Below are 125,319 nucleotides of genomic sequence, written 5' to 3' on the forward strand. Positions count from 1 at the left end.
CCAATGCCTTTCCACTAGAATAAAGTTCCATAAGGGCAGGAATCTTTTTTTTTTTTTCTCCCATCTTGAGCACCTCTCCAGTGTCTGGCACGTAGTAGATGCTCAGAAATACTTGTTGAGTGAATATGTGAAGAAGGATTATCTCACACACACACACACACACCCCCCTCCACAGCAGCAGTATCTTGAAGTGGTTTTAGAAATTTGTGGATATCAATGGATGTAATCTTTTTTGTTTGGGGCAACCAGTCATAAGGTGAGAGTGGGGATTAAATACCATTTTGTTAGCTATAACCATAACAGAATGAATTTGTCATTTTACAGAAGCTAAGAATACACGTTATTAAAAAGTAAGTTACTATACACCTTTTTGCTTTCTTTGGCTATAGATCCTTGGCTATAGATCCGGCATCCTTAGGGTGCTATCTTGACCAAGAGAGACGGGTCAGAGAGTGTGGGTGGACTAGTACAGACCCAGTTACAGAAAGCTGACAGGCATGTCAGGAGCATCGCTTGAGTAGTAAAAGAGTAGAACCCCTTCCCACTCCACTGCATTCATTCACTGAACTAGTATCTTCCAAGATTCTCTTTAAGCAACTAATTTCTTCCCAAATAGAGACACTGGGATGGAAATAAAGCCCATTAGTTAGTAAACATGTTATTATCCATATACAGAAATATATGTATGTCTTTCTGTCTGCAAGTGTCTTTCTGTCTATGAGAGTTTCACACAGTCTTTAAGTCTCTGACTTGAGGGGAAAATACTCTCTTTGTAACTAATTCTGCTACTTTTTCCTACCTTGTCAAAGTCATCAAAGCAAGGTCTTTAATGCTTGAATCTCTCTGAAGTGCCTTGTAATGAGCTTATTGTTAGGGCAAAGGTAACTTGACATTCCCATTTCTAATCAATAACCAGCTTTTAAAGCATTGTTAGTTTTGAGTGGCTCTAACTGGACCTCCAAATGTGTTCTGCACTGATCAGAGGCTTGAAAGACAGGCATGCTTCTTTCATTTCAGCATTTGGGTGAAATTTGGTGGAGTTGCTAACCTCTTCAAAAAATCAACAGTAGGAGTCAGAATGATCCCAGCCAGTTGGGGAAATGGTTAGTCAAAGACAGTATGAATTTTTAAAGCCCAAGATGAAGATAGTAAGAGTTTCCTAGATTTAGAGAGAAAATGAGTGACTTGAACAGAGTTCAGCAACCCAGCATGCTTGCGCTAGGAATCACTCACCAAGAAACTGGATTATTATGGAGTCAGACAGGCCTGGATTCCAACTCCAACTCCTCCAACCTCCTCACTTAGAAGCTCTGAACCTCAGTTCCTCATTCATAAAATGAAGATGGTTGTGTGAACTTCATAAGGTTTTTGTGAAGGTTACATCAGATAATATTAGGGCTTCTCCCCTCTACTAGATCATCCAACTTGGCGCTTCATGATTACGATGCCAGCATCTTTGCTCGGGCCACTGTCCTTTCCTGAGTATCCTCTTCATTTCTTCCAGTCATTCCTTTCCCTCCTTCAAAACATCTCTTCCAAGAGGTCTAACCCCACGCTAATTGTATCTTAATTCCATATTCTTCTAGATCAAGTTCATCTTATCTATTAACCTATCTAGTTTAGAACGCATTATTCTGTACTCATTTATGAATGGCATTCATGGCTTTGTAACTGCCTTTTATTTTCATGATTTGAGGTTAGATAGTAAATACCTTGAAGACAACTATGTCTTCTACTTTTCTGTTTGCATTTTTCATCCTTTTGTGGCTATTACACTAGCATGCACAATGTAGATACTTCCCTAATATAAAGAAGTAGGGCCTCTTAATCCCCACCACTGTCTTGGGTGCACGTAGATGAGCATCCTGATGTATTTCCTGTGGACGAGTAATAAGGATCAGAGAACTGCTACCGCCAGTGAACCGTCCAGAGGATGAAAATGAATTATACTTAAGATTTGTATTTTACGGCTTGTATTTTTAACCCTCTTAACAACCCTACGAGGTAGGTGATATTAATTTTCACTTTATAGATGAGAGAACTAAAATTCAGAAAAGTCAAGTGACTTGCTCAAGGCCACACAGGTAAAAGATATCAAAGAGAGTTTTCAGACACAGATCTGCCAACTCCAGGCCTTAGTGCTCTTTCTACTGAGCCAGGGCTGCTGCACACTGAATCAGTGGAGGATATTTGACTAACTGCATTCCTGAAACTTGTCTGGTTGTGGCTTAGCACTTGTGGATTTAGAGCAGGATAGATCTGGTCAAGAAGCAGGATCAGGAGAAAAAAGACTAGTTGATTATAGAAGTGTGGACCTACACTGTGTGTGTGTGTATGTGTGTGTGTGTATCGCTATTAGTACAGCGTATTTGTACTATGGTGTTAAATTCAAGACTGACTAAAAATGCCAACATGGTAATCTACTAAACAGATGTTTAAATTATCAGGTTCTAATGGTGTATTTTCCTCCCTCCCTTTCCTTCCAAACTATTTTCCCAACTTTTACTCTTGTAAGCAAAAAATCATATTATCCAAAGAAATAGATTTTACTTTGTTTTCTTCAAAATAGAGATGGTTGAGGGGTAGAAGAGATCCAAAGTTGAGAGGAGAAAACTGATTTTACCAACAGGCCCAGGACTCAGATGTGAGGTGCCCTGATAAGGCTCTATTGCTGCTGCTCAGACCTCAGGCCATTGGTGCCTCCAGAATGGGACACCTCGGTTCTCCAATTTTACTGCAGGCAAAAGCCTGGCAGTGACCAGAAAAAGAGCCAGGCTTTGTCTGAGAGGTCAAATGGATTGCGCCAACTCAGAAGCTATCCTACATCAACTGAACAGCTAAGAACATAGGCAGCTAAGAAATGACCAAGGTCCTTAGGCCCCAAATTGGATTAAAAGTGCTCCAAGGTCATTGATGTAGAAATTATGATGCTTCCAATCTCTGTCGTCCTCTCCCCCCCACTCCACTGAAGGAGATCGGACTGAAGCCGACCTAAATTTGAGATTCAGATCTTGAATAGCCATTGTGTCCTGAGAAAAGATTATAGGTTTGGAGCAAAAACGCTCTGGGTTCAAGTCTTGACTGTGGGGCCACAGGCAAATTACTTTACTTCTAGAGCTTTAGAGTTGTATACTGGCAAAATGAGAATAATTGCTGTGCACAGAGGGTTATTCTGAAGGTTTTTACTAAGTGCTTAAAGCACCTGTCATAGACAAAGGACTAAATAAATGTTAGCCCCCCATCTGCTTCTCCCAGGACACACCCTGGTCACTGCTCCTAAGTTGCTAGGCCGAGGAGGGTCTAGACTTAGTGCAGCGCAATCTAAACCAACAAGGTTGCCCTGCTGTGGAAGCACCCCTGATGCCAAGCTATATCTGCCCTGTATAAGAAATTCCTATTTGACACTGATCAGATCTTTGCCAGAGATTTGTATTCAACAGGATCACAGCTTAAGAGAAGAAATGAGAGGAAGAATGGTAAAGTTAATAAATGGTTATAAGGTAGAACCTCTGAGGGAAGCTGAAAGAAATTGTCTTTCACTTGGAGAAAAGAAGATTGAAAGTGGATTTAACAACTCTTCAAGACCATGCATACTGGATAATAAGCAGGATAATGGCCCTAATCTCTATGGCCAGAAAAAGAGGAAAGGAGTTGAATTTGCATTTGAGACGAAGAAGAAAGAAAGATTGAATTTAAAGCAAAACTTCTCTAAAAAGTTATTATAGAACACCGGGATAGGTGACCATGGGAGCCTATGGGATTTTCTTTTTCGGACCTCTGAAAAACAGAGCCTTGTTTGTCTGGATTGGGAGAGGTACTGACCTGGCTGAGCAGTGTGCCCCAGAAATCTGAGCAGGAGAGAGGGAGGGGGTGGGGAATATTGCAGGGATAGTTCTTGAACCCCGAGAAACATACATTAAAGCACTTTGGAAGCTTTCAAGGAAAAGAAGCAATGTTACAGTAATCTGTGACTGGGAGACACAGAATCTGAATGCAAATATAAGAACGGACATGCGGTGTGGGGAGGAAGTACAGGCAAAGAGAAGTAAAGGAAACGAGCCATTTTGTTTCCAAGTGACAGACATCCGTCCACCCTGGTGGAGCCGTCCTAAATTCCCTTCTGTGGGCCTCAGTTTCCTTTTCTGTAATATGAAGTGCTTGGATTAAGCACTCACTTTTGAGTCCCTTCCAATTCTGAATTTGTGTTCATAAAATCGATCCAGAGAAAATGTGAGTACATCTGTGAAAATCTACCAGTGTCCAAAACCCAGGCTGTACTGGATGGCTGAGTGCTGCCCAGTGAGGGCCCGGGCTCTGGGGTCAGTTGGTGTGGGGGATGGGGTGAATCCCTCAGCCAGGAGCAAGTTGCTTTTCTTCTCTGAACTGTACAATCTTCAAAATTTCAAAATGCGGATGATAATAGCTCATTTGGAGTTGTAAGTTTAAATTAGATAATGCAAGTAGAATGCTTAGTATAGTAATATCTAATAGCTTCCATATATCAGGCACATAAGCAGTACCTATTGTATTAATATTCTTGCAATGAGAATTTTTAAACCGTTTTATTTCTCACCCTTTTATTTCTATCTCTATTGAATTTGTAGAAAATACTGCAAACACATTACATAATTTGTGATGGTGGTGTTTGTTTTTAACACACTTGTCTTTTCTTGTTTTAACAGAATGAATCCTAATTCATTCAGCTTTCCTGAATGTCATATTAAAATACACACACAACCCGTGTTTACATCTCTGACTGCCACCACGCATTCTCTGCCCTTGTTCATTTGTGAAGTAGAACTAAGAGAGTTATTTAGCAGCTCCTGTGTCCTGCGGCTTTGAATCATTTTTTGCATTCTCAGCAAGCCCCAGCCCCTGCGATCTGTGCCTGCCCGTGTCTTCAACGTGGTCAGTCGGGGTTCTCCCGTTTTCTGTTGATGTCACCATTTAGCCTCTCTTCTCTACACCTTGGCCTATTCCTTCGCAACTTCATCTTGCTCCTTTTAACAGTGTTTCCAATTCAACCCCCACCCTCGCCCCTTTACTCTTCATGAGGCTAAATGCCCCACTCCCAGCTTCAGACCGGACGGCCGTGGGATGTGCACCGGGTTGATACAGAATTTCAGCTCCAGCAAGCTGAGAGGGCGCGCCTCCTGGGCCAGGGTGGGGCACCAGGTTATGAGCGGCCTCCTGCCTTTTGGGTTTACATCCCCGCAAAGGACACCGTAGGCGGCTATGCGGTCCGGCCACTGCCCCCCGCCCCTCGCGTCCGGCCGCGCCGTGGGTTGCGGTCTCTGTGGGGGTGGCAGCTCCTGGCGGGGCACCCCGGAGCCGCGGGGAGCCCAGAGGCGAGGCCAAGGCGGGGTGGGGCGCGTCCGGGCGGGGAGGGCAGACTCAGGCAGTGCAGGGGGCGCCAAGGGCAGCGGGCGGGCGGACGCGCGGCGGAGGAGCGAGCGGGACGAGGGCTGGCTAGTGCCGCGGCCGCCCGCCCGAGGGGGAGGAGGCTGTGCTTCCCTTGCCTCAGGTTTGCTGTCGAGCGCACAGGAGGCAGGGACATGGGTAGGGTGCGGTCTGCGCGGGGCCCGAGCCCGGATCTCTTCCATTTCCCCTCTCACTCGGCCCCGGGCTGCGCCGCAGACGGCAGCAGCTCCCGCTCCGCCCCAGCCGCCTGACCGCCGGGCCGGGGTGCTAACCGCGGGGCCCGCCAGCCCGCCGTCCCGGACAGCCCAGCCCAGACCGGCGGCCCGCAGCCCCGCCGCCCGCCGCCCCCCGCCGTCGCCGCGTTGCCAAAACAAACGGGCCGGCCTATTTATTGGCGGCCGGCGAGCCGGGCAGCTCAGAGTCGAGGCGCCGAGGGGGACAGAGCGCCGCCACCAGCCAGGGCCCCGGGCCCCCGCCCTGCACCTGAGTCCCGCCGGCCCTGCGCCGCGCCGCGCAGCCCATGGCGCCCCCACCTGGAGCCCCCCGGAGCCACCCGGACGCCTGAGACCCCGCAGCGCTCCCGTCGACTCGCCCACCCATCAGCCCACCAGGCGTCCTCTCCCGCCGGTCTCCCGGGCTCCCCGGCCATGTCTCCCGCCCGGCTCCGGCCCCGACTGCGGTTCTGCCTGCTCCTGCTGCTGCTGCTGGTGCCGGCGGCGCGGGGCTGCGGGCCGGGCCGGGTGGTGGGCAGCCGCCGTCGGCCGCCGCGCAAGCTCGTGCCGCTCGCGTATAAGCAGTTCAGCCCCAACGTGCCCGAGAAGACCCTGGGCGCCAGCGGGCGTTACGAAGGCAAGATCGCGCGCAGCTCGGAGCGCTTCAAGGAGCTCACCCCCAACTACAATCCCGACATCATCTTCAAGGACGAGGAGAACACAGGCGCCGACCGCCTCATGACCCAGGTGAGCGCGAAACGCCCTCGCTGGGCGCCGCCGCCGAAGCACCGCCACCTGCCCGGCCCTACCCGCCCCCTGGCACCTTTCCTTGACTGGCTGGCACGCCCCCTGGCACCTGCCCTTCTCGCCGAGATGGGCCGGCCGGGGTCCCGGCGGAGTGTTAGCATTCCCCGAGCCCGCCGGAGGCTGTGAGAAGAGCTCCCCGCTGCCAAGAGCCACAGCCCAGCCGGTTGGCCGTGGCCCCTCTGCCCTGGAGTGCTGGCAGCTCAGGTCAGATGCGGCACCTGGAGGTACCTCTACCTGACTGCCTCCTGCGCCTCCGGGATGCACCAGTCCCTCCCGGCCTAATCTTCCGCACGGCTGCGCTCCTTTCATTTCGAGGCGATTTGGCACCCCTGAGGCGAAGAAGCTCCGGGCGCGGAGGGCCCCACTGGCCTTTCCTTCCCGTGCGCTCTCGGTTCTCAGCGCTGCCCCCTCCTGGAGCAGCGCCCCGGCGGGGTCTGGGTTTAAGGAACAGCGGGGAATATTAGAGCCAGGAGGTGGAGGTGGGGAAGGGAACTTGAAGGGCAAGCCCACGTGTCTGTCCCGAGAGCTGAGCGGCGCAGCTGCAGTTGAAGGGTGAGGTGCCAGGCCTCCGGGCTCTGAGACCTAACTTCGGGGGGGTGGGGAGCGGGGGGTCCCTGGATTTGGTGGCGGGGATGGATTGAAAGAGAGGGGCTGGGATGCCGGACAGCCCCACAGCAGGGCTAACTTTAGTCTCTGCGTGCTCGGAACAGGACCAGCACTCAACCCAAGCGCCTCGGGAAGAGGTGGGGGTGGGGGGGTGGAGAGCAAACTTTCTTCCCTGCTGCCGGGTTCGCAAGGGAAGACATCTCCGTCCCCTTCCTTAGTGGTCTCCCGGGGCTTCCACCGCAGGCAGGCGGCCTGCTTTCTAGGTGCTCTGGGAACGGCAGCTAGACCACGGCCCTCAGCATGCGCTCTGGCGCCGGGTCTGGCCGGCGGGTGTCGGGGCGAAGGTTGGCTGGTGGCCGGGCCGGGCCGGGCGCCGAGGAATGCAGATAAGGATCCGGGCCACGGGCTGGGCAATCATTGACAGCGCGTGCCCGGGCTCTGGACCCGAGGAGGGGAGGGGTGGTGGGGGATAGAAGGGCGGGGAGCAGGGGCCGCGGAGCGGACATAGGTGGGTGGCTAGAAGCCTGGCGGCAAGGAACACACGGAGCTCCCTCCCCGGGCAGTGAGCACCCCCAGCTAGATTGCATCCTGGGATGCATCCTGGGAGGACCGACAGGGCCTTGGGTTTTAGCCGCTGTTGGCTCCTGGGAGACCGAGTCCAAGGGTCTGTGGGGCCCGGGCTCTGAGGGGCGGGGGTAGTTCGAAACTTGTGCTGCCTACACTTGGGAGCGCCTGGCACCTCAAAGTGAAGGACTGTGGAAAGGCCCCTCTCCCCCAGGCCCCTCCCCCCAGTCAACTGCGGGGTCCCTTGGGCTCCAGGCACGAAGGGAGCCAGCACAGACGATGATCTCTGCGGTCCTTCCCCCAGGGCACAGCTCGACTCCCACTCCATGGGAGGCGGAGCATGAAGCCGGCTCCCTGAGATCACACGCTCAGTTTCTCGGGTCCCTTCCCAGACAGGGGCGGCGCAGAGGTGCTGAGGGCTCTCGACTCAGGGAGAACGTTGCCTGGGTTTATCAACCCGGAGCGCACCCCTTGCAGCGGGAGACCATCCGCATGGTCCTCCATCTGGCCAGGCCAGGCGCTGGCCTTTACACCAGCTTCTGGTTCCCGGGCTGCCGCCTCCCCTGAGCGGGTGCGGGCCGGTTTTGGATCATGAGGGTCCCAGCAGGAATGCTCTGTGGCGCCGAGGGATCCAGGCAGGCTTGGGATTCCCCTCCAACACACCCCCAGGCTGCTGAGGCGCTTCGCACCTGCCGCGCCTGCTGCGCCCTGGCCGCTTCGGGGACCTCAGCCCTGGGGCTACGGTGACACCTACTGGGCGCCTCGAGGCTTGCACGCCTAGCAGGCCGGCGGCCGGCAGTCAGCTCTGCTACCACCTTTATTCTCCAGGCAGCAGGCGGTCCCTGGCCCCTGGTCCCGCGGTGAGACCGAGGGACCCGGCGCTCAAAAGGTGGAGTCCTGTCTGTGGAGGGATCAGTAATCCCAGCAGGAGAGAGAGAGAGCTTAGAGAAAAGCCCCCAAGGGTGAGCGGATCGATGCGCCCTCCAGATTTGTGGCGCCACCGCGCGGGCCAGGTCCCTGGGGCAGCTGATGCTAGAAGGGAAGGAGCACTTTAGGACTCTCTGTTCCTAGGAGAGAGGGATAGAGCACCCTCCCCGGTTTCCCGACTCCAGCGAGTGCAGTGGGAGAGTGAGGGAAGAGGCTGCGCCGTAACCTGCCCGCGGGCCAGCTCCTCCCCCTAACTCGGCTTCCTTTCCTCTCGCAGCGCTGCAAGGACCGCCTGAACTCGCTGGCCATCTCGGTGATGAACCAGTGGCCCGGGGTGAAGCTGCGGGTGACCGAGGGCTGGGATGAAGATGGTCACCACTCGGAGGAGTCGCTGCATTATGAAGGCCGCGCGGTGGACATCACCACGTCGGACCGCGACCGCAATAAGTACGGACTGCTGGCGCGCTTGGCAGTGGAGGCCGGCTTCGACTGGGTGTATTACGAGTCCAAGGCGCACGTGCATTGCTCCGTCAAGTCCGGTGAGCCGCTGCCGGGGGGCTGGGCCCGGGGCCGGGGCCGCAGGGCGTGGAGAGGCGGCGCTGGGCCCGCCGGGGCCAAGAAGGTGAAGAGACCCTCCCAGGGATGGAGGCGGGGACCCCGGGGAAGAGGACGTCCGCGGCGCTCCCCGCTACTGCTCCTGACCAACCGCTCGACCCGTGCCTGATAGTGTCATGGCAGGAGCCTAGGGAGACAGGGCCCTGTCCCAGCGACGCTGGGTGCTGACTTGGCGGTCCACAGTCCAGAGCCTGCCGCAGGAGGTGCAAGACAGAGCAAGCTGGCCAGATGGAGGAAGCCAGGCTGACAGAGACGGCCTCCCCACCCAGTGTGGTGCAGAACGCTAGGGGGTGGGGTGGGACCAGGGGCCAGAGTGTGCCCAGACACCAGCGTGCCTGAGCGGGAGCCAGGAGCCCAGAGGTTCAGAACCCACGGCCCAGCTGCAGGTCAGGCCCTTTAAGGCACTGTGTACGCCCCTCTCAGGGGGCGCAGGCGTCCCCAGCCTCTCCTCCAGGGCCCTGAAGCTGGACATTTGGGGGCAAAGCCAGCCATGAGGGCAAGAATAAACAGAGTGGACTTAATAAAGTGGATTTTCCCAGATCGGCCGCCTTGTTGATCAGAATTGGCAGGCACTGGGGCCTCGTCCCCCTCCCTTCAAATCTTGTCAGCGTCCCTGTCACCTGCATTGAACCCAGTCATGGATGCTTCAAATGGTTCCTGTGTGACTGCCAGCGTGGTCCCCCCTCGCTGCAGGCTCAGCCCTCCGTGCCGGCCCCATGCAGCTGTCACACTCACAGACCTGGCACACTGAGACCAGGCAGGCTTTTACTATTCCTGATCCCACCTGGGCTCACAGTGGTGACCCCACCCTGACCTTTCCCCTCAGCACTTCCCTGCCAACTGTGTCTGCTTCAAGTCACATCAACCCTTCACCTGCTAACGTCGGCCAGGTGCCAGCTCCTAGGGTGGCCACTTGCCTTCATAACTCCTAACCCCCAAACACTATTCTGCATCCCACCCACTGATGCCATGGTGTCCCGTCCCCGCACAAGGACCCAGCACATGAACCGAAGATGGTGATTTCACCCTTGCCACTGAGCCGCACCCTGGCCTGGCCATTCCCTCTGAGCTTCCCCAGGAGTCTGTATTCTCGCCACTGACTGGTCCTTCTCTCCCTTGGGGTATAGACTCCAAGGGCCGGTTCTGGCACAGAACTTGGAGTGTCAGTCTGAGAGGGCAATTTTGGGGAGCATCTGAGCAATGGGTGAGAAATAATGGGACATCCAGATGCCAGAGGTGCTAAGCAACTTGCCTTCTCGACGAAGCTGCAGCTTCTGGGTGTCAGGTCACAGCTGACCACTGCTTGGCTCAGCTGACCTCTGGCCTGACTACTTCACAGCCTTGTCAGGATTGGGAGCAGATGGGGGGGCTTCACATGGGCTTCAGGAGGGCCCTTTCCCTCCCACCCACTGGGTCTTGAAGCCTCAGTGTGCTCCTCTCATTGGCAAAGCATTAGGCTGGGGAGGAGGGCAGGAGGTCACACTGTGGGCTGGGGTGGATTCAAAGCTGCATGGAAAGTGGGGGGCAGGGGACAGGATATGGTGATGGGGGGCAGCCTGGGAGCAAGAGGAACTCTGGCTGGACTGGGGAGGGATGCTGTGACCGGGAATCCAAGCTCCACAGCAGTAATGCCTTCATGTCCCTTCTTCCCACAGAGCACTCGGCCGCGGCCAAGACAGGCGGCTGCTTCCCTGCTGGAGCCCAGGTGCGCCTGGAGAGTGGGGCACGTGTGGCCTTGTCAGCCGTGAGGCCAGGAGACCGAGTGCTGGCCATGGGGGAGGATGGGAACCCCACCTTCAGCGACGTACTCATTTTCCTCGATCGCGAACCAGACAGGCTGAGGGCCTTCCAGGTCATCGAGACCCAGGACCCCCCGCGCCGACTGGCACTCACACCCGCCCACCTGCTCTTCACGGCCAACAATCACACAGAGCCGGCCACCCACTTCCGGGCCACGTTTGCCAGCCAAGTGCAGCCCGGCCAGTATGTGCTGGTGGCGGGGGTCCCAGGCCTGCAGCCTGCCCGAGTGGCAGCCGTCTCCACACATGTGGCCCTTGGGGCCTACGCCCCATTAACGAGGCATGGGACACTGGTGGTGGAGGACGTGGTGGCCTCTTGCTTCGCAGCCGTGGCTGACCACCAGCTGGCTCAGTTGGCCTTTTGGCCCCTGCGACTGTTTCACAGCTTGGCGTGGGGCAGCTGGACCCCAGGGGAGGGTGTGCACTGGTACCCCCAGCTGCTCTACCGCCTGGGACGTCTCTTGCTGGAAGAGGGCAGCTTCCACTCACTGGGCATGGCTGGGGCAGGGAGCTGAAAGGATCCCTCTACTGCCCTCCCAGAACTGCCCAAATGGGTCCAAAAGCCTACCTGCCAGGAGGGCGCTGGCCCTGGAAGGGGCCTGAGCGGGGACACTGGTCTCTACCATCTCCTCCACCACAGGTGTACATCACTGAGACTTGGGCAATGCCAGCGTCCTCCACCCCCATCCTGGTGTAGTGACAAAGCTGCAAGCTGAGCTGGCAGTGGGGGGTGGCCTCTCTTTCTATCCTAGAGACCAGTGGGTCCCAACCCAGCCAGCTCTCACTATGATTTTTCATACTTGCCTCCCGCGATGGGGAGGGCTCATTCCATCCATCTTAGGCCCCTCTTAAGTGGGCTTGCACCTCAGTTGATGCTGCTAGATTCCCTGGGAGCCAGCAGGGAGCCGGCTGGACTCAAGGCTGCCCAGAACTCAGAAGGCTGCAGGGTGGGGCAGCCAGCCTGGCCATCCTGAGGCGTGACCTTCCTCTCTGGCCACGCTCCTTGGGACACATCCAGAGACTGTCGCTATCAGTGTACAGAGTTCCGTGTTCCGGCCAATGTAATCGTAGTGCCAGGACTGGGTGAGGGGCTGGATGTCCTTCCCACCCCTGCCCAGGCTCTGCATTCCCACTTCTGCTGAACCATGACCCCCCACCCCTCCTCCGGTCAGTCTCCCCCACCTTATTTATTGGCACCGAGGGGGAAGCCCATGGGAAAATTTTGGGGATGTTTTGGTCTTTTCTTCCTTTTGTAATAAAAATTATTTAAGTTGTTAGAGCCCTAGTGTCCAGGATGCCGAGTAGGGCCGATACACAGATAGCCTGGAGCCATGGGTGGGGCTGTCCAGGGCTGTGCTCACCTTCCTCCAAGGACAAAACCTCTAGAGCTCCCACCCCCTCTGTGGGCCCTTTCTCACCCAGTAGGTCTGCAAAGTCTCAACAGAAAGCTGTGCTCTGTGCCAGGCAAGGCCTTTCCACGCTGACTCCAAAGTTTACCCTAAACAGTTAGACCAGAGAAAGAACTGATGTAACTAGTCCATGGTCATTTCCCTCATCTAGAACCATCTCCTTGTGCCTGATTTAAGGTGCTTTCCCTGCTTATTCTGGTCTTTCTCAGGGCCAGGGTTTCTGATTTTTCACAGTGGATAATGAACCGCGGTATGAAAACATTCTGTAGAATTCACACCTGCCTTGTGGCCCATCCTGACTTCTTGGGTAAGTTAGGGGTCCCTAACCCAGCAGTTCTCAAACCTCAGAATCATCTGGGCAGCTTGTTTAAAAATGATTCCTGGTCCCACTTCCAGGATTCTGCTTGAATAGATCCAGATTGAGGCCCAGGAACTTATTTTTACAAATACCCCAAACACAGCGGATAGTCCATGGACCACACTTTGAGAAACATTGCTTAGTCTAAAGGATGCCAGTTTATTGCCAAGACAAGATGACCCCCTTCTTCCTTTTCTCTTGGTTTCTGTATCCCATGGCAGGTTTTTCTGTACTCATTATAGACCATCTGAGACTCCCTGGTCCTTTGATACAGTTGTTAAATTTTCAGGAATATTGTGAGCCAGTTGAAATAGGCCATAGTGGGCATATTTACACCACAGAGATTGGCATATGTTACAAATTAGAGCTCCCCTGACCATGGAGGGCCAATTGTTAAAGGACACCCCTGCCCAGGTTCTATCCTCTGATAGACTTCTGTGTTGGAAGTGGGGGGGGGGGCATGACTGCCCAGATTCTTACCTTACCATCCCCCGCTCCATGAAGGAAAACTCCAGAGAAAAATTCATTGCCCTGGAGACTGTGTCATCTGAGAGGAATAGGCCCCCACAGACTAGAATGACAACTGCTATCATCTAATGAAGACTAACCATTGCCAGGCATCGTTCTAAGTGCTTTACATGTAGCACCCACTTCATTTTCATAGCAACCCTATGTGGTGTATACTGTAACCTTACCGTTTTCCAGGTGAGAACACAGAAGTACGGGGAGGTTAAGTAACTCGCCCAAGATTATGCAGCAAGTGACAGGAGCAGGATTTGAACTCATGCATCTTGCTCGCAGGTCCACTGCTCTTACCACAAGGCTTTTCCCTTGGTGAACTTGGGTCCTTTCCAGAAGGTACTCTTAGCATTTCAGGACCGGAAATCTGTTTTGTCAGACCACATAGAGTGTACTACTCATCACCTTGTGGCAGACTCTCATGGACCAGGTTCATAGGGACCAGAACATCTATGAACTCATTTGCAGTGAGAAACAAAAGGTCAAGTTCAGGAGGCTCTTGTCCATTCATTTGCACATTCGTTCTTTTATAGAAATTTTGCATGGTTGGGGGAGAGGGTGGTGCGGGGTAGAGAGATCAAGACTCTCCCCTATGGGGGGGCCTACATGCCTCTCCTACGGGGCCTGGGCATATTTTGTCTTGCAGACACAGAGCCATTTGGTGTCCCTAGACCTTTCTGTTCTGTAAGAGTCTCCTCACGAAACACATTTATTCTTCAGACAGAGGTGGCTTCAAAGATTCAGAAAAACACTTTGAATTCAGACCCTCAAAAGACCAACCTTGGGCTAGAGGTGAGGCCCTGCAGTTTTTCTGGGAATAGTGGCCCAGAACTGCAGTGACAGTGCCAGCTGGACAAGCAGAGACAGCCTGGAAAGTCATCCTCCACCTCTGCAGCGCGATGGCCTCAATCCCTCCCACCAGAACCCAGCTTGCTTATCCTTTGTATGATGCCGAGGCCCAGAGGAAGGTCAACCGTACTGCCCAGGCCCGGGTAGCTACTGGCCCCATGCCTGCCTTTCCTCTCGGGCCTAAACTCAGCCCCCAAGGCAGCTGCATCCACAATGGTCATTGTTTGGTCATCGTTTGCTGGACATCCTTGTGCCAGTCACTGTGTCAGAATGAGGGAAAGAGGCAGTCCCTGTACTCAATGAACTCCCGGGTAGCAGGGAGCAACATGGGGAGACAAATATCCACACCATATGTTGAGTGTTGTGGCTGACATCCTCACAGGGGCTATGAGAGTGCCATGGAGGTCCTGGGAACTAGGAAGACTTCCTGGAGGCGAGGATGCTGCAGGTAGAGCAAGGAGAAGTTTGCATGGCAGCTAAGTAAAGGAAGGGATCCAGGCTGAAGACATGGTAAATGCAAAGGCTTGGAAGGGGCTTCCCTGGTGGCGCAGTGGTTGAGAGTCCGCCTGCCGATGCAGGGGACATGGGTTCGTGCCCCGGTCCGGGAATATCCCACATGCCGTGGAGCAGCTGGGCCCGTGAGCCTTGGCCACTGAGGCTGCGCGTCCGGAGCCTGTAGCTCCACAACGGGAGAGGCCACAACAGTGAGAGGCCCGCGTACCGCAAAAAAAAAAAAAAAAGGCTTGGAAGAACTAGCATCAGGTCCGCATCTCAGAGCCATCTGGCACAGGTGGGCATATGGCGAAGCTGATGTAGAGCTGGCCGGAGTTAGACAACACAGATCTTTGTGTTCCCCAAATTTGGACTTTATCTCGGGGGCTTGGGGAGCACCCAGGAGGTTTGAAGTCTGGAAAAGCTTGCAACTAGATTGTTTCAGAAAGCTCACCCAGCTGCACTGTGGAGCACAGACCAGAGAGGCAGCTGTGGAAGCAGGGAGTTCATTTGCTGGGCAGAGAAGTTGGTGACCTGGACTGAAGAAATGGCCGTGGGGTCAGAAGGAAGGTGACATTTAGGCAGCAGAATGACCAGGACTTGAAGCCAGTTCAGGTGAGCAATGAAGGCAAGGAAGGGGCGCACATCAACTTTGGGTTTTTTTTTTTTTTTTTTTTTTTTTGCGGTATATGGGCCTCTCACTGTTGTGGCCTCTCCCGTTGCGGAGCACAGGCTCCGGACGCGCAGGCTCAGTGGCCATGGCTCACGGGCCCAGCCGCTCCGCGGCATGTGGGATCTTCCCGGATCGGGATACGAACCCGTGTCCCCTGCATCGGCAGGCGGACTCCCAACCACTGCGCCACCAGGGAAGCCCCAACTTTGGGTTTTTAAACATGAGATCCAGCTCCCCTACGCCCTTGACCTTGGTCCTTCTCTGGTCTTGGTGTCCACACCTTCAAGGGAGATGTCCAGGGATTTCTTGCCCATATAGATATCCTCTCTTTTCATTGTCCAAGGCTGGTCTACCTGAGTTCAAGGGACCCTCTAGGCTCTGCTCTCTCTGCCTGCACCCCTACCCCCATCCCGGAAGTGCATGGGGAGGAGATTCAGAGTAGCCCCTGATATCCCAGTCCAGGCAAGGTGCAAGACCATGCTGAGGGATTTCCCTGGTGGCCCAATGGCTAAGACTCCACGCTCCCAATGCAGGGGGCCCGGGTTTGATCCCTGGTCAGGGAAATAGATCCCTCATGCCACAACTAAGAGTTCGCACTCCACAACTAAAGATCCCGTATACCACAACTAGAAGATCCCACATGCCGCAACCAAGACCCAGTGCAGCCAAAGAAAGAAAGAAACACTAAAAAAAAAAAATAGAAGACCAGGCTGAAGTGTCAGTTGCTTGGGGAGACCTGGCTTGTGGGAGTCCAGGAGACAAAGTAGGGGAGGCTCCTGGCTGTGAGGCCTCTAAAGCTGCCTGGGCAGACTGCCCACAACACAGGGACCGTTGCACCTGCCTTCCCAACTAGTCTGTGCGAGACCTCTCCTCAGGTACCCGGCCCCAAGCTGTCCTTGCAGCCTCCTCTCTCGTTTGGAAAGACCCCATCACTGCTGGGCATGGCTCTTCCAAAGCCCTGTGGCTCACACTCAGCCCTCTCCCCCAGCTCCTGCCCAAAGGGGATGCCTGTGGAGTGGCTTCTGACAGTGAGAAGGGAAGGGAAGGGGAAGGGCTGAACCAATGCAACAATCCTTTAGGCAGCCATGCCTGCTGTTAGCACCGGCAGCCCCAGGATGGGAACAGGAAACAGGTGACCCTCCATTAAAAATCTTAGCAAAACACCCCTTCAGAAGATGCAGCTAGAAAAGACAACTCTCCTGGCCTGGCACCAGGAAGTCTGTTTAGGAAAAAGCCTCACATTGAGGTCGTGCGGGGCATGCAAAACGTCTGGATTTCAGGCCCCCCCCGACCTTGTCTGCCCAGCCTAGAGCCCTTGTGCAGTATATAACTCGTACAACCTTAAACTCTGGCCCCGATGGGCCTTGGCCTCTGCCAGGCTCAGTCAGATTCTTCAGGTGGTGAAAATTTGGAGAGAAGTTCCCTACAGTGTTGCACGGGAGGAAGTGGGGAGAGATGACAAGGGGTGGGGATGGGATGTACAGTGTCTGGGCACTGCCTGGAAGTGGTTTGGGGCTGGGTATGTGTGACTTGGGCAAGGGTAGGTGGATGGATGATTGGGAGCGGATGCGTGGAGGAGAGTGTAGGCCATGCTCAAGGACTGGGAGCCAGTGCGACTAGGAGCCAGTGCGACTGGGGCTCAAAGGTGCCAGGAGGGGAAATGGAAGTAGGGGAGGAGAAACGCTTCACCCTATAAAAGGGGCAGAGGTGAGGGCCTGGTGGGAAGTGCTGGAGCAGGAAACACCCCAAAGAAGGAATGGAGGCCCTCAGTGGGGAGCACAGGCCCTGCTCCCCACCTCAGATGGTGCCCCTGCTGCAGGAAAACTTCTGTCAGGTGTTGGCGGTGGCCGCTCTCCCAACCCATGCCCTCTGTCCCCTGGGTGGAGCGTGCCTCCCGGAGCTCGGGCCCACATCCCACACCCCAGCCTTGTTCTCAAAGCCTCTTTGTTTCACTGGCCGAGCTGTGGCCAGCCCGGATCTGATAAGGCCAGGTAGGGCAGATAGCAGCCCCACCTTGCAAGCCCGTGCTGCCTCAAGCCACACCCAGGCTGCTTTGCACGCACAGGGATAGACGTAGGGGGCTTCCCACCCAGGTAGGGGTTGGGGAGCCTCAATCTCTGGGCTGTCACTCCCTGCAGTCCGTGTAAGACCCCTCTCATATGCATGGGGAAGCAGGATAAGGCAATTACCCCTCCCCCCATTTCAGAGATAAATAAACTAAGTCTCCAAGAGGGAAAATGACTTGTCCACAGATATTTCTTCCACAATCAGGAGCATCAATTGCTGGGTCTGCTATTCACATAAAATCCTTTAAAAGTCCTAACATCCTGTGAAGTGAGGTTATTTTCAATTCCTAATTTGCAGAGAAGAAACTGAGGCCCAGAGAGGTGAAGTCACTTTCTCAAGGTCGCACAGTAGCAGAGTCCAGACCAGAACTCAGGTCCCCTGCAGCAGCAAACTGAGGGAGGTGGGAACTCATGAGGAATGGGACAGATGCACTCCCAGCCTCCACCTAAAGATCTGATAGGGCTGGGGTGGCTAAGAACCTTCCAGGAAGATGGTCCTGGAAAAACGATGTTCTAGATGTTGTGAGAGGATCTCATTTTGATGGGAGTGGCGATGGTTAAAATATGTCCATAAATTATTTGACACTGCTCTCCCCTTGAATCTGGCCTGAGACTAAGTCAGAAAAGGCCATGTAGCTTCTGCCTGGTTCTACCCTGAGCTTGCTAAGCTGGAAAGGTTATGGATAGTGTAAGGTCGGATCTTAACAAACGGCACCGGGAAACAGAGGAAAGCTTCAAGTGAGCTTTATTAGGGAGCGCTCCCGGGCGAGGTTCACTGGTCCGAAAAGGGCCAGAGAAGTCGCACCCGGGCGAGGGCTGGGCAAGATTTTTTTTTTTTTTTTTTTTTTTTTGCGGTACGCGGGCCTCTCACTGTTGTGGCCCCTCCCGCTGCGGAGCACAGGCTCCGGACGCGCAGGCTCAGCGGCCATGGCTCACGGGCCCAGCCGCTCCGCGGCATGTGGGATCTTCCCGGACCGGGGCACGAACCCGTGTCCCCTGCATCGGCAGGCGGACTCTCAACCACTGCGCCACCAGGGAAGCCCTGGGCAAGATTTTATAGGGGAAGAAGGGAAAGGGGTGTGGTGAATCTGGGAGGGCGCAGGGTATTCCTTATTTGGTGGTCTTTTTGGGTATCCTGGGGGACCGTTAGTCCCACACCTCGAAAGACGGGAAGGCTGGGCTGGGTTCAAAGTCCCCAGGTCAGTTCCCGGAAATGGGTGGTCTGGAATGTCTCCAGGGCAGTTTCTGGAACTGGGTGGTCCGGAGAATTTCGGTCTGATGCAACCTGTGAATCTGATTGTGTTCCCCTGCCTCGGGCCAGCTGGCCTTACAGATAGGTGTCCCCAGCCATAGCCTAGCTGAGCTTCCAGCCAACAGCCAGCATCAACCATCAGCTGTGTGAGTGCACCATCTTGGAGGTCCAGTCCAGTGGAGCCTTCAGGAGGCTGCAGCCCTGTAACTGTATGACACAGTCCAAGTAAGAACTGCCTGGTCAAGCCCTTCTTGATTCCTGACCCACAAAATCGTAAGTAAAATAAAATGGTTGTTTGAAATCTCGATGTTATTTCTTACACTGCCATGGTAACCAGAACAAAGGGCAAAGAGGGAATGGGATTTGATGAAGGCATCTCCTGAGGCTCTCCAGAAGCCTTTAATATACTTTTACACAAAAGCTGTTTTAAAATGGAGTCTGCATGAGGCTGGAGGAGGTGTGGTGCTTCTTCATCTTCTAAAGGGGCAGTGTGTAGAAGACACACTGACTTGGAATAGACTCGGGACAGAGAGAGACAAAGGGGAGGGTTGGAAAAGCACATCTCTCCACACTCGATTGAAAGAATGCTATGTATTTACTCTGGTAGCAGGATATCTGGTAATAGCAAACTCTTGGAGTAGTGAAGAGCCTTCTGGAAGGAAGGAAGTTCCTGGATCTGGGCTAGTGGGTAGCAAGGAGTTATACATTGCCAAGAAACGAATGCTACTAGAGATTTAAAAAACCCAAATGTTATATGTTGAAGAAAGTGCTCAAAGTTTGGAGCCAGACCTGAGAAAGGGGCTGGACATTCCCATAGACAGTTGCTGGCCACGTTTTCTCAGAGTGTCCCTGTAAGCCGAAAGCTGCCGGGCCTTGACAAAAGGTCCATGAAAATGAACTGAGAAGTACCCTGTTACCCTCATAAACTCCAGGTGTGTCTGCATCTGGCTTCTGCGCACACCTCTGAATGCCCAACTTAAGAAAACTCAGGGGAATTCCCTGGCAGTCCAGTGGTTAGAACTCTGCACTTTCACTGCTGAGGACCCAGGTTCTATCCCTGGTCAGGGAACTAAGATCTCACAAGCCACATGGTGTGGCCAAAAAGAAAGAAAGAAAGAGGAGACCTTCAAGATGGAGGAAGAGTAAGACGTGGAGATCACCTTCCTCCCCACAAATATATCAGAAATGCATCTATGTGTGGAACAACTCCTACAGAACACCTACTGAACGCTGGCAGAAGACCTCAGACTTCCCAAAAGTGTCTTGATGCTCCAGCTGGGTGTCAGGCCTGTGCCTCTGAGGTGGGAGAGCCAAGTTCAGGACATTGGTCCACCAGAGACCTCCCGGCTCCATGTAATATCAAACAGCGAAAGCTCTCCCAGAGATCTCCATCTCAATATTAAGACCAAGCTCCACTCAATGACCAGCAAGCTACAGTGCTGGATACCCTATGCCAAACAACTAGCAAGACAGGAATACAAGCCCACCCATTAGCAGAGAGGCTGCCTAAAATCATAATACGGTCACAGACACCCCAAAACACACCATCGGATGTAGTCTTCCCCACCAGAAAGACAAGATCCAGCCTCATCCACCAGAACACAGGCACCAGTCCCCTCCACCAGGAAGCCTACACAGCCCACTGAACCAACCTTAACCACTGGGGGCAGACACCAAAAACAACGGGAACTATGAACCTACAGCCTGCGAAAAGGAGACCCCAAACACAGTAAGTTAAGCAAAATGAGAAGACAGAGAAACACACAGCAGGTGAAGGAGCAAGGTAAAAACCCACCAGACCAAAGAAATGAAGAGGAAATAGGCAGTCTACCTGAAAAAGAATTCAGAGTAATGATAGTAAAGATGACCCCAAATCTTGGAAATAGAATGGAGAAAATATAAGAAACGTTTAACAAGGACTTAGAAGAACTAAAGAGCAAACAAACAAGGATGAAAAACACAATAAATGAAATTTTAAATTCTCTAGAAGGAATCAATAGCAGTATAACTGAGGCAGAAGAACAGATAAGTGACCTGGAAGATAAAATAGTGGAAATAATTACTTCAGAGCAGAATAAAGAAAACAGAATGAAAAGAATTGAGGACTGTCTCAGAGACCTCTGAGACAACATTAAATGCACCAACATTCGAATTATAGGGGTCCGAGAAGAAGAAGAGAAAAAGAAAGGGACTGAGAAAATATTTGAGGAGATCATAGTTGAAAATTTCCCTAATATAGGAAAGGAAATAGTTAATCAAGTCCAGGAAGTGCAGAGAGTCCCATACAGGATAAATCCAAGGAGAAACATGCCAAGACACATATTAATCAAACTATCAAAAATTAAACACAAAGAAAAAAATATTAAAAGCAGCAAGGGAAAAGCAACAGATAACATACAAGGGAATCCCCATGAGGTTAACAGCTGATCTTTCAGCAGAAACTCTGCAAGCCAGAAGGGAGTGGCAGAACATATTTAAAGTGATGAAAGGGAGGGCTTCCCTGGTGGCACAGTGGTTAAGAATCCGCCTGCAAATGCAGGGGACACGGGTTCGAGCTCTGGTCCAGGAAGATCCCACATGCGGCCGAGCAACTAAGCCCGTGTGCCACAACTACTGAGCCTGTGCTATAGAGCCTGTGAGCCACAACTACTGAAGCCCACGCACCTAGAGCCCATGTTCCGCAACAAGAGGAGCCACCGCAATGAGAAACCCGCGCACCACAACAAAGAGTAGCCCTCGCTCACTGCAACTAGAGAAAGCACAGCACAGCAATGAAGACCCAATGCAGCCTAAAATAAATAAAATTTTTAAAACGTGATGAAAGGGAAACACCTACAACCAAGATTACTCTACCCAGCAAGGATCTCTTTCAGGTTTGATGGAGAAATTAAAACCTTTACAGACAAGCAAAAGCTAAGAGAATTCAGCACCACCAAACCACCTTTACAACAAATGCTAAAGGAACTTCTCTAGGCAAGAAACACAAGAGAAGGAAAAGACCTACAATAACAAACCCAAAACAATAAAGAAAATGGTAATAGGAACATACATATTGATAATTACCTTAAATGTAAATGGATTAAATGCTCCAACCAAAAGACATAGACTGGCTGAATGGATACAAAAACAAAACCCATATATATGTTGTCTACAAGAGACCCACTTCAGACCTAGGGACACATACAGACTGAAAGTGAGGGGATGGAAAAAGATATTCCATGAAAATGGAAATCAAAAAAAAGCTGGAGTAGCAATTGTCATGTCAGACAAAACAGACTTTAAAATAAAGACTATTACAAGAGATAAGGACACTATATAATGATCAAGGGATCAATCCAAGAAGAAGATATAACAATTGTAAATATTTATGCACCCAACATAGGAGCACCTCAATACATAAGGCAAATGCTAACAGCCATAAAAGGGGAAAACGACAGTAACACAATCATAGTAGGGGACTTTAACACCCCATTTCCAACAATGAACAGACCATCCAAAATGAAAATAAATAAGGAAACACAAGCTTTAAATGATACATTAAACAAGATGGACTTAATTGACATTTATAAGACATTCCATCCAAAAACAACAGAATACACTTTCTTCTCAAGTGCTCATGGAACATTCTCCAGGATTCATCATATCTTTGGTCACAAATCAAGCCATGGTTAATTTAAGAAAATTGAAATCGTATTAAATATCTTTTCTGACCACAGCGCTACGAGACTAGATATCAATTACAGGAAAAAATCTGTAAAAAATACAAACACATGGACGCTAAACGATACACTACTCAATAACCAAGAGATCACCAAAGAAATCAAAGAGGAAATCAAAAATACCTAGAAAAAATTGACAATGAAAACACAACGACCCAAAACCTATGGGATGCAGCAAAAGCAGTTCTAAGAGGGAAGTTTATAGCTATACAATCCTACCTCAAGAAACAAGAAACATCTCAAATAAACAACCTAAACTTACACCTAAAGCAATTAGAGAAAGAAGAACAAAAAAATCCCCAAAGTTAGCAGAAGGAAAGAAATCATGAAGATCAGATCACAAATAAATGAAAAAAAAATCAAGGAAACAGTAGCAAAGATCAATAAAACTAAAAGCTGGTTCTTTAAGAAGATTTAAAAAATTGATAAACCATTAGCCAGGCTCATCAAGAAAAAATGGGAGAAGACTCAAATCAATAGAATTAGAAATGAAAAAGAAGAAGTAACAACTGACATTGCAGAAATACAAAGGATCATGAGAGATTACTACAAGCAACTATATGGCAATAAAATGGACAACATGGAAGAAATGGACAAATTCTTAGAAAAGCACCACCTTCCAAGACTGAACCAGGAAGAAATAGAAAATATAAACAGACCAATCACATGCACTGAATTTGAGACCGTGATTAAAAATCTTCCAACAAACAAAAGCCCAGGACCAGATGGCTTCACAGGCGAATTCTATCAAACATTTAGAGAAGAGCTAACACCTATGCTTCTCAAACTCTTCCAAAATATAGCAGAGGGAAGAACACTCCCAAACTCATTCTTTGAGGCCACCATCACCCTGATACCAAAACCAGACAAAGATGTCACAAAGAAAGAAAACAACAGGCTAATATCACTGATGAACATAGATGCAAAAACTTCAACAAAATACTAGCAAACAGAATCCAACAGCACATTAAAAGGATCATACACCATGATCAAGTGGGGTATATCCCAGGAATGTAAGAATTCTTCAATATGCACAAATCAATCAATGTGATACACCATATTAACCAATTGGAGGATAAAAACTATATGATCATCTCAATAGATGCAGAAAAAGCTTTTGACAAAATTCAACACCCATTTATGATAAAAACCCTCCAGAAAGTAGGCATAGAGGGAACTTACCTCAACATAATAAAGGCCATATATGACAAACCCACAGCCAACATCATTCTCAGTGGTGAAAAGCTGAAACCATTTCCACTAAGATCAAGAACAAGACAAGGTTGCCCACTCTCACCACTATTATTCAACATAGTTTTGGAAGTTTCAGCCATGGCAATCAGAGAAGAAAAAGAAATAAAAGGAATCCAAATCAGAAAAGAAGAAGTAAAGCTGTCACTGTTTGCAGATGACATGATATTGTACATAGAGAATCCTAAAGACTCTACCAGAAAACTACTAGAGCTAAACAATGAATTTGGTAAAGTATCAGGATACAAAATTAATGCACAGAAATATCTTGCATTCCTATATACTAATGATGAAAAATCTGAAAGAGAAATTAAAGAAACACTCCCATTTACCATTGCAATAAAAAGAATACAATACCTAGGAAAAAACCTACCTAAGAAGACAAAAGTGCTGTATGCAAAAAACTATAAGACACTGAAGAAAGAAATTAAAGATGATACAAATAGATGGAGAGATATACCATGTTCTTGGTTTGGAAGAATCAACATTGTGAAAATGACTATACTACCCAGAGCAATCTACAGAGTCAATGCAATCCCTATCAAACTACTAATAGCATTTTTCAAAGAACTAGACCAAAAAATTTCACAGTTTGTATGGAAACACAAAAGACCCCGAATAGCCAAAGCAATCTTGAGAAAGAAAAGCGGAGCTGGATGAATCAGGCTCCCTGACTTCAGACTATATTACAAAGCTATAGTAATCAAGACAGTGTGGTACTGGCACAAAAACAGAAATATAGATCAATAGAACAGGATAGAAAGCCCAGAGATAAACCCATGCACTTATGGTCACCTTATTTTTGATAAAGGAGGCAAGAATTTACAATGGAAAAAGACAGCCTCTTCAATAAGTGGTACTGGGAAAACAGGAGAGCTACATGTAAAAGAATGAAATTAGAACACTCCCTAACACCATACACAAAAATAAACTCAAAATGGATTAGAGACCTAAATGTAAGGCCAGACACTATAAAACTCTTAGAGGAAAACATAGGCAGAACACTCTATGACATAAATCACAGCAAGATCCTTTTTGACCCACCTCCTAGAGAAAAAGAAATAGAAACAAAAGTAAACAAATGGGAGCTAATGAAACTTAAAAGCTTTTGCACAGCAAAGGAAACCATAAACAAGACCAAAGGACAACCCTCAGAATGGGAGAAAATATTCGTCAGTGAAGCAACTGACAAAGGATTAATCTCCAAAATTTACAAGCAGCTCATAGAGCTCAACATCAAAAAACAAACAACCCAATCCAAAAATGGGCAGAAGACCTAAATAGAAGTTTCTCCAAAGAAGATATACAGATTGCCAACAAACACATGAAAGAATGCTCAACATCACTAATCATTAGAGAAATGCAAATCAAAACTACAATGAGGTATCACCTCACACCAGTCAGAATGGCCATCATCAAAAAAACTACAAACAATAAATGCTGGAGAGGGTGTGGAGAAAAGGGAACCCTCTTGCACTGTTGGTGGGAATGTAAATTGATACAGCCACTATGGAGAACAGTATGGAGGTTCCTTAAAAAACTACAAATAGAACAACCATACGACCCAGCAATCCCACTACTGGGCATATACCCTGAGAAAACCATAATTCAAAAAGTCATGTACCATAATGTTCATTGTAGCTCTATTTACAGTAGCCAGGACTTGGAAGCAACCTAAGTGTCCATTGACAGATGAATGGATAAAGAAGACGTGGCACATATATACAATGGAATATTACTCAGCCATAAAAAGAAACAAAATTGAGTTATTTGCAGTGAGGTGGATGAACCTAAAGTCTGTCATACAGAGTGAAGTAAGTCAGAGAGAGAAAAACAAATACCGTATGCTAACACATATATATGGAATCTAAAAAAAAAAAAAGGTTATGAAGAACCTAGGGGCAGGACAGGAATAAAGACGCAGATGTAGAGAATGGACTTGAGGACACGGGGAGGGGGAAGGGTAAGCTGGGATGAAGTGAGAGACTAGCACTGACTTATATATACTACCAAATGTAAAATAGATAGCTAGTGGGAAGTAGCCGTATAACACAGGGAGATCAACTCAGTGCTTTGTGACCACCTAGGGGGTGGGATAGGGAGGGTGGGAGCGAGATGCAAGAGGGAGGAGATATGGGGATATATGTATACGTATAGCTGACTCACTTTGTTATACAGCAGAAACTAACACACCATTGTAAAGCAATTATACTCCGATAAAGATGTTAAAAAAAAGAAAGATAGGAAAGGAATGTGTGTGTGTGTATATATATAAAAGAAAAAAAAAACTCACAGGAAAGTGACCAGGCAGGTCATAGGGAATGGGTATGGCTCAGGAGTGGTTGGGAGTGTACAGATGGATGGGTTACAGTGAGGACAGGTTTCTTGGTTCTGAACACTTAATTCTAGAGAAGTAAAAGATGGGCATGTTCAAAATCTAATAAAGAGGGGGAGAGAGCAAGTTTGCAGTGGAGAATCCTGGCGGACACCACTCTAGCCAAGTGATCAAAGTTAACATCACCAAAAATACATATTGACACGATGTACCCTCTGATATCATGCACTGAGAAGGGCCTATAACTCTGTGTTATGCTTCCCAATAATGCACATTTTACTCTAATCACGAGAAACAAACCCAGATTGAGGAATATTCTACAAAACAATTGACAGTAGTCTTCAAAAGAATCAAGGACATGAAAAACAAGGAAAGTCTCAGGAAATGCCCCAGGGGGGATCCTGGATTGGATACTGAAACAGGGAAAGGAGATTTGTGGACAAACTTGTGAAATCTAAATAAATTCTATAATTTTGTTAATAGTATCATTGTACCAGCATTAATTTCTTCTTTTTGATAAGCGTCCTATGGTCATGTAAGATGTTAACCTAAGGGGAAACTGGATGAAAGGTTTATGAGAACCACTTGTACTATTTTGGTGTATGTCTAAGATTAACTCAAAATTTTTTAAATGCAAAAAAACACAAAACTAATAAAGAGAGAATCTCATGGACCAAAGGTTGGCTTCCTTACCATCTTTGAAGTCGAAGCCAACTTTCACACCAAAGGAGGCCAGCTACACTAAGCTGGTGGTCATGTTATAATACCTATACCTGAGAGAGGGCCCTCATCAGAGATGGATTGGAAAAGGGTTTGAGGAATTAAATAGGATAGAAAGTCACAGAATAATGGTGCTCTTTATTTATTCAGAACATATAATGAGCCAGGCACTGTGCTAAGTTCTTTAAACCTTTTATCCCACTTAAACCTTACGACCTTTGAGGTAGCTGTTAAAGTTTTCACTGTTGACAAGAGAGCAATCTGGGTGTTACAGAAATGGAGGAATACGATCAAACAGCTGAGAGCTGGTGGGTTGGGATTCAAATCCAGTCGGCTTTACTCCAGAGCTTGTTCTGAACCACTCCACTGTACTCTTTTCTCAGGGGTGACCTACATTCAGTTCGTACCTCAGGGTTTCTGTGCTGGCATGGGTGGGGTAAGAGGAGAGATAAGGCAGGAGGAAGGGGATGGCCTAGGATGGGCTGGTCAGCTGGAACTGTCCATGGTGCTGGTCAGAGGGGCATGGAGCTGGAAAGCCTGTAGGAGATGGTGTAGGGGAAGACAGCTGGGAGAGCTAACACAGAGAAGCCTGCACAGACTAGAGGGACAGAGCAGTTAGACGCGGTCGCAGGTCCTCTACCGATTAGGAGGAATTAGAAGGAATTAGAACTTCAAGTTTTGGCTTAAAATAAATAACCATGTATACAGTAGCTGGTGAGATAGGATTTTTCCTCAGGTCTCACTTGCAACCACTATGCCATCACTATCCAGTGTAGCTGTACTGGTTGTTAAAATCTGGAAATACTTTGGTACTAGTTGGTGAGTAGTCACTGGCTGAGTTCTCCACTGCTGCGGCTGCTCTCCCAGTCCTCTCTCCAAACCTGCAGGCTTCCCCACAACCCAGCAACTAAAAGGTTAAGGCCTGGCACAATGTGGCCTCCCAGGACCCAGCTCTGGCTCTAAGACCCCCTGGTGTCCATTCTCATAGGTCAGTACTCATAACTTACCAATTTTTAAGTATTTTGAATGCTGCCCCTGTTTGCCCCCATTTTACAGGTGGGGAAAGTGAGGCTCTGGAATGTTTAATGATTTGCCTCAAATTGCTCAGCTCTTTTTCTTTTTTTTTTTTTTTTGCAGTACGCGGGCCTCTCACTGTTGTGGCCTCTCCCGTTGCGGAGCACAGGCTCCGGACGCGCAGGCCCAGTGGCCATTGCTCACGGGCCCAGCCGCTCCGCGGCATGTGGGATCTTCCCGGACCGGGGCGCGAACCCCTGTCCCCTGCATCGGCAGGCGGACTCTCAACCACTGCGCCACCAGGGAAGCCCCTCTTTTTCTTTTTAACCTTTCTTTTTTCTTTCTGGTCGCACTACACAGCATGCAGGATCCCTGACCAGGGATCAAACCCATGCCCCTGCAGTGGAAGCACAGAGTCTTAACCACTGGACCACCAGGGAAGTCCCAGCTCAGCTCTTAAATGGTAGAATCAGGACTTGAACTCGGTCTTCTGGGACTGAGTCTCATGTCATTTTCCATCCACCCCCCTACTGTTGGCCTGTGTGCCTATTCACCATTTGATGGGGACAACGAGTATAGGAAGCAATTTGAAGAGGGGCTTTGGATTGACACAAGAGAGTTAGAAAAACCTATAGGGGTCTCAGGCAGAATGGAACTCTTTCTTTTGAATTACCTTGCCATATGGCAGTCTTCCCCCAGCCCCTGCCAAATTTGTGCCCTGGCAGCCCTTTCAGGCTGGAGGTGCCATCAATCTCCTGACACGCCCTCTCCACACCAAGCAACCCAGGGGACCACAGCAGTCTAATGCAGAGAGTCCTCTATGCCTGCTCCTAGATCCAGCCTTGAACAACCCCACTGGCCCTCTTAGCTACAGTCTCCTCTTCATCTATCAGGCTGGGCTTAGAAGATTTACCCTACTAATTTCGGAGGTCAGGAGCTTCTGTGGGAGTACCCACCTCCTCATTTCCCTCCCCTAACTTAAGTACGTCTTCGATGCTGACCTGATTTCAGAAGCAACACTGGAAACTGAGTCAGAGTTGCAGGGGAAGGAAAGTGGGAGAGGGCTTTGCAAGTCCTGCAGCTGGGTGACTTGCCAACTGGACAGCAGATCACCCTGGCATCTCTTTTTGTCTTTCTCCACGCTGGAGCAGCAAGGCAGCCTCCTTCTTGGAGAAACAAAAGAGGAGGTTGTGGAGAGGAGAAAAACTTTCCATTTCTCCAGTGTGCAGCAGAGAGGCTGGGACGTGGTAGGAGGCGAGGGTGGACAGAGAGCTGAGAGGCAAAATTCTAGGGCCTCCCACATAGTGAGTGACCCTCCTCTGTGTGTATGTGTGTGTGTGTCTGTGTGTAACTTTGTTGATTGTCTATCATGTGTCAAATACTTTACATAACTGATCACTCAGTCCCTACATAGGCCTTTTGATAATTATCCCCAGGTAAAAGATGAGGCTCAGAGAGGTCATGAGACTTGCCCAAGGTCATACAGCCAGTAAGTGGCAATCAGGATCAATCTCAGGTCTGCCTGATTTCCCAGCCCAGAGTCTTCTGTATTTCATGGCTGGCGGGGGGATGGCTATGGGAAAAAGGCTTAGAAAAGACATTTTTGTGTGTGCTGAAGCCCAGATCATGGAGTGTGCTTTATCTTTATTACCCCCACTCCTCTGCTTCCAGCCAGGAGCATCAGAGTCCTCCTACTCATCCTCTTTCCTCCCTTTCTTCCACATCCTGGTCTTCATCAGTATACTGAATCATCACCCATACTTGTTCATAGCCTTGAACAAAATAGCACCACCCTGTTGTCTTTCTTGGGTCCATGGAGGAGACGGTCACCAGGACCCAGCACCCATTATTTCCCACACATTCCGGGATCCTGATATGAGTGGCAAACCCAACTTTCTCTCCCTTCCTCGGGTTCAACGCCTTGCCACACCCCTTTCCATGCTGTTTGCTTCCTGGGGCAAAGTCCAGCTTGGGCCTCTCCCTGGGAGTCCACCATGCCAGTCAAAGTCACTCACCAGCAGAACTCCCAGGAGGCAGCTAGAAACTTGCAGAAGTAGAGCCCACAGAGGACCAACTACGAATCCCTTCTCACCGTCTCAAGCCCAGAATCCACCAAGGTTTGAGCAGGCCAGCTCTGGAGGGACACGCCTTCAGTGAAGAGGCACAAGGATGTGTGGCTCCTAGAATAAGCTTTTTTTCTTTAAAATCTTTATTTATTTATTTGGCTGCACCAGGTCCTATTTGTGCCACTCAGGATCTTTGTTGTGGCGTGCAGAATCTTTAGTTGCAGCATGCAGGCTCTTAGTTACCACATGTGGGATCTAGTTCCTTGACCGGGGATCAAACCTGGGCCCCCTGCATTGGGAGCATGGAGTCTTAACTACTGGACCACCAGGGAAATCCGTAGAATAAGCTTTTCTAACCCTAACCCCCTTAGGGTTTTCTTGCTGGGATTCCTGAGGCCACCACCAAGCCTTGTCCCCAGAGTCACTGCTCCCTATTTGGCCTAAGAATGGACAAACAGGTCCCTTTCCCTGTTCCTAAGATCCAGCTGAGTCAGGATGACTATTTCAAAAAGAGCTTAGAGAAAAACAGAAAAGAAATCATTATAGAAACCACAAACAAAATAAAAGTGGTAACGTCCAAAGTACAGGTTTCCTATTCTGAGAATAACATTAAAACCAGTGAAAAGCTTACTGAGTTCCACATTCCTCGATCCCAAGAAAACTCCAGACCTAACTGTGCTGGCATAACGTAATGGGCCCCCTGGTCTGACCCTTCCCTCTAATCCAGCCAGCCTCTGGCCATGTGATCTCCCAGGCCAACTCAGGCAACACTGTCATCTGAGTCTATCTTTCACCTTTCACAGATATACTCCAACTTTCCCAAAATGAGAGTTTGTTTTCTGGGTTTACCCCTAGAGTCTCTAAGTTCTCTCCCCCAACACCCACCTCCATCACTGTCCTGGGTAGTGAAACATCTTTAATTGCCCATGAATGAACTCTGAGATTTTCAGCTTCACCCACCTAAAAAGTCTTCACCAAATGAGACTCTTCCTCCCAAAGGACATACAAACAAATGAACTAATGGGCTTCCAAAAATCCATATTATGTGTAATAATGCCTTCTTCATACATTCACCTTCAGATCCCTTCAAGAGTTAGCTTTGTGCTGGGCAGAAGGAAATGCTAGGAGAAAATGCCTAGAACACATTCTCTTCCACCTGCAAGAGGAATTAATTTGAAAAGCAATATGCAAATAAGAAATAACTACCGGCTGCTTTTAAGTTAACAATTGCAATCACAGAATAAAGTTCCAGTTGAAATTCTGACCCTATGTCACCGAGGGGTATCAGAAAAGAACAGAAACCAACTCCCACTGGTGTGACAAGTCCTTGTACTAGCCTCCTCTGAATTTGGTCTTCAACTAAAGCCAGGATTGCGAGGACGTCACAACTGTGTTGCGACTGGCAGAAGACAGTTACTGCTAACAGGGAAAGTCGGAGAATAAAAAATGGTGGTGAGCGTTAAAGTTGGGCGGAGCTTTCGCCTTCTCTGATCCTTGACTCCTTCGGGTAGCCGTCGTTGCCCTGGGATACCAGGAGACGCCGTGTCCTGCGCGTCCTGTATCTATAGAGACGACAACATGGCGGCGGTGTGAGTTCTGAGCGTTGGTCCAAGCGACCGAGGGGAGCCGCGCGAGTGGCCAGGGAAGGTATCTGTCTTGGGAGACGGTCTCCTTTGGGAAGTCGTAACCAGGGGTCCCCTCGGTGTCCTTCAGAGAGCCCGGAGGGACTGAGACTTGGGCGAGATCAGCCTGGGGATCTCTTAGACGATGGTGGAACAGCTCTAAGTATATTTTATTCCTTCTTTTTACCTCTTTCTTCCTCCGTCTACTCGGCGACCCGCCACTTTTTACACTGGTCATCTTAGGAATTTTTAGGTTGGAAATTAGGCAAATAAAGGAAGCCGATGATATTTTTTTAAGATCCTCAAGATTAGAAAAAGATTTAAAACAACACCTCCCTTGCCCAGTGTCCTCACAATGATTGCCGATGTGTGAATCTTTTGGAAGAGTAGCACGTGGTAGTGTGGAAGTTGTAATTGTTCATTATAGTAACATAGGTTTGTCTAGGGCTTTTTCACATCTCTATTTCTTTCAAGCTTCACATCAATTTTGTGAAATATGATAACCCTCATTTTACAGGTAAGGAGGCTGAGGCTTGAGGAGATGGAGAAACTTGCCCATCTTAAACGAATCTGAGCAGATGCTTCAACCCAGCTTTTCTTGCTCCAGGACCAGTGCTCACTTCTAAGCCCTAAGACCTGGTCTGGACCAGCTTTCTATCCCACTGTCTCTCATTTTTCCTACAAGTGTTGATTGGAAATTTTTTCAGAGCCTTGAGGCAGGGGCTGTCTGTAGAATCCCCTAAGGTAACAGGCATTAATGAGCCGGGGAAGTACTACAAAGCCATCCAATAGCAGAGAAGTAATGGGACCTTCCTCCCTATCTCCCCAGCTTGCATTTCTTTGATTCCATCTGAACGTTCACTTCACAACCAAACGTAGGAGCCTTGCCTGTCCTGTCCTGTGCCTAGCACTGGTACATAGCAGGCACTCAGTAAATGCCTTGTGAATGAATGAATGAGTGAATGTAAGATAATCCCCTCCAGAGGGTTTGGACATGTTGCCAATTAGGAAAAAGTGCATCAACAGAATCTTTTGTTCTGAATGGGTAGTGGGGAGGGGATGGGAGAGTGTCTGATGGAAACGTGGAACTTTCTAAAGGGCGACCATGAAATTGTTTACTGAAGCATAATATGTTGTAAAAGGGAGCTGAACCCCAGACTTGAAGAGAGATAATTTTAGGCCAAATAAAAGACAATTCCATTTAATCATAAATTGTTGTAAGAATTAAAATATATGTGAAGGACTTACAACACTGCTTGGCACATGCTAAGTTCTTAGTAAATGTTCTTAGAAGTTGTTATTATTTTTGAGATTGCTATTCAAGGAGATGGGCTAGGATACTGAGTAGTCTTAGAAAAGGTATACATGCTCAAAAAAGGATTACATTGATGCTGTCCAATATAGTAGCCATACCTGGGTATATGTGCTGAAGGAAGCTTGCTAAAGGAAGGGGGATTTGAGAGGGAGCCAGAGCCAGTTTGGGACACTTCTGTGTCCCCTAGAGCAGGGCCAAGCACCCTTTTGAGCATTTGGTGAAAGCTGTGGACACTCTCCCTGGAAAAGAGCACATGCCCAAACCCATGACATTTTGCATATAATTTGTCTATAACATTTGCATGTATTTGCATATAACTTCCAGCCACAGTCTATCAGTGGATCCCTCTGTTTTAGAGGTTGATTCATTTATATTTGGACTGAGTCATTAGTTTAGTGAATGCTTCCTTTAAACCTGGACTACGTGTCGTGTACTAATAGAGGAGACCCAGAAGCCCAAGAATTCTCCAGTCTCATTTGCTTCTTCTTTGACTCTCATTCCTTTTCCCACAGGAGGAAAGCCACGTTCAGAGGAAAGAAGTAGAGAGTAAAAGCCAAGTAAAGGTAATGCAAATGCTTCAGTAGCACTCACTGGGGGCTTGCTGAGAAATGCCAAGTGCAGCCTTGGAGAGCAGGGCTGCCTGGGCCTCATCCCCAGTTCCCTTTTCCAAATGGCCTTTCCTGAATGGTGAGTCCCTAGGCTCCCAGACAAAGCCCTGGATCTTGCATTCAGTCTTGTTCCTCACGGTGCTACTTCACACCTGTTGCCAGAGCTAGGAAGCAGACACCCCTCTATGAAAATGATGGCTGTGGTGAGTCTTCTTCATTGACTCCTCTTTTTCATGCCCCTCCTGCCTCCCCTCTGGTCTCTTCCCAGCTCCCAACTGGCAGGAACTCCTGTCTTAGCCAGAGAGCTTCCCTTGGACTTGTGTTCCAGGCACCGGATGCTCATCGGGGCAGCCCTAAGCCTCCTCATGAGGACAGCGGGGACTACACCATGAACTCCGGATCATGCCTGAGTGCCAGCACAGTGGCCTTTCCCACCATCACTGGCAGCAGCGTGGCCATGAGTGCCTACAGCAGCAGCAATGCTAGTGCCTGTGTGAGGACATGTGTGGGGCGGGTGGAGTGGGTGGAGCAGGGCCAAGCAGGGTAGATGGGCAGCAGGGCAGCGGGGGTAGGAATCTGAGACGACCCCACTCTCCTGTCTAAACTCCAGTACTAGACCCTACATACATTGAGCCCTATGCTAACTGGAGTGGTGGCAGCTGTAAGCGTGATGGTGGAGCGGGGAGAACGCTGGGGAGATGCCAGTTGGGGGCTGATAGAGTAGCCAGTAGTTCTCTCTTCCTTCAAAAAGCTCTTCTGGTCTTGAGCCCTAGGGCTTTGTGTTTGTCCAGTGCATGGATGTTGTTTACTTCTCGCAGCTCTCGGGGGTCTCTCTCTGTGATAGCGCAGGACCAGGGCAGGGGGGTGCTTGTCTAGGGATGTAACTATGGGGTCTCACTGCATTTGTGCAGCATGTGTCTGTATCATTTGTGAATTCTCATGTCTCCTTAGATGTGATGGTGGTTGCATTTGCCTCTGTGTGGACCAGGGTCATCTCACCCCTCCATCTGTACCATTCTGGCCCAGTTTGCTCACAGATTCACTCACTGCCCTTCCCCGCTCTGCTCTGAGCTGGCAGGAGATTGGAAGTTGGGAGGAAGGGAGAAGCCAGGCTATTTATCTTCTTCCCTCTCTGCTTTTGACAGTGTCTCCATCAGCAGCTGCATCTCCCTGTGACTCCAGTCCCCACCAGACAGGCCTCTGGGCTCTGAGAACCCCACCACTTCCCCTAACCTACATGTGGTGGCAGCTTCTTGATGTTGTTAACTTTGGGGTTACTGCACTATCCCCTGGCTGTGCATTAAATTCCTTATTTTAAACACCCGGAGTGGCTTCTGTTTTCCTGGTTGGACCCTAACTGATGCACCAATTGATATTTATAATAAATGATCCTTGCTCACCCAAGTCACCTTTCCTCCACGGGCAGATCAGGCCATCCGACACTCTCTATAAACTGAGATATAGTTCCAAGAAAGAAGGGATTTGCCAGTCCTGTTCACTTTTATAGTCCTGGCACCTAATACAATGTCCATTGCATCATAGGTAGTCAACAAATATCTGTCGAAGAGATAAATATATCCTTATGTTATGTAATGACATAAAAACAATACTTGGTCAAAGATAAAGTTAAATGGCAGTGAATTTACTTTCAGAGCGATGACTGGTAGGAAGAGGCACCTGTTTCATCCTTCTGCCATCTTGCCACCCCAGGGATTTTTCCATCTCCCTCCCTCCTCGGATAGATAGGGGCTAGGGGTTCACCTATGAAAGGATTTTCCATTGCAGACAAGAAGCGTTGGCATAGCGAACCTCTAGCATCATTAGGAGAAGTGCTTGGGGTGGTCTCGAAGTCAAGGCATGGGGTGCGGGTTGGTCGCAGGCAAATTGGCTCTTTCTTCTGCTCTACCAGCTAGGTGAGGGTTGGAAGAGGGAATGGTGGTGTATCCCTGTGCTCTGGAAAAGTGCCGGGGATAGACCACTCCAACTAGGAGAGGCTTCTGTGGCGAAGGGGTAGGATGGCAGGCAGAGGAGGAGGAGGCAGCATCTGAACAGGCCGGGATCTGAGGGCACACTGAGGAGCACAACAGGGAGGCTAAGGCTGCTGAGTGTGCCAGGTGGAATGGCCCGTGCGGTGGCCAGGGAAGGCTTCATGGGCAGGGTCTCTGGGAATCTAGTTGGAAACCCATTCCAGTGACCTCAGAAGAGGTAATATCTGACTCGCCTACCCGCCCCTCACCTTCTCTCTCCAGACCATCCCCCAGGGGTGAAGAGTGGTGTGATTCATTACTTTCTGGAGGTGGGGAGATCTTTGCCCATTCTCTGGGTCTTTGAATCCTATCCCACTTGCCTCTCCCCTTTCTCCCTGCCGACCAGACAGCCTGCCAGTTCCATGGATACTCAGAAGTGCTTCCCAAAGAAGCAGGACAAAGTGAAGAAGAGGGTCATCTGGGGCATTGAGGTGGCTGAGGAGCTTCAGTGGAAAGGCTGGGAGTTGGGGAAGGAGATCACCAAGAACCTAGTTCTGAAAAATCTATCCTTGAAAATCCAGAAGATAAAGTACAGGTACCAGTATGAGCGATCAGAGACTAAGCCCCTGAGCCTTCAAGCCCCCAAAGCAGCCACTCTTAAAAAACACACTTTTAAAATGTCATATAAAACCAGAAGAGTATATAAAACATGTACAGCTTGAATAATTGTTGAGAGTACAATTTGAATAATTGTTGAATAATTGTGACCAGATTAAATAATGGAATACTAACAGTGTCTGAAGCTCACCTTCTCCCACTATGTGTCCCCTGCATTGGAACACCTTCCCTACCCATAAAGGCAACCAATACCTTGTCTTTCATGATAATGATTTTCTTGTTTTTCTCAAAAGGTTTTACCACTTATGTTTGTATCCCTAAATGTTATAGTTTAATTTTTCCTCCTTATGAACTTTATATAAGCGGGATAACATGGTATACTTTGTTACACAATTTTTTTTTTTTTTTGCGGTACACGGGCCTCTCATTGTTGTGGCCTCTCCCGTTGCGGAGCACAGGCTCCGGACGCACAGGCTCAGCGGCCATGGCTCATGGGCCCAGCTGCTCCGCGGCATGTGGGATCTTCCCGGACCGGGGCACGAACCCGTATCCCCTGCCTCGGCAGGCGGACTCTCAACCACTGTGCCACCAGGGAAGGCCCCGTTACACTTTTATTTTGCTCAGTAATGTTCGTAAGACTCATCCACATGCAGATATAGTTCATCCTTTTTCATCACAGTATAATAGTCCAATGTATGCTTCTCCATATTCACGCATTCTTCTGTTAAGGGACGTTTGGGTTGTTTCCAGTTTGGGACTGTATATGTCTCCCATGTCCCTATCTTGCCCCTCCCCACTTCCCTCTCCCCACTGGTAACCACTGGTTTGTTTTCTATATCTGTGAGTTTGTTTCTGTTTTGCTATATACATTCATTTGTTTTATTTTTTAGATTGCACATATAAGTGATATCATACAGAATTTGTCTTTCTCTGTCTGACTTATTTCGCTAAGCATTATATTCTCTAGGTCCATCCATGTTGCTGCAAATGGCGTTATTTCATTCTTTTTTATGGCTGAGTAATATTCCATTGTATATATGTGTACCACATCTTCTTTATCCATTTCTCTGTCAATGGACATTTAGGTTGCTTCTATGTCCTGGCTATTGTAAATAGTGCTGCAATGAACATTGGGGTGTATGTATCTTTTCGCATTATGGTTTTCTCCGGATATATGCCCAAGAGTGGGATTGCTTGACCGTATGGCAGCTCTATTTTTAGTTTTTTAAGGAAACTCCATACTGTTCTCCATAATGGTTGTATCAATTTACATTCCCACCAACAGTATAGGAAGGTTCCCTTTTCTCCACACCCTCCCCAGCATGTATTGTTTGCAGACTTTTTGATGATGGCCATTCTGACTGGTATGAGGTGATACCTCACTGTAGTTTTGATTTGCATTTCTCTAATAATTAGTGATGTTGAGCATCTTTTCATGTGCCTCTTGGCCATCTGTATGTCTTCCTTGGAGAAATGTCTTTTTAGATCTGCCCATTTTTTGATTGGATGTTTGCTTTTTCAATATTGAGCTGCATGAGCCTTTTGTATATTTGGGAGATTAATCCCTTGTCGGTCAGTTCATTTGCAAATATTTTCTCCCATTCTGTGGGTTGTTTTTTCATTTTGTTTATGGTTTCCTTTGCTGTGCTAGATTGTCTTTTCCTTTTTTTTTAATTTAATTTTATTTATTTTTTTATACAGCAGGTTCTTATTAGTCATCAATTTTATACACATCAGTGTATACATGTCAATCCCAATCGCCCAATTCAGCACACCACAATCCCCCCCGCCACGGCTTTCCCAACCCTTGGTGTCCATACGTTTGTTCTCTACATCTGTGTCTCAACTTCTGCCCTGCAAACCGGTTCTTCTGTACCATTTTTCTAGGTTCCACATACATGCGTTAATATACGATATTTGTTTTTCTCTTTCTGACTTACTTCACTCTGTATGACAGTCTCTAGATCCATCCACGTCTCAACAAATGACCCAATTTCGTTCCTTTTTATGGCTGAGTAATATTCCATTGTATTTATGTGCCACATCTTCTTTATCCATTCATCTGTTGATGGACACTTAGGTTGCTTCCATGTCCTGGCTATTGTAAACAGAGCTGCAATGAACATTGTGGTACATGACTCTTTTTGATTTATGGTTTTCTCAGGGTATATGCCCAGTAGTGGGATTGCTGGGTCGTATGGTAGTTCTATTTGTAGTTTTTTTTTTTTTTTTTTTTTTTTTTTTTTGCGTTACGCGGGCCTCTCAATGCTGCGGCCTCTCCCGCCGCGGAGCACAGGCTCCGGACGCGCAGGCCCAGCGGCCATGGCTCACGGGCCCAGCCGCTCCGCGGCACGCGGGATCCTCCCGGACCGGGGCACGAACCCGCGTCCCCTGCATTGGCAGGCGGACTCTCAACCACTGCGCCACCAGGGAAGCCCTATTTGTAGTTTTTTAAGGAACCTCCATACTGTTCTCCATAGTGGCTGTATCAATTTACATTCCCACCAACAGTGCAAGAGGGTTCCCTTTTCTCCACACCCTCTTCAGCATTTGTTGATTTTCTGATGATGCCCATTCTAACTGGCATGAGGTGATACCTCATTGTAGTTTTGATTTGCATTTCTCTAATAATTAGTGATGTTGAGCAGCTTTTCATGTGCATCTTGGCCATCTGTATGTCTTCTTTGGATTGGGTTGTTTGTTTTTTTAATATTGAGCTGCATGAGCTGTTTATATATTTTGGAGATTAATCATTTGTCTGTTGATTCGTTTGCAAATATTTTCTCCCATTCTGAGGGTTGTCTTTTCGTCTTGTTTATGGTTTCCTTTGCTGTGCAAAAGCTTTTAAGTTTCATTAGGTCCCATTTGTTTATTTTTGTTTTTATTTCCATTACTCTAGGAGGTGGATCAAAAAAGATGTTGCTGTGATTTATGTCAAAGAGTGTTCTTCCTATGTTTTCCTCTAAGAGTTTTATATTGTCCAGTCTTACATTTAGGTCTCTAATCCATTTTGAGTTTATTTTTGTGTATGGTGTTACAGAGTGTTCTAATTTCATTCTTTTACATGTAACTCTCCAGTTTTCCCAGCACCACTTATTAAAGAGACTGTCTTTTCTCCATTGTATATCCTTGCCTCCTTTGTCATAGATTAGTTGACCGTAGGTGCGTGGGTTTATCTCTGGGCTTTCTATCTTGTTCCTTTGATCTATGTTTCTGTTTTTGTGCCAGTACCATACTGTCTTGATTACTGTAGCTTTGTAGTATAGTCTGAAGTCAGGGAGTCTAATTCCTCCAGCTCTGTTTTTTTCCCTCAAGACTGCTTTTGCTATTTGGGGTCTTTTGTGTCTCCATACACATTTTAAGATTTTTTTTTGTTCTAGTTCCATAAAAGATGCCATTGGTAATTTGATAGGGATTGCATTGAATCTGTAGATTGCTTTGGGTAGTATAGTCATTTTCACAATATTGATTCTTTTAATCCAAGAACATGGTATATCTCTCCATCTGTTGGTATCGTCTTTAATTTCTTTCATCAGTGTCTTATACTTTTCTGCATACAGGTCTTTTGTCTCCCTAGGTAGGTTTATTCCTAGGTATTTTATTCTTTTTGTTGCAGTGATAAATAGGAGTGTTTCCTTAATTTCTCTTTCAGATTTTTCATCATTAGTATATAGAAATGCAAGATATTTCTGTGCATTAATTTTGTATCCTGCAACTTTACCAAATTCATTGATTAGCTCTAGTAGTTTTCTGGTGGCATCTTTAGGATTCTCTATGTACAATATCATGTCATCTGCAAACAGTGACAGTTCTACTTCTTTTCCAATTTGTATTCATTTTATTTCTTTTTCTTCTCTGATTGCTGTGGCTAGGACTTCCAAGACTATGTTGAGTAATAGTGGTGAGAGTGGACATCCTTGTCTTGTTCCTGATCTTAGAGGAAATGCTTTCAGTTTTTCACCGTTGAGAATGATGTTTGCTGTGGGTTTGTCATTTATGACCTTTATTATGTTGAGGTAGGTTCCCTCTATGCCCACTTTCTGGAGAGTTTTTATCATAAATGGGTATTGAATTTTGTCAAAAGCTTTTTCTGCATCTATTGAGCTGATCATATGGTTTTTCTTCTTCAATTTGTTAATATGGTGTATCACATTGATTGATTTGCATATATTGAAGAATCCTTGCATCCCTGGGATAAATCCCACTTGATCATGGTGTACGATCCTTTTAATGTGTTGTTGGATTCTGTTTGCTAGTGTTTTGTTGAGGATTTTTTCATCTATATTCATCAGTGATATTGCTCTGTAATTTTCTTTCTTGGTAGTATCTTTGTCTGATTTTGGTATCAGGGTGATGGTGGCCTCATAGAATGTGTTTGGGAGTGTTCCTTCCTCTGCAATTTTTTGGAAGAGTTTGAGAAGGATGGGTGTTATCTCTTCTCTAAATGTTTGATAGAATTCACCTGTGAAGGCATCTAGTCCTGGACTTTTGTTTGTTGCAAGATTTTTAATCACAGTTTCAATTTCATTACTTGTGATTGATCTGTTCATATTTTCTATTTCTTCCTGGTTCAGTCTTGGAAGTTATACCTTTCTAAGAATTTGTCCATTTCTTCCATGTTGTCCATTTTATTGGCATAGAGTTGCTTGTTGTGGTCTCTTAGGATGCTCTATATTTCTGCAGTGTCTGTTGTAACTTCTCCGTTTTCATTCCTAATTTTATTGATTTGAGTCCTCTCCCTCTTTTTCTTGATGAATCTGGCTAATGTTTTATCAACTTTGTTTATCTTCTCAAAGAACCAGCTTTTAGTTTTATTGATCTTGGCTATTGTTTTCTTTGTTTCTATTTCATTTATTTCTGCTCTGATCTTTATGATTTCTTTCCTTCCACTAACTTTGGGTTTTGTTTATTCTTCTTTCTCTAGTTCCTTTAGGTGTAAGATTAGATTGTTTATTTGAGATTTTTGTTGTTTCTTGAGGTAAGCTTGTATAGCTGTAAACTTCCCTCTTAGAACTGCTTTTGCTGCATCCCATAGGTTTTGGATCATTGTGTTTTCATTGTCATTTGTCTCTAGGTATTTTTTGATTTCCTCTTTGATTTCTTCAGTGATCTCTTGGTTATTTAATAATGTATTGTTTAGCCTCCATATGTTTGTGTTTTTTACATTTTTTTCCCGGTAATTGATTTCTAATCTCATAGCGTTGTGGTCAGAAAAGATACTTGATACGATTTCAGTTTTCTTAAATTTACTGAGGCTTGTTTTGTGACCCAAGATGTGATTTATCTTAGAGAATATTCCATGCGCACTTGAGAAGAAAGTGTAATCTGCTGTTTTTCGATGGAATGTCCTATAAATATCAGTTAAATCTATCTGGTCTATTGTGTCATTTAAAGCTTCTGTTTCCTTATTTATTTTCATTTTGGTTGATCTGTCCATTGGTGTAAGTGAGGTGTTAAAGTCCCCCACTATTATTGTATTACTGTCGATTTCCTCTTTTATAGCTGTTAGCAGTTGCCTTATGTATTGAGATGCTCCTATGTTGGGTGCATATATATTTATACTTGTTATATCTTCTTCTTGGATTGATCCCTTGATCATTATATAGTGTCCTTGTCTCTTGTAATAGTCTTTATTTTAAAGTCTGTTTTGTCTGACATGACAATTGCTACTCCAGCTTTCTTTTGATTTCCATTTTCATGGAATATCTTTTTCCATCCCCTCACTGTCAGTCTGTATGTGTCCCTAGGTCTGAAGTGGGTCTCTTGTAGACAGCATATATACGGGTCTTGTTTTTGTATCCATTCAGCAAGCCTGTGTCTTTTGGTTGGAGCATTTAATCCATTCACGTTTATGGTAATTATCAATATGTATGTTCCTATGACCATTTTCTTAATTGTTTTGGGTTGGTTTTTTTTTTTTTTTAGTTTCTTTTCTTCTCTTGTGTTTCCCAGTTAGAGAAGTTCCTTTAGCATTTGTTGTAGAGCTGGTTTGGTGGTGCTGAATTCTCTTAGCTTTTGCTTGTCTGTAAAGCTTTTGATTTCTCCATCAAATCTGGATGAGATACTTGCTGGCTAGAGTAATCTTGGTTGTAGGTTCTTCCCTTTCATCACTTTAAGTATATCATGCCACTCCCTTCTGGCTTGCAGAGTTTCTGCTGAGAAATCAGCTGTTAACCTTATGGGAGTTCCCTTGTATGTTATTTGTCGTTTTCCCTTGCTGCTTTCAATACTTTTTATTTGTCTTTAATTTTTGCCAGTTTGATTACTATGTGTCTCAGAGTGTTTCTCCTTGGGTTTAACCCGTATGGGACTCTCTGCGCTTCCTGGACTTGGGTGGCTATTTCTTTTCCCATGTTAGGAAAGTTTTCGACTATAATCTCTTCAAATATTTTCTTGGGTCCTTTCTCTCTCTCTTCTCCTTCTGGGACTCCTATAATGCAAATGTTGTTGCGTTTGATGTTGTCCCAGAGGTCTCAGGCTGTCTTCATTTCTTTTCATTCTTGTTTCTTTATTCCGTTCTGCAGCAGTGAATTCCACCATTCTGTCGTCCAGGTCACTTATCCATTCTTCTGCCTCAGTTATTCTGCTATTGTTTCCTTCTAGTGTAGTTTTCATTTCAGTTATTGTATTGTTCATCTCTGTTTGTTTGTTCTGTAATTCTTCTAGGTCTTTGATAAACATTTCTTGCATCTTCTCGATCTCTGTCTCCATTCTTTTTCCGAGGTCCTGGATCATCTTCACTATCATTATTCTGAATTCTTTTTCTGGAAGGTTGCCTATCTCCACTTCATTTAGTTGTTTTTCTGGGGTTTTATTTTGTTCCTTCATCTGGTTCATAGCTCTCTGCCTTTTCATCTTGTCTATCTTTCTGTGAATATGGTTTTTGTTCCACAGGCTGCAGGATTGTAGTTCTTCTTGCTTCTGCTGTCTGCCCTTATAATGTCTTTTTTAAATAGAAATTCTTGTTGAGGATACTAATCCTTTGTCAGTTCTGTGTTGTGAATATTTTCTCCCACTTTGTGACTTGTCTTTTACTCTATCATGTCTTTTGAAGAAAAGAATTTCTTAATTTCAAAGGAATCAAATGTACCAATATTTTTCTTTTATGGTTGACGCTTTTTTGTATCTTGTTTAAGAAGTTTTTCTCTACCCTTACCTAGGTCATGAAGATATTCTCTTATAGTATCTTCTAAAGACTATAATTTTGCCTTTAATATTTGTCTTTTATCTATATGGAATTGATTTTTGTGAATGGTTTCAAGCAGCGATCCAATGACATTTTTTTTCCTCAACCAAATGTCCAGTTGTCCCAACACCATTCACTGAAAAGTTCATACCTTCCCTGATGATCTCCCTCACCACTGATGTATATCAAGTGTCCATATATGTATGGATCCATTTCTGAACTCTGTTTTGTTCCCTTGCTCTATTTGTCTTTCCCTGGGCCAATAAATATCATCCTGAATTAATTATTAGAGCTTATAATAAATGTTGAATATCTTGTAGTGTAAGTCTTCCAACTTCATTCTTATTCAGGATTGTCTTGGCTATCCTTGGGCTGTTGAACTTTCATATATGTCTTCAAATCAGCTTATCACACACACATAAACTACTTTTTGAGATTTTGATTGGGATTTATTTGAAACTATAGGTTAATTTGGGGAGACTTGATGTCATTCCAAACTGAGTCTTTCATGACAGTTTTTATCTTTCATGACTCATGGTTTATCTTTATATTTCTTTAGGTCTTCATTCATGTCTCTCAATAAAATATAGATATTTCTCTGTAGATGTCTTACACATCTTTAGTTAGATTTATCCCTAAGTGTTTTATATTTTTGATGATGCTGAGTATGATCTCTTTTAAAGTTGTTTCATTTTCTGCTTGTTCCTGGCTTTATAGAAAGTCATTTTTAAAAAATATGGATGTTTTGTCCATAATCTTGTGCCCAGAAACCTTGGTAAGTTCTCTCGTTAACTCTAATAATGTATTTGTTAATTCTTTTTTTCCACATACACATTCATATCTTATACGAAAATGGCATTTTTCCTTCCTTTCTAACCCTATCTCCTTTCTTTCTTTGTCTTTCCTTACTGCACTGTTGAAAAGGAAAGTGTTGAACAGAAGCTGTTATAGAAGGCATCATTGTTTTGTTCATGATCTCAGCATGAAAGATTCCAGTGTTTCACCATTAATTTGGATGGTTCCTGTAGTTTTTTCTTTCTTTTTTTTTTTAGACTTTATCAGGTTAAGGAAGTTTCCTTCTATTTCTAGGTTGCTGAGACTTTTTGTCATAAACATATGTTGAAGTTGAATATTTTTCTTTATTGAGACGATCATTTGATTTTTTTCTCTCTTAATTTGTTAATATGGTGAATTACATTAACTGATTTTTTTAATGTTACACCAACTGTGTATTCCTAGAATAAGCCCAACTTGGTCATGATTGAGTATTCTTTTTATACAGATTGCTAAATTCTTTCTGCCAATATTTTGTTTATGGGTGATATTAGCCTGTAATTTTCCTTTCTTCTCATAACTGTCAGGGTTTGATAACAACGTTATGATGGATTCATAGAATATGGTGGGGAGGGTTTCCTTGTTTTCTGCTGTTGGGAAGAGAAGACAAGGATTATCAGATGCTTGGTACTACTTGCTGGGAAGCCATCTGGCCTGGTGTTTTCTTTGTGGGAAGATTTTTGACTATTTATTCAATTTTTTGGATACTTTTAGAAAGGGTGGCCATAAAATGTATAATTCTTGAGACAGTTTTGGTCAATTATACATTCCTAGGAATATGTTTATTTTATCTGAACTTATTGCTATAGATTTTTTGATAATATTGGCCTCTTATTAATATATTTTTTAAAATAAATAAATTTATTTATTTATTTTTGGCTGCATTGGGTCTTTGTTGCTGCGCGTGGGCTTTCTCTAGTTGGGATGAGCGGGGGCTACTCTTGATTGCGGTGCGCGTGCTTCTCATGGCTTCTCTTGTTGCAGAGCGCAGGCTGTAGGTGCACAGGCTTCAGTAGTTGTGGCACACGGGCTCAGTAGTTGTGGCACACGGGCTCAGTAGTTGTGGCTTACGGGCTCTAGAGCGCAGGCGTGTAGTTGTGGCACACGGGCTTAGTTGCTCCACAGCATGTGGGATCTTCCCAGACCAGCCTCGAACCCGTGTCCCCTGCATTGGCAGGCAGGTTCTTAACCACTACACCACCAGGGAAGTCCCCTATTAGTATTTTTGAAGTCTGCAGAATCTATAGTTTTGACCCACTCTGGAACTCTACAGCTGTGCCAAGATCTCTGCTTGGAAATGCATCCCTGGCACCTCTGTTCTCAGCTTTGGTTTCCCCCAGCTAAGCGCTCAGGGATTTGGTTAAATCAGGGCAGCCTTCCCCATCCCAGACCCCACTGACCACCATGTGCATCTGAGGTACAAGTGCTGCTCCCTTGGCCCTGTATCTTTTCATTCAGTGCTCTGACATCCGAGAGTGAAGGTCTGCAAGAGAAGTGGTAGGATGAGGGAGACAGTTCCTCCTATGACAGAACACCTGTGTTTCTCCTTCCATGGTCCCACGGATTCAAGTCTGTTTGGCTTTCCAGAATCTTCCCTAATCTTTCTGCCTCTCCTAGTTTTCTGATCCTGAAGTGCTTATCCTCTGGCTTCTTCCCACAGGCCCCCCAAGACCAAATTCTTCTTCACGGTCATCCCCCAGCCCATCTTCCTGAGCCCAGGCATAACCCTCTCACTCCCAATCATCTTCCGGCCCCTGGAAGAGGTAAGGTCTGCCATGGTGAGCGGAGGGCAGGGAGGGACACAGGCACAGTGACCTCAGAGCAGGATGTAGGGCAGAGCAGCGAGGAGCTCTCCCACCACACCCACATCCCACCACCTGGAGCCAAAACTCATTAGATAGAGGGGGCTTCCCAGTTGGATGTTGTTGGGGGAAAAGGCTGTGCTACTGTGTTGGCCATCAGAAAGCACTATATTCCTTGGGCTCTTCCTACTCTCAAAATGTTTCCCCAAATACTTTGTTCCTCACAAAAGAAGCCCTACATCTCTGAGACCAAGATGGTACTGGAACACAAGTAACTGACCCTCTCTTCAGAGACTGAGATGGAGGGCCATAGCCCAGCCCAGCCCTCAGCAGTTGTGTTGAGGGGATGGCCAAGGGCTGGGGTCAGGTGAGTGGTCCTTGAGTACCACCCGGGTACCACTGATCAACCAGGGCCTCTGCCTCCCTGCCCCCACACTGCAGAAGGAGTACGTGGACCAGCTGTGGTTTGAGAAAGCAGAGGGGATGTTCTGTGTGGACCTGAGAGCCACCCTGCCCTGTCACAATCTGATCTGCCCACCGTCCCTGCAGTTGCCCATGTGTGCCATGGGGGACATGGCCGAGGCCTGGTTCTGTCTGGACAACACAGGGTGAGGGCCATGGCTGAGGCTCAGAGGTGGGAAGAGTGAGAACTGTGAGGAGGGTTCCTGGGAGCAGGAGAGACTGGCCTGTGTGATGGTGGAAGAGGATAGGGGGAGTAAAGGGGGCATCCCAGCCTTTCTAAAGCAGGGGCAGTGATCAGTGAGCCCAGTGGCTCTAACCTGCCCACCCCCTCCAGGGACCTGCCCACCTTCTTCACCTGGGAGTCCCCCAGCCCATTCCAGATATTGCCGACCACGGGGCTGCTGGAGCCAGGCCAGGCCTGCCGGATCACGGTGACCTTTCAGCCCCTTATGGCTGTCATCTATAACGTTCAGGCCACGTGCTGGTACGGGGAGGGGAGCAAGCAGAAGAGCAGCATCCAGCTGCAGGCTGTGGGTGAGGCCCGACCTCTCACCCGTCCTCTGCAGGGATCGAAGCCGCAGTGTGCCCCTCCCCCCTTCCCCCCCCCCACCCCCCGCCCTGCTCTGGCCTCCACGGGACCTCCTCCAGCCTCCTGCCCTCCCCTGAGCCCTGCAGGCTTTGCCTTTTCTCTGTCTTCCTTGGTGTCGCAGACCAGTGTTTCCCTGGTGACCCCCGTCTTCTCTGAAGGGCTGTTCAGCTGGGGCCACAGAGGCCCTGGTGGATTTCTCCCCAAGACTCCCCCCTCTCTGCCCAGCCAAATGCGCCCAGCTGCTGGTGAGCATAAGGCAGAAGCGCCCGGAGGACCAGGATGCCGAGGGCATCCAGAAAGTGTTGCACTTTGGCTCTGTTGCCGTGGGCTGCACCGCTGAGAGGCAGATCAAGCTGTATAACCCATCGGTGGTATGCGTCCTGTGCACATAGGGGGAGTGGGGGCAGGACTCAGGGACCACAGGGCCAGGTGCTCCTAATACTCAGCCCCTGTACAGAATGTTGCAACCTCACGTACCCATGTCTGCTGATACACTCATGTCAAAAGGGGTCCCACTCTCCTGTCAGCTTGGGGCTGGGCTGGGGTATCCCTTGACCTGCCCCAGAGCAACTCCAAGAGAAGTCCTAAGGTGTCCTGATGCCAGGACCACAGGCAGCCTTTGTGGTACCTTTGAGAAAAGGAAAAGGTGCCCCCTCTGGGTGGTCCCAGTGTAGGGGGCTCGGCTCGGCCCCACGGCTCGGCCCATTCCTTCCTCCCGGCAGAGGCAGCCTTGCTCCACCATCAAAGCTGATGATTGAGGCACAGGTGGGGCTTCAGCTGCCCTCACCCCCTCGGCGGGGCACCTTGGTAATAACAGACGAGCCACCCTGTGACCTGACCACCTCCTGTCCCCACCTGGCCCCGTAGGTGAGCGCCCCCTTCAGGATTGAAGTGGCCCCAGACATGCTGGCCAAAGACGAGGCCTTCTCGTGCCCCACGGCCCATGGCATCGTGCCCCCAGGAGAGAAGAAATGCGTGTCAGTGTTCTTCCACCCCAAGACCTTGGACGTCAGGACTATGGACTACTTGTCCGTCATGCCCTCTGGCTGTGCCTCCCAAACCCTGCTCAAAGTCGTTGGTTTCTGTAGAGGTACTGGCAGTCCCAGGTCACTGCACTCCCTCTGGAGACAGGAGCAACCCATGCGTAGGATTGGCAAGTGCCCGCTCCTAGTCGCCCAGGGCCTCCTTGCCCTCAGCCTGGGTGTCTGCTGCCCCCTGGTGGAATCAGTGAGGAACCAGTTGAAGCCACCTGGAGATATTGTTCCCATGCTCACCCCTGGTGACCTGGTGGTCCGCTCAGGCCTTTCCAACCCAACCTTCTGTCTCCAGGCAGCACCACCTCCCATCAGTGGTACCCTTTGACATAGCCTCAGGGAGGCTGATACCCCAGCCCCACTCAGGTGGCTGGGCCCACTCACAGAGCCCCCATCTCCTCCGCCCAGGTCCTGACGTGTCCCTGCAGTACTATTGTGTCGACTTCAGCTGGGTCAACCTCGGGAAGCGCTCGGAGCAGTCCCTGTGGATTGAGAACAAGTCGGACTGCACGGCCCACTTCCAGTTTGACATCGACTGTCAGGAGAGCGTCTTCAACATCAGACCTGCCTTTGGGACCCTGGTGGGCAAGGCCCGCGTGACCCTGCACTGTGCCTTCCAGCCCACTCACCCCATCATCTACTTTCGGAGGGTGGCCTGTTTCATCCACCACCAGGTGAGCTATGGGGGAGGGGGTGAGGAGGGGCTCCCCGGGAAGCTGGAGGGGCTGATCCGAGTCCTAGTAATGAAGACAGTGCTTGGTGCTCAGTCCCCTGTATTCTGGAACTTCCAGGGCTGTCTGCCTGGATCATCACCTCCAGAGCCCTAGTCTGGCTTTTGGAGCCAGAGTTTGGCCAGGGGCATGTGAACGCTCGCTCCGAGCCGGGTGGGTAGGCCAGTCTTGCTGTGACTGCTGCCAGGCCAAGGACTTTGCTGCTGATGCTGCTAATGGGCTGGTGTAGGGGGGACTGGACCTCGCCCCATGCAGCATGTGCAGAGCAGAGGGCCTTGAAGTGACGACCCCAACCCGGGCCCCTGGACAAGGTGGTACAAACTGTGCCCTGACCAGCTGGTCTCTGGCCAAAGAGGCTCAAATCTAGCCTCATACAGACAAATGTCGCAGGACCCACTGTTCCTCGACCTGATTGGGACGTGTCACTCGGACAGCACAAAGCCAGCCATCCTCAGGCCTCAGCACCTCGCTTGGTACCGCACACACCTGGTGCGGGGCCTGACGCTCTACCCGCCTGACATCCTGGATATCATGCTGAGGGAGAAGAAGCTGGAGCAGGATAAGAACGGTGCCCTGATGGTTCCCACTGAGGTTCGATGGACCCCTCTGGGGCCCCGGGGGCCATCTACCCTCCCCAGGTTCACGCCCCCTTCTCAATTCTTGGGCAGTCCTGTGCTCCATAGCCCTGTGGGTACCCTTAGTAGTCGGGGGTGACGTGTGTGGAGCTCTTGTAGCCTTTTCCAGAAAGGAGCATGCAGATGAGGGGCAGCGGCAGGAGGAATGGCAGCTGGGCCCCCGGCAACCGGCTCTCCCCACACAGGACCTGGAGGACATACCAGCCCCGCAGTATCCCCTCATCCCCCCCATGACCGAGTACTTCTTCGACGGCACCAACGACATGGCCATCTTTCCCCCGCCCGTCAGCATTGAGCCTGTCGAGGTGGATTTTGGTGCCTGCCCCAGGCCCAAGGACCCCAACTCTGTCCCCCTGTGCCTGATGAACTACACCAAAGGCAAAATCACTGTGGCCTGGACACGCAGGGCTGATTGCCCCTTCTGGGTGACTCCAAACCCCTGCGATGTGCCCCCTCTCAAGTCCACAGCCATGCGCTTGCACTTCCAGCCGCCTCACCCCAACTGCCTGTACGCCGTGGAGCTTGAAGCCTTTGCTGTCTATAAGGTGTGTGGGCAGATGAGAGGGGGAAGGTGGGTTCTCTGCCCTGGAGGCTGAATGGCAGGCTATGGGGTCGGAGGGGGTGACGGGGTGATGTAGGATCCATCCTCTCTGTGCCAGGCTCTGCTCCCTCTTCTTGTCTCCTTGGCTGGACTGCAGCCTTAGCGGTCTGTGTTTTCCCAGGCTCATGGCCCGCCTTGGCCGAGGGGCTTCTTGACCCAGCTGATTATGTCTCACTCACATGTGCCTCCCACCCCTCCAGAGGGAGAACTCAGTGGGGCTCAAGCCCTTTGGGAAATTTTGGTGCACATAGTTTCCTGGGGCTCCTGGCTGGTGTGGCGGGGTGGCTCCTGGCCTCCCTCTAGTCCTTGAAGTAGGAAGTGGTCCCTCTAAAAGAGCTGTGGGCAGGAACTAGGGCCTGGGGGGCGGAGTCAGGGGCACCTGGTGATTAGGTGCGTGTAGGGAGCGGCTTCTAGTCCAACTTCCCTTGACCAGGCTGTCCCAGCCACATCTCTTAGCCCCAGATGTGTCGCTCCCTCCTCATCTCCAGTCCATCCTGCCCTTTCCCTCCTTTCTCTGCTCTACCCACCCTGCTGTTCTCTCCCAGTGGCTGGGTGCTGGGGCTCAGGGAAGAGGAGAGCTGTGCAGTCAAGGTCAGAGTCCCTTACCAGCTCTGTGACCTTGGGCACGTCCCTTAATGCCTCTGAGCCCTGGTCTTTTCATCTATGAACTTGGGAGCATATCCAAACTTCTGAGAAGTTTTTCCAAAGCTGAGTCTTTAGTTGTCTCTGTTCTAATATCTTGGCAGTGGCGGGACTCAGAAGTTCGTAGGAATAAGGCTGTGGACACCTGGCTTGGCTGAGCCTGTCAGACTTTTAGGCTACAGGCTATAACGCTGCGCTGTCCGATATGCCAATCGCCAGCCACATGTGGCTGCTGAGTACTTGTACTGTGTCTAGTCCAAACAGATGTGCTGTAAAGGGGGGAGACACACTGATTTCTAAGACTTAGCACAAAAGAATGCAAAATGCCTCCTGCATCACTTATATATCGATTATACGTTGAAATGAAAAGATTTTGGATCAGCTGGGTTAAATAAAATGTATTGTTGAATAAATTTTATGCGTTTCACCTTGTTGATGTGGCTACTAGAACATTTACTTTTTATTTATTTATCTTTTAACATCTTTATCGGAGTATAATTGCTTTACAATGGTGTGTTTCTGCTGTATAACAAAGTGAATCAGCTATGCGTATACATATATCCCCATATCTCCTCCCTCTTGCCTCTCCCTCCCACCCTCCCTATCCCATCCCTCTAGGTGGTCACAAAGCAACGAGCAGATCTCCCTGTGCGGCTGCTTCCCACTAGCTATCTATTTTACGTTTGGTAGTGTATATATGTCCATGCCACTCTCTCACTTCGTCCCAGCTTACCCTTCCCCCTCCCCGTGTCCTCAAGTCCATTCTCTACATCTGCGTCTTTATTCCTGTCCTGCCCCTAGGTTCTTCAGAACCATTTTTTTTTAATATTCCATATATATGTGTTAGCATGTGGTATTTGTTTTTCTCTTTCTGACTTACTTCACTCTGTATGACAGACTCTAGGTCCATCCACCTCACTGCAAATAACTCAATTTCGTTTCCTTTTATGGCTGAGTAATATTCCATTGTATATATGTGCCACATCTTCTTTATCCATTCATCTGTTGATGGACACTTAGGTTGCTTCCGTGCCCTGGCTATTGTAAATAGAGCTGCAATGAACATTGTGGTACATGACTCTTTTTGAATTCTGGTTTTCTCAGGGTATATGCCCAGTAGTGGGATTGCTGGGACTAGAACATTTAAAATGCCGTTTGCGGCTCACACTTGTGGCTTGCATTATATTTCTGTTGGCCAGTGCTCTCTGGGCACATTCCTGCAGGGTGAATGCTGCTTTCACATCTCAGCCCCACCCTCGTCTGGCTGGGAGGATCAAAGAGCACGTTTGCTGAGTGCTCAGGGCAGGGCCTGGCGCACAGCTGGAGGGGCTGCTATGACTGCTGTTCTACGCACTGTCTTCTCAGAGGGCCCCTCCCTCTGGGCCCCATGTAGGGCTCCTGCAGTACAGGGCAGGCAAGCTGGGGTGCCCCACAGGGTCAGACACAGGACTCAGCCTATCCATGGGTCCGGCCCTCCTGCAGGTCCTGCGGAGCTACAACAATATCGAAGAGGACTGCACTGTGTGCCCGTCCTGGTGCCTGAGGCTCCGGGCACGAGGCCACAGTTATTGTGCTGACTTGGAGCACCACATCCCTCAGTATACCCTGGATGCCCCCAAGGTGAGCGTGGCCCCAGCAGCGGTGGGAGGTGGAACAGGGGAGCCTGGCTTCTGCCGTGGCCTGCAGATCCCTCTCCTGTCTCTGATGGCCTCAGAAACATGTCAAGCACCCTCCCTGGCCGTCCCAACCTCCCCACTGCCAGCCCCTGGGGCTCTGCGCCCATCAAGGACTCTCTCCTGGACCACAGCACGGGGACCGGGAAGAGGCTGGGGCTTAGACCTATGGCTCCGGCCTGCCCCGTCTGAAATACTCCCCGGTCCTCTCACTCAGGTTTAAAAGTCTCCAGCTCCTCCATTCGCTGTGTTTACTGAGTGCCTGCTAGGGATATGACCACCCACGTCATGAGCCCCTGCCGGTGGGGATCATCCAGCTCTGGAGGGGTCGCAGAGCCCGCCCCCGGTTTAGCCCCATCCTCAGGGAGTCATCGTTCCCAGGTCTCTCAGAAGGGCCCTTGGAGGCCCCATCTGACCTGAGCCCCAGGACGCCACAAGGCTGAGAAACATAGATTCTAGAGCCAGGCGGCCAAGTTCTAATCCTGGTTTCTCCTTCGATGCCTCTTCCCAGCTTCCATTTCCATCGTCAGTCTTTTCATCTGTCTGCACTTCCCGCACGCCTCATGTTGCTAGAAAGATGCCACTTTTGGACAATGTGCTTGGGGTGGTCTTGCCCCCCCCACTAGTTATACTTCTGCTCGAGGGCACCCCTTCCCAAAGCCCTCCTGACGGCACAGGGGCCTCCTCGCTGACCCTGACTCCCACCCCTTTCCCTCGGCCAGTTCCTCGTAGCAGTGTGTGGCCTTTACTAAAATCCAGCAGATTCTGGGCCCGTGTTGCCCCCTACCCCCACTGCCTCACGCACGGTGCTCATCGCCCCAGCTGGATGCGGCACCCAGGGCAGCGATTCCAGCCTTGTGTTTGGTACCCGGCCCAGCTCTTTGCCTGGTGCTGGCCACACCCTAAATGCTTAAGGAATGTTTGGAAGCTGGGATTTCTGGGGCCTTCCCTTTCCCAGAGTGGGGTTCCCCTCAGCTACCAGCATGAGAATCCTCTAGAAGGGGCTGCTTGCCCCCAGAGCTTCTGGACCAAGATCTTGGAAACTGGGTTCTCCAAAGCATGATTTGAGGGCGCCCTAAGATGGAAGAAACTTGGGGTGGGGGGGTCTCAGGGGCCTGAGTTTCCCGGAGCCTGTTCCTGTGGCCATCCCATCTCTCTGCCTGGAGGTCTCTGGAGGACAGAAGCATTTTTTGGTGCCAAGCTGTGTTCCTCCATTCCCCGCCCCCACGGCACTGACTGGGTTGTGTAGAGGCATCTTGGATCTCCCGAGAGGTGGCTCCACCCAAGCCCACACAGACTTCCCTGAGTGTATGTGTGTGAGGCGGGGATGGGCAGGGTGTGTAGATCTGAGCGTGGGTCCCTCTTCTCTCGCACCCCAGCTCTTTCCTGCAGTGTCCCCCAGTGAGCCCTCCTACCGCAGTCTGCTTCTGACCAACACAGGCTCCACGCTGCTGACCTTCCACCTGGACCCCAGAAGCAGCTCGGACGTCTCCCTACGGCCCAGCTCAGGCTTCGTGCTCCCTGGGGCCCACCAGATCTTCCTCATCTCTACCTACCCCAAGGGCACCTCCTGGAAGCAGCATGTTTTCTACTTGCAGTTCAATTTCTGCCCCCAGTATCTCAAGGTAGGAGGCAGGGGTAAGGACTGGGTCCTCGGGAGGGGGCCATAGTCTGGGGCTTCCTTTTTCAAAGCCATATTCTGGGACTGGCCTCTAAAGCTCCCCTAAAGTAGCTCAGGGGCTATTCCTCCTCCAGGAAGTGGCACAGCAGGGAGAGGACCCCTCGGCCACATCTGGGAACAGCTATCCTCAGGACCCTTTCTGTCCACCTTATGGGGTCGGGACAAGAAAAGGGGTACAGAGGTCCCCAAGGAAGGACTGGGGGCAACCCAAGACTCATATCTGCAGGTGGTAGAAGGGTGTTTGGGGCCAGGGCAGGGAAAGGGTCCAGGGTGTTGGACCCATGTCTGGCCCATGAAATGGTCTGTACATCCTCTTTCAGTCCCTGAGTTCTTTTCCTTATCTCCTGGGTCAGTCACTACATACTCTGCCTTTGACAGAAGCTGCCCGTGCGCAGGCTGGTAGAGGGCCTTTTGCTGCTCTCTCCGAGGGGGGAAAAGCTGCCCGCCCGTGACTTTTGGGGGAGCCAGGGCTTCAGGGTGATGCCAGGGCACTGTCCTCCCTTCACTGGCCCCAGGAGGTATGCATGCAGAGCCGGGAGGAGCCGCTGCAGCTGAAGCTGGACACCTGTAAAAGCGTCTTCTTCAAGCCCACCTGTGTGGGTTGCTCCTCCACCAGCCTCTTCACCTTCCAAAACCCGTCGCGTCTACCTCTGGAGTTTGAGTGGAGGGTCTCCCAGCAGCACCGGAAGATGCTGGCTGTGCAGCCCACCAGGGGGATTATCCAGTCCAATGAGAGCCTTGTGAGTGCCCTGCCACACTGCCGAGGGCCAGAGGGAAGGGGCCCGTCAACCACACCTTCACCAGCATCTCTTACTCATGCCTACCAGGGGGCAGGCTTACCCTCCCATTCAATCCACAGTCATTTCTTCCAGCCTTATGCGTCGGTATGATTGTTACCACACCCCCATTTTACAAAGAAGAATTGAGACTTAGAGGGGAAAAATAGCCATTTACTGAGACTGTGAGTTAGGAGGTGCAAAGCTGGGACTTGAAGCAGGGTTTCTGATGTCAGTGCCCAGAAAGGAGTCCACTCTCCATCCCTGGTCCCCACCGTGGAGAGATCACTGGAAGACGGTGTGGAGACAAATGGGTGGCTACCATTAAGGAGTGAGGAAGAGGGCTCGCCGACGTCAAAGTGGCGGGTCCCTGGCGGGGGGCATGGGGGGGCCCAAACTAGCAGCCTCCCATCCCTGGTCTAGGGCCTCTTAGTTGGGGAGGCCAAACTTGAGCCAAGAACCATCAACACACGGTGTCTGTTAGAAGCCGGGGGTAGTAACCTGCAAGGCGAGAGACCACACAGACTTGGGAGTCAACCTCAAGAGTTCACACCCCAGCTCCTGCCAAGCGCCCTCAATAGCTGTGTGACCTTGGGCAAGTTACCCCAGTTCTCTGAGTCTCCGGTTTCTCATCAGACAATGAGGCACTAAAAGAATACCACTTACCTCGTGGGGCTAAGGGATCGAGGGGCTAAGGGAGATAACATGATGTGTGTAAGTGCCTGGTACGGGGAGACACTCAGGATGGGTTACCATAGCCTGATATCCTGCAGCGGGACCTTAGAGGTCCAAGAGCCTGGGCAGGGGTTCCCAGAGACCCCCATGCAGGGCTAATCTTTGTGACCCCAGACGCTGACGTGGACCTTCAGCCCTCTGGAGGAGATCAAGTACCTGTTCCGAGTGGGGATGTGGGTCTGGGAAGCTGGCCTGCCCCCAAACACCAAGCCCTCCACCACCACCCACTACATGCTCCGGCTGGTGGGCATGGGCACCAGCAGCAGCCTCTCCGTGAGTGGGAGGACCCCGGCGGGGAGGGGAGGGGGCAGGGGACCAGGGCACCTGCGGGAGGGAAGGCCCCAGAGTGCATGAACCTGCCCTTCCTTGGGGATTCTCTGAGGCCAGCGCTGGGAAAGACGGGGCCGTGGATCTGGGGGAGCCCCCCGCCCCAGCCTGGCTGACTCTGGCCCTCAGGCAAAGGAAAAGGAGCTGGACTTTGGGAACGTGCTGGTGAACAGCGAGCAGACCAGGATGCTGGTGCTTCTGAATGACGGCAACTGCACCCTCTATTACCGCCTGTTCCTGGAGCAGTGCAGCCCTGAGGCTGTCGGCAATGGCCCCCTCGGTACTCAGGCCTGGGCGGGACTGGGCTGGGAGGCAGGCAATGAGGGGCGCTGGTTAAGACTGGTTAACCAGACCATGGTTCAGGGGCAGGCAGAGCAGTGCTTAAAACGTGGTGCTTCCACTTCCTAGATGTGTGGCGTTGCCGGGTGATCGTCCTCTCTGAGCCTCAACTCCCTCATCTGTAAAATGGGGCTGCTGGTGGAGCCTGCCTCACCGGGCAGCTAGGTGGCGCAAAGTGCTCAGTAGATGCCAGTGACACCAAGACACGTCCTCACACTGTCTTGATCTGGAGGAAGCACTCTGCTCCCCATTTCCTGGCTCAGGGCCTGCTCTCTAACCAGAGCAATGCTGGTCCAGGGGAGAGTATCTGGGGTGGAGCAAGAGGAAAGGCTGGACCTCCCTGGGCTGCACTGAGGGCCTCCTCTGCCCTTGACCCCACCTGGTCATTCCTGAGCAGCTCTGCAGCTGGACCGCACAGAGGGGAGCATGCCGCCCCGGTCCCAGGACACCATCTGCCTGACTGCCTGTCCCAAACACTGTTCCCAGTACTCCTGGACCATCAACTACTCTCTCCTCTCCCACAGAGGTACCTGGGCCATCTGGCACGGAGAGTCAGGACCAGGGAGGAAAGGGGGAGGACTGTGTGAGCAGGACTTGGGGTGGGAGGATGCCGAGGGTTCAGACAGAGCTGGCAGAGTGGGTGTGAGTGTGCCAGGGTGTGCCTTTGGGTGTCTGGTGTATACCAACCACATCTGTATGTGTGGGTGTCCGTTTGTGTGTGCCTGAGCTGTGGAGGACTCAACGCGAAGGGCTGGGCGCTGTGCTGATTTACTGTGGGATCGTAAGCAAATCCTCAGCTGCCCTGGGCCTCAGTTTCCTCCTTCATAAAACGAGGTTGTTACCATCCTGCCCCGGGGCTGCCTGACAGGAGTCCAGCACAGGAGTGTTGGACTCCCTGGAATTGGATCCTGGCCTCAGCACTTATTAGCCATGTAATCTTAGTGACTTGTTTAACCTCCCTATGCCTCAGTTTCCACATCTGTAAAATGGGGATAATAATGGTGCACAGGCAAAAAAATAAAGTACATGTTACCACATGGGCAAACCTTGAAAACATTACGCCAAGTGAAAGGAGCCAGTCACAAAAAGCTACACATTTTATGATTCCATTTATGTGAAACACCCAGAGTAGGCAAATCTACAGAGACAGAAAGTAGATTAGTGGTTGCCAGGGGTGAACGGAGAGTGACAGCTACTTGGTACTGGGTTTCTTTGGGAAAGCCTGAAAACGTTCTAAAATTTGTGGTGATGGTTGCACAACTCTGAATATACAAAAAACATCACTGAATTGTATGTGTTAAAAGGGTTAATTTTATGGCATATAGATTATATCTCAATAAAGCCATTAGTAAGTATTATCAATAGTTTGAAAACAGTGCACAGTGGTGTTTGCCAAGCTCTTAGGACAGTGCCTGGTCCATAGAAAGTATCAGATAAAGTTTGGCTATTGTTGGAAGCATCCCAGAGTCTGCTCCTGACAAGGGTCCTGGGACAGGTTTCCCAGGACCCCTGCATCCTCAGCCTGTACGCCCCGCCCCAGAGGAGTTGGGAGGTGAGCCCACCCCTCTCTCCCACACCGCTTTCCCCCAGATAACAAGGTTGGGGAGAAGCAGGAGCTGTGTCGCGTGTCCCTGATGGCCGTGTACCCCCTCCTCTCCATCCTGGATATCTGCTCCACGGGCAGTGCCGAGGGCATCACCCGGAAGCACCTGTGGCGCCTCTTCTCCCTAGACCTGCTCAACAGTTACTTGGAGCGCGACCCCACCCCCTGGGAACTCACCTACAAAGTGCCCACCCGGCACAGGTGAGGTGGGCCTGGGGGAGAGGCAGGGCCTGTCTGGGGATGTTCTTGGAGCTTTCCGTCCATGCCCTCAGCCCCAGGCCCTGTCAAAGAAGGGGCTCCCTATCTCCTCCCCAATTCCTGCCCATCCCCGGAGGAGCATGGAGAAGGCAGGGATGGGCTTGAGGTCTAAAGTGCTGACCCACTCCTGCCCCCGAGTCCCAGATTCTCCAATTCCCACCTGTGGGGAGATGGGTGCTAAGCCAGCCATCCCTGGATGGGCCCCATCCTGTCCCCAGCCCTGTTTCTGAGACCATTTCTCTGCTCCACACAGCACCAGCCAGATCCCCTCTTTCTTCACCCCTCTGAAGCTCAACTTCAATTTTGGGGCAGCACCAATAGATGCCCCACCCTCTGTGGTGCTCCTGGCCCTGAAGAACAGTGGAGTGGTGCCCCTGGACTGGTACAGAGGGGGGGCCCGGGGGGCCTGGGGGACAGGGGCTTGGAGGCCTTCTCTTGCTGGTGGTAGCCCTGGATGCCTGGTGTCTGTGAAGTGTGCCCCCCGCCCCCACTGAAGGATGTAGAGGCCAGGGTGGGACTAGGGTCGCCCAGCAGGACACCAGACCTGTCACTGGCTGAGTCGGGTCCACAGGCTCAGAAATGGTCGAATCACCCTATGGAGACTGACAGGGTCATCTTCAGAGCTTAAGAAATGGGAAGTAACCGTCACGCATCTGCTGCATGCTAGCCACTGGCCTTTATGAGCCTCTTCTCCTCCGAGCCTCACACCGACCCTGTGAAAAAAATCCCCCTCTGCTGACTCTTTCACAGATGGGAGGCTAAGGACTCAACCAAGAGCATTCAGCCATTAGAGGCAGAGCCAAGTTCAAGCCCAGATTTGTCCCAACTCCAGAATCCCTGCCTGCACTGGTTAGTCAGCAGGAAGCTGCGAGGTGCTCCTGCGTCCCAGGCATTGTGCTAGGCGCTGGGGCAGCCCCGACAGAGCCCCAGGCCAATGGGGGCCGGGCCTGCACAGGGGCGAGTTGAGGGTCTCTGGCAGGGAAGGACAGTGCTCTGCGGCCACAGCGCCGTTGTCAGGGAGATGACAGGGCTAAGCAAAGCCAGGTGAGCTGCAGTAAGGGTCGAGGCTAGCCACGGGGCAGGCTGCACTTCCCCAATCACAGGGGGCCCAGGCCTGGAGACCTGAGCCCGCCAAGCTGGGCCCTTCCTGTGCTTGGCTTTCCTCCCACTGGGGCCCCAAACTGGTGCCCAGTAAGCATCCTGTTTCCATGCCAGTGCCATTTCTTTTTTTCCCTCCCTTCCTCTGCCACGCGCCTTGATTTCCTAGTAAACTTCCTTTTGACGACTTCCAACTTTGCTTGGCTAGATGGAGGTGAGAAAGAAGTGTCCCCATCTGGGTCAGGCTTGGGGGAGAGAGCCAGGGGCCCAGCCTGGGCATGGCAGTGAGTGGATAAGGGTGAACATATGCAGGGGGTGGGCATCTGTGATCTCAGGAACCTTCCTGCCTGAGCCGAGCCATGGGGTGCGCGTGGGTGAGGCTGGTGGGGGGCTGCATCATCCGGGGTGCGGTGGCCACCCTGTACTCTCCGGGTTGTCCTGCCCCTCCCGGTGGTGGAGGATGCCGGGGGAGCTGACTTATTAGGCGGCTTCTGTCTGAGAAGGGCCGGGACTGTGAGTAACTCGGGGCTCCTGGCCCTGAGTGACTGGGAAGCTTGGCAGGCTGGTGGGGAAGGCCCAGGGCCCGCCTGGAGCTCTGGATCTGCCATTCCCTGGGTTGTTTGAGTGGCTGGGAGCCAGGCCCTGCAGGGCTCAGGAGTGGGGGCAGGAAAAGCGGCGCTGGCCTGGGTCCTGGTGTGGAGCAGGGTACCTTGGTGGATTGTGCATGCGTGTGTATTTGTGTAGGAGCAAGCCAGCTCACACTCTCTATGGAGAGGGTCCAGGTTGTTGGAAACTGGGGCGGGAGGAAAGCCGGGCAGAGTGCCCACCGAGCTGGGCCGTCCATTGGGACATCATTGGAGGTTCAGGAAGGCAGTCCGTGCTTGTTCCCGGATTCCAAACGCGGGGAACCTTCCTTGGAAGGCTTGACTCTCCTAGGCTTTCTGTGTTGTTGTGTTTCCTTTCAATTTCTTAGAAGGCTATTTTTGAAAATTCTAGCCGGGTCTCTGCTAAACTCATAAGGAACAGACCGAAGGTTTTATTCCTGCCAAGACCAGTAAGAAATGGGGAGTGTGGACTTGGCCTGCAGGCAGCAGCAGGCAGGACAGAAAAGCTGCCGTGCATTTAAGGGGTGATCCCTCACAGGCATCAGATATACGGGTTAACATCATCTGTTCCCTCACTCATTCATTAAGTCATTGGCTAAATGTTGACTGGGGCTTCCCAGGTGTAGGCTCCAGGCCCAGAGCTCAGAATAGCGACGCAGATGAGCCCAGGCCCTGCCCTCCAGGTGGGGCGGGCTGGCCTTTGGGTGCAGGGTGACAAGTGCTGTGAAAGAGGCTTGTGCAGTCACTTGCCTCAGTTTTGGAAGTGGTAGGTGGGGGTGGGCACATGAGAAAGTCTTCCTGGAGAAAGCTACAGCCAAGCTAGACCTGCAACCCAGGGAGCGGAGGCAAGAGAGGCTGCGATGAGCCTCCCAGACGGAGGGTGTAGCACGGACATGGGTAAGAGAAGAGGCCACAGAGTGGCTGCAACGTTGATAGGGGGACGGGCAGGGCCTTGGAGTCCTTCTCCTTCTGAGAAGGATTCGTGGATTGAGGCAGGGGGACAGGTTGGCAGGCTTCCACAGTCCCAACATGGGGGCCCACACCAGAGGACTGGCAGGGAAAAGGGGGCTGCGATCATTTGGAGGGAGACTGGGTGAGGGCCAAGAGGGAAACCATCCAGACATCCCCGAAGTATCAAGATCACCAGTTCTGCGGCTGATCAATATCCCGCAAATAAAATGACCAAACAGCTTATTCGCCTGTAGCAAGTCAAACAATACGAGGGTGATGCAAGAAAAGTAAGGAACACCCCAGCTCCCTCTCTAGTCTGCCCTGGAGGGTTTGGCATGAGCTTCCGCTCTCAGCACTGGTACAAGGCACAGACACAGGGACGCAGCTACCCTTTCATTTCTTTTACCATAATGGCATGATGTTACACGTATTACTCTCTGCTCAGCGTTATCGCAATAACCTTTTCCCTCAGCATTATGTCAGTAACATTTCCTATAGATCAATAAAGATCAAGACATATAAGGCTTCCCTGGTGGCGCAGTGGTTGAGAGTCCGCCTGCCGATGCAGGGGACGCGGGTTCGTGCCCCGGTCCGGGAAGACCCCACATGCCGCGGAGCGGCTGGGCCCGTGAGCCATGGCCGCTGAGCCTGCGCGTCCGGAGCCTGTGCTCCGCAACGGGAGAGGACACAGCAGTGAGAGGCCCGCGTACCGCAAAAATAAATAAATAAATTAAAAAAAAAGACATATAGATCTAACTCATTCTTTTTAATAGTTGCATAGTATTCCGTAATATGAATGGCCCTTACGTTTTAAAACCACTCCTTTATTAGATGACATTAGTTGTTCCCAGTGCTTTTTTCTTCCCCAGTGCTTTTTAATATTTTTTGCCATCACTAACAAAGTTGTAATAAACATCCTTGCGTGAGTATGTGTGTCTGTGTGTGCGCGTGTGTGCATGCCTGCCTGCCTGCACACTTAACGTTTATTTCTGCAGCTTAGCTCCCCCAAATAGAATTTCTGAGTCAAAGGGCATTTTTTATTCTATGCACTTTTTATTCTAAAAGATGCTGTCATAATTCCTACAACAAAAGGTGGTAGCAATTTCTTCTCTCCGGTGTTCGAAGATGTCGTTCTTTCTAAACTTACCAGCAGTGGATGTAACTATTTGTCACGATTCAGATGTGAAAATATTTAAGATTGATTCAAGGGAGTTTTTGTTTTTTTTTAACCAGATGTTCATTTTAAATTATTATTTATTTATGTATTTGGCTGCGTTGGGTCTTCGTTTCTGTGCGAGGGCTTTCTCCAGTTGCGGCAAGCGGGGGCCACTCTTCATCGTGGTGCGCGGGCCTCTCACTGTCGTAGCCTCTCTTGTTGCGGAGCACAGGCTCCGGATGCGCAGGCTCAGTAGTTGTGGCTCACGGGCCCAGCCGCTCCGTGGCATGTGGGATCTTCCCGAACTCTCAACCACTGCACCACCAGGGAAGCCCCAAGGGAGTTTTGATTTGCATTTCCCAACTCCCCTTGAGCCTTTTCAGATGTGTTGGCTGTTTCCTTTCCCCCTTCTGGCCGTTCCCTCTTCCTAACCTCTGCCCGTTTTGAGGACAGTTCTGTGTCATCCCTCTGAGAGCGCAGGGATCCTTCTTTTCAGATTGTGACCTTGGGACCCCTTGGTCACTTATTTGGTCACCATTTAGAGGGCAGTATCTGCTTTATACAGCACCAGGCATTACAGGGGCACTCATTCTATGCCCAGCCTTGCTTTGGGTTCAAGACTACCAGCCCTCTTGGGGACCCCTGGTTGGTGCTGCTGGCATTTCTAGGTGGCTCAAATGGCCCTTCCTAACAGCTTGTCACACAAACCCCTCCAGGGTCAGTGCCCAGCTCAAAGTGGCCCACATATACAAGCAGCACCCTGACCCCTGGCACCCACAATGCGAGCCCCAATCTCCGCTTTCCATTTAGTCACCAGGACCCTGCTTCTCTTCCTGGGTTTGGGGGCCATTATGAAATGAGGATCCACAACTGCCGCATTTGCCTGGCCATGCATGGGACAGCTTGCCTACTGGGGGATGAAGAAAAGGCCTCCATCCATCCTGCCTGGGGCTCAGAGCTCCTGCCTCTGCTCTGACTGAGCGACTCCACCCCTTCTGCTTTGCACCCCTTTCCCAGGGCCTTCCTCTTCCCAAGTGACCAGCAGATCGACCTGGAGCTGTGGGCAGAGCAGGTGGACTTTGACTGCACTGAACTGCACCAAATGTGCGTGCAGGACAATTGCATATTCTCCATCAGCCCCAAGGCTGGGAGCCTGAGTCCTGGGCAAGAGCAGATGGTGGAGTTCAAATACAGGTGCTGCCCCCACCGCCCGCCCTGCACTTCCAGTCCTGGAGACCCCCTTCCCCCCGACTCCTGGAGGACGCTGGCCTTGCACTGTGTGACTCCAGGGTATCCTGAGTGGCCACCACCCTGAGAAGGCCCCGCCTTCCCACCTGCAGGGGAAGTTTAATTTTCCTCTTGCCCCATCCCAGCTCAAGGGTTTCCACATAGCTGCCCCAAAGCCATAGGTGTGCCATGACCGCTTGTTCTTCCACTCGTACCAGGGCTCAGTAACTCATCCCAGACTCTCTCTTCCCTTCCAGCCACCTGTTCATTGGCACTGATCGCCTCCCGGTCCTCTTCAAGGTGTCCCATGGCCGGGAGATCCTGGTGAGGCCCAGCCCTGGTCCTGTCCTGGAAAACCAAGAGAGAGGCACAGGGAGCGGTGCTCCCCAGAGAGATGGGGTCCAGATCTCTCTGCTGGGTACTTCAGTTCCTCCCAGGGAAGGATGCTACTCACAGGCTTTCTATTTCCAGCTAAATTTCATAGGTGTGACAGTGAAGCTGGAGCAGAAGTACGTGCACTTCACTTCCACCAGCCATCAGTTCATCCCCGTCCCCATCGGCGACACACTGCCCCCAAGGCAGGTCAGTGGTACATTGTCCTGGTCACCAGGAGGCTTCAGTATTGATCTCTGTGTATCTGTATCAGCCCTTGACAGGATGACAAGGACCCTGCCCTCACTCTAAGAGGTGGGGTGACAGGTTGAACCCCAAGACTGGGCAACTGGGAGAGACCCAAGGCAAGAGGCTTCAGCTTCTTGGCACTGGTTCTAAACCTTTTGCCAGGCCTCATTCCCATGCAAAAGCAGGGAGTTCCTTCCTCTAACACAGGGTTTTTCAAACTTCTTTGACCATGAGCCATACTAATATATTTTGGAAAACCCAATACATACATACACATACAACTGAAACAAAACAAATCAGTACGTGCACCACTCCATGCTAAGTACTCTGATGTTTTCTTTTTTATTTTATTCTGTTCCATTTTTTAAAATGTTTTATTTATTTTATTTTACTTATTTTTATTTTTGGCTGTGTTGGGTCTTCATTGCTGCACGCGGGCTTCCTTCTAGTTGCGGCGAGCGGGGGCTGCTGTTCGTTGCAGTGCGCAGGCTTCTCATTGCGGTGGCTTCTCTTGTTGCGGAGCACAGGCTCTAGGCGCACGGGCTTCAGTAGTTGTGGCGTGCGGGCTCATTAGTTGTGGCTCACGGGCTCTAGAGCGCAGGCTCAGTAGTTGTGGCGCACGGGCTTAGTTGCTCCGTGGCACGTGGGATCTTCCAGGACCAGGGCTCGAACCCGTGTCCCCTGCATTGGCAGGCGTGTTCTTAACCACTGCACCACCAGGGAAGCCCTGTTCCATTTTTTAAATGCTGGACATGACCTGATAAATTGGTTTCATGACCTGCTTACTAATGGGTCTCAGTCACAGTTTGAAAATCACTGCCCCAAAAAGGGCATCTGTCTGGAGCATGAAAAGCTAGAATGTAAATCCTCAAAGCTATAGAATTTTATTTATTAATTGGAAGGAATCAGTTTCCTTTGTTCTGAAAATGTACATTGGAAATCTCCAAGAGAGGATATAGTATTTTCACAAACACTTCATCACTCTGAAATTTCTAACAATCGAGAAGCCCTTGTGTTTCTGGGCAGGGGCCTCTAGCCACTCAGCCGAGAGGCACAGGAATGGGCTTCCTAGACCTGAGAGGGGATCTCATAGTCCCGAGCTCTGCCCACTGCCTTACACCACCCTTTACACCACTGGCTTCCCAGAAGCCCCACCCAGAAGCCCAGACCCTCAAAAGAGAAGGCAGAGACTCACATGCCTCCTGGAAAGCTTTCCAGAGAGATCAGACCACTCCCCCATGGCCCTGAACATAGACAATGGAAAAGGCCCCCAGATCTGGAGAAGACCCAGTTGTACCTCCAGCCAAACTCCACAACTACAGCCAAACTTCCTTTTTCGTTCGTAAGATGATGAAAGATGGTGGCCTGGACATGCAAGAGAGCAGAGGAAACAGAGAAGTGAACAGATTTAATTTACATTTTGAAGACAGAATCCCTGGGACTTGCTGGGGATTGGATCTGGGAAGTAAGAGAAAGGGATGGACGAAAAATGTATTGGATTCCTAGTTTGAGCCACTGGAAATATGTAGTGCCATTTGCTGAAACAAGATACACTAGGGGGAGGAATAGGTTTTAGAGTGAAGAGTTGGGTTTTGGCTGAATTTAAGAGGCCTATGAGACAACCAGGAGGAGTTGTTTAGTAGTAGTTGGATACCAGGTCTGAAGCTCAGAGGGTGGTCCAAGCTAGAGAAAGAGCATCAGCGCATTCAGGGGTGGGTGCTGAGAAAGATGAGGGGCTGGACCTAAATCCAGACAAACTCTTTATTCTCACTGTCTTCCGTTTTCTCATCTCTAACATGGAGGCTTGGACCAGATCTCTGGTTTCAGGCAGGCCGTTCTGTGATTCCCCAACTGTGGAGTTAGTCTTGGGGGACCTCATATCTTCCTTCTGCTCCCTTATCTGCCCGTAAGCACAACGACCTCTAATGGCAGACATGGAGTGGCAGCCTCACAGGTAATTAGAATGAGAGCTTAGAAAACGATGAAGGGTCTGGATGGTGTATGCATGGACATCCCCCTGAATTCCAACACTAGGGACACAAGCATTAGTGTCCCCTTATACCTTGACTAAGGTAAGTTGAGAGCAAATAAAATAAGAATTACAGATTATACTTAAATGTCACAGGTTGAAAATATAGTTATATACTTCTTGGGTGATCAAGCCATACGGGAAATCAGAGGTATTTAAGGGAGCTCTGGGACTGTAAGGGTGACATCATGGGGATCAACCTGCCCTCCTACAGTGGACACAGAATCCCAGGCTCTCTGCATTGCAGCCCAGAGCTGGTGTGGAGATTTCCCTGTTCCTTCCCCCTGCAGATTTATGAGCTGTATAACGGTGGCTCGGTGCCCGTGACATATGAGATCCAGACCAGCATCCTGTCGCAGGTTCAGGAAAAAAATTTTGATCACCCCGTCTTCTGCTGCCTCAACCCCAAAGGGGAGATCCAGCCAGGCACAACTGCTCGCGTCTTCTGGATCTTCTCACCTATTGAGGCCAAGACCTACATGGTGAGCAGCAGCCTGGGCTAACACGGGCTTGGGGCGGGGGGTTGGAGGTGGCCTCCCCAGCAGGCCTTGCTCTGACCAGTGCCTTCCCCCACCTTCCTAACTTCCCAGGTGGATGTGCCCATACACATCCTGGGATGGAACTCAGCCATCATCCGCTTCCAGGGAGTGGGCTATGACCCTCACATCATGGGCGACACAGCCCCATTCCACAACATCTCCTCATGGGACAATAGCTCCATCCACTCGAGGCTGATGGTTCCTGGACAGGTAGGGGGAAGGGATCTGGGAAGGCCTGAGGCCTAGGAGGAGACTGAGGGTCCAGGGTGTCCACTGCGGAGGGGTGGGGAGGCTGCGAAAGAAGAGATGGAGTTGAGAAGGGAGGGATACAGAGGTGAACCTGGAACCAGCCCTCCTCCAGATTTAGGAGGCAGCACCAGCTCCATGAGAGGCTTACCCTGCCACCTAGTGCCCACAGGTGTTCCTGCTCCAGCCACTCCACCTGCTGCAGGGCCCTCCACCCGCCCTTGCCTCTGGGCATTGGGATGGAGGTATTGAAAAGAGTAAAAAGAAGCTCTGCCATTCTAGGGCACTGAGATATTATCTTCATATAGAACAGTCTCTCCCCTGGACGTAGGTGGATTTTGCTGAAATATCTAGGGTCAGTAACACTACCTTTAGTTCACACACTCCTCGCTGTTGGGAGGTCTGACACATCCATCCATTTCCTCACTGATCCACATGCCTGTTTATTCATCCATGTATCTCTCCATCCATCCATCCATGCACTCATCCAGTTACTATCCACCAATACATCTGCCTGTCCACTCTTCCACTCCTACCCTCTTTGGACTCTTACTGAAGGATGAGTACTGTGGGGTCACAGAGAAGAGCCCGACAAAGTCTCAGCTCTGGAGGCATTCAGGGTCTAGACAGAGAGAAAGTGCCCCTTCCACGGCCTCAATCTTTCCAGATACCCCTAGAACACAGCTCCTGCTGTGTGCCCAGTGAAGGTGCCAACAGCTGATCACCTACTAATTTACAACCATCCTTCAGAGACAAACTTTGTCGGCTTTACTTCTGCCTTCTCTAAGCAAATTCTGATTTCTCAGCCCTTCCAAGCCTATTTTAATGGTCAAAATCATAGGCTTTAGAGTGAGACTGTCAGGGTTTATCCCAGCTGTGCCTGTGAGAGACCTTTGGAAAAGTATTTATGCTCTCTGAACCTTAGCAGCACATCTATAAAGTGAAGATGGTTAGTAGTGCCTATATATAGTAGTAGCCTATATATTGGGCCACTGTGAGGATCAAATGCATGTCAGTTGCCTACAGTGGTACCTGGCCTGTTGAAAGCACTCAGTGACTGGTAGTGGTTGCTATGCTTAGTATTTCTTCACCTCCCGAAGTTGCTGCCGTGTTGTCCCCACCAGCAGAACGTCTTCCTGTCCCAGTCTCATATCTCCCTGGGGAACATTCCTGTGCAGAGCAAGTGCAGCCGTCTGCTGTTCCTCAACAACATCTCCAAGAATGAGACAATTGTCTTTGTCTGGCAGTGGAAGGCTCTAGACTTTGGGGAGGTGAGAGTTCCCTGTGTTTGCAGAATGAGAACCTCCAGAGGGGCTCTAGACTCACCCCGTCCCATCCCACCCCATTCCACCCCATCCCATGCCATCCCATCCCATCCCACCCCATCCCACCCCATCCCATCCCATCCCACCCCATCCCACCCCCTATCCCATCTTGTCCCATACAATCCCTGTGAAGCTCCAGAGACTCCTTCCCCAAATAAATAGGTGTCTGTGAGTCCTATGAGTGGAAAGGTGGCTCCCGAAGAGACGATCCCGTTTGTGGTGACCCTGAAGGCCTCAGTGCATGCCAGCTTCTATAGCATGGACCTGGTATGCAAGGTAGGATCAGCCTTAGCGAGAAGCTGGGATGGTGCGCAGCTCCCAGTCTTGAGGTGTGGGGTGGTCTGTGAGATCCCTAGACCCCCAGAGAGAAGCAAATGCCAACCTCTGGAAGAGTGGTGGGCCCACAGCACAGACCCAGGCCAAGGCCCTCCAGACCTTGGTCTTCTCTCTCCTTGTCCTGAGCCACAGGTGTACCGGCAGAAACTCCTGACTCAGTACCGAAAGGAACTGCAGGACTGGGAGGACGAGAAGGTGCGGCAGGAAGTGGAGTTCACCATCACAGATAGGAAAGCAAAGGTGATGAGGGCAGGGTGGGCTTTGAACACCACAGAGCTTTCCGATTGGCCTTGCCAGAGGGGACACAGGTGGTGATCCGAGGTGGTCCTAAAAAACTGGTCAGCCTGACTTAAGAGATTAGATTTCTTTCATTAGGCTAAGCATAGCACATCCCCAAGAGACTCTCTGGATACTGAAAGCTGGCTGACCATTCCCTGCTTCATGTAGCCTGTATTTAATGAATACCCACCCAGTGCTGGACACTGGGGACCCAGGGGAAACCAGGCAGAGCTCACCTTCTGATGGAAGAGAGTGTGGTGTAGTGGTTTCAGGTACAGGCTCTGGAAACAAATTGCCCGGGTTTGTTTCCTGACTTTGATGATTTCTAGCTCTGTGATCTTAGTCAAGTTATTTAACCTCTTAGTTCCCTCAACTGTATAATGGGGGGTAATACGACATCTGAGACTGGCTTCAAGATAATCAGAGATGAGTTATAGATGAGACAAAATTGGCCATGAACTGCTAATTGCTGAAGCTGGGTGGGGGGTAATGGAAGATTCTTTGTAGCACTCTCTCCACTTTTGTATACTTTTGAAATTTTCCATATTAAGAAGGTTAAAAAGGGAGTTCCCTGGTGGCCTAGTGGTTAGGATTCTGGGCTTCCACTGCCATGGCCCGGGTTCAATCCCTGGTCAGGGAACGGAGATCCCACAAGCTGTGCAGCATGGCCAAAAAAAAAATGTTCAAAGAAAAGTTGTTAAAATATTTTATTTTATTCTTTTTAAAATTTATTTTATTTATTTATTTTTGGCTGCATTGGGTTTTCATTGCTGCATGCGGGCTTTCTCTAGTTGCGGCGAGCGGGGGCTACTCTTCATTGCGGTGCATGGGCTTCTCATTGCGGTGGCTTCTCTTGTTGCGGAGCACCGGCTGTAGGCGCGAGGACTTCAGTAGTTGTGGCACGCGGGCTCAGTAGTTGTGGTTCACAGGCTCTAGAGCGCAAGCTCAGTAGCTGTGGCACACGGGCTTAGTTGCTATGTGGCATGTGGGATCTTCCCAGACCAGGGCTCAAACTCGTGTCCCCTTCATTGGCAGACGGATTCTTAACCACTGTACCACCATGGAAGCCCCAAAATATTTTAAAATGTGAATAAATTGTTATCTGCTTTGTGGCACTGCTGCGAGGATTAAATGAGTTAATGCATGTAAAGTGCCTACAACAGTGCCTGGCGCCCAGTAAGCACTCGCTAAACATGGGCTATTACTATTTATGCAGGGGAGACTGATAATAATTGATACAAAGTATCCACCTTGGATCCTCCTCCCCACGGTTGCATTCTTTTTTTTTGTCTGCGTTGGGTCTTCATTGCTACATGCGGGCTTTCTCTAGTTGCAGTGAGCAGGGTCTACTCTTCGTTGTGTTGCTTCTTATTGCAGTGGCTTCTCTTGTTGCGGAGCACGGGCTCTAGGCACGCGGGCCTCAGTAGCTGTGGCGCGCAGGCTCAGTAGATGTGGCGCACGGGCTTAGTTGCTCTCCAGCACGTGGCATCTTCCCCGACCAGAGCTCAAACCCATGACCCTTGCATTGGCAGGCGTATTCTTAACCACTGCGCCAGCAGGGAAGTCCCCACGGTTGCATTCTTGTACCTCGATCACCCCTGTGTACTCCACACTGAACCCCCAGGGAGACACTACTCCCCTCTGAACCTCTGGCCCAACTGTGAAGGCAAATCATGTCTTGAGGGCTATGGGAGAAGGGATTTCTGAATTAAGGCTTAATAAGGAAGGCTGTTTCCTTATCAAGCCAAACCACAAAGCTCCAGGGCACCAGACAAGTACCCTTGGGGCAGCCTGCATTGTTTGGTGGCATCTCCATTTCTTTCCTTTAGTTAGGTAACCAGATTTTCCAAGTCTGCAGGCAGCACTTCCCTAGGGAAGGTTCTGGAAGAGGGTGTGGCTGGGAGTTGGGCAGAACCAAGGGGGCAGCAGGTGCTGACATTGATTTCAGGCCCTCCGTGGGTCAGCAGGAAGGGGAGGAAGAGGGGAGTCCCTCTAGGCCTCTTGCGTCCTAAGCACGGGGTCTCTTTGCTTCCACAGAGAAGGGCGTGTTGTACAGCTTGTGAACCTGTGAGCAAGTACAGGGTGAGGACATAAGCCCAGGCCTGTCTCCTTGGGATAACTTGAGAGGATCCTTGCTTCCTCTCCAGAGAGACGTCCAACCTCTGGTCTAGTCTCCTGGAAGGGAGGGATGAAAGTGCCAATGGGTGCGGATGAAATGCCAGGGGTGTCACAAAAGACCTGGTTGGGGGGCTAGGGACCCATCAGTGATGGGAGTGCAGTCCCTAAGCCCCTGTCATCCATGCCTCCCCTTTCCCAAAGACGCTGCCCCCCATCAAGAACCAGTGGTGTCTCAACTGCCCAACCAGCTGGAGCCTTAAGATCGCAAAGGAGGAGACGCGCTGGCCATGCCCCCAGCCGCCCTCGCCAGGGATGCTCAGCTTAGGCCTCACTGCCCGCGCCCATGCCACCGACTACTTCCTGGCCAACTTCTTCTCTGACTTTCCCCGCCACTTCTTGCACCGGTGAACTCTCAGGGAGGGAGGGGTCTGCTTGCTCTGCTCTCTGCCACCCTCCCGCTCTAGAACAGGACTGCCCAGACCTAACCCTTGCTGAGGGCTTGAAGCACGTGCAGTATCCCTGGGACTTCTGGGGCACTGCTGGGCCCAGAATGCCCCCGTTACTGTTAGGCCCTTATGAGGAGGGGGCAAAGAGCCAGAGCCCCTGGGGAACCCACTTAGGCCTCCCTGCCTCCCCTCCTTCCTTCCCTTTCCAACTTGGAGCCCCTCCAGGTCTTGTGCCAACTCTGAGAGTCGGGCTTGGTTCCCCAAATGCAGTAGCACTATGTTGGATTAAGGCTGGGGGAGCCCCAAACTCACCTGTGTCCTCATGACTGGGCAGCCGCCATCACTGCTCATGCCCCCCGACCCCAGCGTGGTGGCTTGCCCAGGCCACTCAGAATGCCACGGCCTGCCCCAGGGAGCTGCCAAAGAGGAAGTACCCCAGGGAGGAGTTGGAGGCTGGTGAGGAAGTATCCACGGACAAGTGGGCCCCTGTCTCCAAGCAGGAGAAGCAGCTCCTGACTGACTGTCTCACCACCATAATCAGGTGACCACCCACCCCCTAAACGCTCACACCTCCATCTCCCTAGTTCATTCGTCAATTCTGGGTCCACCCAAAGCCCCTGAAATCCCAGCCCTTCCTTTCCTGAAAGATAGAACTTCCTCACAAGATCCTTCCACTGGTGGTCCCAGGCCCTTGAGGACGGTACCGCTCTAATGGTGCTGGCTGGAGGGATCCTCAGGGCTGGGTCCCGAGTTCTGCCTTGTCATGGCTGGTAGATGTGGTCTGGAGCCAGTTCACTGTCTCTCCAGGGCTCCGGGCCTCATCTGTGTAACTCTGACATCCTGGCTCTTCCTCTACCATAAAATGTTCACCTTTAAGAATCCACGGGGCCCAGAGATGCCTTTATCTAAAGAAGGAATGGGAGGGAGCAACTGATCAGGGGCTCCCCTCCCCACACCTAGCACCTGTTTGTAGACACAGTAGCCAAGAACCACCCCTTGGGGAACCCCTGAAGCCAGAGCCCCCCACAGGGGGCCGCAAGCCCTCTCAGTGAGGACCTTCTCCTCCTCCCTGCCACCCAGGGGTCTGCTGGAGGACAAGATCTTCCATGAGGCTGTGGACCGAAACCTGGTGGAGCAAATGCCTTACTTCTGCCAGTTCTGGAATGAGCAGTCGGCAAGGTTCACAGCCCAGAACGGCAGCCTGCACTTAGCTCCAGCCACGTCTCAGTCCTCCAGCAGCTCTGAGGTCAGCGAAGACAAAGAGGAGGCGGAAGACAAACGGAGGCTGAGGAAGAAGGAAGAGGCGGGAGAGGAGGACCTGGAGGAGGAGGAAGAGAAGTTGCCCTGGACGGAGCCGAAGCCCACGCTGCAGCCCACGTCCCAGGAGTCCCTGAAATGGCAGTGGCAGCAACAGCTGAAGGTCTCACTGAAGGAGAAGCAAGAGCAGGATGAGAAGGAGGCCATCAGCCGGTAAGCAGCCAGACCACGGTGAGGGTTGGGGGGGGCGGGGTCAAGTGCAGAAGGATCCTAGGAGGCAATGGTGTGCTGGGGCTCTACCTGTGTGAGCTTCTCTTTCCAACTCAGTGTTCATTGACATCACTGTTGGACGCTTAAGGCCTCAGTGGGCGTATTTACGAAATGGCGATCCAAGCTTTAATTTTCTTCTCCAAGAGCAGACTATTAACGTTTACCATCACTCCACTTCCAGGAGGGTGATTATAGCCGTCAAAGTCTCTTAAATGAGTTTTTAAAGCCAGGAGAAAAGTACCACCTCTTCTTGCACCGCCTTTCCCTGGGGCTGCTCTGGGGTTTTCTGTCCGTGGTGGGATTCCCCAGGAGTCCCTTCTGCACCGTCTCACCGCTCGATGCCTTTCCCCAACCCTGGCCCTGGGATGGGGACTCCGATTCCCTGGGTTCGAATCCCACCACGTGTACCAGCAGCGTGACGTTTGGCAACTTGGTCTGTTTAAGCCGTAGTTTGAACGTCTGTAAAACTGGAACAAGGATGCCTCATAGTGTTGGGAGGGCGGGGAGTTAAAATGAGAATCCACGTAGAGCACGCGGCAAACGATACAGCCCAGAGGAGGCCAGCGGAGGACCAGAGCGCGGTCGGTGGCGGCGCTGACCCCGGCGCCCCCGCCTCCCGCCCCGTAGGCTCCCGGCTTTCGTTAGCCTGCAGGAGGCGCTGCTGGAGAACATGATCCAGAACATCCTGGTGGAGGCGAGCCGCGGGGAGGTGGTGCTCACTTCGCGGCCACGCGTCATCGCCCTGCCGCCGCTCAGCGTTCCCAGGTGGGGGGGCCCGGGCCAGCGGCCGCTGGAGGGGCGTGAGGGGCTGCAGGGACGGGCAGGCTCGGCGGGAAGGCTCTCCCCGACCCCCCCTACCTGGAGCTTTCTGTCATGCAGGATTCTGACTCCCGACTCGCTGCCGGCGGCGTCCCCGGGGCCGCAGCAAGCGGAGATGCCCGGCTCGACTGAGCCGCCCCCCACCAACTGTTTGCAGACGCCAGCGCCCACCCCCTCCGACTTGCAGCTCTAGGTTCCTCCCGCCCCCCTCTCCATCACCCCCCAGTAAAGCATCTATAGCTTTATTTCTATATCTGCCTTAACTTTATTTCCCCGACGCGACAAGAACTCGCGCGCGCGGTCTCAGAGGGACAGATGGTGGAAGCGGCCAAGGTGGACCGCCTCGACTCATTGGAGACTTAGGGGCTGGGAGGTTGCGCCTCTCCACTCCGCTCGGCAGGTGGGCAAGAGTTCTCGCTGCTCGCTGCCAGGCGCTGGACCTGGTCTGGCCAGTGGGGGGCGCTTCGGGCGGGGCCTGGCTGGCCTTTGACCCAGCAGAGCCGGGTGGACAGGAGCCGAGCGCCAGGCCTGGTCTGCGCAGCAGGTGGCCGCGGAGCAAGATTGCCACCCCTACCCTTTCCCCGCCGCGCTTGCTCTGAGGCTCGGCCCTTCCACCTCTAGCTTTTTCTCGGCATCTGCCGGACTCCTGGGACTCTGCTGAGGTTGGGAAATCGAGGCACTTCGCGGAGGGCCAAGAACTAGAAGCTGGGGTGCGGGTGGAGATCATCGCTAGACAGCGGGCCACAGACCCTACTAAACGACTCTCATCGTGAATCTGAATCCCCAGACCAGGGGATGTCCCACTTTCCCTAGGATACCCACCTCCGGTTCCCCCTAACCTCCGCCTGGCAGCCTCTGTCCTCGGCTCCACCCCTCCCCTCCCCGAGGCAGGTGGGTGGAAAAGTGACATCTGGTGTTGTTCCAGAGGCGCCCAGGTCCCCGACACCCCCCCCTCCACCGCCACCGCCAAGGCCTCGGAGGAGCTCCGGCCCCAAAGCCTAGGCGAGGGCGGGGAGAGGGGCGCTCCGCCTCCTCTGAGTCAATATTTGCCTCGAGCAAACGGGCGCCCGGACAGGTGTGAGTGTGTGTGTGCGTGTGTGTGTGTGTGCGTGTGTGTGTGTGTGTGTGTGTGTGTGTGTGTGTGTGTGTGTGTGTGTCTAGGGGCGGGGACTGAGTAGGCCGTATAAAGCGCGCTGAGCCGGGGCTCCGGCACAAGCTCCGGGGCGTGCGCTGGGGACCAAGCCAGGCAGGGCCCGGCCGGGTGGAGGGTGGCCAGGAAGGGAGGGGCGGGCCAGGTGCGCACCTGTAGTGGCCACTGCGGCCGCCGACGTGTCAGCCGCAGACGCGCGCAGGGGAGGGCGGCAGCTAGCGGAGTGCTGTGCCGCACTGCGCTCGCCGAAGACCAGGACCAGGAGACCACCGAGGGCCACAGCCTGGCCCCGGGCCCTCCGCTCCCGCCCCGCGACGAGCCCCTCGCACAAACCGGACCTGAGCGTTTTGTTCGTTCGGCTCGCGTGAGGCAGGGGCGGCCTCTCAGCACCCGCCCGGGGGCCCGGCCCGATCGCCACGCAAGCACCTGTCGCCGCCGCCGCCGCCATAAGGGTCGGAGAGGCTGTGCGCCGCTCCCCGGGGAGATCCGGCTCCCATCCGGCCCCGCCCGCACTGCCTGGTCCTGTCCGCAATTCCTGGGCTGCCCGGCTCGATTCCGGGTAATACGGGCCGGCGGAGGTGGCATGGGGGGCTGTGGGCCTGGTCAGGAGCCCTTCCGGAGGTGAAAACCCGCCTTCTAGTCCGGCTCTGTCCCAGCGACTTCTGTGGCCTTGGGCAAGTCATTTCATGGCCTCTCCTCGGGCTTTCCTCCAACCCCCATCCCCCATTTGCGCAATGAGGGGGGTTGGTCTGGCCTCCCGCGTGGGTCCCACCAGTCCCCATACCCTAGTTTCTGGGCTTTTAGCAATACTTTTGAGGCCCCTGACCTGGAAAGTTTGAGGCTCTCAAGGGGTTGGAACAACAGCTATGAGGTGTGGAAAATCTGGGTGGGGGGAGCTAGAATCACAGTGGATCAAGTCCAGCTCCTCCACATATCTTTGGTGCTGACATCCTGAGGGTTCACTCCCTGCCATCTCCTTGACCCATCCTTCAGTCTTCCCATGTTCAAGACAGACAGACTGATCGAAAAGGACAAACACGGGGTCCGGTAGCCCTTGCCTGATGGGGTTCCCAGGCACTGCAGCTCACTGCCTTTCCCAAACTTCATAATCCCGAGGCCTCTTGTTTCAGTCAGCTGGGGGTGGGGTAGGTCTGAGTGGCCCTCAGATTAGGTGGGAGTCCATGGGTCATTAGCCACAACCCAAACCTAGGACAGACCACCCGCCTTTTCAGTGACTCAAAGTGTTAAGATCTGACACGGGGGAGGAGGATGAAGATTGCCGTAGACCCCTGGCCTCCTGGTTGGAGAGCCTAGAACCGAGGCCTGGGGTCAGTCTGAGCTCCCAGTCGAGCCTCTGCCCTGTGATTCCAGGTGTACTCCATTCCACCTCCCAAAACTGACGGTGATGCTGAGCCAGCCCCGGAGGGAAGGGCCGGTTGTAGGTCAGGGGTGGAAGGAAGGCTCCTTGGACAGCAGTAAGGAGCCCAGTTTCCCCTAAGGGTGAGGAAGCTTTATGGGGAGGGACTGTACCCCACACACCCAGGCCAAGGCAGTCCCCAGGGAGATGGGAATGAGGGTCAGGAGTCACTGGTCCCTTCTGACTCCAATTTGAATGTTCCTGGGGGTGCTGGCTTTCCCCCTCCACTTTCCCCCCACTCCACTGCCACCCCTCACCCAACTACCCGCAGACTCCACAGGATCTGCTGAGTCCTTGGCACAGAGAAAGGGAGGGGGAGGGGTGAGATGGCTCTGACAGATCCCAGGCAGGTCCGGGGAGAGGGTGGACTGCAGGCTGAATCTCCGTGCAACAGCCTGGGCCGTGAGGGCGAGGGGAAGTCCATGGGTCCCAGGCTGGGTGTGTGCAGCCCCTCTCCTGGCCTCCCAGCCTGGCACTGATTGATTCGCCTGGCCCTGGTGCTGGCACATCTTCCCTGTGTCTCTGAGGGCTTCCTCTCCCCTCCCCCAAACATGGAAGGTGGCTAGAGCACTCCCCCTCTGGCTAGGACTCCAGATTCTGGGGCTGCACAACAAAAGGTCTCCCCTTGGAATGACCGTCCCCCAACACACACACACACACACAGCAGTCCTGGGGGGGGGTGAGAAGAATGAGGCCACCAGTGGGCTGGGGTCTGCCCTTGTGACAGAGAGCCACTGCCTCTTCCCCCGCTGCGGGGGGCGGCAATTTCCCCAGACCTCCACTCCCCCCATCCCGTAGACCCGCATTTCCTGGACGTGGCCGAGGATCTGGCCTCTCCTCCAGGTCCATCCTCCCCTGCCTGGCCAGGGGCGGAGTCTCCAGGCGCCAGGCAGCCCTGCAGGTGCAAGGCTTGGGGAAGGGGGTGCTCAGCAGCTGGTGTTCGAGGCGGGCCCCCACCCCTCCCCCTTCCTGCTCGAAGCCGGAGCCTGCTTCCTGTCATCCCTGTCAGCACCCTGAGCGGGGGAGGGGACAGGTAATGGAGGAAGCGGAAAAAGGGAAAGAGCAGTTGGAGTGTGGCTGGCCATAGGGGGACCAGGGACCTGCCCATGAGAAATGGAGAGTGGAGAAGGATGAGCAAGAGAGTGGAGAATCCAAGCAGAAGCACAGAGGGACAGACAGAGGGTGCAGCCCAGAGGGTGTGGAAGATTTCAGGGTCCAGAGAGGCTGCAGACACCGCTTCCCCCCCGACCCCAGATTGTGAAAGTGAGAGCTAGAGAGAGACCAGAGATACAGAGGCAGTGTGAGATAACAAGGGATGTACACTCCAGAGAGATGGGATTTGAAGTTGCTGGGTCAGAGGTCAGGGTAACCAGGGATGGAAGAGACAGCATGTGAGGGGGAAGGGGGAGGCTATGTGCAAACAGCCTCCATCCCACCCCACGTCGGGATGGGGAAATTACCCACAACAAAGGAGAAAGAGGTGGCTTCTATGTGACCGGCAAACGTGAGCCAGGGCTGGAAGTAGAGGTGATACCCCTATCTTGGGAGACCAATCTCCCCCCATTAAAGGGCAGAAGGTGAAGAGGGACACAGCTCAGGCCATGTGAGTAGTGAGGGGCATGGATCTGACTCGATCTCTCCCGCTTTCTCTCTTGGCCACAGCTGGACAGACAGCTGTGGCAGCTGCCCTGGCCCCACTACCCACCTGCTGATTCTGGCCCAGCCGTGGAACTTCTGGGTGTGGAGGCTGCCCAGGGTCTATGTAACAGTGTGGAGACCTGGGAGTGGAGGCACTGGGGGGACGGGAGGGCTTGCACACAGGCGCTAATCCCCAACCCAGCCGAGGCAGAAGCAGAGCCTCACTGACCTTCTCGGAGATTAGTCCCCATGACGACAGTGGCAACTCACCCCCTCATTCGGGCTAGGCCAGGTGTGTGTGAGAAAAGTGGGGAGTGGGGAGTCGGGGTGCAGGCAGAGGCTCGGTGGGGAGGGAAGGGAGCCTTCCCTTCCCGAAGCATCACAGGATCACAGGAGTCAGGGCTGGGAGGCCCTTCCAGGATCAGCAATTAGCTTAGTTTTCAGGTACAAAACTGTGGCCCCAAGATGGGGAATGACCTGCCCAAGGCCACATATGGAGCCAGGAAAAGCACCAGGACCGGAAGTCAGGTCACCGGTTCCACCCAGACAGCAGAGATTTGAACAAAAACAAAGGAAATTGGGATACCCCCCGACCCTCTCCAACTGAGCTCATCAGTAGAGCGGCTCTAATGGAGTGAAGCAGGAAGGCTCCCCATCCTGAGTGCTAGGCTGGCTTCTCGGGACAGGAGATGCCGCTATGCCTGCTACCCGACTCCTCCCTACAACCCAGCCCAGCCCCAGGGGGATACGGAGAACTAGGCAGCAAAGCCAGTTATAACCACAGCTGTAACAGCGAACATTTATTTGATGCCTACTGCAGGCTAGTTCTGGGTTTTACAGGCATTTAAATCTTTACAACAGTTTTAAAAACTATCATTCCCATTTTTCAGGGGGAAAATCTGAGTAGTGGAGGACAAGTTCATCCAATTTATAAGCAGTGGAACTTGGATTTGAACCCAGGCAGCAGTGTGACTCCAGAGCCCTCACTCTTAACCCTTCAGTGTCTGTGTGATCTTGAGTGGGTGACTGAGATGATCTCCTCTAGGCAACTGTGGAGTGGGTTGTGTGCACATGAAAGTACACAAGGCACCCACCACGGTGCCTGGCACATAGTACATTTTATTAAATATTTAAGGAATAAGTGAGTGAACAAATGTCTGCCCATAAATGAGTTTGACCACTGAGGTGTCTACTGAATCCTAGAAGGAGACTGTTCACATGTGATGCATGTAGCTTCCGCCCATGTGAACCTGCGCACGTGTGTGCCCTCTCCCTGCCGCCCTGTGCAAGCCCTGTGGCTTTGTGCCTGGGTGAGTGGGTGGTGGTGAAAGCTGCCTCCCATCTCCCTGGATGGGGGCCAGTTCTCCATCCCCACTGAGGGGCAGAGAAGAGGGGCTCTGTTGATAGAGGGACACGACAATGAGTCTGTGTGGGTGGGGCTCTCACCCCGTCAGGACCCACCTCTTTCAGGCCCAGCTGTCGGACCCAGCCTGAGCTGAGCTAGTCTCTCACCCGCGTTATCTCTGTCTCCCAGGAGACCAGACCTCACAGCCCCAGGGAAGGTACTCACTGCTGTTCCTGGCTCCCAGGAGCTGGGGTGGGGGTGGGGAGTGGAGGAGCAGGGCTGCAAAGGAGGGGCTGGTGATGGTACAGGGTGGGGGAAGGCACCACATTCACAGGATTTGCACCTTCAGTCACCAAAGCCCTGGCTGATTTCCCAGTGAAATGAGGGAAAGGGGTGGGAGCAGGCCGACTTGAGAAGACTTTGGCCACCAGGACCCTCTAAGCTGCCCATCAGTACTGTGAAGTTGGGCTGCTCGAGGGATGGGGTCCTATACAAGCGAGACGTCACTTCTCTGGGGATTTTACCTGCGATGGAGACCTGGATGAGAGTCCAGGATTGGGTTTAAGGGTTTCTTTGTCAGATCTACATTTCCCCATATGGGATGGAGATCTGAGTGGGATACAGGGCCTCACTGAGAACACAGGACTGAGTCTGAGGGCTTCTCTGTGGGATCTTAGTGTACCTTATGGGATGGGTGCTTTGGCAGAATCATGGGGGGGTGGGTCCTGAGGATTCTTAAGTGCGACCAAAGGTCCCTATATGAGATGAAGCACTGGACAGGGTGGGGGTGGGGAGTTCTCTTCGGGTAATGAGATTCCCTACGAGATCTTGAGTGAGGTCTCTTGAATGTGTAGACCTGGGGACACTTGTTTTTTTGTCTAACTCCTCCCCCTTCCCCATGCCCGGAGGCTGAGGCTGTGGATGTGGAGAAGGAAGGGGTGAGGGTGCTGAGCCGGCAAACAAAGCCACCTGTGCATCCATCCTTCAGGAAGCTCTGAGCACAACTGATCTGGGAAAACAAACAGGACCAGCTGCTGGGGGACGGAAGGGGGGCTGGAGGTGGACCAGCCTGGTAGAGAAAGGAGGCCAGAAGGGGGTCCATAGTAGAGAAAAGGGACAGGGATCCCGGAGCCCCATTCTAGCACACCTGTAAGGGCTGACTGACAGCCCGTTCCCCCCAGTGGCTCATTCTTCCCTTTCTTGATGATTATGAGGCCCAGAGCCAGGGAGGGGTCTGGAGGGATGTGGGGAGCCTGAGAGAGTCTAGAGATCTGGGTAACTGGCTATTGGCAGTGTCGGTGGGTGTGCCCATTTCTGAGAGAGCTGGTGAAGACAGGTAGAACTGAAAGCCATGGACTCTCCTGTATTGGCAGTGGGACCTACACACCATTTTCCCGATGAGGGAACTGAGTCAGAGGAGGGGAGAAGCTAGCTAGTGCCACACAGCTACTTAGTGCAGAGCCAAGATCAGAATATAGGACTAGGAGAGGAGCGATGACACACACACACACACACACACACACACACACACACACACACACACTCCTCCTGTGGAATACGGTGGTCCCACCAACACGGAAACTGCCCTCCCAGCACTAGCTCCCGAAAACACAGCGTCCACCCTCTGACAGCCACCCTCGCACCCTCGGGACTAGACTGGGTGACCGCGTCACTGACCAGCGCAGACGCACAGCCTGACACACTCGCCACGGGCGCCCCTCCCGACCTCAGCCTCAGATCAACTCCCGCTTCCTTTCCCCGCCCCCCGTCCCCACAGCTCCGGCGTTCCACCCAGAGCGGCCCGCGCGCCCCCCCTGGTGGCATAATTCAGAATTGCTGGATAGAGATGGGGGAGGAAGAGAGAAGGAAGGGAAGAGATTCGGTCCCTCACTTCTCACCGCTGCGATAGCCCTAACTTGTGAAACCGAGACAAACTGCCGGGTCACGAACAGCCCAGGACTGTTTCTTGCCTCCCTCTATAGCTTGTATTTCCCCTTTTGGGGTTTGGGGAAAATTATACCCTATTTGTCCAAACCCCCTCTAGCATAGGGAGTCAGGGGACTGCGCATGGTTCTGACCACATCTGCAGTCAAACCTGGTTGTGGCTGTCCCTGCTCTGACTTAAAACCTCCAAACTGGGCTTTACTCTATATGTTATAGGGCCTTGTACTTTTGGCATTCACTTTCACACATGTTGTGATCCTTGACAGCAATTACTCACCAGTGAAAAGTGAGACTCAATGGAGACTCTAATTTCCCCCAGTGCCTGTTCAGGGGTGGGGAGGTCTGTGGGATGGGCAAACCGTCACCCCCCACTCTCACTGGAGAATTTCCTCTACACCCCTTCCCCCATGGACATTTGGCCCAACCTGACCACCCTGTTCACTCACTCATTCGAGAAGTTTTATTGAGCACCTACTATGTGTCCAGCACTGTGCTAGGTTGGAGGATAACAACTGAAAACGAGACTGACACAGCCCCTGCCCCTTTAAATGGAGCTTACAGTCTAGTACAAAAGGAAACACTCAGTACAGCCATACACAAAAGATGAAAAAGACAACTTTACAGAGTAATAAATGCTATAAAGAAAATAGGGTGATGTGATGGACAGTAAGGAACAGCATCATCCAGGTGGTAAAGAAAGGAGCCAGCATGCCAAGATCTTGAGACTAAGACGCTCCAGGTAACAGGAGCAACAAATGCAAAGGCTCTGAGGCTGGAGTGAGCTTGGCAGTTGGGAGAAAGCATAGAAGCCAGCTTAACTAGACTTCCGGATTTGGGGCAGCTGCATCTGGCCTGTGAGCCCTTTTAGTCACAGGAGGTTGGGTGGCAAGAGCACTGGCTTTGGAGTCAAAAGGTCTAAATTTTAATCTTGCTCTGACACTAGCTAGCCATGTGGACTTGGAAAAGGCCCTGTACCTCCCAAGCCTCAATTTCCACATCTGTTCACCGAAACTTACCACTTTGGACTGTTGAGTCTAAAAGGTTCATGGGAACAACAAAATATTAGTTTCCTTCTTACTCACCCCTCCACTTCTGCTGGAATACGCCCTCCATTAAGGAACACTCACAATTCTGCCAGGAGCCTTTGTGTCTCCTTGACAGCCATGAAGGTTAGGAAATTCTGTTGCAAGTTGTGAGGAAATTTCTCCCTAGAACTTCCCTGGGGCCCCAAGCCTTTCCCCCTAAATTTCTCCCTCCCCACACCCAACCTTCCCCCCTCCCCCGACCTTACAAGGCAGTGGGATTGGGGGTAAGAGCCTAAGTAAGCCTTATAGTCAAAACAGAAACCCAGGTTCACACCTCAACTGGGCCGCTTCTCAGCTGTGACACCTCCCCAACTGCCTTCCGGTACCCTTCTGGGCCGCAGGATCATCTGTGAAATGCAAGGCAATAACACCGCCTGCCTCAACTGGTCGGTGCTACAATTAGCTGAGATCACGCACGTAAAAGCTCTGAGTAGAGGGTCTGGCCCGAACTAGGCGCTCAATAATCAGCTGCTAGATCTCAGGCTGACGTCGTGGCCGGAGGCCCCAAAACTGGGAGCTCTGTCGGGTGGCTGGAAGCGCCACGGTTCCGGCTGCGCTGAGGTTGAGAGGTTCGGTAGCGAGCCACTCCCTGAACGCTTTGCAAATCCGTGCCTTCCCTTGGGCGTTTTACGTTTCCTGCACTTAGCGCCGCCTTGCGGCGAGTCCTGGTCATCGCCTCTTCTCAGCACCTCCGCGCAAGAAAACTTCGGGAGCTCAGCACCGGGTCCGGGGACTCGATCTTGGGAAGAAACGGGCCGCGATGGCCCACCCTCCAGGGAAAAGAGGGCTGAGGGTCGTGAGGAAAGTCTCTTATAGGGAGCCTTGTCTACTTCCTCCCTCGCGTCGCCCCAAAGAGAGGCCTCGACCTCTAAAGAAAAGGAGTTTAGACGCTGGGAAGAACTTCCACATCTCGAGCCAGGAAAGCGCGGTTTTAGCGGGGTGGCCACCGGGTGGCCTGGTACCTCTATCCCTGAAGGTCTCGGCCTGGCTCAGGCCCCCCAAAAAGAAAAAGCGGAGTCAGCCTCGGCTGTGGCGAGCGCCGGACATGTGTCTCAGCACTTTCTATTGTAATCCCCGAGGGCTGCGGCCAGGTCAGCGGTTGCGGGAGAGGCCGCGGCTGCCACGGGGACACCAGAGCTGACCGCAGCTTGCCCGCTGACTCAGCTCCCCCCCACCGCAGCGGGAGAGGGTGCGGAGAGGGGGCGAGGCCTAGTATAAAGCCCCGCACGCCCGCCCAGCTCGCGCGCAGCCTCTCCGCTTCCGTCAGTACCGCGCTCACCCACCCGGTGAATACTCGGTGCTGGGGCGCGGTCTCTTCGGGCCGGGGAGGAAGAGATGGGGAAAAGCCGCTAGCGGCCAGGGTCCAGCCCGCGGTCCTTCACCTCCCATCGGGGTTGGGCGGGCCTGGGCGGGCCTGGGCGGGGAGTGGGCTCTCGAGACGCTGAGCGCTTGGTCCCGTCCCTGTCTGCAGCGGCATGAGCAGCGCCCCTGCGCAGGGCCCAGCGCCCGCCAGCCTCACGCTTTGGGATGAGGAGGACTTCCAGGGCCGCCGCAGCCGGCTGCTGAGCGACTGCACCAACATCGGCGAGCGCGTAGGCCTGCGCCGGGTGCGCTCGGTCAAGGTGGAAAATGGCGCGTGAGTGATGCCCCGGCGCGGTTGGGCTGGGTTGGGGGGCACCAGGCTCCCCTGGCGCAAGCTGCGAGACGGGGTCCTCGGCTCCCAGTCCTCCATTCCCCAGACTGTATGTAAGCCCTGGCTGAGAGAGACCCAGCAACGTGGAACATATCTAGGCGTCCTCAAAACTCCCCACCTGCCCCAAAACAAATCATGAGACAGATTGTATCCTCGTGTGAGCTAAAGGGATAAAGGCGAGAAGCGACCCTTTGCGGGACTCCGTGGGGCCAGCCTGAACCCTGAAGGGGTTCCCAGTGTAATTCTGTCCCTTCCAAAGTTAGATGGCCCTAAGCTTCGTTTAGCAAAAGAAGCCAAATCCCTTCCGCTCGCCCCACCCCGGTCTCCTAGAGACTGGGGCCCTCAAGAAAGCTGAGGCCCCTGAGCTATTGCAGTTTGCTACCGCAGGTTAGGGGGGTTCCTACACCTACCTTTGCAGGGGCCAAAATCCTTGCGGTAGGAGTGCTTGGTCGGGTGATCTTCGAGGACTGGAAAATTCCTTGCAGCCTGGGGGCCCTGAGCTGGAAGCCTGGACCCCTCAAACCCCAGATAGCAGCCGGTTTAGGGTCTTTAGCCTCTAGAGGGGCTGGGTTGCCTTGTGATGGGTGTGTTAAGGGAAAGGCCTTGGGTGGAGACAAAGATCGGTTCTGTAAAAGCAAGGGGGAGGGGGAGGAATGCATGAGGCATGAGGCAGATGCCTTGCAGCTTACATTATCTTTCCCCAGTTGGGTGGCCTTCGAGTACCCCGACTTCCAGGGACAGCAGTTCATTCTGGAGAAAGGCGACTATCCTCGCTGGAGTGCCTGGAGCGGCAGTGGCGGCCACCACAGCGACCAGCTGCTGTCCTTCCGGCCAGTGCTCTGCGCGGTGAGCACAGCCCTCCCCCTCCTCCTCTGCATCCTAGCTCCTAGCTCCAGGCCCCGGCCCCACCACAGTACCTGGAAAGACTGTCCACTCACTGTACGGGGGGGTGTAAACACAACTCCTAGATGGGTAGGAGTGGCATTACTTCCCAGAACCAGAGAGGTCTCAGAAATTTTGGAACGTGGGCCTAAGCCAAGCATCGGAAATCAGCACCACGGACAGCCCCGAGACCGTGCCAGTCTTGAGCCCCGTTCCTCACACCCAGTCGTCCACAGGTCCGCACATGTCAGCGAGCGCTTCTGTTGTCACACGGCACTGTGAGGTGGGGTGACTGCTCTTAACCTCATACATAGGTGTGGAAATGGGGCTCAGAGGGCAAAGTGATTTGACCCTGGTCACAAAGGTTAACATGAGAATAGAACTCAATCAGGGATCAAGGCTGAGAAGGGGTTAGTCTCTGTGTGTGTGTTTGGGGGGAAGGGGTTGGTAATGAATCAAATACATTGGAGGGGAGGATCTCACTTCCCATTTCTGCCGATTTATCTACCCTACTGGTGAGGCCTGGGGCTGTGTGGTGGAGGACAGAAAGCAGGTGCTGACTCAGCCCAGTTTCTCCATCCCAGGAGGCCAAGGAGCCCTGCAGGGGGAAGGCCCTGGGACAATGGGAGCCCAGACTCAACAAACACTGATGCCCCGGCCTGTACGTTCCGACTTTTCTCTCCACCCTTCTCTGGGTCCTACCCTATGAGAGGCTATGCCCAGGGTGCTGGGCAGGGGATTGATAGTCAATGCTTCCTTAGGGAAACTGTCTTGCTTAGTGGACCAGATTTCCCTCAGGACCTCTGATTTTCCTCCTGCAAAACATGTATATGTCAAAAGATGCTCTCTACCCCTGATGTGGAAGTGTCTCTGGGAACACCCCCCTCAGTCTCACCACCTCAATCCAAAGCCATAGAAGGGACCAGGCTGGGGACCTCTGAGCATCCCAGCTTCCCAGACTGATATGGAGCTGATGGAGTGAACTCTGGGTGTGTTTATTGACCCTGTGTCATTACAGCTTATGCTGGGCAGAGTGTTGGGGGAGTTGGGCTGAGAATGTATCCTCTTTGGAGGGCCTGACCTGTCCACCCCTACTTTCTTGTGCCTCAGAACCACAGTGACAGCCGTGTGACACTTTTTGAGGGGGAAAACTTCCAGGGCTGCAAGTTTGAACTCAATGATGACTACCCATCCCTGCCTTCCATGGGCTGGGCCAGCAAGGATGTGGGTTCCCTCAAAGTCAGCTCTGGAGCGTGAGTCCTGGGACTGGAACAGGGAAGAAGAGCAGGGAGGAGGGTGGGGACCAGGGAGGAGGGTGGGGAAAAGTGATGGGGGTGCTAAGAGACACAATAAAGAGAGACACTGGGGGCTAGGGGACAGGGGGAGTGAGGTCATGGGAGACTGAGAGGCAAGGGGAAGTGAGATGATGGAGACAGACTGGGAGGGATGGGGCAGGTAATAGGAGAATGAGTCAGGGGGGCAACGTGGGGTAGAGGAAGGGATTGAAAACATGGGTGAGGGGGCGATGGAGGGTGGGAATAGGAGACAAGATGAAGAAGGTGTTAGGAAGACCTGGAGCAGTGGACAGGGCAGGGAGAGATCCATGTAGGGAAAACAGAAGCCATAGTTTTGGAGCTGGGGATTCGGAGCTGAGAAAGGAGGACCAGCCGTGGAGGACATGGGGGGGTGGGGGCAGAGCCTACTTACCACCCCTGTGCCTTCACTGGCCTAGGTGGGTGGCCTACCAGTACCCAGGCTACCGGGGCTACCAGTATGTATTGGAGCAGGACCGCCACAGCGGGGAGTTCCGTAACTACAGTGAATTCGGCACGCAGGCCCACACTGGGCAGCTGCAGTCCATTCGGAGAGTCCAGCACTAGGCTCCACAGCCCCGGCGCCTCCCATGAGGACCCTCAATAAAGGCTCCTGAACCTGCCTGCCCCTCTTGCCTCCTTTTTGGTGTCTTGCTTTGCAATCTCCATCCTTATCCTTCTGAGGGTCCTTCTCTGCCAACCCTCCCCTCCCGTCTGGCTCCAGGACCCTTGACTATGGAGCATACACTGGCTTAGGATGTATGTGGCTGATGGGTCTAAGATGAAAATGCTGGTAAGAATCCTGGGGATCCTGTTAAATGCAACCAGCCCCACACCTCTCCTTGGCAAAGGCCTCTCAGCTTGGACCAGGGGTCCCGCTAGCCCAGATAGTTCCTTTGCCATCCTCTGGTTTGGGCGCACATAGCTCCACGGCAGGGCTCATAGCTGAATTCCAACCTTCATACACCCCCTGGGCCAGGCACCAGCATTCGGGGCAGGACCTCCTTAGCTCTGTGCAGCAGCCCTGCTGGGCTCCTCTCTGACCCCCACCCCTACCTTTTCGAGACTCTTCACCCTGGCTCCCTACCCAGCCTAAGGGAAGCTTGCACCCATTTCCCAGCTTTGTAGAATCTCTGCCTTATAGAGGAGCAAGGGTGTGAGAGGGGTAATTGCTGGGAGGTCCCACTGCCTCCTAGAGGAGATGTGCTGTCTCTGAGCCAAGCCCTAGACCCTTTGAATAACAATCCCTCGTGGTATTGAGCCCCAGCATTTATTGTACAAAGCATTTGCGTACCTTGCCTCTCAGCTGTCTCAAAAACTCCCTCTTCATTCTTCCTCTTCCTCCCCACTCTTCAGAGGACCAGTGAGCTGGAGAGGCCACCCCTGAGCCACTGACCACAGTGAGCCTGGGTTCTGGGGCAGGTGGTAGAAGCCCACAGCCATGGTGGGGTTGAATGTGGCAGCAGCCATCAGAGTCCGTGGCACCAACGTGGCTTCTTTCCGGCTCCCTCTCTGGCTCAGTTTATGATAATCTCACCCATGTATGCAGGGCCTTCAAGGTCCTTGGGAGGCCCTTCATCCTGTCTCTCAGGGATGCTTGAGTTTTCAAGCCCCTGGTGGACCAATCCATGGGGAGGAGTGGGCCAGATCATTGCCCCAGCCCAGGGGAGTCAAAGCGATGTTGGAGAAAAGTCAGATTTGGACCTGGGCATTTCCCAGGGACCAGCTGTGTACAGTCAGGTATCTGCTCCCTTGGGAAGAGTCCCGGGCCAGAGGTCAGAACACCCGAGACCCAGTCACATAGCATCCCCCAGCCTCAATTCCCTCACCTATACACTGGGGCTATTGAGTCCTGCCTTGTCTCTCTCACAGGGTTGTTGTGAGGATTCAAGGAGAACTGCCTGAAAATGCTTGTGGTTCAGAAAAGAACTAGGGCACTTACCATAGGACCTCCCTTCCCTGCCTCTCCCCATGGATCTCAGGGTTGGGTTAGGGGACCAAGGACAGAGTTCTAGGTGGGGTATGAATTCTGCTTCATACCTAGATGGGTTCTGAAGTCCATCACCCCTGTCACATTTGATCCTCCTAATAGCTTCCATTCTTCATCCATTTCACCAATGAAGAAACTGCAGCTCCTCTGAGAGGGAGAAGCCTTGATGAGGTCATCCACGTAATTGGTGACAAAGCCAGGACCTGGAACTCCAGACCCCAAATCCAGGCTGTTAACCGGAGGCTGACCTGAGCTGTGGCCAAAAGCCTCAGGCCTCAGCAGAGCCCCAAACCTTTGTGGGCTCCAGAGGAGCCTGGGGTCCCTGTGTGGTCACAGGCTCCTAACTGTCCCCTTGGGGGCATGGTAATAGTAACAACAGCTAAATATATGCAGCTTTGTCTGAGCACTCAGCGTGTGTTATATAAGCCTAATAATTCTGTATGGTTGGTACTATAATCCCCAGTTTACAGATGAAGAGACTAAGGTACAGAGGTTATGTAACTTCTCCAAAAGCCACGCAACTAGGAAATGGGGGATCTGGAGTTGAGCCCAGACCCAGACAAACTGGCCTCAGAGCCCAGCAGCCCATCTCTGCACTGCCTGTATTGGGGGCAGGCAGTGGGCATAGGGAGATCTGGTATCTACCATCGGCTGAGCTGCCCTCCCTCCAGGAATGTCCATGGTTACTAGAACCACCCAGCAAGATGCTTTCAGGAACTGGCAGTGTGACCCTGCCAGGGTATGCCCTGTCTCTACAGGTGTCCCCACCTGTACAATGAAGGAGTTGGGGGAGCTAATATTTGTTGCAGCCTTTGCCAGCATGGACCTTCTAGGTTTTCTTAGACCCACGGGCCCAACTCTGCTCCCAACATTAGCAAATAAGGAGGGGGTGCACAGAGGCCAGGCTGGGCCTGAGTGTTTTCACCTTCCTACCGTCCCTCTATTCTGGGCAGGCTGATGATCTGCAGAACACGGTGGGGCTCACACCCAGCCAGGTGGGAGGATGATGGCAGGGAAGCTGCCTGGATTTGCTCACTGGCTGCACTCAGCCAAAGGCCAAAGGGCACAGAGGAGGTCATATCCTTTCCATTGGTGCAGCCAAGACCCAGGTACAGTAGGGGTATGCCCCTCACTCCCTCACAAACTCTTCGCAGAGCCCACCTACCCCTCAGTCCCTGAGTCCTCAGTGAGGTGGGGGTGGGGGCAGAGCCTGAGCTGTTGATCCTTCAACAGCTCGGAGCTGGGATGTCCGGATAGATGCCCACTCTAAGCGCCTCTCCCTTCTGCCTCTGCCTTCCACTCAGAGCATTAGTGGTGAAACTTGCTGCCTCCCCATTCTTGCAACTCTGGCCTCCTGTTCCTCATTTTCTATCTGGGGAAGTGACAAGAAAGCATGAAGGAGAGAGCATGAGACCTCGGCCGGACCCTCAAGACCCTCTGCTCCCTCAAAGCCCTGAGTTTTGTTCCTAGGGAGCATCCCAACCTCTCATCTTTCCCCCACCAGATTCCACCTGCACATCCTGAAGCCTCCACCCCTGTCCCTTTAGGATCCTCTAGGGTCCTGGGATTCCCCCCACCATTTTCCCCTAGACTCACCTCCCACTCAACTCCTCCTTGGCTCCTTCTGATTTTTGTACCCTCCGCCAGCAAGGAGGAACACCCCAGGAGTTAACAGCAAGGTGAAGAATGCAAGAGGCCCCACAGAAACCTCTCCCCCCAGCTGGACTTCCCAGCCATCCTCACTCAGGCAACCCAGGACCAGGGATCCTGCAGAAAACCTGCCCACTTCCATCCAAGTGCCCTGAAGTCCCAGGCCTCCTCACCTCCTGAAGTCAAGCAGTGGGAGAGAAAGGCCTTGAGATTATCAATTCTGACCAGAGTCACCGGGTGCTGCATGGCTGCAGGTGGGCTCCTGTCTCAGAGACTCATCTTCAGCCAGCATCCCTCCTTAGTGTGCCCCTCCAGAGCCGGGAAGCCCCACGGGTACCCAGAGACTCCAGGCCACCTGGGAACCACATCAGCTTTGCTAATACCCACCTTTGCCCCTTTCTCGGAGTGTATTTACTTCCACTCCCCCTGGGTTGGGGGACCTTGTACGGCGCACCTGTTTTAACTCCTCTACTCCTGCTAGAGCAAGGTGCCAACTAGAGCCTAGTTCTGGGATAATCAGGATGGGAATAGTTGTGAGGGTAGATGGTAAGCTGGGATGACAAGGGATGGGGAAAGATAGAAGAGAAATGGTTGAGGGGGATGGAAGGGGGATCACGAGTCACCCATTTGCCATAAATTGGTGAGAACAAACGAATGAGAAAAGGAAGGGAAAGAGAGAGATGGGATGGAGAGGTAGAGAGGAGACAGAAGGGAGATGGGAGGAGGAGGGACTAGATGGAAGAAGGAGAGACCTAGAAAGGGGGAGGAAGGACAAGCCACTAAAAGTTGTGCAGGAGACGCCCCAGCGCTGGCCCAGAGGCCTGGGAGCCCCGGAAAGTCAGGAAACCGGGGAAAACAAGAGGGAGACAGGGAAGGAGATCGGGTCTCCAGGGAAGAGCAGAGAGTGGGAGAGGAGAGGAGGGAGGAGTAGCGGGGATGGAGGAAGCGGGGTAGATAAAGGGAGCAACGGCTGCCGACCCGGAGCGCAGCGACAGGAGAGAGGGAGGGAAGCGGAAATTTAAAAGTGAAGATGCAGATAACGCAGCCTGGAGACGGGAACCCGGGTGGGGGTGGGGTGGGGAGAGGGGAGGAGAGTGGAGCGGTGAGGTGGGGGGGGGAATGGGTGAGAAGGAGGGAGCCCCCCACCCCGTTGTGGCCCCGGGGGTCCGAGGTGGGGCCGGGTACCCCGCCCCAATCCTGTTTGCTCAGAGTCAGGGAGGCGGAAAAGAAATGGGCTCCTGACCCCTGCCAGAGCGCGAGGCCCAGGCCCATCCCCCGCGCGTCTCCCGGGTTGCGAGGTGCGGGGGGCTGCCGGGTGCGCTTGGCTGCCGCGCGGCAAGTCGGAGACTTTATTGCGATGGGGCGATAAGAGGGGCGGGGGCGGGGTCCGGGGGGCCGAGGCTGCAGCTCTTTAATTAAAACGGAAATTGCGGCCCCTGCCCGCGCGGGGGCCCAGAGGGTTCCGAGCAGCCTGGTAGCAGGGAGCATCGCTCCAGGACCCCTCCATCCCCCGCCACACCCGGGCAGCCCCCTCCCGCCAGGCCTTGCTGGACCCAGCGCCTTCTCCCTGTCACCCGCTGTCGCCTCGGGCGGGGATCGGTGCCCCGAAGCGCAAAGCCTGACGCGATCCCCCCTCTCCCACCCCCCACCCCCACCTCCCACCGCCCAGGCCCTGGCGGCGATGAGACAGAGCGGCGCCTCCCAGCCCCTGCTGATCAACATGTACCTGCCAGGTACCAGGGACCAGCCGGGGGCTGGAGGCACCAGGACCCGGGGCGGGAAGTCTGGGTTGGGGCTTGGAAAGGGGATACTGCGGTCCAAGGGAAGGGGGCGCGGTCCAGAGAATCGGATCTCTGGGAGAACTGAGCAGTCTAGGGCGCTGGGAGACCTTAAAGGCAGATGGAGCGCTTTGGGGTTTTAGTGTGAGATTTAAAGGACCTGAAGTGAGCAGATTGGGAGCCTGGGAAGCCAAGAGCGCCAGCTCAGCGGCTGAAAGAGCCTGGCAGGGGGAGCAGAGGTCTACAGTGTGGCAGGGGACTCAGCGCGCGTGCAGTGTTGGGAGGTTGTGGTCAGCCGGGAGTCTCCCGTGCACCCTCGTGGCCCCTCACCTCCGTGCTCCGAGCGTTCCCACCAGCCCAGCTTTCCAGGCGCCCTCTCCTCTCCGGTGGGCTCTGCGCGCTCCGGCTCGCTGGCGCAAACCCCGCTCGGCTTTATAAGGCTCCCGCCGGCCCGTTCAGAAAGCGGATTTCCTTTTTCCTGGACGCGTTTCCTGACTTGGGCGTTATGGAGGGGCTCCGCGCGGCGCGCGCCCGGGCCAGGCTCCGGGAGGAGGAGCCGGACGGATCGGGACCCCAGCCTCGCGCCGGGGAGCCAAGGCACCCCCTGTTCCCCCTTGAGCCTTGGCCTGGGGCCCTTTCGGGCAAGTCGGCAACCTCCGCCTCGATCCGCCTGATTGTTTTCTCCTGCTGCCACAGATCCCGTCGGAGACGGTCTCTTCAAGGAAGGAAAGAGCCCGGGGTGGGGGCCGCTGAGCCCCGCGGTACAAAAAGGTGAGCTGGCCGGCGAGGTGGACGGGCGGAGGCGAAGACAGTGGATCGGGTCCGGGGTACCCACCGCATACAGACAGGCGCCACTGCCACCGGAACAGAGGGTGGGAGAGATATGCAATGCTGGGTTTTGGGAAGCAGAGGGTCGGGGCATGATTGTGGGGAGGCTCGGGGTGGGGGGAACGTTCATTTGGCCTTTGGCTCCTGCACCTTCTGAGACCCAGGGTTGAACTCGATGGCCAGGGCAGACGAAGATCCTGCCCCCACCCCCTTTTCAGCTGGGAATGTTTTTCCTGCTGTGGGGCTGGGGCTGAGGTGCTTGGTGTCATTTCCCTACTGGCAGCGGGAGCCCAAGGCATCGGCACCGCCCAGCAAGGTGACCCGGAGAATTATTCCCTGGCCACTCCAGGCCGACTCACCATTAGCACCAGGGCCAGCACCCACCTGCCCCACTGGCCCATGCCAGGCTCTGTGAGCCAAGTGCTCTGGGCCATTGCAGTTGATTCCCAGGTTGGCCACCCATTCTCTGCTGGTGGTTAAATTATCCTCGGTTTTGCCATGTTGGCAGCTGAACCTGGCCGGCCTTCCAGGCCAAGCCTCCCCACAGGTCCCCACCCAGTCGGTACCCTAGATCTCACCAAGTTACAGTAACCAGAAAAACAAGGTTGGCAACTGCTTTATCCAAAAGGGAACACAACACCCAACAGGAATGAGCTTCCAAGCCTCTACGCCCCTCAGATGCACATTTTAACCCAAATCTTCCCTTGCTTCCGACCCTAAAATTCAACACTCCTGACCTGGAGCCAGGCAGCTCCTCGCCGGGCTGGTGTGGAGGGACTTGGATCAAAATGATGTTGGAGGGCAGCATCTGGGTCCTGAGCGAGTTGTTGAAAAAAGAAGAGTTTCAGCAGGCTCAATTTAAAACAATCAGACAGTTTCGAGGAAAATCCTTTATTCTGAAAGAGTGTGTGTGGGTGGGGGGGAGGGCGGGTAATGCTATCAAGATTTTTCTCCAACTGTCTGATTGAGGCTCCAAGACAGAGAAGCAGGAGTTCTCTCTCACTGCCCACTTACCCAGGAAAGCCTCCTGGCCGTTTTTAGCAACCCCCAAATCCAGACGGGGCAGAAGAGTCTGGAGATTAGCCAAAGATGGGAGGAGGAAGGGAGCCAAGCAGAGAGGCTTCCCGGTCTCCTCTCCTCTTCTCAGAGCGGCGCATCACGCCCCCCAGGGAACTACGACACCTTGGTACCCTGGGAATCCCGCCTGTTTCGAAAAAAAGGCCGAACCGGAGTAGCCCCAGCACCAGACGCCGGCAAGGGTGGGGAGACTTCAGAGGCTGCCATTCCTCTCACGCTTAGGGAGCCACTGTGCCCATTCTTGTCTGATGTGTTACCTCGAGGAAGCCAGCCACCGCCTCGCCTCCACCTCGGGCAGGGGGTCCAACTGTACGCCTTGTCCGGTGGCTGGGGTGATCCTGCTGCAGGCCTGCTTCTTCCCTCTGGATCTCTGGACGTGGTCCAGCTGGGATGTGGCAGTCTAACCACCTATGTAGGCTACCCTGTGCGGTTGTGCAGGCTCTGCACCGAGTAAGAGCACTAAGCCGAAGGGCTGATATCCCGCCTTTGCTCACCTCCGAGAGCCCTGTGCCTTGGAGCGCCTCTACCTCTATACAGAGGAGGTGATGCTTCCCTTTCTCACCTCAATTCTCATAAAGCTGTGCGCCCGCGGGGTTGCGTCCTTCTTAGGGGGAAACTCGTTTCCATTGTGCAAAAGCGCGGTACTGGCTAGGGACGGCTTTGCTGATCAACCCCTCCCTGGCCAGCCGCTCCAGCTGTGCCCAGTTACACAGCTGGACGTGCCCTTTTCCTCCCTGATATCGGTCCCCACCCCCGACTCGGCGGGGAGGGAGGTCGTCTCCCACCTCACCTCTTCCCCGCCGCTAGCCTCCCTCATCCCGCCGGTGGCTGACTGCCCCGCTTCCCTACAGGCAGCGGCCAGATCCAGCTGTGGCAGTTTCTGCTGGAGCTGCTGGCTGACCGCGCGAACGCCGGCTGCATCGCGTGGGAGGGTGGCCACGGCGAGTTCAAGCTCACGGACCCAGACGAGGTGGCGCGGCGCTGGGGCGAGCGCAAGAGCAAGCCCAACATGAACTACGACAAGCTGAGCCGCGCGCTGCGCTACTACTACGACAAGAACATCATGAGCAAGGTGCACGGCAAGCGCTACGCCTACCGCTTCGACTTCCAGGGCCTGGCGCAGGCCTGCCAGCCGCCCCCCGCGCACGCTCACGCCGCCGCCGCCGCCGCCGCCGCCGCGGCCGCCGCCGCCCAGGAAGGCGCGCTCTACAAGCTGCAGCCCAGCCTGGCCCCACTGCCCTTCCCCGGCCTCTCCAAACTCAACCTCATGGCCGCCTCGGCTGGCGTCGCGCCCGCCGGCTTCTCCTACTGGCCGGGTCCGGGCCCCGCCGCCGCCGCCGCCGCCACCGCCGCGCTCTACCCCAGCCCCGGGTTGCAGCCCCCGTCCGGGCCCTTCGGCGCGGTGGCCGCCGCCTCGCACCTGGGGGGCCATTACCACTAGACGGGGCGGCCTGATGCCCCGTGGCCTCTCCCAGACGCCCAGAGCCTCGCTCAATCCCATCCACATCCCGGAGAAGGGCTGGCGCCTCCGCCGCCGTTCCTTCAACCTCAGATTTTACTCCGCCCGCTGCACCCCCCCCCCCGGGGGAAGGGGCCTGTAGTCGCCTCAATCTTCCTTTAACACCGGATTTGCCCCCGCCCCGCCGCCTCATCCCGCAACCCCCGAGGGAGAGTGACTGTGCCTGCATTTCCTCTAACCTTCTTCTAGACCTCAGATCCCTGAAAGGGGTTCTCGGGTCTCCCCTGATTTTTCCTCCCCTCAATCTGTACTTCCCTCTGGCTCCTGGAAGCCCCTCCATTGTGACCCCTCTCTTATTCCAAATTTTCTCTCTCTCTCTCTCTCTCTTTTTTTTGTCCCCCACGGAGCTGCCCCAATTCCGGTATGGCCGAGGTCCAGCAGAGTCCACCTTCTCCTCCCCTGGCACCTCAGTGGGCTTGGTAAGGGCCGCGTCTCCCTTGACACTTCTAGGTAGCTTCCGGGCCCCCTTCCTCCCGCCCCCAACTTCCCACAGGACTGTCTTGTGTTTCTATTCCCTTCCAGACCTATTAAAGCTCCCAAGCTCCCCACTGCCTCTTCTCTCTGTTCTTAGCTGCACCAAAACCTTGGCGGGGGGTGGGCGTGGGGGTGGTGGTGGAAAAGGTAGTGAGACGCCCAGCTCAGGCCTGAGCAGAAAGGCCTGCCAAGGGAAAGCTCGAGAGAATGAGGGCAGGCAGCCTTGGGTGCTACTGGAGGGGAGCGCGGAGCCTCTAGTGCATGGGCTCCTGCTGCAGCGCCCCTCCTACCTGGCAGTCGAGCCCAGCCTGCCTCATCCGGCCTTCCACTTGCCCCTTCCCCCTACCCCATCCCAACTTCCCTCCCAACGCGCAGCGGCATGCCACCTTCCCACCCATCCTTACGCAAGTTCCTCATCTCCTCCCAGCCTCCACCCCGCCTTGTCTCATCTTCACACCATCTCAATCTTTCCTCAGTCCCTCCATTTCATCCCCTTCCCCACCTCTCCTCTCCTCCCCATCATACCTTCACTCAGACTTTTTCTCTCACTCCCACTCACAAACGCTCCCCTCCCCCGTCCCCCTATCTCCAGCACTATCTTTTCTCTGGATCTGCCTCCTTGTTTTCAGGAGGAGGGAATCTCCCCTTCTGCGCCTGCCGCTCCCCTCCGGGCTTGCGGCTGCAGCCTCCTTCTCGCGGGTAGCGCGCGCCCTCTGCTGGTCTCAGGAGGGTAAGCCAGGGCCAGGTTTTGCAGCTAAACTGAGAACCCGACACTTCAGGCCAAACTTGGCTTTCAGAGAGGAGGGCGAAAGGCGGGGAACCCTAGCCCTGCACCCCAGATCCGACCTCGAGAAGTCTGGGAAGTGGGTCAAGTGGGTCATCCTCCTGGCAGGGCCATTTTCCTCACCACCTGAGGCCGTTTGAATACTGTGCCCACCGGGGGCCATGGCTCTTATGCTTTCTCCACGCCTTTTACAAAACCTGTTGGCAGGAAAACTGCCTTGAACGCGTTCCTTTAGGTGGAAACAACACGGGGGAGGTACCTGAAGTGATAGCCAGAACTTTGAGCTGCACACCAAGGCAAGCCCATTGCTCCCCCTTCTCCATGGTCCTAGTGTGTCTTTCCCAGGAGCCATATCTCTTCCTGGATCAAAGGTTCCTCGCTAGTTGGTGGGATAGTGCCTGGGTTCCCACAAGGCAGTTGAGGAGATTTCCCTGTGCCCCATGGGCTGGAAGGGAAAATGCAGGGGGAAGGCAGGAGAACTAAGTGCAGGGAGGGTCTGAATGCCCCTTCCCAAAGGGAATGAAATCATTGAGGTCCACCTAGGGAAAGAGTCTTTACTTCTTTTCATTTCATCTTCACTTTATTTTTTTCTGGTTTTCCAAATAACACACTCAGCATAGAAAATCTGGAAAATACACAATAAGGGCTCCATGAAATATTAGTTGAATTAAGCATGTAATGAAACATGGGGAAAAGTCACGTACAGTCTCATTACACAAAGGCCACTATTTATAACGCTTTGTCTTAATCTCCTTTTTCTCTGTGCCCTTTGGAATTGAATGGTACCCTGCTTTAGTCCCTTAACATTCTGGTATCAGCATGGTCCATGCCGTTGTTATGCTCTCTAGACCTCATGGGGTAAGAAGGTGTGGGATCATGTATTCCAAGGAGCAGATGGCCAGGGGAGGAATCCACCCTGGTGAGGGCCTCAGGGACTTAGAGGGAGAGGCAAAGGGCCTCTTTGCATGGGGCAGAAGCTGGGAGGGAGAAAGAATGCACTGGGGAGACAGAACCAGGTTCCAGAAAGATCTGGGCTGCTAAGAATTGTGGGTTGAATGTAAAAAGGTGAAATTTCCTGGCAAGAAGTGTGAGGTCCTGTACTTAGATCTCTAAAGGCTAGAGTGTGAGACATGCAAGGGTGGTGCTCTGTAGAGCCTATGCGTAAATTAGTGGTGTCTTAGTTAACACAATGTTACATGGGAGCCTGTATGGTAAATGATTGTGCCCCCAGCATATTGTACACAGTGTTAGATAACACTTTCAGGAGAAGACCAAACAGACAGAATAGTGGACCCAGGAAGTAAGGAGGAACAATGCTGGAAAACCAACCACGGGAGATGTGGTCTGGAAAATCATAGTGGGGAAAGAGGCATGGGAGCTGTCCGCAATTATTTAAAGGGATGTCCTGTGGCAGATCACCTGGATGCGTGTACTGGGACACGTGGTAGAAAACTACAGTGAGACATATATGTCAGCCTGATCTAATGGAGAACCTTCTGCTATGGACCATGATGAGGAGTGCTTTGTCACTGGAGTGTTCAGCAGACCCTTCCTTGGAGGTTGAGAGGGGAGGTGTACTAGGTGACTTCAACCTTAGGACTTGAAGTCCTGTGAGTGAGTTGGTAAAGGAGGGATTTAGACATCGTTGGGAAGCTGGGGGAGGTCTTGTTAGATTAGGGGGTCTTCTTACCTGTGATATCACATCCTTAAAGCTCACCTTGCCCCTCTATTCTTTCCTGCACGAAGAACCAATTTGGGAAGCTGATATATAGGACTGGGCATTGGAAAACCCGAGTTCTGGTCCCAGATTGTCAACTGACTTGCTAGTTAACTAGTTAACCTTCAGATAATTCTGGGATTCCATTTACTGTGGTCTTGGGTTGACTCTACTCCGCCCAAACCCTGATGAAGCCACACTCCTACCACACTCAGCTTCCTATGATCCAGGCCTGTCCTCATTGACCCTTAACCTCTTGGTCCTTGGCTCCCTAAGATATAGATCCCACCATTGCTTCTCTCTCCCAATCCAGGGTCCAGCCCCTCTCTCATTCCCTGAAGGTTTGAGCCTCTATCTCTTCACTCATGTCATTGGTGAAAATATGGCTCATTTCCCCACCCCTGGCCACGTGCTTGCACTACAGAGTTTACAAAACACTTTCACATCCATTGTTTTATTGATTCCCCTCCAGGGTCATGGAGGAAGATAGGGCAGGGATTGCTTTATCCACTTGGAGGATGAGTAAACCAAAGCCCAAGATGTTAAAAAACTTGGCCAAAGTCTCAGGGCTTGTTCTAGGACCTGTGCCTCTGGTTCCTCACCAGGCCTTTCCCCAGTGCTCGGAGTGGTTTCTCCATCGTCCCAAGTGGCCTTGGTCACTGTGTTTGTAGGATCACTCCCCCGCCCTCCCGGGATTACACAGACCCGTGTGTCCTCCGGTAACGTGTGCTCCTTGTGACCAAGCTCCATTTGCCGTCATTTGCAGATGGAATCAGAAGTCCAACTAGCATGCTGTGTGAGGACATCCATGCCCACAAACTGCCCTAGACCTGCACAGCCACAGAGCAATGATATCACCTAGGGCACCGTGGCTTACAAAGCATTTTCTCATACATAAGCCCATGTAACCATAGACAGACATCAAAATGCGTTAGATCTCACTGTGACGTGCTTTTCTCAGAGGCTTCTGCTTTTTTGGCCTTCATTTTCCCTTCAATGTGTCTTTGAAATGCACTTAACTTGTTCCTCAACCTCTTTTTATAATTCACATCAAGTAGACCTGCTGATAATAAAAATGTGTCCTACCATTCATTGAACCTGACTCTGCGCCAGGCTCTGCCCTATGCTAATGCTTTACCTGTGGTCTCTCCTTTGACTTGGCCACACCTTGCCAGGTGGGGATGGTTACCTCCACTTTCAGATGAGGAAACTGAGGCTTGGAGAAGTTAAGTGACTGGTTCAGCCTGTGACCCCAGAGCTCAAGTCCTCACCCATCACACCAGATCCCCTCTCACTGGGCCTTCCTGGAAAGCTTCTTCGTGTGGATGTGACCTGCAGCCTACCCATCGCAGACATACTCCATCTAATTGTCTAGTTGTAGCAGAAAATGATAGGTTATAATGGACATATTGATGACTTGTCTTACGCACGTCTTTAGTTAGTTAGTGCCTCTGTCTGATTTAAAAAAAAAAATCAGACTGTTCTGTTGCCCCACTGTCTTTTGCAAGCCTTCACTTTCCTAACTGTGTTCCTACAACCTTTGAGTAGATCACTGTACTCTAGGGCGTGGCTGAGGGTCTGACTACAACTTGACTTTGGTGGCAATTCCTACATCAGTTTGGTCAGCAAGATTTTCCCTTGACCCTCCTCTTTCCTGGGATGGTGGGTCTTGAGACAAGTGGCCCAATGTCTCATTGACTGTAACTTTTTCTATTTCTGAGAATTCTCTCCTACTGGATCTTCTTTGCTATTTCCTCCTTTCCTTTCTTTGTAAACAAAAGGCATGATGGCTAAGTGCAAGGGCTCTGGGGCTGGACATCCTAGGTTCAAGTGCTGGCTCTGTAACTTACTAGCTGCGTGACTTCGAGCAATTTACTCTTACTTCTTTGTGCCTCAATTACTCCATCCATAAAATGGATATGATAATAACAGAACCTACCTCATAGGGTTGAAAGAATACATGATTATGTAAGTACCTTTGTACACGTATCGGTGTTTTCTATTATTAGACAAACAACCCCAAACAAAGCAAGCACCTGCCTCTTCCCCTCCAGTCCCAATCAGATGCCCTCCACGCGTCCTGGGAAGGATCTTGAGTGGCTACATCTGCTTTTCTAAGCCAGTCACCCACCTGGTGAGCTTCACCAAGAACCAGCCTCTTGACTGGTTATGTGGCCACAACCATCACATGGGCCAGCCTCCTATACTCAGTGCATCCTCCATTTCTTTATGGGGTAACTGGAGAACGTACTGAATTTAAAATGATAGGATCTCAGCTCGTTACCAGCTGTGTGACTTTGGGAATATGGCCACACCACTCAGAGAATTCATTTTCTCCTTTAAAATATGGATAATTGTAATGCTTACTTCCTATGGTTAGTATGTGGATTAAATAAAAATAGCATTAGCACTTAACACACTTCTCACACTCTGTAACACATTTAATAATATCCTAATATTTTTCTCAGAGCGACAGACACAGCTAGCTCAACCCGCCTCCCCACCCCAAGCTGCAGGCTCCTCACTTCATGTAGTGGACTTGTCATTGGGAAGTGATTGCCCAGCCAGGGACTAATTTTCCAGCCCTCCCTGCATCTTGGTAGGAGCCATGTGCCTTGTTTTTGCCAACAGAATATGAATAAAAATGATAGTATGTGTTGCTCCTGGGCCAAAACATTTGGAAATGGATGTGCCTTCTCCATACTCTCTTATTCCCTTTCTGCCACCTGGATTTAGAGGACGACTAGTTCCTTAGAGATGGCAGAGCTCCATTATGAAAGGATCCATCATAGAGAGAGAAATCACTCAACCACATGCATTGGACTATTACATTTAATTTGGAGGTTTCCTTTTAACAGCAACAAACATTACCATAACTCATACTCAAATCACATTTGATCCTTACAACAATCCTCCGATATAGACATTATGATTTCCCTGATTTTATGACGAGAAAACTGAGGCACCGAGAGGTTAAGTCTAAAGTCACATGGTGAGAAAGGGCAGAGCAGAGTCTGAACCCAGTCTGATTTCAGAGGCAGTGAGTTCTCTTAACCACTAAGGATGTGAAAGAGCTTTATACATTAAAGTGTCCTAGAAGTAATAACAAAGGCTAATACTTATTGAACACTTGTGTGTCAGGCACTATTGAAAGAGCTTTACATTCATTTAATCCTCACAACCTTTTGGAGTTGGGTCTAGTATTATTCCCATTCTATAGATGAGGAAAACGGAGGCACAACATATTAAATAAGTTGGTTGGAATCACAGTGCTGCTAAATGGTAGCAAGGTGATTCAACCCCAGCAGCCCAGTTTTCACTCCCTTCCCCATCCCTTATTCCCTTGATCATCTCTCATGGAGGAATGAGCAGATTCTGAGATTCTGAGAAGCCCAGGAAGTGGCAGGACTATTTCCCCAAATCTCAGCCCAATCCCAGGCTAGGTTCCCAATTCCAGTGCTCACCTGGGTTCCAGACAAATAACAGAGTGAGAAATACATTTTAGAAGTCTTGTGGCCAATGTGACCCTTGCATTTATCTCAGATAGCATGATGGAGTAGAGGGAGCCCAGATGGACATGGATTCCAACCCAACCTCTGTCTACTCGCTGTAGGAATGAGAAGGCTACTTACTCTCTCTGAGCCTCAGTGGCCTCATCTATAAAATGGAAACGCTGATTATACCCACCTTGTTGGTTTGCTGCAAGGGCAGAGTATGTGTCTAAAGATTCCAGCTTGGAGGACCACCCCAAAAATGTCATCCCCCCAGCACTGACCAGCCCAGAACAGAGACCTGCCCTGGGAGCTCAAACCACCTCCCCCAGTCTAATCCCCCAACACTGCATCCCACTTCTCCTTCCATGAGTCGGAGAAGCTCCTTCCTTGAGATTCTGTGAGGTTGGGGAAGGAGGAAGTAGCTGAGGGAGGCTGGAAGGCCAGACCCTGGGTTCCTTTTTCTGGAAGAGGAGGCCAAGTTGCTTAGCAACACAGCAAAAGTTGTCAGGGAGGCTCCATGCTATCCTTTATCATCCTGCAACATGGAGAGATCTGGGGGTACACTAGATGGGGAGATGAGTGGGGAAAGTAGGGAAGGGTCCCAGGCTCTGATGGTAAACTCTGGGCTTCATTCTCCTTTCCTATGATCACCTTCCCAATTCTCCAACTCTTTCCCCTTGGTTTTCTACCTTTGACACACAGAGGCAGAGAGACAAGTTCTAGGGTCCATCCTGTACACACATCTGTCCATTGGCCATGTCCGTAACCATGTGCCTAAGGGCCAGATTCAGGACCACCTTATATGTATACTGTGCTTTACAGTTGACAAAGCACATCCCTATATGTGATTTCACCATATACAGCAGCCTCTTTAGTTCCTATATGACAGACGAGGGAAAAAAGTCTGAAGGTCCCACTGTGAGGAAAGAGCAGGGCCCAGATTTGCTGCAAGTATCAGCGTATTTCCACTACATATCGTAGCATGGATGTCAGTACAGGCTTTGGCATAATGTCGTGCCTGCTATCCCATGTCCTCACAGTTTGAAGATTCTTCATGCCTAGTGTCCTAAGGTGCCCCCAAGATGCACCTTTCTCCACCCTTCATCACAAAGCAGGTGAGATGAGGAGGCAAGTTCAGCTGTTCTTCCCTGCTGGGGCAGGGGGATCCCTGGGGTGGGGAGTCCCAAGAGAGGCCTGGTCTCCTGGCCCAAATGCCTAGACTCAGGAATGCTGCTGTGCTGGGCCAGGCTGGCATAAGTATCTACCACCAGCAGCTGAAGCAAGTCCCCTGGCTGGCATCCCAGAAAGAGGCACGTGGGTCCCACTAGGGCCGAGGCCTGGCAGCAAGGAGTAAACACATGTCACCCAGGTCACAGATTGCTCATGGGAGGCCCAGACCTCTAGGGCTCCCTACTGCCTCAGGGGCCAGCAGAGCTGGTCGGAGCAGCTCAGGGCTCCATTCTGGACTTTGTCTCGGTCCCTTAATCCCTGTCAAAATTTATTAATAGTCTGACTACCATAGCAATGGTAGTTACCCCAACAAAAATAATATTGTCATTCTTATTATAGCCATTTGGTAAGACACCACAAATCTGAGATTCTTGTTTCCATCTGAAAGATGAGAAAACTGAAATTCAGAGAGGTTGAATAACTGTCTTAGAGCAACAGCTAGTAAATGTAGAGTAGGGACTCAAACCTCTGACTCCTAGTCTTTTGTTCTGTACATCACATCACACTGCCTTTAAATGTCAGGGGGACAAAGGAGTCCCAGAGGGACATTCAGCCACCCTATCCTCTATCCCCAAATTGCACATGCCCAGGACCTTGTAGGCCACATGGCTCAGCTGGTGTTTCACGTAGAACAGACAATTTGAATAATTACTTTGATTAAAGTTTTATCAACTTCCAAAAAATGATTTGAGATGACTTACTATATAGCAGTATACACAAAATAGAATATTCAGTTTTAAAAGATGAAAAAGCAACTGGTGAAATATGAGAAGCATTCCCATAAGTCAGGGACAAAGCAAGGATGTCTTTTTTATCCTTTCTAACCTTGTCATCATTGCTACCACTGAACATTCTACTGGAGGTCCTAGTCAACACAATAAGACAAGAAAAGTTATCTGTTTTACACAAATATTGAAAAGGAAAAAGTCACAATGTCCTAGTTTGCAGACAATATGACTGCCTACCTAGAAAATCCAAGAGATTCAACAGGAAATCAATTAGAACTAATGATTCTAATGTTAACACACAAAAGGTTAACACACAAGGTTACTACAAAAAAATTATGTTTTTTCCATAACTGTGTAGAAATAAGGAAAAGAATTGGGAATGACAGATTTACAAGAGCAATAAAAATATATTCCCAGGTAATCCTAATGAAAAACATGGGAACTATCTAAATGAAAAAAAAACTATAAATCTTCACTAAGGAAAATAAAAGAAGACCAGACTAAATGGAACACTTAGCATGTTCCTGGGTGGAATGACTCAATATTGCAAAATGTCAGGTCTGTCCAAACTGATCTATAAAGTGATACAGTCCCAATCCAAGTCCCAAAGGAATTTTATGGAAACTGACAGACTTGGCTTTAAAGTTCTTCTGGATTATGTATTTAAAAATAGCCAAGGCAGTTTTAGCAAAAGAACAATGAGCATACTGCAGAGCTACAGTTATTAAAGATGTGGTTTGTCACAGCTATAGTCAAGTAGACCAATGGAATCCAGTAGAGCCTTGAAACAGACCCATGTATATGTAGAAATTTCATAAAAGATAGAGATGGCATTCACTAGAAGAAAAGCAATACTGTTCAAAAGTTGGTGCAACCTGTTACTCATTTGGGGAAAATACTTATATCTCTACTTCTCACCACATACAAAAATAAATTCCAAAATAAATTAAAGAATGAAATAAAAACTCTATAAAAGTACCAGAATAAAATTAAAAAATGAAACAAATCCTAATCTCCAAACCCAGAATAAAACAAGAACATTCAGAAAGAGAGGAGAAATAGCAAACATCTGGGAGGAGTTGGTTACCACGGCTGTGTCCTAAAGATATATATTTAATTGTATACTTATTGACAACCAAAGGCAAACATGGAAACTGTCACTATTTTCGTTCATTTATCCATTTCCCATTTATTGAGATCTACTAAGTGTCAGGCACCGTGCTAATTCTCATTGTTTAAAGAAAAGATATGAATAAGTTAGTGTGACGAGGAAAATTTCCCCTAGCTTTATTGTTTGAATAAGGGACAATGGGTCTTCTTTGGCAGCTATGCAAAAGATAGAGACGTATTCTTTAAATGGTCTTGGTCCTTGTAAGAGTGTATACATGTGTGTGCCCATATTCATGTACTATACGTGTGCTGTGCATGTACACACACACATACACATGCCTGCTGGGATAGATAGGTGTCTCACTTCCCTTGTCCATCAAGGGACATTCTTAATTCCTAGGGATTTGGAAATAGCTTGAGGAGAGGGAAGGGAATAAAGAGACTTTGGAGACATGTGAAAGGAGGGCAGGGCTGTAGATGTGTGTTTCTCCCTTTCCAGCTTTTCCAGACACTCACTGCCTAGCCTCACTTTTTTCCTTTTCGGCTGTGCCGCGCAGCTTGCAAGATTACAGAATCTTAGTTCCCCAACCAGGACTCAAACCCCCAGCTCATGGCAATGAAAGAGCCAAGTCCTAACCACTGGACCACCAGGGAATTCCCCCTTCCTTTCATTTTCTTTTTCTTCTTTCTTTTTATCTCTTTTTCTCTCTTTACAATTTTCCTTTTTTTTTTTTAGGTAATGACAATAGTTTAATTTATTGTACTTAACTAAAAAGCTCAGAAAAGAATTAAGAAGAGATCATTAATTAAAGCTGATCATTTAAAATCCCACCACTGAGGTGGATGGACCTCGAGTCCGTCATACAGAGTGAAGTAAGTCAGAAAGAGAAAAACAAATACCGTATGCTAACACATATATATGGAATCTTAAAAAAAAAAAAAAAAGGTCATGAAGAACCTAGGGGCAAGATGGGAATAAAGATGCAGACCTACTAGAGAATGGACTTGAGGACACAGGGAGGGGGAAGGGTAAGCTGGGACAAAGTGAGAGAGTGGTCGTGTTTATATGGACATATATACACTACCAAATGTAAAATTGATAGCTAGTGGGAAGCAGCCGCATGGCACAGGGAGATCAGCTCGGTGCTTTGTGACCAGCTAGAAGGGTGGGATAGGGAAAGTGGGAGGGAGGGAGATGCAAGAGGGAAGAGATATGGGGATATAGGTATAAGTATAACTGATTCACTTTGTTATAAAGCAGAAACTAACCATTGTAAAGCAATTATACTCCAATAAAAACGTTAAAAAAATAAAATAAAATCCCACCACTTAGTGAGAACAACCATCAACATTTTACTAAACATCCTAAAAGTTTGTGTTGCTACATACACACACACACACACACAGATTCAGTATATATCTACAGTGACTGCTTACTGCCAGGTGCAGGGAATCTAGTAGTGAACAAGATAGGCCTTTTATTGACAGGATACAGAATAAATAACAAAAAAGTTATCAGGTGGGGACAAATGTCATGGAGAAATCCATCAGGGGTATGTGATGAAGGGTGACTGTGGGGCAGGCTGAGATGAATTCATCAGGAAGAGGTGGTTGTTAAACCGAGATCTGAATGACAGGAAGAGGACAGCTATTTAAAGACCTCTCTCTCCTTACAAAAATGGGACCACATTATATTGTTTTCAACCCGCTATTTTCACTTTGTCATGGTCATTTTTAATATAGATTAGTGTATCTTTTTTTTTTTTTTTTTGCAGTACGCGGGCCTCTCACTGCTGTGGCCTCTCCCATTGCGGAGCACAGGCTCCAGACGCGCAAGCTCAGCGGCCATGGCTCACGGGCCCAGCCGCTCCGCGGCATGTGGGATCTTCCTGGACCGGGGCACGAACCCGTGTCCCCTGCATCGGCAGGCAGACGCTCAACCACTGCGCCACCAGGGAAGCCCTAGTGTATCATTTTTAGTGGTCCATAATAGCCCAAAGAACATTGATTTGTCTCAATTTACTTAATCTCCTACTGATGCATCCTGAGTTTTATTATTATAAACAATGTCATGATAAGTATCCTTGCGTCAGGTCTTTTCCCAATTACCTCCTCAGGGCAAATTTCTGGAAATGTGGTGGTTGAGACTAAGAGCTTACTGCCTTCCACAGTTTGATCCATAGCCAAGTAGCTCTGCAAAAAGACTCCACTAACATATATGTCTACAACAGTGTGAGAAAGTGCACATTTCCCCATGTTTTTATCATGGTTGGGATTTTCCATTTTTATAATCTTTGCTGGTATAAGAGATGCAATATCCCACTACAGTTTTGACTTGAATTTCTTTGGTCAAGAGTGAAGTCAAGTAACTTTTTATGTGTTTATTGATTATTTACATTTTTGTGTGAAGTTCTTTTCACAGTTTTAACTAATTTTCTATGGAAGATATATTGTGTTGCATATATGTTCTCTCATCTTGTCATTTGTTTTTCAATCTTGTTTATGGTTGTTCTTTTTCTCTATTTCTCTAATATTCAAAAGCTTAAATGGAGTCAGATGAATCAATCTTTTTCTTTAAGCTCTCTCCATCTCTAAAAAGATGTTCTCCACTCAACCCAAGACGCGATACTACTACTACTAATAATAATAATACAGGTACTCTTCGAGTATTTTTATTTAATATTTGACTACTGTCACATACTAATTACTATTTTCTAGTTATGCAGATAACTTACTAATACATTTTTATCGTAAAAAAATTAAACGCCACAGATAAGGCAAAAGTTCCCTAGACAACATCAATCCCAGTTCCTTCCCAGAAGTCACTTAGGAGTAATGTGTGTCTTTCTTAAGCTTCTAGTATTCATACACACACACACACACACACACACACACATTATAGTTTGATTTATTTTGCTTTTGCATAAATGATATTGTACTGTGTGTGTTGTTATGCAACTTCTAATGATACTACATGTTTTGGAGCTCTTTCATGTCAGTATAATACATAATACAGTCCAATCCACTCTTTTAAACTGAATACTGTAGTATTTAGTAATTTGAATGTATCAAAGTTTTTAAAATTTCTAACCTATTGGTGGATATTTAGGCTGATTTCAATTTATCTTTCTCTAAACAATAATACAATAAAAAATCTTTATCATGCCTCTTTATATGTTTAAGTATTTCTCTAGGGTCAATACTAGAAACTGGAATTCCAGAGTAGAAAAGTATGTGCATTTAGATTTCTAATAGATACTTCCAAATTGTTCTCTCTTCTAACACTTTTATAGTTTTTTTTCTTTAAGTCTTTTTAATCAATTTGGAACTTATTTGGGGGTAAAGAATCAGGAAGTATTGACATTTTTTCTTCATATAAATGACTATCCAGTTGTTCCAAAACCATTTCCTGACTAATCCATCTTTTCCCAGTGGATTTGAAATGGTGCCTTTATCATATATTAAATTCCCACGTATGCTGGAGTTTAGTTTTGGATTATCTATTCTGTTCTACTGGTATGTCTATTCCTGTATCAGTGCCTTATGTTTTAGCTACCTTAGCTCTATAGGGCAAGCCTTCCATCATTACTCTTCTTTCTTATGTTTTTCTTCATATTCTGTGTTTTTCTGGGATAATATGTAAATTAGTTTTTAAAAGGAGTAAAATGTAGAAAGGTTATAAAGAAATACATCTTTCCCTGTTTACATTGTTCAACACCCCTCCATCCTTTTAGGTTGTCATATATAAAAATGCACACAGAGAGACTAATTTTATATTTTATGGGCTTGAAGCTAAATGTCAGTCACAGGACACGATGATCAAGGGGTATAAAGTAATGGGGGTTGGGGGGGAAGTCGTAAAAGGGGAGTAACTATGGTGCGCAGTATGGCCAAGTAGAAAGAGACCTTGGGAGCAGCTAATTGCTAAATAAATAGAACCCAGGGGAAAAGAAACCCCCTGAAGGCCCAAACTGGATTGGGAGAATTTTAAGCCAGAAACTAAGAGGTTAAATCTGAATGCCCAGAAAAAAAAGGAAGGTTGAGTGCTGGAGTAAAACGTCAGTCAGCCAGCCTGCGAGTGAAAAAGAGAGACTGCTTCTAAAAACCTCATCAGTGTATTAAACTCAGGTCAAAGGAACTTGAATCCTGAGACTGTGCTCTGCAGTTTATCTATCTTATACCCAATCTTTCATCACACTGAACTAAAACTATTTTTCTATCCCTCAATTACACACCTAACGTGTGTGGCTATAGATGACCCTCTTGTTGGATGTCTGGCAAGGTGCTGAGAGGAAAGGTAATGGTCTTAATAAAGGTCTTTAAAGTGTTAACTCCTGCTGTCTTGAGGCCACTCATGGTAAGTGTTGTTTACGATGTATGAAGGGGTCAGGAGTAGCACTTAAAGTGGGGCACATTAAGAAGGTCAGGCCCCCAAACCTGGCTGCCAGATGTCCCTGGTCACGGTGGCATGGTCGGAGGGGCTGCTTTGGCAGCCCCGTAGTAGAAATCTTCTGGAGATGCCCATCTCGGTGCCTGAGGCAGAGTCCCAATGGGTAGAGGCCACAGGATGTCCCCTTGGATACTGCCAGATTCTCTGGTTGCTGGGCACCGTGCCTGGCAGGCAAAGCAGTTACCATGACAACCACTCCCCCCCCACACACGTCTGCGATTTTGGGTATTTCTCCTTTCCCATTAAGTGCCAACGTATTCCAGGGTTCCAGAGACAGGCAAACATAGCTCTCAGGACAGAATGTCCTCTGCTCCAGGAAGTGGGGGAGGGAAGGAAAGTGGAGATGTGTATATGTTATGACTGAATGAAGCTTCATCAGTATAAATGCATACGTACCTGCTTCTGTGTTAAAATGTGTTGTATATCAATGGATGTACCATGCAAATGGTCAGATCACCATTTATCTGCCCATTCGCTTTCCTGCTTCCCTCCCCTCTCTGCTGTCCCTGTGTTGGGAGAGTCACCCCTGCCCTTTGCTGAGGGGAAATGCTGAGTCATATGGCTCCAGCTGGGTTTCTGTCTCCTATCCTCCATCTCCACTCTTTCCTCAGTCCATCCCTCCCTCATCCCTGCTGGACCCTCTCTAAAGCTCTGGGCCCTCTTCACCACCTCCCTCCTAGGCCCGGACTCACTTTCCCAGAGGTTCACTTCTGGACAATAAAGAGAAGGCACTGCACTCTGCTTTTGCATTTACTCCCTTCTCACTTTGCCTTCTCAGAAGACTGTTCTGAGTTCTCCTCCTTATGACTGCCTTCTCCCTGATAAAACAGGAGTCTGACCAAGTTTGACCCAGGAGGCTAATTCTTCCATGTATTCATGCTGATCCTCCTCCAGTCCCTCACCCCCTAATCGGATTACGGCAGTGTTTCATGCCTTGGGCCATGGCAAGGAAAGTGCGATTTAATTTGTCATCACGCACTGAGGCTTTTTTCTCATTCTAGCTCTCCAAGTGCCAGAGCACAGGTTCTTGGAGGCGCGCGCGCGTATGTGTGTGTGTGTGTGTGTGTGCGTGCGCGAGAGCAGTAGCAGAAGGGTGTTGAGTATATGCATTCAGGGGCAGAATCTAGAGGCCCCTCCCTCCAAGGGCAGGATGTTTGGGGGTCTCTGTAGGTTCTCGGGTCTCTTTCCCATCCCCATTAGGTTCTTCTAACACAAATCCCAATCAAATAGTCTCGCTAACTAGTTCCAAATAAGGCGGACCAGGATTGCTCTCCCCTCCCCAACCGCCCCGCCAGAGGTGAGAGAGTGGAAAGGTGGCCCCGCCCGCTCAGTCTGGTTACTATGGCGACAGCCTCGGGGTGACCCGAGTGCTCCGCCCTCTCTCCTCCCAAACCTAGAAAGATGACGGCACCGCGCTGACTGCGCCAAATTCCAGCCAATGGGCGGCTGCTCCCGCCTTCCCTTCCGCCAGCTCTCCCCACCTCCCCCCGGGAACTCGATTCACAAATCTGGACTGGGGATTTCCGGCTCCAGGCCGGGGGCGGGGAAAGGGCGCTGGGCCGAGGCCGGGGGAAAGTCGAGGTCTGTCCTCCTAGGAGGGCAAGTAGAAGCCGGCATTCCTGGGTTCTTGGCCCAGACTCCCGTAACCTGCCACCAGAAATGGATCACACCCTACTCCCAAATTATCCGGAAAACCTAATTGAGGCCGAGTCTGCAAATCCTCCTGCCCCTGCAAGCCCTCACCCAGCCCGAGCGCGCCCGTCAGTACCACGGACAGCGAACCAGGACCTTTTCTTGGCGGGTCGCGCCCGCTTCTCTCTCCGAATCCTTCTGAGGTCTCCGTGGAGACTAGGGTCAGAGACGCCAGCGCTCCAATGGAGCCAGGCCTCCTTGGGCCAGTGAAATAGTGAATGGGGCGCTTAGCTATGTGGTTAAGAAGGCAATGGGGACCAAAGAGGAATTTCAGGCCAAATAGCTTATTTTTCTTCTTTCAACCCCAAAGAATGGCTCCTGTCTTCCAGGCTTACTGTGTACTAGCCTCCCTGGGGATAAAGGGCCAGGGCTGAACCTCAAACAGCGTTGGACCTCCCAAAGCTGCCCTGGGTGGGCGTGTAACTGAAACAGCCTTGAAGCAGCCCTATGGGTGGGCAGAAGCGTATGGGGCTAAGTGTGGCATTCAGGCCCCACCTGAGAGTGGTGAAGACAGACTTAGGCCTGACTGGACTCTTGACAGGATGAATGGCAGGGAGAGATGGAGAAGGAAGAGAAAAGCAGCAACAACAAGTAGCTGGTGCTGCCTCAATGAGCCACTCTGTAAAAGGGGAACAACTTCTGACGTCCTCATCACTTATTCCCTAAATGGCCTGGGTATTAATGAGTAGGTAGGTCAGAAAAGATGAAGGTGGGGGTGGTGGGGGCAGGGGAGCAGGAATTCAGCTTCACCACCAGGCCCCATTCTGTGGCTCCCTCACTTTACTCTGTAAAATGGAAGCCATTGGGGGGAGGGGGAAGGAAGACAGTAGCAGTTCTCAGGGACTCGACCTTCCGCACTAGACCCATGGGGGCCCTCCTGCCCTGCCTGTGACAGTTCCACTCCCGCTCCCTCCCTCCCAGGGCCCAAAAAAAGGCTGGCTCAAAAACATCTGCAGGCGCTTCCAGCGCTTTATAGTTCTCTCCCGGACAGAAGGACAGACAGACAATGCGGCCCGCACCGTCGGCCCGCATCATTGGCACCTTGGACACGGCACCAGGCCCAACCCAGTCCCTGGTACCCTCCCGGGAGAATTCTGGTCCGGCCTCAGATCAGCACCTCAGACAGCTCCCGGCCCAACCCGCCCCTCCCCCCCTCCCTCCGGAAACAATCAAATAAATTAAAAGGAGTGGGGGTGGAGGGGGAAACAAAAACACCTAAGGATAAGGAAGAGGGGTGCCCCTCCCTCAGAGTAAGAAGAGTTTTCTGTCTCCTCCCACCCTTCGGCTGAGGCGCCGCCGCCGCCGCCGCCAGGGTGACCTCCTAGGTTCATTTTCTCCCCAAACCTCAGTCTCCTGAAGCTGGCATCCCCCTCCCACTATCTCCCGGCATGCAACACGTTGGAAAAGGTAGGGAGAGGTGGTTGGGGGTGGGGCGAAGGACCATCCTGGTGGTTGTCTGGGCTCCTGGGGCTGCAGTTTCTCGCAGTACCTCAGCCGATCCAAATTAAGAACTAATATTCCCTTTGGCCTGGGGAAGAGAGTACGGGGGCTCAGTTGGGGTAAGAAATGCAAGCTAACACAGGCGGAGGGGAGAAGGCAGACAGGAGGGAAGATGGTGACACATGCCAGGAGCGAGGAAAAAGAAAAGAAGGGGAGATGGGGACACAGGTGCAGAAAGATAAACGGGGCAATGAGAGATAGGTAGGGGGTAAGATGGAGACGGAAATACACACCCAAAGAATGGAAAATGGAAAGGCAAGGAGGAAGTTGGGAAGGCAGAAGATGAAGGAAGGAGGGAAGGTGAAAATACAGGAAGGAGATGAAGAAATGGACAAATCCGAGGGAGATGAACTTACAGACACACAGAGAAGGGAAGGGGGAGACCCGGGTAGAATTGGAGAGATGGGGGCGCAGACAGATAGAAAGGGTGAGGTTGGGGGTTCCCTCCCGCGCCCATCCCCCACCCCCACCCTGCGCCCAGTAAATCCAGACGCCGCGGCCTCTGGCATCCTGGCCTCCACCTTCCCCTGCGGGACAGGGGCAGCTCCTCCTCCGGCCACGGCGCGGAGCGGCGGCGTCTTGATGGTCCCGGGGGCTCCGAGTGTGTGTCAGGGGTTGGGGCGGGGGGTGGGCGCGGCCCTTGGGTATCCCTAGCGGTCCAGGTTCATAGTCCAGTGCTTGGCTCCAGTCGCGCAGCTGTCCCTGGCGGCCGAGGAGGAGGATGCCGCGGGCGCTCCCCCGCTGGGAGGACCCCCGGCGCCGGCAGCGGCTTCGCCCTCGTTCTTGAGGTCTTGGAAGACCTGCGTGAAGAAGTGGGGGTCGGCGTTGAGCCGCAGCATCTGCGGACTGAGCCGCTGGATGAGGCGCAGGCAGCGTTGCCAGAAGCGCTCCTTGTCGGGCTCCACAAGGAAGGGCTTGAGCGGGTAGGAGATCTCGTTGCCCATGTAGGAGTAGGCGAGGTAGAGGCAGGTGAGGAAGGCAGCCTGCAGCTCGGCGGCCGACGCCAGCTCATCCCCGCGCAGCGACTCGCGGCACAGCAGGTACACGAACACCAGGTTGGCGGGCGTAATGAAGGCCTGGTCTTGCCAGCCCTGCAGCAGCAGCGAGCGGTCCACTCCGCGGAACCAGCCCACCAGCTCGCCTGGGCTTAGCTCCTTGAGACGGTAGCAGCGTCGGCACACGAAGTCGCCCAGGCAGCGCAGCAGCTCTCCCGTAGACGCCTGCACGATGACCCGCCGCGGCGAGCCGCCAGGTACCGGCGGCGCCGCCTGCGGGGCTGGGGGCGGCGGCGGCGGCGGTTTCCCTCCGCCGGAGCCTGGAGGTGGGGCGACGGCGCTGCCCCCCGACGGCGGCTCGCAGGTGGTGGCGGCCGCGGGCACGGTGGGCACGGGCACCGCCAGGGGCTTGGCGGCGCCGCCGCCGTCGGGGGGGTCCCGACCCTTGCGGAGAAGGTTCTCGCGGTTGCGTTGCTGGACCAGGGAGTCGGCGCCGGTGGACGCCGGCTTGGGCGTCACCTTCTTGCTGCCTTTCTTCTTCTTGGCAGACGCGGCCACCAGCCGCTTCCAGGTGAGCGCCGAGATGAGCACGGACGGCCGCTTGAGCCGGCTCTCGCCTTTACCGCCCTTGCCTACTGGCGGCGCCCCGTATCCCCCCAGCGCCTCGTCTCCCGAGGGCGGCGCCTTCTTCTTCTCCTCGGGCAGCCCGCCGGGCCTCCGGCCCTTGGCCGAGGAGGCGGGGGAAAGAGACAGCACCGTGCCCATCCTGCAGAGCGGGGCCGGCGCCCGGGCCCCGGCGGGAACCGCGGGCGGCGCCGCTGCCCGCTGTTGCAGCCCCCGGGGACCCGGAGGTGGGGGCCCAGCCCCGGCCCGGGCGCGGGAACGGGCAGTAGAAGGTGGCTGCTCGGCTGCTCGGCGCCGGCTGCTGAGAGTCTCAGCTGCGCCAGCTGCAGCGTCAGCCCCACCCCTTGGGCCCCGTCTTCGCCGCGCCGCGCCCCGCCTCACGCAGCCAATCCTCGCCTGAGCTGCCCTCCTAACCGGCAGCTCCGCTGCCCAATAGAATCTCGCATGCCAATCTCAAGTCCCGCCCATCCCCCAACTCTGTCTCTGGTCCTTTCCCTTCACGGGAAAGGGGTAAGGAGGAGGAGGTGGCTGGTTCGAGGGCCTCCTCAGGGTCAGAGCCGGTGGGTGGGGTGGGCGGGGTGGGGGTGGGGTGGGCGGGGTGGGGGTGGGGTGGGCGGGGTGGGGGTGGGCTGCTCCCACCTAGCCCTCCAGGTCCTAGGGCTCCGAGTCAACTTGTTTTGATGCACTGGATCGCGATAGCAGAGATGCCATGGGAACAGCCTCTCCCCCCTTTTGATTATGTGTTGGGGGGCAGCGTGAGGAGTGAGTGCCTTCATCAAGGGGCCCTGGCCCCACCTGGGTAGCACTGCACCGGCTCGTCCAATCTAGCAGTCGGTTGATTCCCTCTTAGCTCTCCTCCCCTCCATTCCCCCTACAAGGCCACCTGGGAGGGCTGCAGCAGGCACATTCTTGTTCTGCCTGTGATGGGGTGCTGGCTGGGCCCTGGCCTTCCTGAAGGTCACAAACCGACTCCTTAGGGGTCCTCACTCTGGGGGGTGGCAAGACGCTCAGATTTGTCCCCGAGGCCACCGTTTGCTGACCTGATTCTCTGCTACTGAGTCTGTGATGAGAGGCCATGAGCTCTGGTCCCTGGGCCACTGCTCTTGTGCTCTTTGCCCCCTCCCCCAACCCAAATCCCCTGATTCCACACTTGGGTGGATGATGGGTGGTTGGTCCCTGGGAAAAGTCTGGAAATTGGTCTGCCCAGGCTCAGATAGCAGATGGGCCTCCTGTGAGAAGGGAGGCCCAGGAGCATTGGTCCCACCTCCAGCCCAGCCTGGGTCCAGGCTGAGATGGGTTTTCATTGTTACATGCTCCCTGCCATTCAGGTCCTAGCTGTCCCCGTTCCCAGCTGCACGCCATTAGGCTGGATCCTGCCCATTTCTCTCTGGGTCTGTTCCCTCCTCGGCACCCACAAGGCCTTTGCCCTGGATTTGGTACTCGCTGGGCCTTACCTGCACCTCCTGAGCCCAGCTGGTTCTGGGCTGTTCTATCTGCCTTGTAGGACTGTAGAAGGCAGTCTGGCTTGCTCTCTGGCTCCCCAACACAGGAGGTCTTCTGGTTTCTTAAGTGGGCCTTGGAGGTAGGTGTGGGTTTCATGGGGGAGAGAAGCCTTGGCCTATGGATTCAGCAGAATTCTCAGAATTGGCCCTGGAGTCACCTCCATGTTCCTCAGAGACCACCAAGACACCTCCAAGGATCCACTGCTGTCAGGGTTGGTACATATGCATGTGTGTACCTAGTTATTCCAGAGAGGCTATTCCAGAATCAGAGGCACCAGCTCTTCTCAGCTGTGCCACAGGCCCGCCCCTGTGGGGGCCTGTGGTCTAGCTGTATTGATTCCCCACCTCTTTACCACCGTACACCACCATACACAGGCCAGCTTGTACACCTCCCTGACTCAGTGCCCATCTGTACTTTCTCAGTGGGGTCTCTCCTGCTCCCTTAGATCTGATCTTTATTCTCTCACAGCTCAAGCTGACCTGCCCAACCTCTCATTCTCCCTATAGTTACAGAAGAATGTTCCCTCTTTTCAGCTTCTGTAATTGGCCCTACTTCCTCCTACAAGGCTTTCTGAGTCAGCCTTTATCTGGCACCCAAGCAACAGTTGGCTCACCAGTAGTTAAGGACAGGCCCCATAGAGACTGAGGTGCACTGGCAGAGATACCGGGCACGTGGATCTGAATGGCACATGGGTCCTCCCAGCTCTGATCCCAGGAGTCCCTCACTGACATAAGGCCTATTGCTCATGTCATTTAGGACAAGAGTCTATGCAGCACCCACAGATGTCACCACCATGGTATCCCCACTCGAGGCTCAGCAGTGACCTCCTGTTGTCCTCTTAGAATTGAGAGTTCCCTCCTCTGCTTTGGGGTCCCCAAACCAGGTACCTTAAAAGACCTTACTGCCTCTTCTCACTCTTCATCTTGCCCTGCCTCAGACCCTCTCTCTTTGGCTGACATGCTCACCACCCTCCTAGTCTGGTTATACCTCTTGAAACTCTGAGCTCCTCTCACTGTGCCAGGACCCTCCCTCAGACCACCAACCTGCCTTTCTCAAGCTCTTGAAATTCCATCTCTTCCAAGAAGCTTTTTTGGACTGATTGGGAGGGAACTGATGCTCCTTCTAACGTCAATCTTTCTAACCTCTTCCCCCGCCAGCAGCAACTGCTACATAACAACTTAGTTAAGAGCTGGGCTCTGAGTTCCTAGTCAAAGATATGCAAGATGAATATGGATGGAATTTTAAAGGACAAGCAGACAAAATAATAAAAACAAATCCATAAAGAGTGATGGCGTTTCTTTTACAAAAAATGCTGACAGAATTGAGGGAGGAGAGAGGGAGGTTATATCTCTCCAGGGTGGAGGCCAAGAGGGGTAAGCACAGTGAAACCAGAAAGGCGTCATGAGAAGGCAGGCAGGTCCACGGAAGGACAGTGGACCGCCAGGGAACGCCCCAGTTGAGGCCCATCTTTAAGGGAACAGCCCCAGGCAATGCTGCGCAGACTCTTCGGCCCATTGGCTGTTTTTATCTTTTTTTCTGAGAGGTCACAGTCTAGGAGGCAGGAGTTTTAGTCCACAGCTTATAAATTGTATGACTTGGGGAAGTCATTTCAGCTCTCTGGGCCTCCCATTCTTCATACTAAAATGCAGGAATTCTACATATTTTTATTATCAGACAAAAAAAAAGAATATTGAAGAAATAAGATAATATCTTGGGAATGAACTTAAAAATGATTCCTAAAGCCTCTTCCAGTTCTCTGATTCTGATTCTAAATAAAATCTGCCCTAAGAAGTCTGTTTCACTTTGTAGCTCCAGCCCTGTCTCGTTCTCCCTAATCTGTTTCTGCCTGATGGGCTCAGTCTCATATGCACAGCATCCATGTGAGGCCTGCCCTTCTGCAGTTCTACCCAGGAGATGAAGGGGAGGGGTGCTCAGGCTCTCAGCAACATAAACCTTCCTAGGTCCCTTCAAGCTTTAGGGGGCCTCTGAAAGGTGGTGAGACAAAGGACAGGATGCCAAGATGGCCAAGTTCCAGGGTCCCCCCAGTAAACATCAAGGCCGGAGGTCCTAGAACTCAAGGTCATTGCATCCCATGTCTCCAAGGGGCCCCTACAAAGGGGGTGATGATAATGTAGATTCTTAAAACAGCCAGAGTAGAGACACAGCCTGGGCATCTGAATGCCTGGATCCTGCTGTCCCCCTTCCCTGATTCAGTACTCCCACAAAGGGAGAGGATATGCACCCTCCCTCCCTCCCTCTCTGGAGGACCTTACCCCAGGGGAGCTGGGGTGGGGAGGCAGTGGAGGGAGTAGAATCCCTCCCCAGGCAACAGTGGGGAGTGGAGAAAGGGGCTGAGCAGAGAGAAGAGATGAACTTGACAAAGGAGGTGCTGCTAGCTGCCAGAAGGGAGACCCCCATGTTCTCACACCTTTCCCTTTCCAGCAGGCCCCTTGCTAGGAGGACTTAATTGAGGAGCCCAAATATAGATTTTTTTAGAACAGAAAATAGGGTTGATAAGCACAGTTGGGGGTGCTGCTCTGGGACAGGGAGAGAAGGGAGCAATGCTGAGAGGCTGGAGGGCCCGGGATTAAAGGTCAGGGGAGGACAAGGGTGAGCCTGGGGCTCCTTTTCCTTGCCCTAGGCTCTGATTCCTTAATAAAGCCTTGGTCTCCCTTCTGGGTTACTGATGCCAGCCCTCCCACATCCTCATACCCGGATGTTTTCTCCCCATATCTCTGGCTCCTGCTTTCACCCTGCTTTGTTGCCCCCTGTGAACAGTTCTCTCTGCCCAATCCTTCCAGCTTTATTTCTCTCTCTATATATATACTCTCCAATAGCTTTATTTCTCAGTTCTTCTCCTGCTCCCATCATGCCCCTTTTTTGCCTCCTCCCTTTCACCCCCAACCCCAAGCCACAAGCATCTCTGTCTCTTCCCTGCCCCTGCTGGAGCCCAGCATAGCACTCCAGATGTAGGAGCAGATCAAGGAGGGCGGGGGTGGTGGCTGTTGCTTTTCTAGGATATTCTTAGCCTGTCTGGGGGCTGGAGCTGGAATCAGCGTTTCCATCTCAACCAGGCAGGTGGCTGCAGGAAAGCTGCCACTGCGACTGGGTCTTCATCTACTTGTCTCTTTCCCTGTCTCTGTCGTCCTCTATCTCAATTCCACTCTGTGAGTCCTGCCTTCCCATCTCTGTGCCCTGGGATGGGGGAGGGGTGCCCTCTGCCCTGGCTGGCCTCAGTGAGGTTTGAAAACCCTGTCTTGGAGATTCTTGGTGAAAGAGAAGAGCCTTCGAGGACTCTAGCTCGGATATTCCCTGGATCCTCATAATCTTTGTCTCTGCCCCGCTTTCATTTGCCCCAACAACTCCCTCGGGGTACTCGGTCCCTAAACTCTAGCCATGACCATGAGAGCCTTTCTCATCTTGACTTACAGGAATCACTCAGGGGCCCTGGAGTTCTTGGGGAGCTGCCGCCTGATAGAGGCTGAGACCTGGAGTACAGTCCTCCTTTGGGAGTGAACAAGGGGCTCACTGGCCCAGATTCCTTTGTTAGCAGAGGGAGGGGCCAGGAAGAGATCTGACTCATTCACAAATAGCACAGAAAGTATCTGTCACCTTAAAAAAACACAGTGTGGGCGTTCCTACTGGGTTCTAGAATCTTGCAGGTCTGGGTTCAAGTCTAGCCCCTCCACTTATGCGCTGAGGGACTTGGGGCAAGTTTCTAAACTCTCCTGAGGTCTATAAAGGTGGACCATCATAGCGTTGCTGTAAGATTTTATTTAATCTCACAATGCTCCACAATGCTTGTATATTACATGTGCATGGTACTTGGTGTTCAAAAAATGTGAGTTATTACAAAATTATACTGTCATCATTATTTTTACAGAGCAGGAACAGTTTATTTGACCTGTACCATTAGCACGTTTTTGTTTTTGTTTTTCTCATTAGAACATTCTTCATTAAAGGGACAGGGTTGTACTATCATTTCTTTTTGCTTGGCTTTTGAGACCTGAATTTAGAGCTGTCCTTCCTTCTGGGCCTCATTCATTTGGTGAATTTCTGTGTACCTGCTGTGTGCCAGGTACCATGCTGGCCCCATATTCTGACTGCACCTTTCAGAGGGCGCTCTCTGGCTACTCATCCCACACACTGCTGTCTCTCCAAAGCTCCAGAGGCTCCATGTAGGGTCCGTTTTTCTTTTCAAAAGGTTTGAGAAAATATTCTGCAAGATTATAAAATCCATATTAGCAAATACCATTTGAGAAGCTGTCCCCTATAAGGTACTGGGCGAGGTGCTGGGAATAGGAAACAGGATGAGGTGGGTCTCCAGGCTTCAAAGAACATACGACAGAAATTAGAGACATATGAAAAAAAATAATAAACAGTAGTAAGTTGATCAGTGTCCTATGATCAGTTACAGAGAATGGAACTGGACAACTTGAGTGATCCTACCCATTCCCCTCCACCTTCTACCTTTGCAACACATCTAACCCCAGCTTCTCCTAAATTCTCACAGCTAAGCAACCGCTGGTAGGGGGTTAAAATCAGTTTTTAACTGAGGTCCAGTTCCTCCGTCAGGTATTGTGTCCCTTCCAGTCCATGGCCTTTCCTGTCCGACCCCAAGCTGTGATGACGCTAAGCACCTTTCCCCAGGCAGAGCCAGGCCTCAGCCACTGCCTGCTCACAGTGACCAATTCTGCCCTCCGAGCCTGAGGGTTGATGAGTAACTGCTTGTGGGAAGAGCTCTGGTGGGCCTGCTTACGGCCCAGCATTTTGTCGTATAGGAGCCACTTCTGTTTACCTATTTGTCCAGGATTAGGGGCTGGGGTTTGTAACGGATTCATGAATTTATGCTTTCCTTTCCATGATCTCAAAATATAAGGTGAATCCTTTATTTTTATCTCCTTTAAGTAAAAAAGCAGTCCTGATTTTATCACCTGGAGGCCCATATATACTCACTTCTGATTTTGGGGAGGGAGCAGAGAAGTATAAGAAGGTTGTCTGCTAGATTAATTGGTAGCTTCTAGACCACTCTGCCTCACAGAACCACCTGAAGGAACTTTGTAAAAATACAGTTTCTGGGACCTACTTCAGACCTATGGAACCATAATTTCTTGGGGTAGTCTTAAGGTGGCATCACTTTATGAAAAAATTAAGAGAAACAGGAAAACTCGGGGAGATGGCTGGGTCCTACCTGTTTCTTCTGTTGAGCACCACTGCTATTGCTGCCAGAGGAGCAACCAGCCTCCCTGTAGTAAGAATACCCTAATTTGCTTTAGGGAAACCACTTCTCCCACACTCTCAATTCATGTGGTTTACATGGGGCAATAGGCATGTCTTTTCCATGTACCTAAGGGCCAGACTCAGGACCACCTGTACTGTGTACTGTGCTTTACAGCTTACAAAGCACATCCATTGACACGATTTCACCTGATACTTCCAAGAGCCTCTTTAATAGTTAGGTACCTGACCATCTACCTTCCCGGTCATAATGGATCAGGGATGGGCTGGTAACCAAAGCCAATCTTAATGAGATTCAGTTCTCTGAGTTTTACTAGAACTATTGAGAATGAGATGCTTTCCTTCCTCTGAGGTTGCTAAGCTAGTGGGATGAAAGCATCGAGATGTCGGTGACTCTCTTGCCCCCACATGGATGGAGGTCATCTGAAATCTGAACTAATACACAGGGGAACAGTCAACAGATGGAGGGACAGACTCCTGATGTAATTTTAGCCCCTGGATCCAGCTGGGCCTGATGCAGGTCTATGACCCAATAAACATCCCTCTTTCCCACTTTTTTCCTAATCTTAAGGTAATTTGAGTAGCAAATCTAACATTTGCAAGGAAAAAAATTCCAATGACTAGAACTCCCTGCCTGGACATTTTCCTTCTGGAAATTTGTTGGTAACTTCAGAGAAGTACATGTTTTGTCTTGATGACTGAGGAGGGTGGTCTCTCGCATCTGGTTGTCAGTGAAGGACTGAATCTGGATGAGACACTGTTGACCACAACCTGGGTTCTGACCCCAAGACTTATTTCCTGCTGGATTCCTCAAACCTCCCTGTCCAAACTATAGCTGGTGACTGGTGTTCTTCATCAAGTCCCAGTAACCCTTTCTCAAAGTAAAAGCCTTGTGACAAGAAAGCCATTTTACTACAGGCTGCATAATTGTCAAGTCTTCTTTCTGGGCAGCTGCCAGGTTGCATTCCTTGGCTATCAGCTTTCTGCTAAATAAGAAATTTAATGCTTCACCCTCCATCATGCTTCTGAATCAAGTTTGCCCCCAACCAGTGTTCGAGGCAGCTGTGGCCACACAGAACCATTTGTCATCAGGGTCATTAGCACAGCGTCTCTGGGGTGGCGGTGGGTTTGAGCTTTAAGCTGCCCCAGGATTCCGCTGCAGGACTTCTGTCTGGCCTGCCCGTGGGAGTTTTCTCAGGAGAGTGACTGGAGCTCCAACCAAACCACAGTTTCCGGTTACAACATGGCTCACATGTCTCTCTCTCTCTCTCTCTCTCAACTCTGAGGCCATTTTCTTTCAAGTAGTTATGGGTTATTCTGCAATAGGACAATATTTTCCTATCCTACTCTATGGTCCAAATATACAACTTTGATAGTGATTTCATGAGTCCTTGGGCATCCATTCATAATTCATCTTTCCATTCATTCATTTGCTCACTCAACACAAATTTGGTGAACAAGACATTTTCTTTCTTTTTTTCTTTTTCTTTCTTCTTTTTGCGGGGGGTGGGGGTGGGGTGTTAAATTAAATTTGACTCCTAGCCTGATTCTTCTAGGGTGGAGGGAAATTCAATCTCAGTTGTTATGAAGACTCCATCCTCCTCCCAAAGGTTACACGACATTTTCAGAAACCAGAAGAAGGTCTCTAGCACATACCTGTGGGGGCACTCATTGTCCAAGCCCAAAGGGCCCCTCAGAGTCTAGCATCTCTACTGTTTCCAGGCTGTGAATGAGGGTCAGGAATCTTTAAAATTGTTGTGCAATGTATGAAAAACACAAAAAGGTATAAAAAGTAAAACAATATACCTGCTTTAAATAATAAAATATTGTCTACAGTTTAATTTTCTTATCTTCTCCCTAACAGCCTTCTCTTCCCTATCACCAACTGCCCAACAGAATAACCAGTATTCCAAATTTGGTGTTTATCTTTCCAAATATTTCTTTATTCTCTTACAACATATACGGATCCTGATTAAGCAAATGTGTATGTGTGTGTGTGTTATTGCTACATAACAACTACCACAAACTTACACATTTGGAGGCTTGAAACAACATCCAGTTATTAGCTCGCTTCCGTAGGTCAGGCGGGCTTGGCTCAGTTCTCTGCTTAGAATTTCACAAGGCTGAAATCAAAGGCAGGGATCCTATCTGGGGGCTCTGGGCAAGAGTCTGCTTCCAATCTCATTTAGGTTGCCAGAAGTTCCTTGTGGTTGTAGAACTGAGGTCCTTGTTACCTTGCGGGCTGTCAGCTGTGCCCTGCTCTTGGCTCTTGGAGGCCACCCACAAGTCAGTAATTATGCATGGAATCCTCACACTTGGAATGTCTCTTATTCCCATTTCTGTGACCAGTTGGAGAAAACTTCTTGCTTTTAAAGGTTTTGTATGATTAGGTTAGTTAGGCTTACCCAGATAATCTCCCTGTTTTTTTGTTTTTTTTTATTGATTCATTTATTTAATTTTTGGCTGCACTGGGTCTTTGCTACTGCATGCGGGTTTTCTCTAGTTGCAGTAAGTGGGGGCTACTCTTTGTGGCAGGGCACAGGCTTCTCATTGTGGTGGCTTCTCTTGTTGCAGAGCACAGGCTCTAGGTGCGCAGGCTTTCATAGTTGTGGCACACGGGTTTCAGTAGTTGTGGCTCGCGGGCTCTAGAGCACAGGCTCAGTAGTTGTGGCGCATGGGATTAGTTGCTACATGGCATGTGGGATCTTCCCGGACCAGGGATCAGACCCGTGTCCCCTGCATTGGCAGGCAGATTCTTAACCACTGCGCCACCAGGGAAGCCCTCTCCCTGTTTTAAGGTTAACTGAGTAGTAACTTCAAGTACATCTGTAAAAATCCCCTTTATCATATAATGTAACATAATCATGGGAGTAACTTGGGGAAGGGGGAACATGGAGGCCATCTTAGAATCCTATCACTATACCTATTTTTCTATCTATCTGTCTATTCAGATACTTTAGCTTTATATAAGTGAAACCATATTAATCTGAAAATTTTTTTCTTTACATTAAAAAGTAAGATTTATCCTTGTTGATGTTGATTTTTGTTGACTGGTATGTACCTTGTTTTCAATTGTTTGTGATTACAAACAAGGTTGTTATAAATATTGTCTCTTCTGCACATGTGCAATCGTTTCCCTAGGAATGTGCTCAGCAGTGGAATTGCTGGATTACTGAGCATTCACATTTTCAACTTTGCTAGATATTGCTGAGTTGCTCTCCTAAGAGCCTGTACCAATTTACACCCACCATGAGCAATGTATGCAAGTTCCTATTGCTTCACATTCTCACCAACTTGTGATCTTGTCAGATTATGTGAAATAACTCATTGTAATAACATATGAATTTTATGTATTTAACATTTATCAAGTGCCACATTTATCAAGTGGCACTACGTGTCAGGCAGTGAACAAAATTGACAATGTCCTTGTCCTATAGAATTTTCATCCAGTGGGAAAGGTATGAAAGTGGCTTCTGAGACCCAACGTAATTTTCCCTTTGCCTTTATCTCTTCAACCTCACCCTTTACTGTGCCCCCACCACACTGGCCTCCCACCTTCGGCTCTGCACTGGTTGTTTTTCTCTTCTTGGAACATTCTCCTAGTTATAGGCTGGGCTGACTTCCTCATCTTATTTAGTATTTGGTCAAAAACCATTGTCTTAATGAGGTCTACCCTAACTAGGCTGCTATGGACTGAATTGTGTCCCTCCCATGCCAAATTCATATGTTCAGCCCTAGCCCCCAATGTGATGGTATTTGGAGATGGGGCCTTTGCGAGACAACTAGGTGTAGATGAGGTCATGAGGGTGGGGCCCTCATGTTGGGGTTAGTGTCCTTATAAGGAGAGACAACAGAAAGCTTTTCTCTTTCCCTACTCTCTCTGCCATATAAGGACACCAGAAGAAGACATCATCCTCTCTCCTCACCCAGCTCCTGCCTCTCTCTCCTCAAAACCACTGCAGTTTTCACTTCCCCAGCACAATCTTCTCAATGAGTTTAGGCTTTCACAAAAGACTGGAAGAGAGGTGGCCTGGAGGCAACATCTGAAACATCAACTTTTTGGAGGCCAAGGATGCCAAGGGGGATTGAAGGAAGGAAAAGAGGGAGTCTGAGGCCCCAGGCTCAGTCCTTGGACCTCTTCTCTCTCTCCATTCAGTCTCTAGGTGAAATTCACCCATACGCTAATGACATTCACATTTTTATCTCCAGTCTAGATTGTTCCCTTAAGCACCAGACCTACTTGAGATCTCCACTTGGATGTATAGGCATCTCAACATGTTAAAAACCAACTCTTGCTATCATCCCCATCTTTGTTAACAGCAATTCTAGTCTACCACTTGCTCAGGACAAAAGCTTTGGAGTTATCTTTGACTCCTCTTTTTATTTCACACGTACATCTAATCCACCAGCAAATCTTGATCACTCTGCCTTCAAAGTATGTCCAGAATTCAACCACTTTTCACCACCACATTAGCCCAAGCCACCATCATCTCTTGCTTGGTTTATTGCAATAGCCCTCTAACTGGTCTTCCTACTTCTTCCCTCCCGCTAAATGGCAGCTAGAGTGGTCTTGTTAAAATAGGGGCTAGATCATGTCACTCCTCTGTTTAAAACACTCCAATGGCTCTATTCTCATTCAGAGTAAAAGCCGAAATCCTTATTCTGACCTACAAGGGCCTATGTGGTAGATTAAAGATGGCCACAAATTCTTTAACACTCCTCTCATTGAGAGGTATACTGGTGTCTTCTCCCTGACCCCTTGAATCTGGGTGGGTTTCATGACTGCTTTGACCAATAGAATATGGCAGAAGTGCCACTGTGCCCATTTCCGGAGCCAGGCGTTAAAAGACATGCAACTTCTTTGTCCTGTGTCTTGAAACATTTGATCTTGGAGCTTTGAGCCACTATGTAAGAAATCCAACTACCCTGCTGGATAGACTACATGGAAAAGCCCTGAGACTATATGGAGAGAAAAAGGGTCCCAGCTGAGCCCAGCCTTGATGAGTCTAGTCATCCCCACCAAGGCACTGGACATGAGAATGAAACCAATCTGGACCCTACAGACCAACCCATCTGCCAGCCAAACACCACCGAGTGACCTCAGTTAATGCCACATGGCGTGGAAAGATCGGCCAGTTGTGTCCTGTCCAAATTCTTTTTTTTTTTTTTGTGGTACGCGGGCCTCTCACTGTTGTTGCCTCTCCCATTGCGGAGCACAGGCTCCGGACACGCAGGCTCAGCGGCCATGGCTCACGGGCCCAGCTGCTCCGTGGCATGTGGGATCTTCCCGGACCGGGGCACGAACCCGTGTCCCCTGCATCGGCAGGCGGACTCAACCACTGCGCCACCAGGGAAGCCCCCAAATTCTTTTTTTTTTTTTTTATTTTTTTATTTTTGGCTGCATTGGGTCTTCATTGCTGCACGTGGGTTTTCTCTA

At 51.2% G+C, this 125,319-nt stretch overlaps 5 protein-coding genes across 5 annotated transcripts; 4 read left to right on the forward strand and 1 right to left on the reverse strand.

The window, feature by feature from the left end:
* The first annotated feature begins 5,471 nt into the window (after positions 1-5,471).
* On the forward strand, positions 5,472-12,230 carry IHH (Indian hedgehog signaling molecule). Its single transcript, XM_032637397.1, has 3 exons — positions 5,472-6,380; positions 8,815-9,076; positions 10,808-12,230. Exons 1-3 carry the CDS (start codon positions 6,069-6,071, stop codon positions 11,464-11,466), a joined length of 1,233 nt encoding a protein of 410 aa, XP_032493288.1. The 5' UTR covers positions 5,472-6,068; the 3' UTR covers positions 11,467-12,230.
* Positions 12,231-16,840: 4,610 nt separating this feature from the next.
* On the forward strand, positions 16,841-73,227 carry CFAP65 (cilia and flagella associated protein 65). Its single transcript, XM_032636610.1, has 35 exons — positions 16,841-16,877; positions 31,269-31,321; positions 33,124-33,174; positions 33,488-33,706; positions 35,597-35,781; positions 45,485-45,587; positions 46,068-46,234; positions 46,423-46,622; positions 46,903-47,048; positions 47,545-47,767; positions 48,120-48,385; positions 48,833-49,033; positions 49,263-49,622; positions 51,803-51,940; positions 53,373-53,618; positions 54,190-54,414; positions 55,300-55,458; positions 55,642-55,792; positions 56,249-56,377; positions 57,442-57,655; positions 57,966-58,094; positions 62,540-62,716; positions 63,007-63,073; positions 63,221-63,331; positions 65,690-65,881; positions 65,990-66,148; positions 67,312-67,455; positions 67,672-67,785; positions 67,978-68,085; positions 70,162-70,206; positions 70,444-70,646; positions 71,101-71,229; positions 71,769-72,158; positions 72,843-72,980; positions 73,095-73,227. Exons 1-35 carry the CDS (start codon positions 16,841-16,843, stop codon positions 73,225-73,227), a joined length of 5,712 nt encoding a protein of 1,903 aa, XP_032492501.1.
* Positions 73,228-82,863: 9,636 nt separating this feature from the next.
* On the forward strand, positions 82,864-86,131 carry CRYBA2 (crystallin beta A2). The gene is made up of 5 exons (XM_032638148.1): positions 82,864-82,899; positions 83,085-83,249; positions 84,011-84,152; positions 85,299-85,441; positions 85,921-86,131. Exons 2-5 carry the CDS (start codon positions 83,089-83,091, stop codon positions 86,066-86,068), a joined length of 594 nt encoding a protein of 197 aa, XP_032494039.1. The 5' UTR covers positions 82,864-82,899; positions 83,085-83,088; the 3' UTR covers positions 86,069-86,131.
* Positions 86,132-88,170: 2,039 nt separating this feature from the next.
* Positions 88,171-94,265, forward strand: FEV (FEV transcription factor, ETS family member). Its single transcript, XM_032636611.1, is given in 5 exon segments — positions 88,171-88,230; positions 90,638-90,757; positions 90,760-90,874; positions 91,616-91,690; positions 93,676-94,265. Coding segments are annotated over 5 exon segments (960 nt in total).
* A 17,877-nt stretch (positions 94,266-112,142) lies between these two features.
* Positions 112,143-113,282, reverse strand: CDK5R2 (cyclin dependent kinase 5 regulatory subunit 2). The gene has a single exon (XM_032637986.1). The coding sequence runs from the start codon at positions 113,280-113,282 to the stop codon at positions 112,173-112,175; it is 1,110 nt and encodes a 369-aa protein (XP_032493877.1). The 3' UTR covers positions 112,143-112,172.
* Between the last annotated feature and the right edge of the window lie 12,037 nt (positions 113,283-125,319).

This window comes from Phocoena sinus, chromosome 7, assembly GCF_008692025.1.
Source record: "Phocoena sinus isolate mPhoSin1 chromosome 7, mPhoSin1.pri, whole genome shotgun sequence".
In the NCBI taxonomy this organism is placed as follows: Eukaryota; Metazoa; Chordata; class Mammalia; order Artiodactyla; family Phocoenidae; genus Phocoena; species Phocoena sinus.

What these genes read in the sequence shown, in the direction of transcription:
- IHH (XM_032637397.1), top strand. Translation starts at nt 6,069, where the DNA reads ATGTCTCCCGCCCGGCTCCGGCCCCGACTGCGGTTCTGCCTGCTCCTG. An exon ending in CCGACCGCCTCATGACCCAG is followed by an intron (nt 6,381 to 8,814) that starts GTGAGCGCGAAA and finishes TTCCTCTCGCAG; the next exon opens with CGCTGCAAGGACCGCCTGAA. An exon ending in GCATTGCTCCGTCAAGTCCG is followed by an intron (nt 9,077 to 10,807) that starts GTGAGCCGCTGC and finishes TTCTTCCCACAG; the next exon opens with AGCACTCGGCCGCGGCCAAG.
- CFAP65 (XM_032636610.1), top strand. Translation starts at nt 16,841, where the DNA reads ATGCTCAAGGACTGGGAGCCAGTGCGACTAGGAGCCA. An exon ending in AGTCGTTGGTTTCTGTAGAG is followed by an intron (nt 47,768 to 48,119) that starts GTACTGGCAGTC and finishes TCCTCCGCCCAG; the next exon opens with GTCCTGACGTGTCCCTGCAG. An exon ending in CCCATGGCCGGGAGATCCTG is followed by an intron (nt 63,074 to 63,220) that starts GTGAGGCCCAGC and finishes TTCTATTTCCAG; the next exon opens with CTAAATTTCATAGGTGTGAC.
- CRYBA2 (XM_032638148.1), top strand. Translation starts at nt 83,089, where the DNA reads ATGAGCAGCGCCCCTGCGCAGGGCCCAGCGCCCGCCAGCCTCACGCTT. An exon ending in GTCAAGGTGGAAAATGGCGC is followed by an intron (nt 83,250 to 84,010) that starts GTGAGTGATGCC and finishes ATCTTTCCCCAG; the next exon opens with TTGGGTGGCCTTCGAGTACC. An exon ending in TCCGGCCAGTGCTCTGCGCG is followed by an intron (nt 84,153 to 85,298) that starts GTGAGCACAGCC and finishes CTTGTGCCTCAG; the next exon opens with AACCACAGTGACAGCCGTGT.
- CDK5R2 (XM_032637986.1), bottom strand. Translation starts at nt 113,282, where the DNA reads ATGGGCACGGTGCTGTCTCTTTCCCCCGCCTCCTCGGCCAAGGGCCGG.